Source organism: Enhydra lutris, unplaced genomic scaffold, assembly GCF_002288905.1.
Source record: "Enhydra lutris kenyoni isolate GAN:26980312 unplaced genomic scaffold, ASM228890v2 scaffoldscaffold51, whole genome shotgun sequence".
Taxonomy (NCBI): Eukaryota; Metazoa; Chordata; class Mammalia; order Carnivora; family Mustelidae; genus Enhydra; species Enhydra lutris.
In genome coordinates this window covers 8407392-8551570 of record NW_019154135.1, presented here as the reverse complement: position 1 = coordinate 8551570, position 144179 = coordinate 8407392, and positions in this window count along the sequence as shown.

The following is a 144179-nucleotide window of genomic DNA, read 5'->3' as shown; positions in this document are numbered from 1 at the left end:
CTATTTATAAAATGGAAATTAGGGTATAGGGAAAGCATAAGAGATTGTAGCACCCAGGAATAGTTAAAACTAAGGCATCACCACCATCCACGTCTGGAATGAAGGAAGTTACCAGAAGAGAGACAGAAAGACAAAGAAAGAGGAAGAAGAGTATTTGGAGGACTTCTTGACAGAAACAGACTTTTGGCCAAAGAACCCAGCCCACACTGATCCATCATGGATAGAAATAGAAGAATGGAAACCTGGATCTCACTCTTGTCCCTCCCTTCTGCTTGTGATTTCCTATTCCTGGATCCAGCCAAAGTCAGGGCTAAAGGTTTCCATGTATATTGTGGACATCACTCCACTTCTGGGTCCCAAGCTGGTAGGACAAGGGTAATGGAGCCAAAGGAATAGCTGGGAATGATCTAGCTACTTAGTAACTATGTGCCACCTTCTTTCCAGTGTATGTTTGTCACATATTTTTATTCTCTCAAAATAAAATAATTTTGCAGTGGGTTCTTATAGCTGATACAGTTACTAAAGATTTTCTTTCCAAGGAGCTTGGATACAGAGAGAAAGAGAGAAATATGGCAGTTAGTGGAAGACATAAAATTCAGACATAAAGTGCCTGAGGAGAGCATCTCAACACTTATGGCACTCATATATTACCGTGTCTCTGCTTGTACCAAGTCTGTCCTCTTCTTCCATCTTCTTAAATTTTTGTTTATATTGATTTAACTGGTGTTATTACTGATGAACATTTGTGACTCATGCACAGATCACATGTAAAGCAATCTTTCTTTTACTTTCAGGTGATTTTTTTTATCTGTCTTATACCCTCATGCATGCCCCTCTCACAGTCCAGAACCATTTCCCCAAGCCATGTCACCTTGTTAATTCCTGACCACCTTTAATACTCAGATTTCTGGGGCACCTGGGTGGCTCAGTCAGGTAAGCATCAATTCTTGATTTCAGCTCAAGTCATGATCTCAGAGCCATGAGATGGAGTCTCACCTTGGGCTCTACGCTTACAGGAGAGTCTGCTTGAAGATTCTCTCCCTCTCCCTGTGCCCCTCCCCTCTTCTCCCCTGCTTCTCTCCTGAACACATACACACTCCCATTCTCTCCCTCTCCCACTTTCAAAAAAAAAAAAAAAAAGAAAGAAGGAAAGAAAGAAAAAGAAAACAAGACTCAGCTGTTCTGTGACACAATCCCTCAACACCTCCAGCTGTGCTAAGTAGAGCCTCAAGCTCACCATCTGGGCAGTCCTTGTGCAACCATCAGCAGTGTAAACCACCATCCGTGATCTTGTCACAGGACATGGCTTGTCACCACAGGTTTTCAGCCTGTCTTTCTGGTCACTTGGTTATTATCTCCTGGTAAGTCACAGTTGTGTCTTTTTATCAGGTTATCAATAAATTTTATCAAATTTTACGTTTATTATGCATCATTCAAAACATCCTCTGTGGGGACACCTGGGTGGCTCAGTTGGTTAAGCGTCTTCCTTCAGTTCAGTTCATGATCCCAAGGTCCTGGGATTCAGTACCACATCAGACTCCTTACTCAGCAGGGAACCTACTTCTCCCTCTGCCTGCTACTCTCCCTGCTTGTGTTCTCTCTCTCTGACAAATAAATAAATAAAATCTTAAAAAAAAATCCTATGTGGTTTTGACTCTCATACTTTATTTCTGGATCCAGCAACTAGGGTCAAAATGGGGTATGAATCCTGATAGAGCATAGGTGGGCAGACAGGTGAGAAACATTCAGGAGTCAAGTGAATGAGTCCAACCCAACTCTCAGTCTTTTTGCCCAGAAACACTTTAAGTACTTGGAGATTAATATATATATACACACATGCACACACGCACACACACACACATTCTCCATATATATCCAAGATATATCATTATCTATCTATCTGTGATACACACACACACACACACACACACACCACACACACATAGACATTCAACTCATGCCTGGTGGTCTGGACAGTTTTGGGATATTGTGTTGCTGTTGTGATAAAATATACAGAATGTTTGTTATTCCACTGAATATATAAGAAAGAAAAACAAGAGTGGGACATGTAGTTTGAGTGTTGAGACATCTTTGTTTGCAACATGAATACGAACAATCATGGGTCAATATTTTCACTCCAGATCCCTGGCATCAAAGAGATTTATGCAGATTGGATCATATTCACTAGGCTGGGGAGTCTACCTCATCCCTACCCAAGTACAAACTTAGTTTTTTATCTGAGCGCATGAATGCTTAATGTGGCTTGACTCTCATTTATTCCAACGTGAAGTTCACATTTTATGGCAAATATATATGGGAGTTCCAATGAAACAAAAAACATGAACATCATTTTTCAGAAGAAATTTTATGTATGAATACTAGGTAACATCTGCTAATACTTATTAAGAGAAAACATATACATTTGACCAACCTCGGGACCTGGACTATATTTGAAGTTTCAAGGGAACATAACATTTTCTTTACATTTTTATTTTTTTAATTTTATTTTTTAAATAAATCTGGAATATTTTATTTTTATTTTTAAATTTAATTTTATTTTTTCAGTGTTTCAAGATTGATTGTTTATGCAACACACCCAGTACTCCATGTTATACATGCCCTCCTTAATACCCACCACCAGGCTCACCCATTCTTCTACCCCCTCCCTTTCAAAAACCTTATTTTGTTTCTCAGAGTCCACAGTCTCTCATGGTTTGTCTCCACCTCTGATTTTCCCCAATTCACTTTTCCTTTCCTTCTCCCAATATCCTCCAAGTAATTCCTTATGCTCCACAAGTTAAGTGAAACCATATGAAAATTGACTCTCTCTGCTTGACTTATTTCACTCAGATGAATCTCCTCCAGTCCCATCCATGTTGCTACGAAAGTTGGGTATTCATCCTTTCTGATGGAGGTGTAATATTCCATTGTATATATGGACCAGGTCTTCTTTATTAAAAATCCTAGAGGAGAACATTGTCAGTAACCTCTTCGACATCAGCCACATGAAAGACTTGTCTTTCAAGTCATGTCTCCAAAGGCAAAGGAAACAAAAGCGAAAATGAACTTTTGGTACTTCATCAAGATCAAAAGCTTCTGCACAGCAAATGAAACAGTCAACAAAACAAATAGGCAACCCAGGGAATGTGAGAAAATATTCACAAATGACACTACAGACAAAGGGCTGATATCCAAGATCTCTAAAGAACACTTCAAACTCAACACCCAAAAAACAGATAATCATGTCAAAAAATGGGCAGAAGATATGAACAGACACTTCTCCAATGAAGACATACAAATGGCTAACAGACACATGAAAAAATGTTCATCATCATTAGTCATCAGGGAGATTCAAATCAAAACCATATTGAGATACCACCTTATACCAGTTAGAATGGCCAAAATCAACAAGACAGTCAACAGCAAGTCTTGGAGAGGATGTGGAGAAAAGGGAACTCTACTACACTGTTGGTGAGAATGCAAGTTTGTGCAGTCACTTTGGAAAACTGTGAAGATTCCTTAAGAAATTAAAAATAGAGCTACCCTGTGACCCTGCAATTGCACTACTGGGTATTTACCCCAAAGATACAGACGTAGTGAAAAGAAGGCCATATGCATCCCAATGTTCATAGCAGCAATGGCCATAATCGCCAAACTGTGGAAAGAGCCAAGATGCCCTTCAACAGATGAATGGATAAAACTTTTCTTTACATTATAAAATTTGTTTTGGAAAAAAAAAAAAAGACATTCCAGTGCTTAGAGAGATGGTAAAAACAAACAAAACCCACAATTTGTTTGCATCCAGAGTAGTGACAATCACTATGTCTTACCAGTAATGATACAAATTTAGAATAAAGTGCTGAGTAAAAAATGTTTTTGTTTTAAATTCCACATATAAGTTATTTATGCAGATATTTATTATGTGTGTTAGTGTTCTTAGGGACCTGGATAGCACAGAAAGGAAATTAAGGTTATGATTTTTTTGTTGTTGTTTTTCTACAAGGATTGCCCTTAAAAATAAAAAGTGAAAATTTTAACCACCAATAATCATGCTTTAGGAATTTTAAAGAAAATGTATACTTTAGAATTTGCTTTAAAGAAATAGTAAACATAGTTATAGTGTGGGTTTTCTTATCCATTCTACAAAACTTATAAAAGTGTCAGACACCATGGAATCCCCATGTTATACACTAGATATTTCTGATTTTCTGTCCCCAAACCTTCTCCTTTTTCTAGCAAGTATAAAGTTACCTACTTTTGCCTTTTCCTCTCAACATATTCTTGGTAGAGTTTTCAGAGTAGGGGCCCTGGCCAGTGGGGAGGAACATGACCCAACTGTGGTTGAATCAAGAGTTGCTTTCAGAGGTTTGCACTAGATGCTGAGTGAGGGGGAGGACCCAGAGTATCACAGCTCACTAGATCTGATTGCTCTGACCTCGAGATCCTGTCCATTAGTTCCAGCTTCATGGAGTCCTCATTCTGTTCTGGTTCTGCCTCTTCCAGACCCAATTCTTCAGCTTCCCCTCAGTTATGAGGACACTTCTATCTTTCCAATAAGCCTCCATACTGCTTAAGTTTTCTAAAGTTCATTTCTGTTCATTTTAAGTAAAGATTTCTACCAATGCACTTGACCTCCTCATAGATGGTTAAATGAATTCATAATGTCACCTTTATAAAAGATTTTTGTTTATTTATTTGTTTATGAGAAAGAGAGAGAGAGAGAGAGGAGGAGGAGAGGGAGAGGAACAAGCAGACTCCTTGCTGAGTGTGGAGCCCTCCACAGAGCTTGATCCCACGACCCTGAGATCATAACCTGAGCCACAATCACTCAACCGACTGAGCCACCCTGGTGTCCCTACAATGTCACGTTTTGATTAAAATCATTTAAGATATTTTCCCTTGGCTTCTCAAAGGATCCTGACTAGAAGCAATGACACTGGTAGTAGCATCCAAAGCCATATGAGATCCAGCAGCCCAGTATGGAATGTTTGATTTTTCTGATATGAATACTTAGATATGAGTTGTACTTATTATATGCCAGGCATTTTGAGTGAATTACATATACAAATCCATTTTATTATCTCCCATATCCTAGGAGTTAAGTACAGAAGAAACTCAGTGTGATTTTAAAAATATGCTCTATACTTGCCGTCCTTGACTGCAAGACCCAACCTTATTTACTATGATAATCTATTGTCCTCCATTGTATGTGACATATAATAGGCACTCAGTAAAATTTTGTTGACTTAATCAAAAACACAGACACATTATTATATACCCATGAATGTTTGCAGTGAATATCTATTTATCAGTGTATAGTCTTTTCATGAAAGAAATAGTCTTTTCTCTTACTCTTTTTGCACACAAATAGTGTCTTCAGAGTGTCCGTGTCATGATAGTACCATGTGATCCTGCATACGCATTTTGGGAGTATGGGAAGTAAACCAGGAGAGTACATTTGTTCTATATCCTGGGATTGAAGCCATAAGATGCAAAACATAGGAAGAGTTGGTGGCCGTCTTCTGTCCCACATGCATACAGCAATCTTCTTCAGTGAAAATTCAGAAGTAAACCAGCATATGAAGAAAAGCAGAAGTAGAATTGGAGGTCTGGATTTTAGTTCTCTCTGAGGCCTTTGTTCAACCTCATTGTTCAACCTCAGAGTCCATGGTATATCTCTTGTTCTTCCACTGAACATTTCATTCTCTAAATAGACCGCAATATAAATGGGAATTTCTTTTGAGTTTTGCAATATGGTAACCTTGCAGCAAAACATTCCTTTCCACTCTCTAGACCTAGTTTATACAGTTCTTTAATCGTATTTTATTCTTTATTACTGTTACAAGCTACCAAAGCATAACTTTAATTTTAATTTCCCCATTAAATGAAATAAAGCTCTTGAAAATTTTCACTCTCAAGCCCTGCTCATTATGTGTAGCTATTATTATGTAGTAATATCACTCTGCTGCTCAAAAATAAGTCATATCCCCTCATAACCTGGAATTAATTAATTAATTAATTAATTTAGAATTGTTTTTATTAACATATAATGTATTATTTGCCCCAGGGGTACAGGTCTGTGAATCGTCAGGCTTACACAATTCACAACACTCACCATAGACATACCCTCCTCAATGTCCACAACACAACCACCCTATCCCTACACCCCAGCAACCCTCAGTTCATTTGTGAATTAAGAGTTTCTTATGGTTTGTCTCCCTCCTGATCCCATCTTTTCCCATTTTTTCCTTCCCTACCCCTCAAAGTCCCCACCCTGCTTTTCAAATTCCTCATATCAGAGAGACCATATGATGATTGTCTTTCTCTGATTTACTTATTTCACTCAGCATAATACCATGTAGTTCCAACCATCATTGCAAATGGCAAGACTCCATTTCTTTTGATGGCTGCATAGTATTCCATTGTGTATATATACCACATCTTCTTTACCCACTCATCTGTTGATGGACATCTAGGTTCTTTCCATCATTTGGCCATTGTGGACATTAATGCTATAAACATTCGGGTGCACATGCCCCTTTGGGCATAACCTGGAATTTAAGGTTTCTTAATGTGCCCTCAAATTACCTTCCCATCTTCACATTCCTCTTTTTCCAAAAGGACCTTTAAACTCTGATCAGGTGATATTTATTACAATCCCCCTAAATGTACCTGAATTTTTTCCAACTCCATAACTCTGCAAACTATGTTTACTTCTGGAAATGCCATCTCGGGGGAAGAGATTTGAAATGAATCCTGAGTCACCAAATCCTAGACCTTCAGGATCCATTCATCCCTGCCCCACCTGTACGGGTGACTTGTGTTCATGTAAATAGCTCAGGATATCATTATGCATTTCACAGATGACATGCATAAAGGTCCCTTTTAAGAGGAATCTTTATTTTTTTTTAAAGATTTTATTTGTTTATTTGACAGACAGAGGGAACACAAGCAGGGGGAGTGGGAGAGGGAGAAGCAGGCTCCCCGCTGAGCAGAGAGCCCGATGCAGGACTCAATCCCAGGACCCTGAGATCATGACCTGAGCTGAAGGCAGATGCTCAACCCACTGAGCCACTTAGGCACCCCAAGAGCAGTTTAGACACCAGGTACAAAGCCTCCCTAGTCTGTGACCTGTGACAGAAATATTTTTTCCATGAGGATAAAAGTATAGGAGAACAAAGAAATCCTAAGTATCTTGTAAAGGTAAGGATGAATATCTGCTTTCTATTGCTGCCCCCATCATGATGACAGCACCCTATATAACAACTATATCTCATTCATTTTTGCAACCCTTGTAATGTTTAACATGGGGCCTTCCCGAGTATGGTCCCATACATGCCTATTTTGTTCATTTAAACTTTGGAATAGTCCCACTTCTGTGAAACATATGCATTCCTTCCTGTATTACCCCCTTTCCATGGTCACAAGGAATCCATTCCTCATCGGTGGGATCGAAGAGTGACTATTTGAAATCTATAACGAGAATATGGAAATAAACTTTAAAAATAAAATAGTCACCTAAACTATATAAAAATATATAATCTGTATGACCCACACAAAATTTGGTTGCTTTCCAGATGGATTTCAGCAAGTCTTTATTTACTCCTTTAGTGACACACACTGACTGACATGATAAATCAACACCAGTAACTACATAAATGTGGAATTTATGGTCCAGACATTGAAGAGAGAAAGAAATCCTGGTTCATGGTTATGCTGGTACAATGGGCATAAAGCTGCACTGTTCTGGGCACACAACACCTGGTGGCCACCCTGCTCATCACCTGCCTTTGTAAACCCAACTCAAAGTTTCCAAACATCTAGAGATGGAGGCAAACCCTGAAGAACACTGCTTACACATGCCAACAGTCAGATAATATGCTAGTCTCAGGAACAGTTTTATCTTTAGCAATTATTTAAATAGTTAAATAGTCACATTTTCTTTAAGAATGTCACATAAAGAAGTTGAAATAGAAAAATTAAATCAGGGGCACCTGGGTGGCTCAGTGGGTTAAGCAGCTGCCTGTGGCTCAGGGTCCTGGGATTGAGTCCTGCATCCGATTTCCCACTCAGCGGGGATTCTTCTTCTCTCTCTCCCTCAGCCTGCCGTTCTGCTTACTTGTGCTCTCTATCTCTGTCAAATAAATAAACAAAAATCTTAAAAAAAAAGAAAAATTAAGTCACTGATATTGAGATAAAAAGTGTAGTTTTTATATAAGTTGTATACGTTTTCAAAGACATAAAACGTCACACAAGATAAATGCAAAAAACATTTAGAATTAATTACTCTTGTTTCCAATAAATTATGAAATGCAAGATAAACATTAAAAATATGATTGAAATTCTGGAAATGTATCCTTAAAATAATCACTAAAGAGCACAGAGTATTTGGAATTTCCAATATTATTTATATCTTTGCAAATGTAGAACTCAGTATTAATGTGCATATACATTACTTACTTTTGTACCTATACCTAATTTTGCACATTTGTTCATGCACTCTCTCTCTCTGTATGGATAGATGGATAGATAGATAGGCATGTGGATAGATAAAGTGTCTCAGAAGAGTAAACCATGCTTTTGTTAGCAATCTCAGGCTCAGAACGCTTTTCCCAAATACTAAGAAGAAAACGCAAAGCAAAATAAAATTAGTTTTCTGGTGCGCCTGGGTGGCTCAGTGGGTTAAAGCCTCTGCCTTTGGCTCAGGGTCCTGGGATCGAGTCCCGCATCGGAATCTCTGCTCAGCAGGGAGCCTGCTTCCTCCTCTCTCTCTGCCTGCCTCTCTGCCTACTTGTGATCTGTGTCTGTCAAATAAGTAATAAAAATAAAATCTTTTTTAAAAATTAGCTTTCTTTGGTAGAAAACAAACTGTTTTCATGTCTTTGTAGTGATCATTCTGGTAACACATATAAAAGAGATGTGTGCCTTTCCAGAGCCAGGTAGAAAAGGTAAATGCATTATCACCAAAAGTGAGAGAGTGCAGGATTTTGGAGCCCATAGAAAACTGTAGAAGAAGCAAGTTCCCAAGTAAAGCCACTCATGTGCCATAATACTGTGCAGGTCCAAGTACTTCCAACAGGCAAGCATGACCCCCGGCTGCAGGTCTTTACATTGCTGGAAAAAGGAGATGTAAGGAGACCAAGTAGGGAGAGTGGACAGGTGCATGTTTGAGGCATGGTAAGTTCCTCACCTGGTTGGTCACATGGAAGGCACACATGCATTTCTTTTATAAATCTGGAAATCGAAGGTTCACACTGTGAACTACTGTTCTGCAGTTACTCAAGCACTCTGTGTCCTATCTCATAGTCTAGTGTTTCCTGACACTGAAATCTGCCACATAAATAGAGTAAGAACTCCCTTTGGGTTTATCTGCAACTTTTGAAATCAATGCTTTTAAGGACCATCCCCCCCAAAAGCATTCATCATGAAGTTCTGGGAGACTCATGTTGGGTTACACAAGTTGGAAAGTTAGGTCCAAACGAGGAAATTGCTCCTTTGATGGTTGGTGGATATTATTATGCCTTCTGGGGACCCTGTGGCATTTTGACTTTGAGAAATAAAGTCCTAAGAGCACTTGGGTAGTCTGGCAGAAATGATTAAAAATGAGGCCTTAAACACTGGTATAATGTGGTCCTCAGCTAAATGCAAACATAAACCACGGCAAGGACTGAAGCTTCTAAAGCTGCGAAGATTGATGGAGGTGGATTACCGTGGGGTTTCAGAGGCATATGTTTGGACATCAGTGAAAAATGAGACCAGATCCCAACTGGAGGCTCTCACATTTCTTTTAACAATATGTTACAGATTTAAATTGTGCAAACTCTTGCCAGATCTCAGAATTACTGGTGCATTTGATACCAGTTGGGAGGAATGTGTCTGTAAGTAGATAAAAATAACAACAACAAAAAAAAACCCAAATATTTTCATTAAGGATAAGAAACATTTACCATATCCTTAACCTCAAAGCCCCAGAAATCCCTTGACAGATTTTAAGAGATATTAAATGCTAAGGAATACCCCCCCAAAAAAAAGAGGTGAATGGAACTAACAGTCATGAGGTCATTGCTCTATGCCAGGCACTGCATCAGCTCATTTAAAAGACAGATTTTTATCTATTATCGATTTATCTATCATTCCTAAGGAACCAAACATGAAATAAGAATCATTAAATTCAGGGGGCCGGGGTGGCTCAGTGGGTTAAGCCTCTGTCTTCAGCTCAGGTCATGATCTCAGGGTCCTGGGATCGAGCCCTGCATCAGGCTCTCTGCTCAGCAGGGAGCCTGCTTCCCTTTCTCTCTGCCTGACTCTCTGCCTACTTGTGATCTTTCTCTCTTTCTCTGTCAAATAAATAAATAAAATCTATAAAAAATAGAATCATCAAATTCAAATTTCAAATAAAGGAACTGGAATTCCAACAGTGAAGTCATTGTCCCTAACCACACAGAGAGTTTTGCTACAAGAGGGTCATTCACTGTCCCAGGGAATAAAGATAGTGATGACCATGAAGGCTTTCTTAGCTGATCACCTGCCTAGATATCTTAGCTGTAGGTACATATAGATAAAGTTGTTCACTTACTCAGGTTCTGTTCTTTAGAACATTATACAAAGTGATAGAAAGAACTCTTTAGTGACATGTAAAAACGAGCATTCCATACATTGAGTACATGAGTGTACTGTGCATATAGACACATGCAAGTTAGTTCTGTTAGCTGGGTTCAGGGTCTTATCAATGGGGCAGGAACACACCCCATGTGGTACAGATAGAAGTGAGGGAAAACCAACAAGTAGAGAAGTAATAAAGTGTCTGTAGTCCTCTGATGTCTCAACGTCCCAGATTTTAGATCAGGGAGATGGTATATGCACATTGGCCAACATTCCCCTGGAAGGGTCACACCCTATCTATGTTCTACCTGATTATTGGGTGAGCAGACCGGGACATCTTATTGACTATATAACTTAGGAACTGTATGGGTCCAGGAAGGGGCCTCTGAAGCCCAGTAGCCTGTACCTTCCTCTTCTTTTGAGTTCCTTCAGATCTGCTGGGCCAGCTCACTGCTCAGCTGCCACAACCAAGGGCAAGACGAGCCCCAGGCTCATCTGAATTTGTCTTCTCAGCTCACATAAGAAGAGCCAAGAGGGCATTTGATCAAATGGAGGAGCCCTTCTCAGGTGAGAGGGTCTCATCCTCCAGACAGTCAGTGAAGGATGGTGTGTAAAATGCCCTCTGGGAAACTAAGACCCTTAACGTGGCTGGAAACCCACTCTTCTAGAAATGGTTAGAAATGGCATTTTTCAGAGCATGAAATAACACCCCGGGGTTCCCGACTGTCTGGTTGCGGCTCACTTACCCTGGTTTCTCATCATGTGTGGTGTGGGAGAATAATTTGTCACACCCCTTACAATAGCCAAAGTGCTTTACAAACATTCATTAGGATTTTTTTTTTTCCTTTCAGTGTTTTGCTGTAGGGAAAAGCAATGTTCTTGCTTTCATTTTACAAAACATTAAAAAATATTGTAGGTGGCTACTCTCTTGGCAGTAATATTGTTACTTGGTGTTTTAAAAACGTTATCCATATTAGGAACAGAAAATAATTCCAAGGGGTAAAATTGTCTTTTCTAAATTTAGAATAGACATAGTTTTTGATTATGTTGACTGAATGATTAAAATTTAAATTTTACTTGGCCATATTCATGATGATGGTCAGTTACTCAAATACACAGAATCAGTGGTGATTCATGTATTTGTTGGCATAACAATGACTAGCCCCTGTGGACATGTACAGAACTCTAAATTTGTTCATGTCCTGGAAAGGATGCTTAATTTTTATTCTCTTTTCTGTATCTTTTAATAACTGAATTATATATACATATATTTGTTTTCTAGGAAAAGACCACCTCGATTTAGAGTTCTGGTTTTCTAAAATCTATTTTTCTACTAGCATTAAACAGAAATTAACCCACGCACACTACGTGCTTCTGAATTCCACAATGAAGAATCAATTTTTGCTGGGGTTAAAAATTATATATTTCAATCAAGGCTAAAAATTAATAATATGATTCTTGCAAAGTGTTCTCTAGGTGTATGAACAAATAACCAAGAATAAAGAACTAAGAAATATGCTTCCATAAAAATTAGTTCACAACAGCTCATAAGAGATTTTTTTGTAATATGAGTAAGCCGACAGCCGAAACAGCTGAAGGACGTTGTTTTGCTCAGCCATCTGGTCAACATACATTTTTGAAAAGCAGACAAGGGTTGGCAGACCTACAGGTGTTGGTCTCTAATAAATGACACTAATAATAATTATTAAAAGCTTACAATATTTTAAGTGATTTCATGTAACAGATCCATTCCTAAATAAATTCCTAAAAGAACCATTATGAGCTCACAGTAGCCAGTATTTTTTATCAATGCTGGGGTTTAAGGGTGCCGGGGTGGCTTAGTTAGTTAAGTCTCTGACTCTTGATTTCTCCTCAGGTCATGATCTCAGAGTTGTGAGATCAAACCCCACTTTGGGCTCCACACTCAGTGCAGAGTCCGCTGGAGAATTTCTCTCTCCCTCTGCCTCTGCCTCTTCCTATTGATCTCACTTTCTCTTTCTCTAAAATAAATAAAACGTCTTCAAATAATTTGGATTTTAAATAAGGAATAGATTTAAAAAAAATTAAATAAATAAATAAAGAAAGAAAGAATAGATTTGATTGACTTCATTTTCTTTCTTAGATTTCATCATAATGTTGAGCAAGTGCCGAAATGATCAGAGTCGGCTTATCTGTTCCTCTTCAACACCCTTTAATTCCAATTTTAGGAAGGATACCACAAATACAGATAAGTGTGGTTCCTTTTGAGTAACAGTAGTTTTGCTCTTGAAATTAAGCAATCTTTATTCAAGCTTATTATTTTGTTCTAAGAAGGATTCACATTATTTTTCTTCAATAGTTATACATAGATTTCAAGAAATTATAATACACTATTTATGTCACCTTATCCTAATGTTTCATGAGCCTTTATGTTACTGAATTTAGAGGAAAGTAAGATTTTTAGTACTGATGTTTTTTAGAGGATTCTAGGTTTTATTATTGTATAAGCTATTATTTTAACATCATATTCAAGGGCCCTGCAGCACACAATACACAGAAATGACTTGCAATTCTGCATTCAATATAGCAGCACATATTTTCAGTTATAGGTATATATTTTACAAAAAAATAAAAGGCATGCAGTCAAGAAAACTTCTATTTCATTTTTTTCCTCCTCTGAATTCTATAGCAGAGACAAGCCATTTAAAATGTTGCTTCTGGGCTGACACTTCTTTGGAAATTGGAGCCCATCTTGAACTCTCAGAGCTACGTTATAAACTCATGTAAATTGGAATTTACAATGGAAACAGCACCATACTTTACTGTAACTGCCAAAGCCAGGCTCTACTCGGATAAAATAAAACAAAGGGCATGGCAGACCACCCTCCACTGTGCTTTTATTAACTTTGTATTTTCAACATAAGAGTGATCATGTCAGTAATGAAAGCATTTCAGTTGACTTCCCAAAAAGCATTTTGCTTTATATTTGCAAGTCACTGAATGTGACATTTTACTTCATCAACCACTGCACTTTTGAGAGCCACTCGAACGTGAGAAATACAAGTCTAAGATTTAGGCTCTCAGTAAATATGCAGAGAGAAATAACTCTTCTGCATTCAATTGGAAAGCTACATTTGACGGATCTCAGAAATAAAATAAAAGTCATTTTCTTTTATGTTCAAGGAGTATAGAGCTTCACTTTTCTGTATTAGTTAGGAAATGAAAAGATATTATAGAGGTATAGGGATGGCTTTCGGCTTCCACTACGAGGGTTATTAGGGAGACTGGCAGTGTGGATTGAGATGAAGTAATTCAAAGCTTTAGGCTCATTTATACTTGCTTATTATTGGGTGGGTCAGTTAGATACTCTCAGAAATTAGACCTTCCATATCTCAGGGCTGTACTGTTGACAAAGTCAATTTAATGAAAGTCCTCTGCTAAGATTATGGAGTGGATAGTGAGGGATATTTGTGTTGGAATCTAGGAGGAACTTACAAGAAGAAAGCATTGTATTTAAGCCCACATAAACCCATGTTATAATACAGACTTTCACTTTTGGCTCAGAGATCAAGAAAGCTGGAAGGAATGTTGTTCCTGCCAGAGATAAACAGGGCCAGCCACTAGCTAAAGTGGTAAGGGCAGGGTTTAATCAGAAACAACTACAGCATTAGAAAAGTGCACAGTGTGAAACTGAATTCCATTTTGATTTATGCAGAGGTGACTGGGGATTTGCAAAGGAGAAGGAAGGAGTGAGGAGGGGGATAGCTGGAGCTCAGAGATTCGGGGAAGTGAAAAATTACAGAAAGTTGGTCCACATGATACAAGCCTGAGTTTGCTGACTTGAGCCTACTGAAGTCAAGCTCCTACACTCCCAGACTAGGAGACTGGAAACCAGGACCGCATCTTCGGGTGTAGGCGGGGACACACAGTTAATCCTTCTGGAAGTCTTGAGTTTTCTCAAAGGACCACTCTGTGGAGGGTTAGCATTATTACAGATGTGGCCTCGAGCTATTAGAAATGACGTCCGTGTTTGTTCACATCTGTACAGGCTAAGATTGAAGCCTGCTTGAGAAGACAGATCAGAGGAGCCTGGCCACGTTTTGGTCAAGGAGAGAATCTTTGTCACTTGCATCCTCACAACAAGGAAAAAGCTGGACAAACGGCAAAATATAAGCTTTTCTTGGACTTACCAAAAATGGATGTCAGAGCAAACAGCTAACCTGAAATTTAGAGAGCATTCTGGAGAAAGAAACAGGCCCTGGGTATTTGCTTACCCGGGCAGACATCATCACCTGCCATATAAGTTGCTGGGAAGGCGCAGGTAGACATTTTCCACCAATTGCTAAATGTGTAGTGTGGCCACCGTGGGAGTGAGATGATGCTGTTGGCTTCAGACTTGAAGCGTTTGCACCCTCTGGTTGGCTTTTTCCCATCGAGGACTCCCAGGGGGATAAGGGAATCCTGGGAAAGCTGTCCCTGAGCTGCTGGGAATGGGTAAGGGAAGCCTTTGGGAACATTCTGGCTGGACTCAGTCTTCCTGTTTCCCTCGATGGAGCATATCCTTAATCTGAAGGAGGAAGTACAACACAGAGTGAGAACTTGCCTGAGAACAGAGTAAAAATCCATATATAGAAGAGAATGAAGGGAAGGAAGAAACAAGCTCTACCCCTGGTTCAGGGATAAGAAGAGACACTCAGCCCAACATTACATCCAGAAGAGAAGTAAAGTCACTCATGAAATGCAGACGTGGGGACCTGGCTGACGGGGCCTGCCTACTCCTCAGGCTTAATCAGAACATGAGGGAATTCTTCCTTTTCCACCCATACAACCGCACTGGCAAGCACTGACAACACACCTGGGAGACCAACCAGAAATGAGTTTTCTCTGGGGAGGACCCAAAGTCAGGCTTAGAGAACACCTGAGGGAACTCTTCTAGAAAGTTCACCCAGACCAACAACTGTCATCTCTAGAGAGATTTCAAGCCTCTGGTGTTCTGAGAATAACCACAACAGTAACAAATTTTAAACACAACCCATCGCCTAAGTAGATGAACACAAACCCACACAGCAAAGCCATAACAGACGGAAATGTGTGCTCATCCCGGAGTGTAATTATTTACCTGAGTACTGTACACTGTGTCTGGCTTTCAACAAAAAATTGTGAAGTATACAAATAGGCAATAAATAGCACAGCCCAGAGAAATGAAATAATTATCACAACCAGACTGAGGGGGAATGTGGAAAGCATCTGACGGGGAACTCGAAGAACTCTGGATAATATGTTAATGGCTCAAATGGAAAATGTTGACAACATGAAAGATCAAACAGCTTGTTTCCGCAGAAAAATGGAAGCTCTATGAAAGAATGACATGGAGACACTAGAGACAGACATTAAGATTTTGCGCTACTGTCTCATCAGTAGAACCAACATGGTCTTAAAGGAAGAGAAAAGTATTTTGGTTCACAGTCAGACATGATTATTTACTGTGGAAAACCCCAAAGTACGTACAAAAGTTTCTAAGCATTAATAAGTTTAGTAAGGTCACAGGTTACAACCTTGGTATAAAAAGCCATCATATGCTATATATCAGCAATGAGCAAGTGGAACTTGGAAAAATCAACTACATTATTTCCAATAGCACCAATAAATGAAGTACAAGAGAGACAATTTTACACTTCACTTGTGCTTTTGCTGTCATAGCTAAAAAGTTGTTGCCAAGACCAATGTCATGGGTTTCTTTAGAAGTGTTTGCAGCTTCCTGGGTAAGCTGGGCATTCTCTCACTGCTCTCCCTGTTCCCGCAGGAGTGATCATTATCTTTTGCTAGCTCTAAGCTGTGTTGCCTTGGAAAATGGGGTGATGCTGGAAAACTCCATGAGCCCAAACTCAATGCAGTGTTGAGACTTCTCTTGAAACCTGAACTTCTATAAAGTCTCTCTGGTCTGAGGCTGTCTGCCATGTCTGTGTTCTCCAGGTGCTCCTGGCCATGGTTACGAGGCACTGAAGCTGGTTCAGGGTCTACTGCCAGATATGCAGCTTGTACTGAGGTCTGTCTTATTACCCAATGCACAGGTTGGGGAGTCTTCTCCCATGTTCCTTGGCATATGGTGCTGGTTCTCACACCTCTCATAGAGACACTTTAGTCCATGTGTGGATGCCACATTTCAGGTGTTAAAGAGAGGACCAAAATGAGGGATGCCATAATGGTGACATCTCTTGCTATTATTCCTAGGGTTAAACCGTTTTGAGTACTATCTCTCCTTGGAAGGGCTTGTCACCATTAGGCTTTCAGTTCTTCAAATAATCTTCAGCTCTCTGCTAAGTTGAAAACATCACGTTTTTGTAGACTCTCATCCCTGCTTTCATCATTTGGGTAGAAAGTAATGTTTTCTTGGGAGGTTTCCACTTTCCAGAAGTCAAAGTCATTTGGCTGTCATTTTAACTGTTTACTTTTAGCCAAATAACACCGTTTTTTTTTTTTTTAACATGCTCACAAATTTAATGCAAAATAATTATGGTGCTCAGAAGATAATTAAATAACCCTAAAATACGGCTCAATTTTCATCCACATACAGTCTCTTCCGGTGAGGTGAATGCTGTTTAAAATTGTATGACATCTGTTTCCACATCTAAAGCAATAACATATCAATCCAAACTTCCCTCTGAAAACTACCACAAAAATTAAAACAAAACAAAAATACATAAGAAATCTGGATGAAAGTATCTGAATTCTACTAAGAGAATTACTGTGAGGTGGCCAAGATCCAGGAGAGAAAGAGAACGCCCTGAGGTGAGCCCGGGTCCCCTTACCACCCATCCCTGCAGGTGTCTACAGACTGAGGTGGTAAACTGTGACGGCTATCGGAAAGCAGTGTCTAAGATAGAGAGAGACAAAAGGAATTCACTGGTCTCTTGGGAAACACAAAACTGAAATCCAAAAGCAAACAGGGAGGACAGACCTGGTCAAATCTCTAGTTACACATTTCTATTCTTGAGGGACCTTATCGTGGAAATAGGTAAAAGCTAAATGTCAGTCCACTCTCATAAAGATGGAACTCATCTTCAGATTAGCTCAATCACTGACTGAATTCACATAATTTCAGGTAGCAACTACCTGCAACTACCTAAAAGCAGTAGAAGTCCAATCTTATTTGAGGGAAATAACCATCATCCAGAGCTTCTATTGCTCAGAAAAGAACTGGAAAAAAAAAAAAAAAAAGAATTGGTAGGCATACATAGTGAAAGATAAAATTAAAAGAAAAAAAAAAAAAGAAAGAAAGATAACAGACCCTTAAAGAATCCAAATATTGGGGCATCTGGGTGGCTCAGTTGGTTAAGAGTCTATCTTTGGCTCAGGTCATGATCTCGGGATCCTGGGATCGAGCCCTGCATTGGGCCCTCTGCTCAGCAGGGAGCCTGCTTCCTCCTCTCTCTCTCTGCCTGCCTCTCTGCCTTAAATCTTAAAGTAAAATCTTAAAAATAAAATCTTAAAAAAAAGTAATAAAAGAAATAAAATTTAAAAAATAGAAATCCAAATATTGAATTTATCAGAATTTAAAGTAATTTTGATTAAGATGGTAAAAAAAAAAGTGATACAACAACAACAAAAACTCCCTAGAGAACTGATATTAATAAAAAATACAATGAAAAGTCTAAAGCAACAAAATAAAACATATGTTAACTGAAATAATGAACTCAATTGATGAGTTTCAAAGAAAACATCCCAGAACAAAGATTTTATGATCTGAAACATAGTTTAACAGATGTTCAGACTAAAGCAGAAGAAGAAAGAAATAGGACGGAGATACATAAAGTATTGCATAATGTATGTAGTATAAAGAAATGTGTTCTAACATAAATATAATTATGTGTCCAGATAAAGAAAACAGATAATTAAATAAAAGTAAAATTACAAATCTGCCAGGGGGGAAAAAGTTGCAACCATAACATTAGAAATTGACTTCTCAACAGAATCTGAGGTAGACAGAATAGAATTATGCCTTTATGTGTTAACAGCAAACTACTGCTAACCGAAAACTGTGTACAAAGTGAAACACAGTCTTCCAGAGAAGAGTGAAAATGGAGATATTTTTAGAAAAACAACTGATAAATGTGTTATTAAAGTTGCATATGCAGAGAAATATTAATGGGGATTATATAGATGGAACAAAATAACTGCTAATGTAAGTCTGCAAACATGGGGAAGAGCTAAGAGTAACAGAATGAACAGGTGGGTTAATTTAGAAGAACATTGACTATGTAAAACAATAACAGTTCTTGAAGGAAATAACATATAAATGGCAATAAAACATGAAAACAATCAATCAAAAGGGGAAAGTTTATTCTCACATCCTGGATTCACCACTTCCTGGTACTAAATGTGCTCCTTTATAATGGGCTGTAACACATCAAAAATGTAGGTTAATTACGAAAAGAATAGTAAACCTAATGAATAATGAAACAAAGTAATTGGTGGGGAGATGGAATGTTACAAACACAGAAATAATTCCAAAAAAACAGAGGGAGGGGGCAAGAAAGGAGATTAAAAGACCCACCGACACATGTGTCAGCGGTTCAATGAATTTAAATGGACTGAATACTCCACATAAAAAGCAACATTTATCACCTGAAAAAATTAACTATGTGCTACTTTCAAGAAATCCAGTTTAAAAACAAAGACCCAAACAAGCTGACAAATGGATGGAGGGGAAAAAGTTACACAATGCAAATACAAACAAATATAAACTAAACTAGCTATGCTAATAAGAAGAAAGGAGCTCCAAGAGAGGAAGACAGGAACATTACTGGAAATAAATTGAGGTATTTGGCAGTAATAGGAGTTTCTATTTAAATGCAAAATCTAACCATTTTTATTTTGTATGTGTCTAATAATCTAGCTTCAGAATATATGCAACAAGAGCAAACTCATGAATTTCAATTATAAATTAGAAAATCCAAATTTATAGTGGAAAATATTTCAAGACTCTCTCAATAACTTATAAAACAAGTTGCCTGAGTATAGAAATTTTGATCAGTATTATCAACAAATTTGAGATTGTTCATACAGAATAAACCAATGGGTGAAGCTCCCACATAGCAGTTTAAATCCAAAGGTAACAAAAATCATGCAAAAATGATAAAAGAATTTAATAAAATAAAAACATAAAATAAATAATATTTTTATGTTTGTATATAATTGGTAAGTACTTAGAATAATTAAGAAAATAGAGTAGTCTCTTAATTGTTAATAATGCATGCATCATTTATGGTCTTACTGATAATAAAAATATATATATTAGGAGAATATTTGGAAATTCCACATTTTTTAAGGTAAAATTCCCAAATTTCTTGGCAAAAAGGTACCAAAACTAATGCAAAAAGAAATAAAAATATCTTCATGGTCCTATATCATATTGTATTCTTAATTAAAAACTCTGCAAAAAGAAATCTATATACTCAGATTTCTATAGACTCAGTAATAGCAATTACTTAAGAAAAATTATATAAGAAATAAAACAGTTAAGGGAGAAAACCAAAGAAATCCTCCTCTAAATTTAAATTTCATATTTCCTATTTTGAGGTCAGTGTAATATTGATACCAAATCCTGGAAAGTACCTCACAGTAAAAGAAAATTATGTATCAACCTCTCTCATGAACAGCAAGCCAACATTCCTTAAGAAAGTATGAGCCTATTGAATATATAACATAGAAAACATATAATTTCTCACTACCCTGTTGTTTTTCCCCCAGGAAATTGAGATTGATAAGGTATTTAAAAAATCAATTGATTTAATTTTACATAATAGTCACATTAAAAAGAAAAAGAAATTCATGATAGTCTTGATATATGCAGAAAATATATTTGACAAAATTTAATACTCATTCATAATTAAAAAAAACAATGAAACAGAAAAGGGCAGAAACTTCCTTAATGTGCTACATAGCTTCCCAAAAGTCCAATACAAATAAGCTAAATGATGAAATACGAAGTTTTCCCTTTGAGCTAGGTAATGAAACTGTAATTATAAATAAATCATATTGAGGAGTCTGGGTGGCTCAGTTGGTTAAGCTTCTGCCTTTGGATCAGGGGTCCTGGAATCTTGGGCTCCTGGGATCCAGCCCCATGTTGGGCTCCGTGCTCCCTGGAATCCTCCCTTCCCACCCTTCCTCTCTCTCTGCCTCCTTCCCCCTGGTCATGCTCTGTCTCAGGCTCTGTCTCTCAAATAAATAAAATCTTTAAAAGAAAAAAACAAATATATATATATATATATATATATACACACAATATCTCTTCAACTTTGCCCTGGAGAACCTAAATGGGATATTAAGTCATTAAGTCAACACAAGTAATTGAGGATTTTTGTAATCATGGGACCAAATAGCCCTCCAGGTCCATCTCTGCATTAAGCCCTATATAGTCTCAACATTTAACAGGGTAGCACATTCTTCCCCTCCCTCTCTTTCCCTCCCTCTTATGTCAGGAGATAGATGCCTTCCCATTTTGATATTCTGAGAAAAGTAAAGATGAACTTTAACAGCAACATTTAAGGGAAGAATTTAAAAACAAAGTCTTTCTAGGATGGTAAGTATTATTTGCTTTTTAACCAAAGGAATTAAAATTTTAAAATTGTCTTAAATTTGTCTTAGAAGATATGTTTTTGTTAGAAAAGCCAATTTCATGGTTGTGTTTGCAGTTAATTTGACCTATCTTCCTTTGTCAGAAGAGCCATGAGAGACTGGAAATCTGCGGGGTTAGTTACAGCAGAAAAATCAGCTCAGAGAAAATTAGGGACAGGTGCTCTTGCTTTTGTCTCAAGCTGGTTTTATGACATTGGGTAAGTTCCTTTCCATTTTTGCGTCTTTCCTTCACTAGGATGAAATAGAGGGGCTGGGCCATGTGACCTCTGAGTTTTGTTTTTTTTTTTTTCTACTTCAGAAATTTTATGGTTCTGTGAACTTCAAGAGAAACCTATTTACTGTCCATAAAGGACTTTTTTTTTTTTTTAAGATTTTATTTATTTGACAGACAGAGATCACAAGTAGGCAGAGAGGCAGACAGAGAGAGAGGAGGAAGTAGGCTCCCCGCTGAGCAGAGAGCCCGATGTGGGGCTCGATCCCAGGACCCTGGGATCATGACCTGAGCCGAAGGCAGAGGCTTTAATCCACTGAGCCACCCAGGCGCCCCCCATAAAGGACTTTTGCCAGCACAAAGCTATTAAAGTTGCAGATAAAGGGTTCTCCTAAAAAGCTAGCAAGTTAATAAGTGCCTCTAAGCCTTTGCTTTAAGACCTGTTTTTCTCTCAAATGAAAGCAACCTCAGTATTTCTATGAAGTAAAACCAAGGAAAATATTACTAATAAACAATTAAAACCATCAAAAAGATGAGTCACTTTCTCAAACATGGTAAGTACTCTTTAGCCTCCATTAAGTTTTTCACTATGAGAGGCTTACTTTTTTTCAGGACAAATGAGGGGTAGATTCTCTTTGGGGGAAAGCCGAGTGAGAAACACTGTCTTCCTAATCTCACAAGTATTTGTGGAAGATCTGAGACAACTTACGGGAAAAGCATGTGTTTTTGAAGTCATCCTTGAAGTTAAATCATGCCATGCAAATTTCATTATCTCAGGAAGTTCACTATCAGAGTCTCAGTACTCTTACTGACAAAAATGGGCAAATTAGAAGTTGTCGGGAAGCTGTCCATTCTGGGACACAAAATTATAAAGTGAATGTTCCTGAGTTGCATTAGGTGCTCAATAAATGGCAATTTTGTTGCTATTTGGAATCCTGTGTGCTTCTTTCTGTCTCCGTCTTTTAATAACCTTCCTGTCTTCAGCATTACATGGATTTTTGTCTGTATTCCTTGTGTCCGCTAAATTGCTGAAACAAAACAGACCCTAAAATGCAGTGGCTCAAACAGAATACATGCTTATTCATCTCTCACATAACTCTCTGAGCAGGCTGCTTCGAGAACAGGAGGTGTTTTGGGTGGTATTTTTCATGCAAGCTCTTGAGGAACTCAAACGCAAGGCATCCAAGCTATCTACCAAATGTAACTAGACCCACTCTTGTGGTCTGGAGACAAGAAGGGAGAACGTAGAAAAGAAGGCATCAGTGTGGAAGGGGTATTTCTTGTTGTTCACACACGTGTAAACTCCAAGCAAGGGAGGCTTGGGAATGAGTCCTGGCAGGATCCGACCATAAGGACAAAAGAGATCGAAATCTGATGGAGAGTGGCAGTCAGCCTTTCAGGGAGTCCACACTGCTTCTGCCTCCTGGCACAACATTTTAACACATTTCCTGATGGATCTGCTATCTACACTTGGTGTTGTTCCTATTACACGGCCCGAATTTTTTCCCTAAAATACATTTTTGCATATTTGTTTCATGTTTTAAGAATCCACAGTGATTTTACTTTACATATCAAGCCCCTGATCGTGATCCGCTCTCGTTCCAACAACCGCACTTCTCAGAGTTAACATTTCCATACACCCTCCTGCCACTGCTTTCAAACCCAAAACTGAGTCCACACTCACATGGAGCATGGCTGAATTAATCCTGGGCTGCAATGAAGGAATGAAGTCACAGAATTCCTAGCAAATGGGTATGCTCCTGTCCTATATGTCCAGTTCTATGCTGTTCTTCATAACGGCTCTGGTTTGTATTTTTTTGCTTCTTTCTGGGAAGGCAATAGACAGGATGAACCCCTTCAAGTCAAGCTGTGTTACCAATAAGCAGGCTGTGAGTTGGAGTTCCTGTGTCCTCTCTGTATTTACTCCCTCCCAGCAAAGCCAGTTGGAGAAAGGAAAAATAGCAGATATAGGAAACGCTGAATATATGTACCGAGACCTGGCAGCCGTAGACCCAGGTTGCAATCCTGATTCTTCCTTCACTTAGCATTAAATCTACCAGTCTCCCTGAAGCTTAGTTTCTATTCATCAAAGACATTCATATATGAGATCACATACACGGAAACAACCTAATAAACATTAGTACTCTTCTGCATCTCGGGGGAAAATTCCCTAAATATTCCCAAACTATATTTGCCAACTCTCAGAAAGGTCATGTTGTAGAGTCAAATTTTTCATGTACTACATTTTTGCATGCATACTGCTTTAATTTTCATGTATATATGCCATAGAATTTGTGTTTTTGAATGTGTATGTGGTATATGTGAATTTTGATCAAATCACATTTTATATAGATGTCATTTGGGCTTTTTTTGAAAGCAAACATGACACCTATTTTTAATGAGATTTTCATTATTGTTTTCCTCGAATATATAGATTTTGTTACTGAGTACAAGTCAATATTAAAATAGTATCATTAAATGTCAATATTTAATATTAACCTATGAAAAGGTGCTGGAGAAATTGATGCTGATGAACCCGAGCATATGTGAGTGTGCTCAGAAGAAAATTTTGATTATGAGAGAGGGATTAAAGCTAATGAAAGCAGCAAAGTAAAAACTGGTAACACCCAAGTAAAAGCCGTCGCTAGTGTTTAATAGGTACTTGAAGACCCAAAGATCAGCGTAGACAATTCTCAACTCTTCAAGCTCATGACAACAAACCCCCCCACCAAGACTTTCTCTCTCACACACGCTTTTTTAAACTCGTGAGGAAAGATTGCAGGCTAGCGGGCAAGTCTGAGGTGAGGTGGCAGACTGACCTAACCATCACGTGGGGCTTGGGTACGTGGATGATCGGGGACACAGATGTCCTCCCACAGAGAAGTAGTCCCTTAAACCCAAGAGCAGAGCCAAAGCTGTCTGGTCCTGGTCTGAACCTGACCGCTTTCCTGCCCGTCAGAGAACTCTGAGGTGAAAGCTGGAATGTCCAGGATAGAATAGACCTTATGGTTCTTTGGTAATCGTTCTCTCTACCCCCTGCCATGGGATTGTTTCTATTTTGTAGCTTTTATTTTTGTCTCAGGAAGCATGTTCATTGACTGTTTATGACATGCTTATTTACTATTTATTTTTTCTTTTATTTTTTTAAAGATTTTATTTATTTATTTGACAGACAGAGATCACAAATAGGCAGAGAGGCAGGCAGAGAGAGAGGGGAAGCAGGCTCCCCGCTGAGCAGGGAGCCCAATGCGGGGCTCCATCCCAGGACCCTGGGACCATGACCTGAGCCGAAGGCAGAGGCTTATTAACCCACTGAGCCATGCAGGTGCCCCTTATTTATTTATTCTATTGCCCCCTTTGTACTTCTTATTCCTTACCTCCACCCCCACTTACATCCCTCCGTGTCTTTGGACATGTCAGTGTGACCAGGCTACGGTCACCAGTCATTCAACCACTCACGAAGCCAGTGTTGCTGGGAGGGTGTTTCAAAGATAGGATTGAAAATTATAATCCGTAATCAGGTGACTTTATGTACAGGAAATTATCCAGCAGTGGTAACTGGGACCCTCTGTCTCTTCTTCCTGACAGACTGCCCACAGAGTGTGCACAAGCCTGGCCAGTTTCTCGTGATGAATCTCTTGCTGTGTATTTCCCCCTGCTTCTGTTTCTCCGATTAGAACTGACTGATACACATCTAGTGGTAGCAATGAAAAAAGAAGCCTCACTCCGCTTGCTCTAACACCTCAATAGAACTTTTAAATCTGTGACAAGACAATTAATTCACAAGTGTAACTTTACTTATTGATTTATTTTTAAAGATTTTATTTATTTGACAGAGAGGGGCACAGGGAGAGAGTGAACACAAGCAGGGGGAATGGGAGAGGGAGAAGCAGGCTTCCTGCTGAGCAGGGAGTCTGATATGGGGCTTGGTCCCAGGACCCTGGGATCATGACCTGAGCTGAAGGCAGACACTTAACTGAGTCACCCAGGTGCCCCCGAAGTGTAATTTTAAAATATAAAAGACAAGCCTGATAAATTGGTCTCAGTGATAATGATGTCCAAGTTTGGAGAGTGTTCAGGATATGATGAAGGCAGTGCTTCTGAATTTTCAGGTATTATACTCTCCCAAAGTCTTTTTAAATTTCAGCTTCTGATTCAGCAGTTCTGGACCATGTTCTCAGATTCTGCATTTCTTACTAACAGGCCCATGATGTGGCAGCAGCTGGTCTAGGGAACCACACTTTGAGTAACAATGACTTAAGGAAAATCATGTGGTCAAATAAAGTGTCCCAAATTCTCTTCTTTGAGCTCAAGTCTTGGAATGAAGCAATGTGCTAATAGGCTGAAAAGAAAGATGGAAGTAGAAAGGTTTTGCCCAGTGCACAGTCTGAGTCCCTGGAAGAGATTTGTATTACCAGTGCTACCATCGCAGAACCAGGTAGGAAAGATCAGCACTGGCAAAGAGAGGAGGCCGATGTCTGATTTCCATTCTAGGATCTTGGATTTAAAGGATCTCCTTGTATTTCCATGTTAGAAAGCCAGGAGTCCTGGGTTCTTCTTCGGGAACTTCTCTGAAAGATCCCAGAAATACTATAGGCACAGAGGGACTGAATGAAATTTGTAAGCAGGAACCAGAAACTTGGGAACTGGGGCAGATACCAGAAATCTCAGACCTTGTGATTGGTGGAAACATGTCACCTGAATGGAAAGACAAAATGGTATCTCAGTGACCACCTAGCAGGGACGATACTTAGTCTGCAGCCAAGACCAAGAAGGACACAAGAACACCGTGGACCACTTGGTAGTATAGACCTGAGGCATCCTTCCATTTAGCTGACACAGGGTAGTACAACTACCCTGAAGGACCAACACACCATCCCGGGGAGGAGATAAGGAAGAGGAAGGAAATCTAAACCTACAAATGTTTCCAAAATAACTAAAAGCCTTCATTATCACAGAAAGTATGCTGTAATTCCACATAGGAAAAGAAATGGATTTAAATGATTAATGAGAGCATTATTGGTATTACAGCTCAGGGGTGTTATAGATAAAAAGTGCTTTATGCCTTGGCCTGTAACTAATCAATATTTATTACTTTATTTCTTTGAGAAAAACAAGCTAATTGTAAAAAGTGAAATTTTGGAACCCAGCCCAATAATAAACTAGACACAGAATGAACAACATTACTCATATATCTGTAAGTTGAAAGTTGATTCAAACCAGCGTTCTGCTTTCGGCAATAGCAAAATGGATTGTTTTGCACAATCCTCCCTGCTGAAAACAACTAGCAAAGTTGGATAAAATCATTTCCAAGAAAACATGGGCTTGGATTCTCTAAGCCAGTGAAGAATTAAAGGCTCAGAATCTGGAACAATGGGAAGACAGAGTTGAGCCTAGCATTTGATCTCTTTCCCTTTTGAAGCAATTGCCAACACTGAGTATAGTGTCTGAGGATCAGAAACTTAGCAGAATTTCAGCAGATTCACTAAAGAGGGAGTACAAATATGTTCAGATGCTGTCATGGAACAGAATCCTTGGTAAATATTCAGGCTTATATTCTTTTTTTTTTTTTTTTTAAAGATTTTATTTATTTGACAGACAGAGATCACAAGTAGGCAGAGAGGCAGGCAGAGTGAGAGAGAGGAGGAAGCAGGCTCCCCGCTGAGCAGAGAGTCCAATGCGGGGCTCGATCCCAGAACCCTGAGATCATGACCTGAGCCGAAGGCAGAGGCTTTAACCCACTGAGCCACCCAGGCGCCCCTCAGGCTTATATTCTAAGGAGAAAGGTCAATGGGAAGTGAACTGACTTTTATGTGGACTGAATGCCAGCTTCAGATTTTCTTCATGATTGAATTAATTGTTTCATTACTATAGCTAACCTAGTCATCTAACCCTTCCACCTGAAAAAATTAAAAATTAAAAAGAGTTAAGAGGAACAGAGAAAATTAAAAAAATATATAGATTTAAATTCACCAGTAATTGTAGTAAATATTAATGGACAAAATATTCTAATTAAAAGACAGGTTGTTTCAGATCAATAAAAATATATACTTCTTATAGGAGAGACACCTTAAATATAAGAAAACAAAAAAGATGAAATTAAGAAGATGAAAATGTAAACATGGAAATTATAATCAAAATAAACTGATAGAGTCATATTGATACCAAAAACAGACTTTAAAGCAAGAACCATTAGACTTAAATAATTTTCAAAATGATACCAAGGGCAATATGATGAGAAACGTATTAAGATTCTAAATCTTGCAGTATACAATGACATGGTCTTAAATAAATCAGAAATTAACAGAATAAAAAAGAAAAATACGTATTAACAAGCACTGTGGAAAATTAGAATACCTCTATCAGTAACTGTTAGAATGGCCTGACAAAGCAATCAATACTAATATAAAAAAAGTAAATTGACAAAATAAATAATTGACTTCAGGGTACCTGCGTGGCTCAGTGAGTTGAACATCTGACTCTTGGTCTCATCTCAGGTCATGATCTCAGGGTCATGAGATGAAGCCCTGCATTGGACTCTCCCTTCAGTGGGGAGTCTGCTTGAAATTCTCTCTCTCTCCCTCCCTCTCCCACCGTCTCCACTCCCTTCTGCTGATGTGTGTTCTCTCTCTCAAATAAATAAATAAATCTTTAAACAGTTGACTTATTTTTAATTGACTAGGTTATTTATAAGGGACTATATAGAAGATCAAAAACTTCAGAGTATGGTTTTTAAGTGCATCTGGAATTGTTATTGAAGTCACTTATGTGATGTGCCTCAAGGCAGATAAAAGAATATATTTGCTCCATCCCTACTAGAACCAAACTGAACATGTATCTCAATAGCTCTAATGTATTCTTAACCTTTTGTTTAGAAAGTTCTTTTTACTAAGAACACCAGAAGAGATAGACCAAGATTGATAAAGAAATTTTTTAGAACATGACTTATTTTATTAGGTTGGATATTCCATATGGATGAAAATTGCATTCACATATATCTATACAATGATCATTACATAATCATTAAAAATGTATTTAAAGAAATGTAAGGATACTGGAGTAGGCTCACAAGTATTAAATACAATAGCAAATAAAATATGAACTATAAAGTCACAATTATGTAGAGTAATTCAAATGCACTCTCCCAGCTTCTGGCCGGTGACTGTCATATACTAGCTTCCAGTCCTGTGAAGGCATGTCCTGTGAGAAGTCATTTTTCTCTCTCGATTTCCACTGAACATTGCCCTTTCTATTCTTTTTCTTAAAGTTGTTTGCAAAGAGGAGATTTTCGATATTGACATGTCAACAAGTAAAGTACTAAATTTAAACTGGAATATCATAGAGGTTCCCTATGTTTATTCACACCCTAGATGTGAGAATACCATTTATTTTCTTTCTTCTGATTAAAAAAAAAAAGACTAAGGTATTATAATCCACATTTTTAATGTGTACACAAAATATCAAGGCTATTATTAAGTAGGTAAGTCTGCCATGCACCAGCTTAAGAGTGGAATTAATTCATTCTGAATATATAGTATTTTGGGCACTCTAGCCATTTCTTGATTTATTCATCTTTAAACATGTTATGCATTTGTCATTATTTCTGGGAGCAGATCAAGTCACTGAATATTTCTATCCACTACTTCCTTTTATGTCCTTACTTTGCTCAGGGTCATGGATTAACTCAGAAAAGAAACAGCATCATTACTCCAAAGTCTAGATAAGTCTCCACTGAGGCATTACCTGTCATGCATTTTGCCTCTTAAAGTGCTAGAGTTCACCATGTTTCTTGGATATTCCTTTTGTGATGAAAACTGCCTCCAATCAAAGAGATTTATCATCATGAAACACCATTTCCTAGCTTTTTATAAAACATCTACTGGGAAAAAATTACATGTCGTGACATAAGAAATCTCTCTCACACTAATAAAAAAAGGTAACCTGTCATTTATTAAAACACCCAGAGGAAAATATCCTGAATGATGATCAGAAACCATGAAGTGAATGGAACTAATGAGCAGAGTTCTTAGGCATGAAGTTCTCCTACTTTGGTCCATTTGTTGTTTCCATTTGCAATTTTTCCTCTTGCTTAATAGAAGCAAGTCAAGCAACCGTCTCCATTAACATTTCTATCCCTCCGTTCTTATATACAGCCTGTAAATACTGATCTATAATTGTCCCTTAAATTAGCATACCAATCAGCATACAGAGGAGGAATCACAGTAAACTGATAGGCAGTCTGCAAAAAAAAAAAAAAAAAAACAGTCTAGATACTGTAGGGCACAGGAGGTGAAGGAAACTCTGAGAATGAGATGTGGGGTTATTAACCCCTTTATAAATGGAATAAAGAAAACATATCTTTATAAATGGCTGGAAATCTGTTCTTAGAGCAAAGTTGAATTAAATTGTATCAGCCACTGAACTGGGATTAGCTATGGGCAGTTACTGCAGATCCCACCCTCTGCTCTTTCAGTCATTTTGGGCCAGAAATAATCAAAATCACATGAAGCTGGACAGTACCTTATGGTCAAAATAAAAAACCAACCCTTTAATTTTCCTGGTCTCCAGACATCTCTGTTGTTTCTGTTGTGCTGGTAGAGGGGGTGGTTGGTCTTTTAGTTGATTTGGAATGTACAATTGAAGTTAACTCATGCAATTTTGAGAGCTTCCTGCTGACACTTCCAAAATGACATTTCCATTTTCATAAATGCTGAAACCAGACAATACGGAGAATAATTTCTCTTAAAATTGAAATGTGAATCCATTTAATATGCTACCTGGAAGTTGAGTGGCTCGGAAACTTGCAAAAGAAAATCAAAGACAAAGAGAGTGCTAAAAAGTAGAAAACATTGTCATATGTAAGTGGAACACACATACTACTTAATATATCATGGTTAGATGCTATGGCTATATCCATGCAAATTAACCTCTCTAGGTAACACTAGTGACTGAATGTTATTTGGTAGGGAGTGAAGCCGACTGGATAATAAGACAATTACTAATAAATAAAAATGCAAAGCCAGGGAATTTCTGGCTACATTCTCAGAAGTCTGCCTCTACTCCTACCCTCCAAACATGCTGATTTTGGGAAGGTTGGGGTTTTGGTATCCTGGGATTTTGATCTTCACACCGTCTCTGGGTTACCTTAGCTTAAATTATCTTCTCTATGTTGACACGCTTCAAACACATTTCACTAGCTCAAGTAGTTCAATACCCTGAACTCAGGCCCATGAAAAAGCATGCCTTCCAAACCCTCTCTTTTTTCTTGAATCTCCTCTTCTTTGGTGGTTACTGGCTTTTAGGTGAGAACATCATGATCCACACATCTGTCATCTGGGAAAGATGGCTGTGAGGTTTCTTCCTCAATGTCAATAATTTACAGCTTTTTTGTCTCAGAACATTTCTACAATCTTTGCTTTTTTTTTTTTTTAAAAGATTTTATTTATTTGACAGAGAGAGACACAGGGCTAGAGGTAACATAAGCAGGGGGAATGAGAGAGGAAAAGTAGGTTTCATGTTGAGCAGGGAGCCTGATGCGAGATGCAGGGCTGGATCTCAGGACCCCGGAATCATGACCTGAGCTGAAGGCAGACACTTAACAACAGAGCTACCCAGGTGCCCCACATTTTTACAATCTTAAAATTATTGTGACCCCAAAGTGTTTTTGTGAATATGAATTATAATTTTTCACATTTAACAAATTAAAAATTGGTGCTCAGTTATTTTAGAAATTCCTTTGTTGATTCATTTATAAATAACCTTAATAACCCATTTTATGTTAACATAACATTTTTGTGAAAATAAAACTATAGTTTCCCAAACTGAAAAAGAAAAATAGTGATAAAAATGGTACTGGTTAATATTTTTGTGAATCTCTTTAGAACCTGGTTTGTATTTAGTTTGCTTATATTCAGTCTTAAATCTGCTTTCGAATTTGAATCTGATATCCCATGTCACAGAGCCTCAGGAAATCTCTACTGAATTCTCATGACAACACGGGAGTGAAAAAGACCAGTCATGTCTTCACAGCATTATGGAAACAGCTTTGACTTTGACAGTGGCATCAAAGGGTCTCCTCCTTTGGAGACCAAGGGTTTCCATTAATTTCTCAGTCAAACTGAGGGCAAAGTCCTGACTTCTTGGGCTTCCACGTGGCCTCTCTGCTCATCCTGGTCTCTGTTACGTAGCACACAGTTCCCTATAGCATGAACTATGAAAATCTACCTACAGAAACTCCCATAGGAGTCTGAGATGAGGTTTTAGGCAGCATACCACATAGATTTTAAAAGAATAGAGAGGGGAACTCCCCCACTGGACCCTTCCCATGTCCTCACTTGCTCTGGAATGTCCACAGAGGCTCTCCCCACCCCACCCCACTGTCTGGTATGCAGGCGTCTCCTGCCTCCAGCCTACTATTCTTTAGTTCCACTCTCGATCTTTCAGCATGTTAGCTATCTAGAGTATTGTTCCACTCTGTTTCAAGGAAAGAAAGAGACGGTCATTATGAGAAGATAGTGGGTATGTGACAGTTTCATTGCAGGCAATAAATTTTATAGTCTTAACATATTCAGGGAAACTTTTACTATCACTAGATTGTACACCTGAAACTAATCTAACAGTGTATGTTAACGAACTGGAAGTAAAATAAAAACTTAAAAAAAAATCTCCTAACTGTGGCATTGCAAAGGTGACATATTTGAAAATCAATCATGCAAACTATACCTATTCTTTGTGAACTGACTACCTGCTGAATTTGCTATTGCCGGACATGGGGGCAAGGGAGGGAGTGTTTGCATCCTCTGATCTGCTTGGCATCTTTTGGTGCTCTCTTTCCCAGTTTCTGTGGTAAGTGGACAAGTACAGCAAGGAGGAGTTGGCTGATCAGGGGTTCAGACCCCTCTCCTGACATGAGGTTTGACATTTTTATTGACCCACATGTCTTTGATGCTCTACCCATTTTTAAAAATCATGTTCACTCTGTGGCTCAGAGGATTCATTTCTATTCATCTGTCTTTGTTTTCACTGGTTCTTTCCTCTGTTGTTTCCATGCTGCTGTCCTGCCCACTCAACATATCAGTTCTTCTGCATTTTCTCCTCCTCTTTTTCCTTCTCCTCCTTCTTCTTCATCATTATTCCTTTCAGTTCCCAATTTTTTATTTGGTTCATCATTCCATTTTCTATTTCTTTGTCACAGCCTTTCTTTTTTATATTTTTTTTTTTCAAAATTGTTTGCAGTTACTTGTTTGAGCATTTTTATAATCCCTGCTTTTGGTCTTTGTTAGAGAATTCTGACATCTGTGTCCTCTTGTTACTAACATCTTGTAAAAGCCTTTTTCTCTGTAAGTTGACATAATCCTTTTTTCTTCAGATACTAAATGGTCTGGGGTTGTATCTTGGCATTTATTACTATAGTATAAATCTTTAAACCTTATGGAGAGTATTGACTTTTTTAAGCAGGTAGTCAAACAATCACTTGGTGAGGTTGAGGTTGTTAAGTTCTAACCTGCACTCTGTGGTTTGAAGTTCCAGGGTCATTTGTTTTTAAGTTATTTGCAAGTGCTATTTTGACCAGCTGGATCTGTGTGCCACTCTTGTCCAGTCTGGGCCTTGGGTGCTCTCTTTTATTTCTGATCTCAATTTTTTTGGAATGTCAGGTAGGAACAAGTCTGCACAAGAGTAAGCCCAGCTCATAAGCAACTTTATGAGGTTGTTTTCCTCAGCTCTTTCTTCAGTCATCTCTCCAATACTTCACAGTTGTCAGTGCTTTCCCTTTTCAATTCTCTGTCCAGAAAGCTGGGCCTTTAATGACTCTTTGCTTCACAATGTTGTAACTCTGTCTGCATCTAGAAACAAGTGAGCGAAGGATAGAGAGAGAGAGAAATAAAAATAATGGAAGTTTTCCATATTTATTTTTTTCTGAGTTGAGAGGAAAGTTCAGCTCCACCTGGACTCTTTGGATCCCGTGGCTGCTGCTGCCCCAGGGATGAATGGGGAGAGTGCCCAGATAGAAAAGAGTAAAAGGAAACAAAAGCAGCAGGGATTTTCAGTCTATATTGGAGCATTAGGACTTCCCTTTATCTCTCTAAGACAGAACTACAGGGCTCTCTGTCTACATCCTTGTGTCTACTTCTAAGGTTTGGGGCTATGTTGATACCAGTTCAGGGGTGCCAGTAGAGGAAAAAAATTAAATAAAATAAACAGGAAACTCAGGTCATTGAGGTAGTTGGTTTGAATTCTGGTGTTTTTCTTTAATCAATCTGCTGTTATTTAATTTTGAATCCCAAGATATCTGCTCTTTGCATTACTTCAGTTTTTTGTTTTTTGTTTTTTAATATTTTATGTATTTATTTGAAAGAGAGAGAGGAAGAAGGAGCATAAGCAGGGGGAGGGATAGAGGGAGAAGGAGCCTCCCCGCTGAGCAGAGAGCCTTATGCTGGGCTCCATCCCAGGACCCTGGGATCCTGAGCCTAATGTAAACATTTAACCAACTGAGCCACCCAGCTGCCCCCCTCTTCAGGTTTTATAACTGCATTCTCTGAGAGATGCAGTGTGTTTATTCCATCACACCTTACAGTGAAACTCCAACATTTTATTTTACTATATTGACAAACATTAAAGAATGGATATGATGTCATTGACATTATCTTAAAACTGGTAATAATCTTCCATGAGCCTTGAGGCTCTAAATCACCGGTAGATGAAGTCTGCTCAAAGTCAAGTCTCCATGTACAAAATCTCATGGCAAAACTTGTGCAAAGGAGATCTGCCAAGGCTCTTGCTATCAGCCTGAGCTAGAGTATTGTTACCTATAGGCACTATCTGTCCAGTAGGTTTCTAGAGCTTTCCAGTCAAAGGGGACAGATTTCAATCATACAAGATGAACTTTCTCTCTTTTTAATTGGGAACAATGTATTGGAAGGGACAGGAAGATTCATGAAGTCAAATCAACATTTATTTAGAAAAATCTTACTCAAAAAAGACATATATCACTTCTTTTAAATCTCAAATATGGTGACCAGTTGTGCGTTAAGAAGGAAGCAAAATCATAATTAAAAACAGTTTTCACGGTGTGCTATATATTTGCTTAAGCATTAATATCAAATCTTTGTGACTTTCAGAATGTGCCATTCTTTCTCTTACTACTATTTCTTTTTAACTTAGAGGGTATGGGCTTTGCTTAAAAACCTCTTATGGCCCATTTCTCTGTAGTATAAATATAAAGTATTTTAAAACTCAGCAAGACATCCCAGTGTGTTAGCACTTAAAGTCACAACTGTGGTAGGGGAAGAAAACAAAAAATACAAAACAAAACAAAACAAAAAACCCAAAATACCACTTTATGAAGAAACAGAATCTCTGAGCTCTTGACTCAAATATCACACATCAGTGTAAACCAGGCCCCAAGAACTTGCAATGCAGGAGGCGTCCAGCATCTCATTTGGCCTCCCTGTTTCTTCCTTTAAAAAAAAAAAAAATGCATATGAGCTTCTTTTTACTTAAATATTGGGGAAGAATGCAACAAGTAACGCTTGCATTTTATTTTCACATTAGAAGCGTGTTTTTGTGTCTGCAGTTTGCAGTGTCCAAAATGTTTGTGGGCTTGGGATGAGAAGAGTTATCCCCATTTGATCATTGAGTAAACTGAAGCTCAGAGAAGAGCTAAGAGCACATCCACCTGTTACTAGTGGAGAAAAGACAGAAGCTTTGTCATCTTTCTGCAAGTGTGGTAATCGTTCTGCTTTATCATTTGTCTGTGTCATTATGTTGACTATAATGGGATTGGAATTAACATTAAATCATTGGCTATTTGGTTAATAATAATGCTTCACTTTTTTGAATATTGAAAATGATCTACTGCTTTAAAAAATTAAATGAAAATGTAAATCCTTCTAAGGGTAATTTAGAAAAGGTATTTCATGTAAAATCAGTTTTGGTACACCCAAATTGTAGACTACATTAAAAACATGTCAGATAAAGCACCTAAAAGCAAGCTACCAACACAGAAGTTACTTGTGGAGAAATGATAGACATTAGGTCTTTAAAATGCAGATTAGATACAAGTAAAAGAATACTATATTTAACATATGAAACGATTCTGAAGTCTCCATAGCAACTACTGAAGTGTTAAGCATAAATTATGTGATTAAATTTATCAAAGAGAGCTTCCTTTCAGCCTAAGCAATTGCAAACCTGGTGATGCATCTGGTTCCTTTTCAGAAAGTCCCCACCAAGCACACCGTTGGAAGATAATCAAAACAGCTTTTATCTATGATACGTAAATCTGATTAATAATTTTGGAAATGAGATGTATGGCTCTGATATAGGTAGAATTTGGGACTAATCACTATATTAAAGAAAACACGTTTGTGTGAGTTTTGACATTTGTAGCTAATGATAACCCGACATTAAAGAAAAGTAGGGGAAAAATGCCCTTTATTATACCATCCCTTTTCAGAGTTGAAAAATATGGTTCAATTAATTTTATTCTTTATGTTCCTTTGTGTTATATGAGTATGTGGTTGTGTGTATATTTCTGTGTGTGTACATGTGTACGCGTGTTGTCTGTGTGTGTTCATGTATGTGAGTGTGCTTGTGTTCAGTGCATTTGCCTTCAACAATTCATATATCGGCTTCATTATCACTGTCAAAAATGACTATATTCTAAAAATGAAATCGCAGGTTCCTCAAGGATTTCTGGAGCACTGTTTTGTGTAATTTGTGCCAGATTTTTGGACTGATTTTTTCATGCATACCCTGTAAGTGTGAAACTTTTAAAACACAGTTCCACGGCAATCTCTGCAGCCACAGGTAAAGACACCATAGCTAGTTCAGGTGTCCTTTTTGCATTTCTGCAAATATTGGTAAATGTTATTGAATTCCACAGGACCAGCATGGATCAGAGAAGTTGACTTGAGCAGTCTATAAATATCTATCAACAGAAATAAAATTAGGTGTCCAGAATATTAAATATGGGTCCCTAAATCAGCTCTATAAAAGTGAACCAGACAAGTTAGGAAAGAAGAAGCTTTAGGTACATGCATACTTCATATATGTCAATAACACGATGGCGTGTCACAAAGAAATCAACAGACACACACAGAGAATAATTTGACACAAAGACAGAGTGAAATATTGTGGTGCCTTATAAAAAAGATTGAAAAGAAGCTCAAAAACATCCAGCATTTTTATAACATACTTCTGGAGGAAGATAAATTTTCCATTTATTTATATTTACCTGCTTTATTTTTTACCACCATAATAAATTATCATATCAGTATTTATATTGTTTTCAATAATGTAGCTTAATTACTCTTCTGAATTTTAGGCAAGAGAGTATTTCGAACATTCATAAGTATGTCTTCTGAGTTTTATTTTCCAGACTCCGTTCAAGCACTTCTTTAGGTACTGTTTTCATCCACTACTTGTTTTCTCATTGGGATCTTCAGTTCTCAAGCTGGAGCACTAGTTCCCTTCCTGAATGCATGCCATCTTTTGTTTTTTATTGTTTTAATAGCTTTGCCCCTTCTTTCTTCTTCATTTTTGGAGACTGCCTTGGGTTTGTCTGCCACATTGCTGAATCACATTTCAGAAGTGCCAATTCTGCTTTTATTTTGTGTCTGCTATTGATTTTCAACTTCCTTTCATTTGTTCAACCTTGCGTTTTGCAGTACGCCCTCCCATCTCTGGTTTGTAAATGACTCAGAGTGTTTCTTGACATCTATCCCTTCTGTCATGATGTTGGAAGTTGACAGAAGGAAGGATTTGGTATCGGTTCTTATTCACATTAAAGCTTCCTATATTCAGAGTACTGAGGGTTTGCAGCCAAGGGCTTGCCGTCTAAATCTCTTTTTACTCATGTAGGTATTTACTTGAAAGTTTCTCTCTGTACTGTAACATGCTGTCCTACTCTTTCATTTCTAGGACCATTGCCAAGTTGCATCTTTTAATGAGCGTTGGAAAGCATTTTTTTTTATTTGTGCATATCTTGCCATTAACCTGAAAGTTTCTAACAGTTGCTGAAGCCTTTCTTTCTTTTTGGATGTGCAGCTATCAGAACTAAACACTATAAAAATAAAAATGAATGATTTTAATTGGGGCTTTACCATTTGTTATGTTTCCTGCTTAGAGCATCTCAGATGAATTAGCTCCTCTTGGCTCTAAGAAATGGGTACAATCATTATCCAAACTGAAGGTATGTGAAGTCTCAGGTGGAGAGAGGGTAGGTGGGTTATTCAGGGATCAGCTGGCATTTGGCAGGAGTAGGGAACCAGCCCTACTATTTGGAGGTATAACTCCAAACCCAGGTGCTGGCTGCCTCTTCCATTCTAGGTATGTGTGGATCATAAACTTCTATTATCTAAGCTGAATGTGGCTTTGCTGCTCTGGTCATCTACTTGGTGATCACGCATGCTTATACACTTTTGTGTAGTGATAGAGTCTGCATTCTAACACTATTTTGAGTCTCACTGGTCAGTGGTCATAGATATGCTGTACATATCTCTATACAACAAGGGTTACAGTGAAGTCTCTTCCATCACTATCCCCACGTGACGTTCATCTCACCTCTTAATGTTTCAGAGTTTCCAGAAAGTCCCAGAAGGTGATACATTTGAGAAAATGAATGCAGCCCCCTTTAACAATTCTGTCTAAAACTACCCAGGAAACATGCGTATGACAAAGTCACCCAGCAGAACACCCTAATTAATCCCCTAACCTGCCACAAACCCATGTATACAAAATCCCCAATTACCTGTATAATGTGTCTAGAAGCTTCAGTTCAGAGAATAAGAAAGAGCAGAAGGCCATATACCTAAAACAAGCAATTATGTTGAACCAAGGAGCTGGCATGAAGACATTTGCCTGAACATATAGCATATAAGAAACATTATAAGGGGGCGCCTGGGTGGCTCAGTGGGTTAAGCCACTGCCTTCGGCTCGGGTCATGATCTCAGGGTCCTGGGATCGAATTCCACGTCGGGCTCTCCGCTCAGCAGGGAGCCTGCTTCCCTTCCTCTCTCTCTGCCTGCCTCTCTGCCTGCTTGTGATCTCTCTCTGTCAAATAAATAAATAAAATCTTAAAAAAAAAAAGAAACATTATTAAGACGTGAGGAGGCCTTATTTAGGGGCATGGTTTTGAAAAAAAAAGTTTTATATTAGAAATATATGCATTGTAGAGGAAATCTGCAATGTAATTTTGAATTAATATCGTGAATTTTGGAAAGTAAACTGGCAATCATGAATACAAACAACATAAATTGGGCACTAAAATGTCATTTAGCAAAGTGGTAAATGATCATGATATGTTGAGGGAGGGGTTCATATTTAAGAAAAAAATAATACTTTCAAAAACATAAAGGTAATGCAAAACAAAGATAAAAGCATTTGAATAATGGAGGTTCACTGTCTTCTAGGCCTATGCTCTGCCTTTGACCACACTCATTTAGAGGAAGATAATACTCCAGTATTAGGGTGAGAATCTATGTATCATGTTCTCCTAACATCTTTACATTTATTTATTCAACTCTCTAGGGCTGGGCCCACTCCAGGTTTTGAAACCAACTACACTAAGGCAAGAAAGGCTTATATCGTGTAGTATGGGGCATTTATTTTGTTGACGTGGTATTTTAAGTTAATTGACTTTGGGTTTTAGAACATATTAGTGTTCTCAGGATTAATCCCCCTTGGTTATGGTCTATAATCTTCATCTATCATGGGATTTAATTGGCCAGTGTTGTTGAGGTTTTTGCACCCTATTATCAAGAGCTATTTGTAGGTAATGTTCTTGTGATATCTTGGTCTGATTTTAGGGTTGGGTTAATACGATCCTCACAGAATGAACTGACAGTGTTCCCTCCTCTTCCATTTTTTTTGGAAGTGTTTGTGAAGAATTGGTATTGGTACTAGTGAAGCCATCTGGGACTTTTCCTTGGTGGACAGTTGTTTGTTTGTTTACTAATTTAATTATAATTATAATTAATTATATTATATATTATATTATTATATATTATATAATACATATTATATATTATATTATATTATATTATAATTTACTAATTGAATTATACTAATTTAATTATTCTATCTCTTATAGGTGTATTCACATTTTCTATTTATTCTTGAATTTGTTTTTGTAGTTTGTGCCTCTCTAGAAATTTGTCTTTTTTTTTTTTTTTTTTTTAAGTAGGCTCCACACCCAGCATGGACTCCAACATGGGGCTTGAACTCAGGACCCTGAGATCAAGACCTGAGCTGAGATCAAGAATTGGAGGCTTGACCAACTTGAGCCACCCAGATACCCCAGGAATTTTTCATTTCATCATGTTACCTAATATGTTAGCATGCAATTGTTCATAGCATTGCCTTAGAACCATTTTTATTTCTATAAGGTCAGGCATTTATGTCTTCACTTTTATTACCAATGGTAGGAATTTACCTCTTCTGTTTTTTTTTTTTTCTTTTCTTTTCTCTTTTTCTGGCAATTTTAATCTTAACCAAATAAGGATTTTACTGTTTGTTGATCTTTTCTTTTTTTAATATTTTATTTATTTGAGAGAGAAAGAATGAGAGAGATTGAGAGAATGAAGGGGGGGGGGGGAGGGGCAAAGAGAGAACCAGACCCTCTGCAGGGAGCCTGATGCAAGACTCAATTCCAGGACCTTGGGATCATGAACTGAGCCAAAGGCATATGCTTAACTGGCTGAGCCCCCCAGGCCCTCCAGTATGTTAACCTTTTCAGAGAACTAGATTGTTGTTTCATCAAATTTCTCTTTGTATTTCTGCTTTTTATTTCATTACATTTCCACTTGAATCCTTGGTGTTTTCTCCTTCAACTTGCTTTAAGTTTAGTTTGCTCTTGTTTTTCCAGTAGAAGTTTAGGTTATTGATTTAAAATCTCATTTTTTAAAAAGATTTTATTTATTTATTTGACACAGAGAGAGATAACAAGTAGGCAGAGAGGCAGGCAGAGGGAGGGGGGGAAGCAGGCTCCCCACTGAGCAGGGAGCCCAATGGACCCTGAGATCATGACCTGAGCTGAAGGCAGAGGCTTAACTCACTGAGCCACCCAGGTGCTCCCCCCCAACTTTTTTTAATGTAGGGTATATGTGACAGCTATATGTTAACCTCTAAGTACTGCTTTAGCTACATCTCATAAGTTGTAATGTATTGCACTTTTATTTTTGTCCATCTCAAACTTTCTAATTTCCTCTCCAATTTCTTTTCTGAGTGATAGGTTATTTAGCAGTGTGCTCTTCCTCATCCACATTTTTGTTAATTTCCTAAATTTCTTTCTGAGATTGATTGCTAATTTTATTACATTGTGGTCAGAAGAATCTACTTTGTATTGTGTCAAGTCTTTTAAATGTATTGAGATTTGTTTTATGGCCTAGTTCATTCTATCCAGAAGAAAGTCCCATGTGTAGGTGAGAGGAATATGTATTCCGCATGGATTGGGTGCATTGTTCTGTAGGCATACATTGGGTCAAGCTCGTTTATTGTGTGAACTCATTGAAATCCTGCCCACTTATCTATCCGTGATTCAAAGTGAGGTATTGAGGCTCTAATTGTTATTGCTGAAGTTTCAAGTTCTCTCTTTGTTTCTGTTTTAATATCTATGTTGTCCTGATACTCACGTAGCTACTCCAGATTTCTCATGGTTTCTATTTGCATGAGTTTTTCCCCCTATCATTTCACTTTATTTCATTTTATTTTTTTTACAGATTTTATTTTTTTATTTGACTGAGAGAGAGAGAGTAAGAGCAACAGGAACATAAACAGAGGGAGTGGGAGAGGGAAAGCAGGGCTTCTGTTGAATAGGGAGCCCAATGGGGGCTGGATCCCAGGACCCTGGGATTATGACCCTAGCCAAAGGCAGATGCTCAACAACTGAGCCTCCCTGGTGCCCCTATCATTTCATTTTAAATATCTTTGTATTTTTGATTCAAGAATAAGTCCCCCATAGATAGAGTATATTTGGATCTTGCTTGTTTATTTCTGTATCCAGTCCGATAGGTTCTGCTTTTTTATTGGATTATTTAATTCATTTACATTCAATTACTTGTTAATTTGGTTGGATATTTGGACTTACCATTTTACTTCTTGCTTTCTACATCTCATACTTTTTTGTTCCTCTGTTCTTCATTTACTGCATGATTTTGCATTAAGTGTATATTTTCTAATATAATATTTAAATTTACTTGTCAATTTTTTTTTCACTATATACATATTTTTAGTTATTTCCTTAGTGGACTCCTTTAGGCTTTGCCACACATATCTTTATTTTTCAGATGTTTCAGACTTACACAAACTAAAGTCCAGTGAGATATGGACACATTATTCTTACATGTTCACTTTTTCTCCTTTATGGGCTTATTATTATACATACTACAACTGCATATGTCACAAACCAAAACATACCTTGTTGTAATTATTACCTTATGTAATTGCCTGTCTTCTAAAGAAGTTGAAAGAAAAAGAGAGAACAAGTATATATTTATAGCTTTTGTTATATTAACATTCTTATTTAGCACTTCTGGTTCTCTTCACTTGTTTCTGTAGATTCCAGTTACCATCTGGAGTCACTTACGTCGCCCCAACAGCTTTGCTCCTGCAAACTCCTTTATGCTGTTATCGGCAAATATGTTATGCTCTAACTGTTATGGGCTGAAAAATAAAATTACACACATATTGTTTTATAATAATTGCTTTTGAAATTAGTTAAGAGAAGAACAGAGAAGAAATATGCATTTATACTATCTTTTTTAATTACATAATTAACTTTATCACTGCTCTTTGTTTTTTCATGTGGGTTCAAATTGATATCAGGAGTCACTTTGATCCTGAAGAACTCCATTTAGTTTATCTTGTAAAGTATGACTGCTCACAAAATTGTCTCCATTTTTAGTTATCTGGGAGCACTTTTACCTGGACTTCTAATTTAAAAGATAGCTTGGTTTGTGGGTTGGCATTTATTTTGTTCTTTAAGCACTTTGAGTACATGTGTCCTGCTGCCTTTTGATCTTTGTTGTTCTGAGGAGGACTTGTGTTTTTACTCTTATTGTGGTTCTCTCATAAGTGATGAATCATTTTCTTTTAGGACTTTCAAGATTTTGTCTTAGTCATTATCTTTTGGTGTTTTTCATGTGATATGTCTGTAGTGCATCTCTTTGAACTTATTCCAGTTGGAGTCTGTTAAACTTCTTGAATGTGTAGATCCATGTTTACCATCAGTTTAGCAAGTTTTTAAGCTATTAGTTCTTCCAATATTTTTCTGCACTTTTCTCCCTCCTCTGTTTTGATACTCCCACTTTGCATATGGTGGTGCCCTTGATGGGATCTTACTTTCTTCTGAGGCTCTGTTCATTTTTTTTTCATTTTTTTTTGTTCTTCATCCATCAGGTTACATGATATCTACCAATTTATCTTTAAATTTACTATTTCTTTCTTCCATCAGTTCAAATATACCAACAGACCTAACTAGTGAATTTTTCAGTTAATTATTGTAATTTTCAATCCAGAATTTCTTGTTTATAATTTTCTATCTCTATATTGATTATCCCTATTTGATGAATCATGGTCATCATCAGAAGTTCCTTTACTTTGTTAAGCATGGCTTTCTTTAGTTCTTTGAATATATTTATACTGGTTACTTTGAAGTATTTTTCTGTTAAAACTGATATCTGGCTGCTCTCACCAGTAGTTTCTGTTGTCTGCTTTTTGAACTATGTATAGGTCAGACATTTCTGTATCTTTACGTATCCCATAAGTTTTTGTTAGAAAGTGAACATTTTTGATAATATATTGTAGCAATTCTGGATACTGCTCCCCTCAGGATTTATTATTGTTATTTCTTTATTTAGTGAGTGGCTGGATTATTTCAGTGAAGTTTTTTCTTGTGGGTTCACCTCTTGGTGGGTGTGAAGCCAAAAGACAACTGAGCCAAAGAATAGGAAAAGAAAGAGTTTTACTTGAAACAAGTAAAGGAGAACACTGGGGATCTTTCCCAAAACAGTGTCTTCCTGAACAACAAAATCGGGGATGTTTTAAACTCAGGGTGTATTCAGATTTGGAAAGGGACTTACATGAAAGAGGATACAGGTTGGAATTGGGACAAAAGTCATCTTAAAGTGACTGAGTCCAGGTCAAAGTCATGAGAAGCCAGTCCAGTGTCTGAGCGCTCAGAGAGGAATAGATCTTGCAAAGGTAGCTCAAGAGTGTGCATCAGGTCAGACTTCACTTGGGAATCAACACTGGAATATTATCGCTGATTTATTGTCTCCAATAGGATTAGGCCGTCTCCTGGCCTGGTAGTGGCTATTTATTCTTATACTCTTTCATGAGACGGACTTTTCTTATGTCAGGAAAGTTATGTCTATCTTTCTTTTTCCAGGGACTCCTAACTCTTTCTGCTTACAAAGTCAGTTCTTCCTCCTTTATCCTCACAGTGTGAACATCTTGATATTTTCCCTTGGTGGCTGCTGCCTTGGGCACTGGCACAGTTACCCTTGGAGGAGCAGTTTGGGTAGCCTTTCTCTGACTCTGTCTTCCATCTCTTAAACTTCATTAATTGCTGGTGGATTGCTTTACTGTTCTCAACAGTATTTTGTGGCACAAATTATTCCCTACAAGGAACTCTTTCTTTTAGAGGGATAGATTTTTCCATCAGTGTTGAGAACCCCCAGAGGGGCTATTCGTTGTTTTTCCAAGGTCATTTCTGGTAAACTTGTGCCCTACAATTTAGCTCGTAAGTCTAATGAGTCTACCAGTATCCTCTCAACTGCTATTAATCATAGCCTCCATTGATCTTGAGTGTGTCCCTAAGTTTGAGATTCTTCCATTTTGTCACAAAAGGAGTAAGTTCCTTTGGGAAGAAATTTGGAGCTCTGTTTTTATGGCCTGTTTCTCCTCCCAAGCAAAATATAAGCCCAGGGTCTGGAGCTGGGGATGGGGACAGTGTGATGCTTCTGTGTTACACCCCTGCTTTGGAAATGCTGTGAGTGGTGCGGTGGGGAGAGTTGTAGCCTCAGGTCTTCTTGGTTTTCCTCTCCCAGCATGGATTTCTCACCTGATGAGCTGGGATGTCAATAATCTCATCCCCAGTATTCTTAGTGCACTCCAAGTAAATTCTCTATCATATGAGTAGGAGCTAGGGAGAAGGAAGCCCCATCTCTCACTCATCCTCAGCCTCTCACCCAGAACTTAGCTTCTACTGCAGGTAGCCACAGTTGTGTGACAAATGCTGACACCCTGTCCCTTCTGGGAGATACTGCAACCTTCCAACCTGGAATGTTCTTCATTGCATCCATCTGGAGTAGAGTTTCCGTCATGCTAAGCTAGGGGGAGAGAGAAGGAGTGGGTTGTGCCACAAATGCCACAGGATATTGTAACTGATTTTTAGTATATATTTTTGAATAAATGTTTCTTCTTTTGTTGTATACCCTTAGGGTCATTTCCAAATATGTATTTTCCTATAATGTTTAGCTGTCTTACTGGGGACTGGGTCCATAGAAACTTTCATTTTGCCACACTGCTGGTGGTGCTTCCTAGAAGTTTTTATATTTTATTTTGATACTATACTTCTATTTGTTCTCCTCCTAAAACCTCTCCAAGATGAGTGAGGTCTAAGATGCTGATCTGGATGGGGGTAAATTTTGGAGACCTGATCTATGGCGCAGCTATAGGACAAAGGAAAGTTGTGATCCAAAGTCAGGTGAGATTGAGCCTGAAGACAAATAAGTTGAAAACCATGGGTTGTCCAGAGCTCTGGTCCAGAGGAAAGGATCCAGCACAAGGAACAAGACAGACCAACACATTTAGAAGGCTGGGCTTGAAGAGGTGCCCCTGCGTGGCATTGGACATCAGCAGGAAGCCTCTGATATTATGGAAACTCAGTGTAGGGAGGGCTCTGATATTTTGACAATTCACAAGGATCTTATAGAGTAATTTTTGACCCATGAGATAACTGTAATTCACATATGATCTATCACTTTTTGTACACTCTCTTATTTTCCTTTATTGAGTAATATTTCCATTCAATGTATTTATGACTTCCTTTTTAAAAATGTATTTTAGATATTCTTCCTACCTTCACATTATATTTTCAGAAGTGTATGTGTGTTTTTTAAAAGATCTCCAGGCTGCCCTGAGGCTATTGACTTTATTACTTGGAATTTTATCTGTGTCTTATTACATTCTGAAATGTAATGATTATCTGGAGGTTTTTTCCTTACCTCAATGTTGAATTTACTTTGGAATATCATATTAAAAAATAGTAATCAAAATTATTTAAGACACTGAGCCAGTGTTCATTCTTTCTATGGAATTTAAAGAAAAAAAAAAACAAGGAAAAAAGATACACACACTCACACACACATGTGAATGTGTTTACTGTTATATATGTATGGGTGATATGTGTGTGTGTGCATAAATATCCCAGGCTTCCAACATTGGAAAAAATATTGTTAAGTAATTTTTTAGAGCTACATAGACTGGAATATTTCAGATCATATACAAATAATACTTTCAAAGAAATTTAACAACATGAAAATTCTTATCATAGGTAAACAAAATAAAAAAAATAAAAACAAATCTGGTTCAAATTTATGTATACAAAGATACAAGGGTGTCATCTCCCCAACTGTTCACCACTACCAAGAAGAAGAAAGAAAGGAAATCTAGGCAAAATACATTTTTGGAAAGTGGTATCTCAAAATATAAAAAATGTATATATTTTCTTTTAGTGGCAAGAATATGGATTATAGTAAGCTTGAATTAATTGTGTGGAGGAAAGCATAATGAGGCAAACATAAAATCGGCATTGTAAGTGGTTTTTCTCTTACATACAGACCACCACACAACTGCTTCTCCCAACTGCTCCCCTGACTCACTGATTTTCTGGTAGCGATCAAAATGCCATATTCTTAGATGTAGTCATTTGCACAGTGCAAAATAAGTTGTCTCCACTTCATGTCACAATCAGGTAGTTTGATAATCCAAGTCTGGATGATTGAAGTACCCCCTTAGAACCACCTGGTCCAACTTTGAAACTTCTCCAAATTAATTTCACATTTATGACTCATTTGAGTAGCTACTTTGGATTTCAAAACAAATTTATGTTAAATAATCATTTACTGTTAGGCTTCTTTGATGAACATATAAGTGTTTTCTCTCACTATGCTATAAATAATATTAATAAATTACTCCACATACTCAATAATGACATAAAATATGGGAAATTTCTTAGGATTGTATAAATTTCATAAATTTAATTAGATTTAATCATTACTTATGGGATTATAGTTTATTAGGTCTAATAATGCTTTACATGCATGTTGAGTTAGGTAAAAGTTTTAAAGTATAAAAAAGTTGTGATAAGTTGCATTTGTCAAAAAAATTAATATCAATCATTACAAACATGTAGGACAATGGATAACTAGAGAAACATGCATCAAATAATAATGACCTTGAGGTTACTGACGTTCAAAGTTGGTATTACAACTTCCTCTACTTTTCCAGCCCAATCAGTGAGACTTGTGGATTTCTTCTGCCCCTAGTACCATCAAGGTCAATCTAAGCCACTACTACTCCTGTGAACCAGTTAGCAGTCACTAAGTGGTTTTTCTACTTACACTATGCCCCCATGCTGGAATCCACAAGCCACTCTAGAACTGAGTGTAAAACTAAGTCGTAATGCTTCCCTTCACACTGAGAATGGAGTAAAGGGTGCACGACCTGGTCCGACCTCATCTCCTGCTCTCCTGCTTTCACACTCCTCCACTACTCTGTCTTCTTTCTGTTTCCTATTTCTTCTGCCCAGACAGCCTTCCCACATTGCTTGGGGTCCTCCTCATCACTGTTACTTCAGAGGCACCTCCTTGAGTGCTCGCTAACAGAAACCCATGGACTCGCTCCCTGTCACTCTCTACCACACCACATTGGTTTATCCCCTTACAGTGTTGCCATGACTTACACCTATCCCCACCCATGTGTGCTTACCGGCACATCACCTGCTTCCCTTTTAGGGACTTAGTCTCCGTGCAGGCAGAGAGACTCTCATTCTTTTTTTTTTTTTAAGATTTTATTTATTTATTTGACAGAAATCACAAGTAGGCAGAGAGGCAGGCAGAGAGAGAGGAGGAAGCAGACTCCCTGCTGAGCAGAGAGCCCAACGTGGGACTCGATCCCAGGACCCTGAGATCATGACCTGGGCTAAAGGCAGAGGCTTAACCCACTGAGCCACCCAGGTACCCGAGAGCCTCTCATTCTTGTTCCTTCTCGGTCCACAGTAACTCACACGCTGCTGGGCACATTCTTGACACTCAGCAAAAACTGCCTGTATGAACAAGTAAACTAATTTCAAGTCCACAACCTTTTCTGTTTCCAACCTGCCTTATTCCTGAACTCTTTAGTGACTTCTCCAGTATTTTTGTAAAAAAATAATTCAACATTTCAAATTTTCTGAGTGAATGAAATCACTTTAATTCCTGCCTATGGCATTATGACGATGAGAACAGCCTCGGAAGACCATGAGGGTCAGAAGCACAGTGTCTGGGTCCTTCTAAGACTGTTAGTTATGTCTCAGTGTCAAAGAGCTTATACTGTGTAAGTGAACACTTATCCCTTATTTCTTTGAAACAAATACAAGTGCAGTCACACATCAACACTGTCTAGGTTACTGTAATACTCCTGTAATAAAGCACACCAGTTCACCATCAAGGGTGTACACCAGAGTCACAGATGGAGGGTAAGCAACAGTATTCATCCCGGGCTCCTCTCCTGGGTATGCTCTGGATACTCTGCAGGCTTGGGGGTATAATCAGGATCTCTGTGTGTTGACCATCCTGCACAAATGCTTTGATGAACACAGGACATTGAGAACATCCTTCTAAGAGATCATAGATTCTTTGTAAGGAAGGTGTCGGTAACCACAGATTCCTACTCAGCTGGGCACTACCGGAGAAGATGTTAGATGAATTTAAACACAGGGTGACCATCAACAATACTGCAACTCTGAGGTCTTAGAGGTTCAACAATACTTACAACTCTGAGGTCTTAGAGGTTCAACAATACTTACAACTCTGAGGTCTTAGAGGTTCAACAATACTTACAACTCTGAGGTCTTAGAAGTATAGAAAGTATCTGGAAAGTTATTTGAATATCATTTCAATGATAGTGCTATTAGACATAAATCCAAGAGACTACTTTAGAAGTGCTTTCTTTCCAAAAATGAAAATTTCATTTTTGAGGAATGAGGGGCTCAAGAAATGTAACCACTTTGGATCAGTTTCCACAGCCATATAGCACACACTGTGACGTTTCCCCACATCCTCTCACCAAAAAATTTCCAATTCCATGCTGGATTCCCATGTTTTGGAAACGTTGCATTTATTCACCAGTTTTGTGAAGCAGCCCTGTGAAAGGAAACTATGAATCGGGTGAATGTACTAAATTTTGAAATATTTTAGCTTTACCATGGGTAGAAAGTTTATGTTATTTGGAATTACAAAAATCATAGAGCTCTCTGTGAGATTTGTTGCTGGAGAAGTATCACATCACTCTTTCCTGAGCTTAACCCTGGCTTCCAGACCTTCTCTGCAGGTGAACTGTATGTCTGCTGCTTGATTTGGACCCTAGCTGCAGAGCCAGCTTGAATTCATTTTCACTGACTGCACCTTGGAAACCTATAGATCCTTCTCAGTTACTTGTCTCTCTGCACTCATGTCAGTTTAAAGCACCAGCCTGTACACATATTTTCTGGTTTTCCACATTCTGATAACTAAACATTTTTAGCACACTGCCTGGTGACCAGAAAAGTCAGGTTTTAGATTTTTTTCTGAAATAAATGTCATCTCTATTCCCTGAAAGGCATCGAGCTTGATAACAATCTTTCCCTTCATCCCCGAGAGATACATCATAATTTCTGTTTTAGGGGGTGGGGAGGAAAAAAATAAAAATCTTGTATTTTATTTGAAGTACTTCTTAAAATTCTTTAAACATTAATAAAACGACCTGCATTTTCAAGCTACAGAGTTCCAGCACTCATGTACGTGCTTGGAAAACACATTGATTATACAAACACTACAATTTCCAATCCTTCTTTTTTATTAAATACTTGCCAAAAAAACAAGATAACAGGCCCCAAATGCAGCCAATTATGCTGAACCCCACGTCACCAAACCAAGATTTAAGCGTGGTTCTGGCTCTCCCAGAAATGGAATCTTCAGCCCGTTGATGGATCAGGACTCACCTGAGCAGCACTAGTTAGGTCATCTGCCTCATTAGGTCCCTGCAGTCCCTTAAAGAAAGGGACCTTGCAGTAAACAACCTGCCATTTTAGCCAGTACAGCTTCCTTGTCCCTGCTTTCTTATGTCTATAAAAGTCTATCATTTGGGACAGCTTCCAGGAGCTCCTTGATATCTGTGAGATGGTATGCCTACCCAATTGAATTGATTATTGCTCAAATGGACTCTTAAAATATTTAGTATACCTCAGTTCTCTTTTAACACACAATATCTTTCCACCCTATACCTAATATTTTATCTTATTAAGTCAACTCAATTTGCTGTTCATACCTGCATGCATGTTGAAAGCCAAAGCACCACTAATGATTGCTAACTTCACCCATTTGATCACAATTCATTGAACATGACCTTGCAGACCTTTCGGGAGGGAGACACAGGGAGGCAGCATGGCCTCCCAGGCTGTTGTCATGGTGAGAAACAAAGACCAATGAGTCACTGGTTTAGGGTCTGAAACATGTAGTTGAAGAGCAAATGACCTGGGAGGGTTAGGTAGTACTGGTGTCAGCATTTTGAAGGAAATAACCTGGATAGATATTTCAAGGTGAACAGAAGTGAGTGAGGCAGACAGGGCAAGCGTGGACATTGGCTGCAGGATGGGCTGGGGGGACAAGGAGGGGTGAGCATTTGCAAGCTGAGAAAGCAGCATTCTGGAGTCATGACAACAACAGAAAATCTGGCTCTTCCAAACAAAAGGGTTGCATGTGTGTGGCTGAAGCCCAGATGAGGGGAGATTCTGGCTTGTCTGGAAAGTATGTTAAGAGAAAAGTGATGTAACATAAAATGGGTGGAGGGGAGTTTTGACATTTATCCAGTGAACAGTGAGAGTCCAGCTCAGTCCTGGAGGGAGGCACAGGCTGTCTGGAATGTGGAGGACAGATGTAAGGAACCAGGACTCCTAGCCAGAGCTTTTGTTGGGAGTCTCCTGCAAGAATTCCAAAATTCAGGGGCCTGGGGTTATGGGCCACAGGGAGGAAGTAGGTTGGTCCAGAATATGGTTAAGAGGGAGTATGGATCACACATTTGGTCACTTAGGGACAGATGGTGAAAGAAATGAAGGGGGAAGATGAGTCTTATGCTTGGACAACATCATGGTGGCTGAGGAGTCTGACTTAGGCCAGAATCTCTTGTGTCATGGCTCGGGCCTGACTACAGGCAAGGCCTGGCTTGGCAGGCCTCTTGGGGGAAGCTGCCTTCTTCACAACACAAGGAAGCTCTTGACCCCTCACCCCCCGCCAGGTTCCTACCTACACATCTGCATTACTAAACCAGGTGCCTCCTGATCAGGCTGTTTCTCCCCCGACTCCAACTCCATACCCTCTACCCACCCCCTGTCCTCTCCTCTCCTCCTCCTGCTGATGTTTCTGTAAGGACTGAAGAGGCTGAGGATGAGGGCTGGAGAGGAAGTCCCTGACCCCAGAGCTGAATCTTTGAGAACAAAAATTGCTGGCTAGAAGGCTTGGAGAGAGAAATGGCATGTGATTAGGGAGCTCTGAATGGACAAATGCAGCAGTAGCAATGGGAACGAGGATGGGGAGATCAAAAACCTCCCTCCTGATCATGAGCCATGCAGAGAAGAAAATAAATGCATGTTTAGGTCATAGTACAGTGATTAGATTTCAGGTTTTTTTTTTTTTTTTAAATATTCATTGTTCATCATATCAGATTTTATTTTGGGAGGATTTCATTTTGTTTTCTAGATTTTAATATAGGGCTCTTTAAGGTTTGCCTTCTATTGTGGTTACTATAACAGAATTCTATGGTCTGATTGTGTATGTCCCTGTGCCCACCCCCCGCAATTTGTATGTTGAGATCCTAAGCCCCAACTTGATGATATTAGAAGGTGGGATCTTTGGAACTGATCAGGTCAGGAGGGCTCTTCTATGTAAGAGGCCACAGAGTGTTGGGATTGCTTCTGTTCCTCTTGAGAGCCCTGACTAATACAAATTTAGGTACTGGGAGGGTCTCTAGAGGAATAGAATCTGGAGGTATATTTTCCGAATAGATTTTGGGGTTGCTGGAATTGACTTTTGACTCTGATTAGAATCAAAGACACTAATGCCTCTATTTCCCATGGTAAAAAGAGAATTGATAGTCCATGGTATGATCTGACAATAGAGATACCCAAAAATGTCACCTATAGATACTCTTAATCAAACACCTATAAGAAGCAAGGATCTGAAAAAAATAAAATTAAATTAAGATGTTAAAAAAAAGAAGCTAGGATCTGAGTGAACCTGTATATGATACTTTTAAACATTTTTGTCAAACTAATGAGTACAAGGTAATTGACTGGTTGGTCCTAATGTCACTGGACAAAGTAAGGAAAAGAAAGGAAAGCATGGGATTCATATTCCCAACTCAACCACCAAGTACATGAGCTGAAAGTTTCTCTGCCTGCCCTGAAAGAGACCCATTCTGTTACCCCTGGACAGAGATTACTGAAAACCAAACCCAGAATCTCATAATGGCCATAACTCATTTACGAAGCTTATCTAATTCTTAGCCTCACAGGGTATCGACTGTTAATGTGAGGGCATTGGTTAGAGAAAAATGGAATCCTGAAGTTGGAATAAGGACATGTGGGGGAAGACCCGGATGAAACTGGAAACATTAACCCCCTAAATTCTGATGCATCTTCTTTGCCGTTAGAAGCAGATTCTCCTCCAAGGTATTACCTCTGCGTTGCCTGGGGAAACTGTAATGGCCTCCACTGAGGCAGCTGCCTTGCAAGCTAATGTTGCTTTTCCTCAGAATCCAACCCTACCATCCCTTTTTGCTTCTAAACCTATAACTTGACTAAAGTCTCAACAAGACTCTAAAAGTGAGGTACAAAGTACAACCCATAAGGAGGAACTACTTAAGTTTATGAATTTATACAGGCAGAATTCTCAGAATTAAGTGTGACTATAGATATTAAGTGTGTGGGTTAATGGTTGAAGGAAATTAAAACTGGATCAGGTCAAATTTACCAATGTGGGTCCACGTAGGAGAGATTCTGTATTTACTGTTGCAGCTTGGAGAATCAGAAAGGTTCTAACGTTGTTTGGTTGGTTGGTTGGCTGAAATGTTGACCAAACAGATCACTGGTAGGGCACTGCGAGAAAATAAAAAATATATACAGCTAACACTTGAATAACACAAGCCTGAACTGTGAGGGTCAGACTTTTCTAATTGCTGCTTTGGCTCTATGGTCCATCACAGGGACCATGCCTGCCTTGTGTTTGGTCGTTGAGGGCCATCACTCGGTCTCTGCCACCCCAGGATCCAATTAACTCAATCGCATTTAGGATTCTCAATTCAGTGGCTGCAGTTTCCACTGTAAGGTCTGACATACAGAGAACAACAATCCTAGAGCTCTTTAGAGGTGCTAAGGCACCTCTTAGGAATTCATTTCTCACAGTTGTGGTGAAAACTTGTTCCCTGGGTCCTTTCATGTTAGGTCTTAAATGACAAATCCACTCTAACATTCTAATCTTCCTAATCCTTTGAATACATTCCTTTAGAGTACAGAAGGCAAGTTTGGCATTTCTAACTTACTCACCCTAGGTTACCCTGACACCCTCCTCCAGCCCCTGCCACACACACATATTTGTCCAAAGAAGGATGAGGAAATTGAGTTAATAACTGATCATGCTGACATGAGAAAACTTCAGTAGAAATCCCTACAGTATGGTGTTTAGAGAGCTTCCAGGTTCTGAACACCTCCACACCAGTAAAATGATGGACCCCAATTCCACAGGGATAGAAGCTCCCCACTTGGGACCCTCCCAGAACTCACCTTATGTATCTCTTCATCTGACTACTTATCTGTGTCCTTACCATATCCTTTAATAAACTGGGAAATGTGTTTCCCTAAATCCTGTGAGCTGCTCTAGCAAATGATTGAATCCAGGGGAGGAGGTCACGGTCAATTTATAGTCAAGTCAGACAGAAGTTATGGATGGACTGGGCACTCACTACTTACATTTGGTGTCTGAAATTAGGGGACAGTCTTGTGGGACTGAGCCCTTAATCTGTGGCATTTGACACTATTTCCAGGTAGACAGTATTAGAATTGAGTTAACTTGTAAAGCATCCAGCTGGTCTCACAGAGTGGGGAGAGAAGACCACACAGCTGGTGACCAGAAGTGCCAGAAATATGAGGAGTATGGTATAGTATAAGAATAAAGGAGAAACAGAATGGGGGACTGATAATATTTTCCTAGCAGACACCATTCCTCAGGGCGATAGCCGGCTGCTCGGTGGCAGATAGATCGCACTGGACCACTTCCACCATGGGGCAGGCAGCATTTTCTCTTACTGGAATAAGCACACTCACTTTGGATAGAGATATGCCTTCCTGCCCACAATGCTTCTGCCAAAACTATCACTGACGTTCTACATTCATGCACCGAGAGTGCCTTATCCACTATCATGATATTTCATACAGTATAGATTCTGATGAAGGAAGTCACTACACAGCAAGTGGGTCCATGCTTATGGGGATCACTGATCTTACCATGTTACCCACCACACTGAAGCAGCCTCCTTTATAGAATGATGGAAACTCAGTTAAGTGCCAGGTGCCAACACCTTGTAGGGTGGAGTGAGGTTTTCCAGGAGACCATATGCTCTGAAGGAGTGTATGGTCCTGGTTCTATTTCTCCCACAGCCAGGGCTCCCAGGTTCAGAAATCAAGGGATAGAAATGGGAGTGGCATCATTCACTATTACCCCCTGGTAAACCACCACCAAAATTTTTGCTTCTTGTTCCTATGATCTTATACTCTGGTGGCTTAGTTCCAAAGGGAGGCCTGGTCTCAGCAGGAGACACATTGATTTTATTAAACTAGACTGTAAGTTTCCCACCTGGCCATTTTGTACTCTTCATGCATCAGAATCAACAAAGAAAGGAGTTCCTGTGCTGGTTGAGGTATTGATCCTGACCACCATGGGGAAATCAGAGTGCTACTTCACGTTGCAGGTACTGAAGCATATGCTTGGAATGCAGGACACCCCCTAGGGTGTCTCAGTGTTAGCAGGCCCTGTGATTGAGATCAATGGAAATCTATAAGAAATCAGTGCAAACAGGACTACTAATGGCCTGGTCCCGTCAAGAATTAAGTTAGGGTTGCCTAAACATGGCCCAAAACCAAGGTCAGCTAAGGTGCTTGCAGAGTGCAAAGGAAATATAGGATGGGTAGTGGAAGGGGGTTATGAATGCCAACTATGTCCATGTGACCGGTTACAGAAACAAGGACTATAATTGTCATAAGTATTTCTTACTTTTATAAATTTATGTATATGTGCATATGACTGTACACACACAGACACACACACACAGATATCTTTGTTTTCTTCCCTGTTATCCTCTTATCATATGACATAAGATGTGTTGACTTAGTATCAGAATGTCATCATATTTAAGTTCCATTAACTTTATATCCCAATATATAAGTTATGGAGATCAGGAAGACTAAATGTCATCCAGAGACTCTGTATCCCTCTCCTGTGGAAAGGATGATTGTGTTTTGGTTATGGTCTACAGTTGTTTATGTTAGATGAAAGCACAATCTTATTATTGCCTTTATTTGGAGGTTAAGTGCCGTTTAAGGAGATGCAGGTCGAAGGCAAACTGACAGGGAGTAAATTTGTGATGGTTAATTTTATGTGTCAACTTGGAAGAGATTAACATTTAAATTGGTCAGTTTGAATAAAGAGACAAAGCTCTGTAATGGGGTCATATGTATTCAGTCAGTTGAAAGAATAAACACTCAATGTACCTGAGCAAGAGGGAATTGTCCGTCAGGTGGCCGTTGGACTTGAGCTGCAGCACACTTCCTCCTGGGTCTCCCGCAGACCGGCTCACACTGCGGGTTTTGGGTTCACCAGCCTCTATTATTGCCCATGCCAATTCCTTATAGTGAATCTCTTTCTGTATATGCCCATGCATCCTGTAGCTTCCGTTTCTCTGGAGAAACCAGACTAATACACCACACCGCTCTTGTTTAATCAGCATCTCACAGAGCACCTCCCAATCAGAATGTTTAAAAAACTCCATTTGACGTCAACACCCAGAAAACACGAATAGACATTTCCCCAAAGAAGACATGCAGATGGACAACAGACACGTGAAAATATGCTCAACATCACTGATCATCAGGGAAAGGCAAATCAAAACTACAATGAGGTGTCATTTGACTCCTGTCAGAATGGGAGGAATCAACAACACAAGAAATAACAAGTATTGGCAAGGATGTGGAGGAAAAGGAACCTTCATGTGCTGGTGTGGGGAATGCAAACTGGTGCAGCCACTCTGGAAAGAAGTATGGAGTTTCCTCAGAAAAGTAAAAATAGAACTACCCTGTGATCTAGTAATCACACTACTGGATAATTACCATACAAAAACTAATAATAACCCACACTGATTAAAAGGGACACATACATTCCTGTTTATTGCAACACTGTTTACAATAGTCACACTATATAAGCAGCTCAAGTATCCATCCATAGACAAATGGATAAAAAAGAGCATTTTATATATGTGTGTGTGTGTGTGTGTGTGTGTGTGTGTGTGTATTCCTAGTGGAATATTACTCAGCCATAAAAGAGGATGAAATCTTGCTATTTGCAATGATATGATGGTGCTAGAGAGTATTATGCTAAGTAAAATAAAGCAATCAGAGAAAGACAAAAACCATATGATCTCATTCATCTGTGGAATTTAGGAAACAAAATAACTGAGAAGAAAAAAAGACAGAAACATGCCAAGAAACAAACTCTTAACTATAGAGAACAACCTGATGGTTACCACAGGGGAGTGGGGCGAGAGAGGATAGGAGAAACAGGTGATGGGGATTAAGTACACTTATTATAATGAAAAAAAAACTTTATCTTTTCAAACAGGTAAAAAATAAAAATGAAAAAAAAATCTCTCCATTTGATCCTAGTATATAGATGAGTTTTTTTTTTTTTTTTTAAGATTTTATTTATCCATTTGACAGACAGAGATCACAAGTAGGCAGAGAGGCAGGCAGAGAGAGAGAGGAAGAAGCAGGCTCCCTGCCAAGCAGAGAGCCCGATGCGGGGCTCGATTCCAGGACCCTGGGATCATGACCTGAGCCGAAGGCAGAGGCTTTAACCCACTGAGCCACCCAGGTGCCCCTATAGATGAGTTTTTAAACATCTGAATTTTAACCTTATAATTCAAATATGTTACAGCTTCAGAGACTAAGACCTTTATTTTCAAGCCAAAAGAACAGAACAAATTTCTTGGGTGCTTAATTCTTCTGTTAAGCTCTTGTAGTAATAGAGAAAAGGCCTAGGTTGGTTAAATAAAACTAAACAAGCCAAGTTCCTGCTAATTGGGTTGCTGCTTTCAGAAACGCCAAGTGTTGAAATCTACGACTGGAGATTTTTGTGTTTGGGTTTGGGTGTGTGCATATGTAAGAATGTATATCTGCAGTGCGTGTTCTTGCATGCATGTGTGCACGGGATTATGATTAATGACATTGAAATATTAGCTAAATATGATACTGGGACCATGATATTAGATTTTTCAAATTTGAAATGTGTCAAAATAGTCACGTTAAATTCAATTTTATCCGGTAAAAACACTTTTGCTCTTTTATGTGTAATAACAGGAGAGGGAAATTTATTTTTGATCCATAATTGATAAAGTGGAAATATTAATGGTAGAATAAAGTCTCAAATATTAAACCCTCAACTCAGGTAATAAAGCTCTTGCTTAAATAGCATAGGGCTCATTTCCACTTGAGGTGTCTTGTGCCTGCGCCAGCACTGTGACATGACCTAAATATTAAGACCGTGTCTGAAAAACTTGCATGTGTTTTACTTCAAGATGAAAAATGTAGAAAGAAGGACACCTTTTTTTTCTTATTGATTGTCTAATGAATGGAACAGTAAATAATAAATAATAAATGCTACATTTTCTTCTTTTTAATTAAAATTTTTGTATAAATTGTTCTTGGATTGTGTTAGAGATCAAATCAATCTAGATTAAGTAAATTAATGGCTCTTTATGGGTTGTGGGTGAAATCTGATAGTTACGGCTTTAATTCTATGTTGAAATTAGACAGTCCTTTAAATATTAAAAATGTTTGAAAGGGACAGACTCTCCTTCAACTTGGCAGTGTCTCACTGGAGTGGATGTGTATCAGGTGTGCCCTGTATGCTGGTTACACATTGACATTTCACATGCTTTATTATTTATCATGACACTTCAGGAAGTTAGTAAAAAGACCCAGAAAGAACATAAACCTGGGGTGTCTCAAAGAGTGCACTTTTCACACAATATTGGTATGAGGAGGAAGTCACAAGAAAAATAGTAACCAGCAAACTGTAAAAGCAAATGGGACTTAAGGAAACTGTGGGAATACAGAACCAGGCTACCTTTTATTTTGCAACATCACCAGACAGGGGCATATTGGAGACACAGGTTGAAAGGAGAATATAGCTTAATAGAACTAAAGCAATTTGCTTTATCTGACTAATTGAGGCATAAATAATTATAATGATCAGTCTTGTAGAAAATAAAAAAGAAGACTCATTAAAACCTGGGTGTGAACAGGAGTGCACTGTTAACTTGGTTACTGTTCCTCAACCCATATTGATTTTTAAATTGCCATTCTTGAATGTCCAAAGTTCAAGAATCCAGAAAATCTTGGCAGAGTACTCAACATCTACATTCTGCAATGAACAAGCACAAGTTTCTTAAATAAAGTAGACTTTTGTGTATGAAGGTGGCCTACAGAGGTGGAATGGATAAGTAGTAAGGTCTTTACAATCCCTGAAGGAAAAGTTTGTTTAAGGGAATGCAGAGGCTCAGCACCAAACAGAAGCAAAGCACCCCAGTTATTGGAGGTAACACATGTCAGTCTCTTCAACAGACTTCATCCTGATTTGGACACTAGAATTCCATTAGGGAGCAACAGCCTTTACCTGAAACATTTCAGGTTGGTGACAGTCCTATCAGAGGTGGCACTTAGAGACATTGCACTTTGGAAGGATGAATGTTCCTGTTTTCTTTGAGTTACTTGGATAAGAAGCAAAGACCTGATGCTGGGGCATCTAAGAAGGGCCAGGAGGAGAAGGAGGAAAAGTTCCAGGTCCTGTACAAAATAAATTTTCTTGCTTCTTATTTTCTAACATTGCCTTGGCCCGAAGATGCTAAAATCATAGCATGGAAATTAGAATCATCCATTGACAGAACAGTGAACTGCACAGAGTTTACCAACAAAAATAGGGAATGATGTATTTTAGAACTTGCATCAAATCGTGGGAAAATTCACACAAAATGGTTGCTTTTCTTGATAGAGATTCGTATCATGTTTTACATATTTGGGTGTATTTCCTAACATTTTCTTTTCTTTGATCATGCTTTTCATTAGTGCAGCCATAGAGTATATTCCAATTGTAAAGTCCACTTTACCCAGGAGATGCTCTGGAGAGGAGCTTAAGGATGTGTAATGCTTATCACAAGATGCCTGATGATGCTTTCTAACTAAAAAAAAAAAAAAAAAAATTCTCAGTGACTCATCATTCAAGGAGTCTGGGTGATGTGGATTCACTTTTATGAAGGAAGAAGTCCCCACTTGCTTGCCAATTTTTTCTGGTATAAGCTGGTATAATCAAAGCTATAAATAGTTGGCATATTTTGGCAAGGGCTATGAGCAGAATAGTAATATTACTATTACTGTTTGGTTATTAAGTTTTAATTTCTTACTAAAGAGGTTGAAATCCATCTTGAGAACTTCTATCTGTACCCAGATGTTAGGAAGGTGGTATAAGAAACAAATGCCTTATTATTAGGATAGAAACAGAAGAGCAATGAAGGACCTAGAACAAAGCCTGGCACAGAGTGGTTATTTAAAAACATTTGCATTCATAATTATATATGCATTTTAAATGGTTGTTTTGGCTTTTCTTGGACTGTTCTAGATGAGACGCTGAAGAGAAGCCAGCCAAGGTCACAGGTTTTCTGTGGTGACCAGAGGGCAAGCTGACAGTGTCCTTGCAGTCTTAGGGCCAAGTCAGGGACCAGCCCTATCCCCCCAGGGTTCAGCCCTAAAGCAGGGCCATAACGGCAGCTTGCAGAAGCCCAGAAACCACAGAGCAGATTTGCCCTGAAGCTAGTTGATCTGACACAATGTAGTATAACAGCAAGAAGACTGTTATTCATGGGTAAATTATCTCATTGATTGTTCTATTGAATTGTAAATGCAATGATCAAGGTGACTCCACAGTGACTGTATTGTGCTTGAATCCTATAAAATGGCTGTGATTGAATAAACTTCATCTTAGCAGCATTGGCGGCAACCCTCCAGGTCCCATCCTTTGTGTCTCTTTCTTTCTCATTCCCACCACAGAACTCAGGTTTCTCCATTCAGTTAAGGCTGGTTCCTTGGCAAGAGGCACCTGAACAGGGGCCTGAGTACTCAGGATGGGCAGACACCACAGCAGGTGAGGAACTCCTCCAGGGTAGGGACATCTTAGCGTTTGGAGTTGGTGAGTGAAGGAGCAATGTACGTTGGGAGGAATAAACTATGGGGCAGCTACAGGCCAAGAATCGGGTACTTTGTGTACAAGTTCTTAAATCTATGAAAGTATTGTGGAACAAAAGTTAGTGATGCTCTAATAGAGAGATTTCTTAAATTTTCCAAGACGTTTGCCCCTGGTTTCCTGAGGAGGGCATACTTAATCTTCCTAATAGATGTGGGGCTTCTCCCTCGCTCATTTCCCAGTCAAGGGCTGTAAAGGGAGCCAACTGTGGTGAGTCTTCCTCAGGATGGAGACTTCAAAGGATACTGCCAAGCTGTTGCCAAAACTCCCTTTATTTCAGGGAAATTCCCTGTCTTCTCTGGCCCAATGTAGACTGCCTAACCCCTCCCTCCTTGTTGGCGGGAAAGCCTGGCATCTGGTCCTCTGCTGGAGCTGATGAGCTCTAAAACTGGGAACCCTTTCTCTGGCTTCCGGCAGCACTCATCTCTTCTGTCTCCCCCTTCTTCTGTCTCTATACCAACTTGGGTGCAGCTCAGATAACTGGCCTCTAGACCATCCTTAGTGCCTCCTGCATAATGGATCCTCCTCTCTTCACTGTCTAGGAGCAAGAAGAGCACCCCCTGGACCTAACACCTCCCACTTCAGATTTCCCCACCAGGGTCTCAGGTAAAAATTGAAAATCTGGTGGGCCCAGGTGGAACATAAATCAGTATTTAAACTAAGTTAAGTTTGTTGGTTAATTAAGATAGATGTGTCTTTAAAGTTATTAGCACTAAAAGTAAAACTTATTCTATCAAGGTTGGCTGAAGGTCAAATAAGGTCATATTATCTCGTGAAATTTGTTAACAAAAAGATAATTAAACTGATTGTTAATTGGCTCAAAGCAATTAATTAATTGGTAATTAATTACCATGGGTAATTAAGATAGCTTTCAAAGTGCTTGGTAACCTGAAACTTTAAAGTTTTGCTTGGATGATAAATGGAATTAAATACGTTGGACATCTACATCTTTTCCAAATGGGATAAAGTGCTACATCATTGATTACTGGACATAGGTTTGTGCTTTTGACTTCTTACTACAAAGAAACTGAATATTTAAATCTGTTGGCAAACATGTAATAACTGATTCACAAATTTGCCATCTGAAGAATTCTGGTGTAACAGTTCACAGTTGGTTAATACTTAGTTGTCACTGGAGACTAAGGTGTTTCTAAGACTGCAGAATTCTGTTAACTGTAACTAAGACTGATAGAAATTAGGGAAACAACTCTGTATGTGGAAAAGTAGAAGACATGTAAGAAAAATATATGAAATAAGAATACATCTTTGTTGAAGGTTAAAGAAGGTAATTTTGCCCTAAATGAGAGGGTTGTTGGTGAAGAAATGGCTTGGGACAAAAACAGAATGCAAAGGAAAGTTGTAAAAGGTTTGTGATGGGAAATCTTTGGAAACAGATTTTAGGTGTGGTCAGCATGGAATAAGATCAAAATGAGGAGGAGGAGTCAAGATGGTGGAGAAGTAGCAGGCTGAGACTACTTCAGGTAGCGGGAGATCAGCTAGATAGCTTATCTAAAGATTGCAAACACCTACAAATCCAACGGGAGATCGAAGAGAAGAAGAACAGCAACTCTAGAAACAGAAAATCAACCACTTTCGGAAAAGTAGGACGGGCGGAGAAGTGAATCCAAAGCGACGGGAAGATAGACCGCGGGGGGAGGGGCCGGCTCCCGGCAAGTGGCGGAGCAACGGAGCACAAAATCGGGACTTTTAAAAGTCTGTTCCGCTGAGGGACATCGCTCCAGAGGCTTAACCGGGGTGAAGCCCACGCAAGGTCAGCGTGGCCTCAGGTCCCGCAGGGTCACAGAAGGATCGGGGGCGTCTGAGTGTCGCAGAGCTTACAGGTATTAGAACAGGGAAGCCGGCTACAGAGACAGAGCCGAGGAGTGACTCTCAGCTCGGGGTTACCTTGAACCGGTCGCAGGCTCGGTCCGCTCGGAGCGTGGCCGGAGGCAGGGTGATGGGAGTAAATCGGCGCTGTTCTCTGAGGGCGCACTGAGGAGTGGGGCCCCGGGCTCTCGGCTCCTCCGGGCCGGACACCGGGAGGCCGCCATCTTCATTCCCGCCCTCCGGACTCTACGGAAAGCGCTCAGGGAACAAAAGCTCCCGAAAGCAAACCCGAGCGGATTACTCAGCCCGGCCCCTGGTAAGGGCGGTGCAACTCCGCCCGGGGCAAAGACACTTGAGAATCACTACAACAGGCCCCTCCCCGAGAAGATCAACAAGAAGCCCAGCTAGGATCAAGTTCACCTACCAAGGAGGACAGTTTCAATACCAAGGAGAGCAGCGTAATTCCACAGGAGGAGAAAGCAAAGCACGGAACTCATGGCTTTCTCCCCATGATTCTTTAGCCTTGCAGTTAATTTAATTTTTTTTCTTTTTCAATTTATTTTTCTTCTTCTGCTAAATTTTTTTTTAACTTTTACCCTTTTCTTTTTTAACGTTTTTTAACTAGTTAATCTAATATATATATATTTTTTTCCTTTTTATATATTTTTCTTTATTGGTTTTCTTTTTTTAATTGTTTCTTCCTTTTTTTTTTTTCTTCTTTTTTTTTTTTTTTTTTTCTTTTTCTTCTTTCTGAACCTCTTTTTATCCCCTTTCTCCCCCTCATGATTTGGGATCTCTTCTGATTTGGCTAAAGCATATTTTCCTGGGGTTGTTGCCACCCTTTTAGTATTTCACTTGCTCCTTCATGTACTCTTATCTGGACAAAATGACAAGGCGGAAAAATTCACCACAAAAAAAAGAACAAGAGGCAGTACCAAAGGCTAGGGACCTAATCAATACAGACGTTGGTAATATGTCAGATCTAGAGTTCAGAATGACGATTCTCAAGGTTCTAGCCGGGCTCGAAAAAGGCATGGAAGATATTAGAGAAACCCTCTCCGGAGAGATAAAAGCCCTTTCTGGAGGAATAAAAGAACTAAAATCTAACCAAGTTGAAATCAAAAAAGCTATTAATGAGGTGCAATAAAAAATGGAGGCTCTCACTGCTAGGATAAATGAGGCAGAAGAAAGAATTAGTGATATAGAAGACCAAATGACAGAGAATAAAGAAGCTGAGCAAAAGAGGGACAAACAACTACTGGACCACGAGGGGAGAATTCGAGAGATAAGTGACACCATAAGATGAAACAACATTCGAATAATTGGGATTCCAGAAGAAGAGGAAACAGAGAGGGGAGCAGAAGGTATATTGGAGAGAATTATTGGAGAGAATTTCCCCAATATGGCAAAGGGAACAAGCATCAAAATCCAGGAGATTCAGAGAACCCCCCTCAAAATCAATAAGAATAGGTCCACACCCCGTCACCTAATAGTAAAATTTACAAGTCTTAGTGACAAAGAGAAGATCCTGAAAGCAGCCCGGGAAAAGAAGTCTGTAACGTACAATGGTAAAAATATTAGATTGGCAGCAGACTTATCCACAGAGACCTGGCAGGCCAGAAAGAGCTGGCATGATATATTCAGAGTACTAAACGAGAAAAACATTCAGCCAAGAATACTATATCCAGCTAGGCTATCATTGAAAATAGAAGGAGAGATTAAAAGCTTCCAGGACAAACAAAAACTGAAAGAATTTGCAAATACCAAACCAGCTCTACAGGAAATATTGAAAGGGGTCCTCTAAGCAAAGAGAGACCCTAAAAGTAGTAGATCAGAAAGGAACAGAGACAATATACAGTAACAGTCACCTTACAGGCAATACAATGGCACTAAATTCATATCTCTCAATACTTACCCTGAATGTGAATGGGCTAAATGCCCCAATCAAAAGACACAGGGTATCAGAATGGATAAAAAAACAAAACCCATCTATATGTTGCCTACAAGAAACTCATCTTAAACCCGAAGACACCTCCAGATTTAAAGTGAGGGGGTGGAAAAGAATTTACCATGCTAATGGACATCAGAAAAAAGCAGGAGTGGCAATCCTTAGATCAATTAGATTTTAAGCCAAAGACTATAATAAGAGATGAGGAAGGACACTATATCATACTCAAAGGAACTGTCCAACAAGAAGATCTAACAATTTTAAATATCTATGCCCCTAACGTGGGAGCAGCCAACTATATAAACCAATTAATAACAAAATCAAAGAAACACATCGACAATAATACAATAATCGTAGGGGACTTTACCACTCCCCTCACTGAAATGGACAGATCATCCAAGCAAAAGATCAACAAGGAAATCAAGGCCTTAAATGACACACTGGACCAGATGGACATCACAGATATATTCAGAACATTTCATCCCAAAGCAACAGAATACACATTCTTCTCTAGTGCACATGGAACATTCTCCAGAATAGATCATATTCTTGGTCCTAAATCAGGTCTCAACCATTATCAAAAGATTGGGATCATTCCCTGCATATTTTCAGACCACAATGCTCTGAAGCTAGAACTCAATCACAAGAGGAAATTTGGAAAGAACCCAAATACATGGAGACTAAACAGCATCCTTCTAAAGAATGAATGGGTCAACCAGGAAATTAAAGAAGAGTTGAAAAAATTCATGGAAACAAATGATAATGAAAACACAACGGTTCAAAATCTGTGGGACACAACAAAGGCAGTCCTGAGAGGAAAATATATAGCGGTACAAGCCTTTCTCAAGAAACAAGAAAGGTCTCAGGTACACAACCTAACCCTACACCTAAAGGATCTGGAGAAAGAACAAGAAAGAAACCCTAAACCCAGCAGGAGAAGAGAAATCATAAAGATCAGAGCAGAAATCAATGAAATAGAAACCAAAAAAACAATAGAACAAATCAATGAAACTAGGAGCTGGTTCTTTGAAAGAATTAATAAGATCGATAAACCCCTGGCCAGACTTATCAAAAAGAAAAGAGAAAGGACCCAAATAAATAAAATCATGAATGAAAGAGGAGAGATCACAACTAACACCAAAGAAATACAGACAATTATAAGAACATACTATGAGCAACTCTACGCCAACAAATTTGACAATCTGGAAGAAATGGATGCATTCCTAGAGACATATAAACTACCACAACTGAACCAGGAAGAAATAGAAAGCCTGAACAGACCCATAACCAGTAAGGAGATTGAAACAGTCATCAAAAATCTCCAAACAAACAAAAGCCCAGGGCCAGACGGCTTCCCGGGGGAATTCTACCAAACATTTAAAGAGGAACTAATTCCTATTCTCCTGAAACTGTTCCAAAAAATAGAAATGGAAGGAAAACTTCCAAACTCATTTTATGAGGCCAGCATCACCTTGATCCCCAAACCAGACAAGGATCCCATCAAAAAAGAGAACTACAGACCAATATCCTTGATGAACACAGATGCAAAAATTCTCGCCAAAATACTAGCCAATAGGATTCAACAGTACATTAAAAGGATTATTCACCACGACCAAGTGGGATTTATTCCAGGGCTTCAAGGTTGGTTCAACATCCGCAAATCAATCAATGTGATACAACACATTAATAAAAGAAAGAACAAGAACCATATGATACTCTCCATAGATGCTGAAAAAGCATTTGACAAAGTACAGCATCCCTTCCTGATCAAAACTCTTCAAAGTGTAGGGATAGAGGGCACATACCTCAATATTATCAAAGCCATCTATGAAAAACCCACCGCAAATATCATTCTCAATGGAGAAAAACTGAAAGCTTTTCCGCTAAGGTCGGGAACACGGCAGGGATGTCCGTTATCACCACTGCTATTCAACATAGTACTAGAAGTCCTAGCTTCAGCAATCAGACAACAAAAGGAAATTAAAGGCATCCAAATCGGCAAAGAAGAAGTCAAACTATCACTCTTCGCAGATGATATGATACTATATGTGGAAAACCCAAAAGACTCCACTCCAAAACTGCTAGAACTTGTACAGGAATTCAGTAAAGTGTCAGGATATAAAATCAATGCCCAGAAATCAGTTGCATTTCTCTACACCAACAACAAGACAGAAGAAAGAGAAATTAAGGAGTCCATCCCATTTACAATTGCACCCAAAACTATAAGATACCTAGGAATAAATCTAACCAAAGAGATTAAGAATCTATACACAGAAAACTATAAAGTCCTCATGAAAGAAATTGAGGAAGACACAAAGAAATGGAAAAATGTTCCATGCTCCTGGATTGGAAGAATAAATATTGTGAAAATGTCTATGCTACCTAAAGCAATCTACACATTTAATGCAATTCCTATCAAAGTACCATCCATTTTTTTCAAAGAAATGGAACAAATAATCCTAAAATTTATATGGAACCAGAAAAGACCTCGAATAGCCAAAGCAATATTGAAAAAGAAAGCCAAAGTTGGTGGCATCACAATTCCGGACTTCAAGCTCTATTACAAAGCTGTCATCATCAAGACAGCATGGTACTGGCACAAAAACAGACACATAGATCAATGGAACAGAATAGAGAGCCCAGAAATAGACCCTCAACTCTATGGTCAACTAATCTTCGACAAAGCAGGAAAGAATGTCCAATGGAAAAAAGACAGCCTCTTCAATAAATGGTGTTGGGAAAATTGGACAGCCACATGCAGAAAAATGAAATTGGATCATTTCCTTACACCACACACGAAAATAGACTCAAAATGGATGAAGGATCTCAATGTGAGAAAGGAATCCATCAAAATCCTTGAGGAGAACACAGGCAGCAACCTCTTCGACCTCAGCCGCAGCAACATCTTCCTAGGAACATCGCCAAAGGCAAGGGAAGCAAGGGCAAAAATGAACTATTGGGATTTCATCAAGATCAAAAGCTTTTGCACAGCAAAGGAAACAGTTAACAAAACCAAAAGACAACTGACAGAATGGGAGAAGATATTTGCAAATGACATATCAGATAAAGGGCTAGTGTCCAAAATCTATAAAGAACTTAGCAAACTCAACACCCAAAGAACAAATAATCCAATCAAGAAATGGGCAGAGGACATGAACAGACATTTCTGCAAAGAAGACATCCAGATGGCCAACAGACACATGAAAAAGTGCTCCATATCACTCGGCATCAGGGAAATACAAATCAAAACCACAATGAGATACCACCTCACACCAGTCAGAATGGCTAAAATTAACAAGTCAGGAAATGACAGATGCTGGCGAGGATGCGGAGAAAGGGGAACCCTCCTACACTGTTGGTGGGAATGCAAGCTGGTGCAACCACTCTGGAAAACAGCATGGAGGTTCCTCAAAATGTTGAAAATAGAACTACCCTATGACCCAGCAATTGCACTACTGGGTATTTACCCTAAAGATACAAACGTTGTGATCCGAAGGGGCACGTGCACCCGAATGTTTATAGCAGCAATGTCCACAATAGCCAAACTATGGAAAGAACCTAGATGTCCATCAACAGACGAATGGATAAAGAAGAAGTGGTATATATACACAATGGAATACTATGCAGCCATCAAAAGAAATGAAATCTTGCCATTTGCGACGACGTGGATGGAACTAGAGGGTATCAGGCTTAGCGAAATAAGTCAATCAGAGAAAGACAACTATCATATGATCTCCCTGATATGAGGGAGAGGAGATGCAACATGGGGGGTTAAGGGTGTAGGAGAAGAATAAATGAAACAAGATGGGATTGGGAGGGAGACAAACCATAAGTGACTCTTAATCTCACAAAACAAACTGAGGGTTAATGGGGGGAGGGGGTTGGGGGGGTGGGATTATGGACATTGGGGAGGGTATGTGCTATGGTGAGTGCTGTGAAGTGTGTAAACCTGGCGATTCACAGACCTGTACCCCTGGGGATAAAAAGATATTATATGTTTTAAAAAAATAAAACTTAAATAAAAAAAAAAAAAAAAAAAAGATCAAAATGAATGGATTTTAAGTACATTGGTAAAAGATTTAAAATCTGCCCTCTGTTAAAGGACAAAGAATTGTTGGTCTGCTCTTGATAAGAACATGTAAATAGTTGTTTTCTCATTGCCTACCCAGAAAAAACTGTTTCTATATTTTGCCTTTATCAGGTCTTTGACCATCCCTAAGCCTATTTTAGGCATGTGCTTTAAAACTGTCTAAGGTTTTAACAAACTTCCCCAAGATTTAAATCATGAACAAAGTCTTATTGACTAATTAGGCTTGCTTGCTTGGTATGTTACCTTCTGGTTCTGGATGGTGAAATGTTATGTGTCAGTGGATCACAGAATAACTGAGTTTCCTTGTTGATAGCATCATAGTAAACTCTTATACTGGATCTTTAACAAGGTCCATTTCTGAGTTTTTGTCATTTGTAATTGTTCTAATTCTCTTGTAAAATGAGTTTCATCTTCAAGGAGACTGATATAAAGGACTTTCAGGACAAACACAGGTAAACAATATCTTTAAGATCAGAACTGAAATGAGTAAGAGTTTCCAGAGTTAACTAAAAATTGCATCGAACTATACCAGAATTAGTAACATGGGACTAAATAAACTAAAAGATTATAGTGTTGTGATTCTTGTTTGAAACATTGCTGGCTCCCCAATGCCCACTTTTGCAGACTAAAGAAGCTTTTTCTTAAAATATTTGTGACTTACAGAAATGTAAAAATAGTCATTTGTGAACAAATCAAAGCACTCAACTTTTTTTTTTTTTTTTGCACTCAACTTTTCTATCTAAACCCTCTGAAACTCAAAAGGTCTCAGTATTCCTTCTTCCATGGCAATCCCAGTCATTTGCATAAATTCAGTAAATAGGACACCATTGGAAATATGGGTTATTTTACCAAGGCTTTGACTGGAATGTCATATTTGAGAAAGACATGCATAAACTCCGATATGACCAGACAGCTTAAAGAAACAAAGGTTGACTTTATGATATCTTGGAGTCATAAGCCCCTGGGAACTGTTGGCCTGATACCTTGCTTACAGAGTTCCCAGCGGCCTCACCAGGTGAGTAAAGAATGCCACTTCCTGGCAGGTGCGGGAACCTTGGATACTTTGGAAACCTCAGGAAGAGGAATTTGCCCAAATCCTACTGGTATTTCAGGCATGTCTGATGGCAAGTATGTGGCTTGGCTTCTGGCCTGGAGGGGCTACTAAAAGTTTAACCTAGAGATTCCTTATAAAAGTTCCAGCAAAGCAGATTCTAAAAGATCTATGTGATCACTCACTGTTCTTGCTGAGCTTATGTAAATAATTAGACCAAGTCTGTTAAAACTGGACTTGTTTTTCAAGTAAATTAGTCCTGATTTGGCTATTTCTGGAAATGAGGGCTATTTTAGAGAGAAAAGTTATGTTTCAGTAACAAACCTCTGTGGATGTTATAACTAAATCTGATTGTCTTTAAATGTTTGTTGTTTAACTAAGCTAGACAACTTGAGGTAAACTTTAGGTAAGTTGCACAATAGCTCATTCAGATAATTTTCTTGTCTTTTATTCTGTGGGGATAATAACAGAACCCCATGGGCACATGATTAAAAAACTGGAAAATGGAATTGCTTCCCCAACAATTGTATAACTTTACTATCACCTTGATCCCTATGTGGCTGGGATAATGAAATAATTCCCGAAAAGCCAGAGCATACGCCACTCCATAGGGTTTAACTACAGACTTGTGGAGATAATAGATGGCCCCACTTCCTTTGTGACTGGATTGGATAATGCACTTGGGGATAGCCTTATCTCCTGAGACAAGTTTTCTCCCACTTGTCAGTGATTCCTTGTAATTAGAACAGTAATAATATACCTCAAACAAAGAAGTCTTCTTAATGGTATTATTTTTTAGTCATATTTATCCTAGAAGCAACTTCTATTGAGATAACAATTACAAGTGAAGGCTTTAGCTAAGCATCCAACAGTGCTCCTGATAAAACGACCCTCAGAGCTCACTACAGGACAGTCCCTGACTGTAATGACTTCACATCAGGTCCAGAACATCTTAAAGACCAAAGACCACCAATGAATGATGGAGGCTGACATTAAATATCAGGCTATGCTTATATATGTGCCTAAAATAATACTTGAAAACTGTCAGACTTAAACCCAGCTACCCTTATGCCTGGACCTGACCATTGTACTGTTCAGAGGTTATTAATATTGCTTATTCTAGTCAGCCAGATGGCCCTATTAAAAATACAATGAGAGTTGGTTTAAACATGTTCCCAAATAATAGTACTTCTGGCTACTTCCTGGTTTGTTACTGATTGGGTAAGGAGACCTGGCATCAGATGTCCAGCTCCAAATGGAACCCACTGAGTATGGGGACCTAACTCATGGCCCTGGCATCCTCCGAGGTGGATAGGTCGCTGGACCTTAGGGTTTGCCAAATGCACAGAAGCATTATTAAAGCCATCGTACCAACCCAGCTGGCCTTCCAAATTTAATTAAAACAATGGGGGACATGTTTTGTATTGCAATGGTATATAGCTTCCATCTTTGTTCCCTCTTTCAGACTGGAGAATGTTATTTGGTACATGGAAACTTACTAAGCCCATGGTCAGCCCTAAATGACCCTCGAAGTAGCATTTCTTAAATGCTTTGATAATACAGATGTGTAAAGCAGCTTTCCAAAATAGAAGGACATTAGATGTTTTAACTGCTACACAAGCTGGAAGTTGTGCTGTCACAAAAATGAAATACTATGCATTTGTTCCAGATTATCACGAAATTTCTAGGTTTCTAACTGACATGAATACTCAAAATGGTGCTTTAAATGATCTCTTTCTTTAGGGATCACTTTAATCTCCTGGACTGGAGGGGGAAAAAAAATATATATATATATATATATAATATATATATATATATAATCAGAGGTTGACTATCGAAGGTCTTTTACTTGGACTTCTCTTTCTCCTTTCAGTATTAAGCTTGTTTTGTCGTTTCTGGTGTCTCCCTGCCTGGTGCCAAGATTCCTTCACTGCCATGACTTCCAGCTAACAGATGATCCTTTCTTTCAGGGAGGTTCATGTGTTGACATCATTGGATTCAGCTGCCTCTGTCTTTTGTAACTCCCCTACATATTCCCCAACTGACCAGTGTTGACCCTGAGTAGGTAGAGACACTGCTACGCCCCTTGTTCAGCAGGAAGAAGTTGCAGAAGATGAGACCTTCCACCTTCAACAACCTTAAATATTTAGGGGTCAGAATTGTTTTGGGAGGGAATAATGAGGGAACAGAAGGCAACTGAGGACAAAGCAGAAGCTGACACCCCACAACCTCCCCCACCCCGCTACTCCTGGGTGGGACATATATGACATTCTTGTAGGAATCACCCATCTTAAAGTTAATACCTTGGTAGAGGGAGAAAAACAACCTTAACCTGACAATGGCAAGGCCTCAAGGCCTCTGGTATCTTGTAGGTCATTTTTAGCATATGAAAGTTCTTTTGAAACCTCCCCACATTCTCATCTTAATCAAGTTTTATATAATTTAAATTTTTAAATCTCTCTGCTGATGGTACTTCTCCAGCTGACTTTGTGGTTTCTGCCTGAAACACATTATACTGAAGTGAGGTATAAGGATCCTTTAATAAGTCAATGTTCTGGCCCCGATCCTGTTTTAATTTGAGGGTGAGGGCATGGGTGTATTTTTCCCAGGGATGCTGATGGACTCATCTGGCTCCCTGAGCACCTCGTGCGTACCTACAATGGATCCCACTCCAGAGGAACTTCTGGATCCGTCCCAACGCCTCCTCCTGTCATTGCAGAGGCTGAAGATTACACCCCTGATGCCTGCCTCTCCATGACGCCCACCTCTTGTGAAAACAACCCACGAAAAAATGATCCCAAGTTGGAGGCACCTGAGGACCCTCACTGTGCAGACATGGGAAATGTTGGAGGGTCAGAAGGTTAAGAATGACCCCAAACACTTTTTCTAGCCATGATAGTGCTTATCGCCTGCAGGTATCCATTGCATATGCTGATACAACTTATTGGACCTAGATCCCGACCCCCCTTTTTATGACCTGTTACATGGGAAGATCCTAGTGTCTGTTTTTACCAATGTTTCACAAGTAATTGGTGGATCCTTTGCTGATCATTTAATCCCTCGATGGGTTGGTAATTATACTTATCATGGGAAATCCTCCACAAGTTCCCTTTTGTTTTACTACTACTGCTCAATGGCTGGGATTTCTTATGAGGCTAGATGTGCCCTGGGACCCATATTGCATGTTACAAATAAGACCTATAAGGAATGGACTTTCCAGTCCTTGGGCCTGCCTTTTCAAGTTCTTGTAGCTTATGATGAATCCCCACCTTCTCACATTCCAGTCTGTAATCATAACAATCCTTGCCCCTTTGTACCCCTTCCACATTGGGGCTGATGCCATTACGTACTCCCACTATAGCATCATATCCCTTCTCTTTTTGAGGCTATCTTAGACTGGTCTCATCCTAATCCTCTCTCCCAAAGGGATTTACAATCACAACCTTTGGCGGGATGAGTGGAAGTGATATATTCTACTCGCCAAGGTCATGTTCAATTGGGAGGTTAGTACCTCATGGCATCTTTATCCACCGTTGTCATTTCCCATAATTGGTCTGTCCTTACACATCATCTTATGGCATGTGTTCCTGCCCCATATGTATTGCTGGTAGGAAGTCTTCGTATCTCTGTTCAATCAGGTTATTATGACATTGCCTGTAATAACAGTAATCTCACCAATTGTGTCACTTCTCATAATTACCCATTGGCTATAATTATTTTACATCAACCTTCATTTTTCATGCTTCCAATTAATGTTACAGGACCTTGGTACGAAAGTACCGGTTTTCAGATTCTCCAAGAATTTAATAATTTGCTATGTAGAGGCAAACACTTTTTAGGGCTTCTTATTGTAGGAATAGTTTCGTTAGTGATCGTCATTGCCACTGCTACTGCTTCTGCTATTGCTCTCACACAAGAAGTGCACACAGCTCATTATGTTAATAATTTAGCGAAGAATGTATCTATTGCCTTAGGGACTCAAGAAGTTATAGATAGAAAATTAGAAACTAGATTTAAAGCTTTAGAAGAAACTGTACAAGAGTCTTTTTTTTTTTTTTTTTTTTTTTTAATACAGACGGCCTTATGACGTCGTGCAGAATTCTCTTGGACCTGTGTTACAAAGAAGGAATATGATACCACTCAGGGATGGGATAAAGTAAAAGGTCATCTTATGGGCATATGGACAGCAGGTGATTTTACTTTAGATGTGGCTCAATTACATTCTGAAATACAGGCAATAGAGCAAACCCCCGGGCTGTTATTCAAGCCATCTGAACTTGCCAAACAAGCATCTGATAATATACACAATTTATTGCACTCAAATGGTCTTACTTCCTTTCTTTATTCAATTGCTGTCACCCTAATTTTTGTCTTGTTTGCATGTCTTTTGCCGGCCTACCTCCGAGCAGGGATTCCCATCTCTCTGGCCCCTCCAATCTGGCCTCCATGAGCTTCGTTTAAAAAATAAATCAAAGGGGAACTGTGATGACCAGGCAGCAAGCTGACAGGGTCCTTTCGGTCTTAGGGCCAGGTCAGGGACTAGCGCTACTCCCCATGGTTCAGCTCTAAAGCAGGGCCATAACCACAGCTTGCAGAAGCATGGAAACCACAGAGTGGATTTGCCTGAAGCTAGTTGATCTGACACAATGTAGTAACAGGAGAAAACTGGTATTCACCAGTAGATTCCTCATTGATTGATCTATTGAATTGTAAATGCAATGATGGAGTTGATTCCAAGTGACTATATTGTGCCTGAATCCTATAAAACTGCTGTAATTGCATAAACGTCATTTTAGCATCACTGGCTATGACCCTCCGGATCCCATCCTTTGTGTCTCTTTCTCATTCCCACCCTGGAACTCAGGTTTCTCCATTCAGTCAGGGCTGGTTCTTTGGCAGTTTTCCATTTCAAATGGCCAAATGTTGGGTTTTGATCTCTAGGCAGGTTGAGATCAATGTCAACTAACTAGATGAATTCAAGAGCTAGTTGAACCAGTTTTCCTGATCTCTGTGCTAGTAGCCATTATCCTTCTGATTGTCTAGAATAGACAATATTTGTTGTCTAGAACAGGCTTCTCTAAACACTCTGTTTCCTAGAAGGAAAGCAAACAGAGAGGTAATCTCCTTGACATGGGTCTTGGCAATGAGTTTTTGGATTGAATACCAAAAACAAAGGCAACGAAAGCTGAAAATAAACAAGTAGGACTACAGCAAGCTAAAATTTTCTTCTGTACCATCAAAGAAACCATTAACAAAATGAAAAAGTAATGTATGGAATGAAAGAAAATATTTACAAATTATATATCTGATGAAGGGTTAATATATGTGTGTGTGTTTCTTGTGTGTGTGTGTGTGTGTGTGTGTGTGCATATATATGTATATATAAACTTACACAGGGTAATAGAGAAAAAATCCAACTAAAAAATGGTCAGAAGCATTGAAAAGGCATTTTCCCCAAAAAGACAAATGGCGAACAGACACATGAAAAGATGTTCAACTAATCCTCAGGGGAATGCAAGTCAAAATCACAACAAGATATCACCTTCAACCTGTTATGATGTTGTTATCAAAGAGATAAGAAATAACAAGCGCTGGTGAGGATGTGGAGAAAAGCCAGCTTTGGTGCACTGTTGATGGCAACGCAGACTGGTGCAGCCACTGTGCGAGACATGATAGAGGAGCCTCAAAAAAAAAAAAAAAAAAGGTGGAACTACCATATGTTCCAGCAATTGCACTCCTGGATATTTATCCAAGTGAAATAATATCATGATCACAAAAAGATCTTTACCTCATATTTATTGCAGCATTTATAATAGTCAAGTCATAGAAACAACCTACGTGTTCATCATATTCCTTGATGATGGATGAATGGATAAAGAAAATGTGATTTTATTACATAAATACATATATTATATCACACACACACACACACACACATATATATATATATATATAATATGTTTATCTAGAGAACCTTGAGAACATTACACCAAGTGAAATAAGTCAGACAGAGACAAACAAGTACTGTGTGATCTCACTCATATGCAGAATCGGAAAAACAAACAAAACAGCTACTGAACTCACAGGTACAGAGAATAGATTCTAGTTGCCATAGGTGGTGGCTGGGAGGGGGTGAATTGGAAGGAAGTGGTCATAGGGTACAAACTTTCAGTTAGAAGATAAGTAAGTCATGGGTAGGAATGTACAGCAGTGTGACTATAGCTAACAATACTCTATTGTAGGTTTGAAAAATGCTAAAAGAGTAGATCTTAAAAGGTTTCCTCATAAGAAAAAAAATCACAAATATGTGTGGTAATCTATTTTGTTCTGTTATTTTGCCTTTTTTTTTTTTTTTTAAGATTTTACTTATTTGACAGAGACAGCAAGAGCAGCAGGAACACAGCAGGGGGAATGGGAGAAGGAAAGCAGGCTTCCTGCCAAGCAGGGAGCCTGATGTGGGGCTTGATCCCAGGACCCTGGGATCATGACTTGAGCCAAAAGCAGGGACTTAACAACTGAGCCACCCAGGTGCCCCTATTTGCAACTCTGATTTGGCAGTACACAAATATATCAAATCCTTGTTTTAGACCTTGAACTTATTCAATGTCAATTATATCTCAATAAAAAGACAAATGATGGGTGCCTGGGTGGCTCAGTTGGTTAAGTGTCTGCCTTCTCAGCTCAAGTCATGATCCTCAGGGTCCTGGGATTGAGTCCTGCATTGGGTTCCCTGCTCAGTGGGGAGTCTGTTTCTCCCCTTACTCTGCCCCTCTACCTGCTTGTCCTCTCTCTCTTTCAAATAAATAAATAAAATCTAAAAAAAAAAAAAAACAAAAAAACAAAAAAACAGCAACAAGATGAAACCAGAGAGGGAGACAAACCATAAGAGACTCTTAATCTCAGGAAACAAACTGAGGGTTGCTGGAGGGGAGGGGGCTGGGAGGGAAGGGTGGCTGGGTGATGGACACTGGGGAGGGTAAGTGCCACGGTCAGTACTGTGAAGTGTGTAAGACTGATGAATCACAGACCTACCCCCAAGAAACTAATACATTATATGTTAATTAAAACTAAAATTTAAAAAAAGGCAAATGAGAAACACAGATGTGTAAATAGCTGTTATCCAAAAAAAAAAAAAAGCATACCAACTACTGAAGAGAGAAACATTTTTTCCTACATGAAATTCTAAAAATAATGTGTATGACTTTTTATGTAAAACGTGTGGAATACTGTAAAAAACTGTATCATCAAAAGTAGTTTTCAAAAGATGACTTCACATGGCCATAGCTTATTTTCTTCATGGCTATGTTCATGGCTCAGACTTACTACAGCAAAAGCAAAAAGAAGCAAATAGAAAACATGCATGGGGTGAAACCCAGCGGACACCAGGGGCAAGTTTCCAAGGGTTCTTCTCTTCCAGGCAAATCACAGAGAATGCACACTGTCCCCCAGCAACAGGCTGTGTGTGTAGTATTGTCTATCAGTTCTTTAGAGAGAGACTCGGTGCCTAAGATTGGTACTGGGGACTGATCACATAGTTTCTCTCTGCCTAGTGTATCTCTCATTCCCAGAAGAAAGGCAGATTTTCAGTAAAAACTGTATTGTTTGCATAAACAATTTAGACACAGTGAACCACTCATCATTTAGAGAAAGTTTTCCATCAGTGTGGGAAAAGGCATACCACTCCAATTTCCATATGTCAGACAAGAGACCTGCTGGCAATTAAGACTTTGTAAGGATAATGGTATCAAGCCTATTTTAACTCTTCTCTGCACATATTCCATCAAAATAATCCACTAATGACCCACTAAATTGAAAAAAGAAGTGTCAAGCTTTGGTCAATGAGAGAGGCGGTCTATTTCCCTCGGGTGTGTGCAAATGCTGCAAACATTGATCGCCTATGAAAAATCTTTGCACTACCCACTCAACAGTTCATGCTACTTTTCCATGACATTTTGAGGCCAAGATCCTTTTCCCTTTTGCTGTCTTTATAGTTATTTTATCAGCAGCAGTTAACAGATGCCATTTTAAACAGTAATTCAGGACTTTCCATCTTGAATACACTGCCCGCTAACTTCTTCCGTATAAGCACTGAGGATTTTCACATTTTTCCAAGCTTGAGAAATAGGTTTCTGTTCAGTTATACTTTAAAAATGAGACATATACAGATAAATTAGCTCAGGGTAATTTGTATATTAAATGTTCCCATGCAATTAGTCTCCGGAACTTGGAGGTCCCCTGACAATCTGGCTAATAGCGAGTAAGATGCTGAGCGAAGCCTTACTATAAGGATCATAATTTGGTGCACCCAAAGTGAGTGTTAATCAATTCTGTTACAAAATTAGAAGTTACAGAGAATGATTATCTATTCAGAGACTTAAGAGTTCACAGAGGTAAAATTGTTTAGCAAATATGCTCTTACCGCCTAGTTCCCTTGGCAGCTGTAAGTCGTCAGGGGTGAACTAAGTGCTTGCTCTCAGTTTCATAATACAGATGTGGTGCCTCTGGGACGGACATCCAAGCAATTACACCCAGCCTAGCAGAAAGCATCTGTGATTTCTTGTGCAAAATAGCCCTGGTTTAAAAAAAAAAATGAAATTGAGAAATAATAAAACCCCCTTTTGTTTTTTTTTAATAAATTTTGAATAAACTCCTACTTTTATTCAGCATGTGGTCCAGTGAAGTCAATGCCTGGGATGAGTGGTAAGTTGTGAAGATGTATGGGAGTCAGGTGACTGTACAGATACTTTACAGAAGAGAGTAGACACTAATGACTAGGCAGGAAGCTACCTTTTCCAAGGCCATTGGAGCCAAGACATGGAGTCCTTGGAGATGAGCTGTCCAATCAATTTTCCCAGTGTTGGGCTTTCTGCCCCACATGCCCGCTGCGATTTCCTCTGTCACTCATCTGAGACTACATCCTTATTGTTAGAAATTCTGTTTTAAAAGATATGCCTATACAACTCTAATTCCTTGCTGGGGTTTTATTACCCTTGGTTTGGTATTGTTCCCAATGTATCATAAAAAGGTTTTGGATGACTGTTATTTACTATGGAATGTGACGGCATAGATATTGCTCTAGGGCATATTGATGGGAAAGAGGAACTTATGTTTCTTCAAACCTCAGATGCCTCCTTGAATTATGCAAACGCACTGCATAAAAAAAAAATTGACGTAAGAGCAAAGTTTTAAAACTTTAAAACTTCAGTAGCAGTTCATACCCATCAAAGGTTAGTTAGGAAAAGAGGATATGTGTCCAATATCTCAGAGACCTTTCCCTTGGCTAATTGGTGATGCTTTCTCCAAAAAAAAAAAAAAAATTCATATTCTGTTGTCTTTCAGATTGGCTACTCATTCATTGAAGAGGTCAAGATCATGCGAATAAGGACTCTCCTACTATCTAGGCAATATCTTCTAGCCAGCTGAGCATAAGTCTTGATTGTTACTCATGATGCTACCCCTCTTATGGGCAGCATCACAAATCTTGCTAACTTTCTGCATGAAGTTTTGTCCTATATCACAGTCAATGCATCAACCACACATACTCTGTTTATACAACAAATAGACTTTAATTTTCAGTACTTCTCTCTGCTCATACCTGTCTGCCCTTATTTCCCATAAAACCTGCACCAGGCAGATTGAAACATTGTCCATCCCCCTTTCACTTCAGCAGGGAAAGCTCCATTACTAAATACTTAGGACAACCTTGCAGGTAGGTGTGTAGAGCTAAGTATTCGTAAGCAATTTTTTAAAAGATTTTAGTTATTTCTTTGACAGAGAGCAAGAGAGGGAGCCAGAGAAAGCACAAGCAGGGGGAGCAGAGGCAGTGGGAGAAGCAGGCTCCCTGCTGAGCAAGGAGCCAGATACAGGGCTGGATCTCAGGACCCCAGGATCATGACCTGAGCAGAAGACAGATGCTTAACTGACTCAGCCACCCAGGCATCCCCATAAGCAATATTTTTCTAAAGAAAAAGCACTATGTTGGGTGCCTGGGTGGCATACTCAATCAATCACTCAACTCTCGGTTTTGGCTCAGGTTGTGATCTCATGGTTATGAGATCAAGTCCTGAGTTTGGCTCCATGCCCTGCATGGGACTTCACACTCAGCACAGAATTTGCTCGAGATTCTTACCTTCTCCCTTTGCCATTCCCATTCCTTCTCTCTCTCTCTCAAATAAATAAATCTATTTTTAAGATTTTATTGATTTATTTATTTGGCAGAGAGAGTTCCAAGATCCCAAGTAGGCAGAGAGACAGGCAGAGAGAAGGGGGGGAAGCAGGTCCCCTGCTGAGTAGAGATCCCGATGTGGGGCTTGATACCAGGACCCTGAGATCATGACTGAGCCGAAGGTAGAGGCTTAACCCACTGAGCCAACCAGGCGCCCCTCGAATAAATAAATCTTAAAAAAAAAAAAAAGAAAAGAAAAGAAACAAAATGCATTATAAAGCAGTTGGTCAGCAGTCAGGCTCAGGAATCAGGCTAGATGCAAAGCCACGCCTCATCACTCACTAGTTTGGACAGGTTATACAACTCCTCTCTATATTTGCTTCCTCGATGGAAAAACCGATGATAAAATGGCATACTCATCTCATATTGCAGTGGTGAGAATTAAATGAGTTAGCAGCTTGTAAAATGTTGAAAACAGTGCTTGGCACAAAGTACACACACAAAAAATATTAACTACTGCATAACCTATTTTCCATGTGACTGTAAATCCTTGGAAGCAAGGGATTTTCTTTTCTGTCCACACATTTCACCAGAACAGAATGCCCATTTCATATTAGGTGTCTGGTAAACATGAAAAAAATGACACTTCTCCAATGAAGACATACAAATGGCTATCAGACATATGAAAAAAAATGTTCATCATCACTAGCCATCAGGGAGATTCAAATTAAAACCACATTGAGATACCACCTTACACCAGTTGGAATGGCCAAAATTAGCAAGACAGGAAACAACATGTGTTGGAGGGGATGTGGAGAAAGGGGAACCCTCTTACACTGTTGGTGGGAATGCAAATTGGTGCAGCCTCTTTGGAAAACAGTGTGGAGATTCCTCAAGAAATTAAAAATAGAGCTTCTCTATGACCCTGCAATTGCACTACTGGGTATTTACCCCAAAGATACAGATGTAGTGAAAAGAAGGGCCATCTGTACCCCAATGTTTACAGCAGCAATGGCCACGGTCGCTAAACTGTGGAAAGAACCAAGATGCCCTTCAACGGACGAATGGATGAGGAAGATGTGGTCTATATACACTATGGAGTATGATGCCTCCATCAGAAAGGATGAATACCCAACTTTTGTAGCAACATGGACGGGACTGGAAGAGATTATGCTGAGTGAAATAAGTCAAGCAGAGAGAGTCAATTATCCTATGTTTTCACTTATTATGTGGAGCATAACAAATAACATGGAGGACATGGGGAGATGGAGAGGAGAAGGGAGTTAAAGGAAATTGGAAGGGGAGGTGAACCATGAAAGACTATGGACTCTGGAAAACAACCTGAGGGTTTTGAAGGGGCGGGGGATGGGAGGTTGGGGGAACCAGGTGGTGGGTATTAGGGCACGTATTGCATGGAGCACTGGGTGTGGTGCAAAAACAATGAAAACTGAAAAGAAATTAAAAAAATGAATGAATGAATGAACAAAGGAATGAACGAATGGGTGGATGAGACACTGGCATTTTTTGTTATTGGCAGAGGCTGACATTTTCACATATGCAAAACTTTGTTTTAAACAATGGGGGGAATCACACATGCAGCTCAGGGAACCTGCCTTCCTACATTAAAGGAGTTGTACATCGTTATCAATATAATCCTCATTTGAAAAACCACAACACTCATTCAATATGGCTTTATCATGCTATTTTCCAGATGTATGCCAGAGAAGAATTCATTATCAGTTTGATACGGTAACATTTATAAATCAGTAACACATCATGCAAAATATTATAAAGCCAAACATTTGCCTAGTAGATACTGCCCTTGGAACTTAGAATGCTCTATATTTTAATGGGAAAGTTTAGAAAACAAAACTGTCAGCAGGAATGAGGTCCTTTGACATGGACAGATTGTTTTCTGGGGGCAGGAATGGAATAAGACTCTGCCAACACTCCCCTCAAGTCTAAAAAAATACAGAAAATGCTAAGACATTATGTCAAAGAAGGAGGGATACAGCTGTTCCCAGGGAAGACTTGATACGTTGTAATCTGAGCAATTCCCAAGTTCTTTAAGGGATGGCCATCAAGGCATTCACTTTGATTTTCCTGCAACCACAAACATTACACAGCTGATTCTACAGAGACTGGAATCTAAGATAGCAGGGACACCCCATTTCTAATCTTTATGGTCTGGTAAAGGAAGGCAAAGAACAACGACTTCCCCAAAGAGTAGGTTTTCCAAAAATTTATAGAGTCTTCACTTTGAATGTATGGCATTTGCTGACCATGTTTTCTATTAAACTTTAAAAGCTGTCATTTTGCGAAGTGTGCTCCTAAGGGATTCAGGATTAGATTCTCACCGTAATATCCCCTGGCCCTTGGGAAGAGGGATGGGGGCTACATACCTCTACCCTAGTGACCTTAGATATTCACGAGAACCATTTCCTTGACATAAGTGCTTTATTACTCTTCTATGATTTTCCTGGGCCAGGTTTATTTGGGCAGATACATGAGTGTATCTCCTTTCTCTGCAAGCTACAGAATTGGTAACCGCTCTGTGGTTGATGCGTGGAGGCACTGTATTAAATGTCCTGCCGTCCTCCTCCTGATCACTGCTATGAACCATATGCTGCTAACTCATGGTATGCTTTCCTCCCTTTGAAGTGTAGGTTAGTTTCTGATTTGCTAACAGAGAAAACAATTACACATACACCCAAATGCAACAAGGACTCCGCTACATGCTATTGAAGATACCTCTGAAATTAATTTCTTACTTACAAGTGGCAATACATTTGCATTGGGCATGAAAGTAAAACATTCCCCTACAATTTAGAAAAAGACAAAATTTTACAAGAAGCTCAAATTATTATTCCCACTTTTTAATCATTTGAGCAATATATTAGAAAAAATCAATGACTATTAAGGCTTTCTGCATTTAACCTGCAATAAACGATTAGCAGTTATAAATTCTGACTATCTTGGAAATATATTTAGTTGTTTGAAATAACCCATACAGGCAGCTTGAAAAATTTTGTATGATACTGCCTTCAATAAGCCGCTAGGTCACCTACAGTTTTCTCAAGATACAAAGTCATATAGTTTTGTAAGTCAAAAATTTTGTACGTCAGGAGTTCTTAGTCTTAGTGCAGCTATTTCAAAGAATTGCTTTTTATGGTAAAGCTTGGGTAAGTGATTAAATATTTTAAAAGAATGACATGCTTCCATGAAATGGAGATATTTATGTAGATAAAAGAAAGATCAGAGGGAAAATAATATTTGGATATCGGTATTTGGAGATTCATAGAGCTAGTAATCAGTGATCAGATTATTGCCAATAAAAGGCTAGAGAAACTAACATGGATTAATATAGCAAACTGTAGCTTTTTTATACTTTTCGAGAAGCACTACTGATTCTGGAAATAGGATCTTCGGAGTGGGACAAACTACATGATTTATGCTTTACCATTCGAAAATGGGTTGATTGGCAGACCTTGGTATTTCCAACCTGAAATTATGAACAAGGAATGACTTAATGTCTTAACTGATGAGTCTTCTAGTCAATTAATGGAGGAATAAGGTAAAACTTGTTTGTGACCAGCCATTTACAGAAGCAATGTATTATAAGCTATGGATACCATCTAAGGGCATTTTTAAAACGAGTCCTTTACAGTCCATACATCCAAAGGTGTAATATTTCCTTCATGAGAATTGTACTAGGAAGTAAAAGATAAGGAACTGTAGGTGCTCCAGAGGCTTTTGACATGGGTCCCCAGGATGTCTGGGCCACTGGCCTTTGCTGTGCTTCTGCACCCCTGAGTCCAGCAGTACTGGGGAGCAGGTGTGCTCACACCTGAATATTGTGACAGTGCCCCAGATAAGCCTACAAATGAGTCAGTGCTCCTGGGCGAAGGGCTGGCTTCTGGAAAATATGTAGACAAGAGGGGCCACATGGACAGCTCTACTGTTTGCAAAAAGGTCTGGGCCTGAAGTGGGGGGGAGGGTCATGCTGCCTGAAGAGATATGGTCCACCTCATTCATGCTCCTGCTGGTGAAAGGCATTGAGCCAGGAAACCCTAATCCTTCCTGGGAGGATGTTACTGATTTCTTCATTTGTATAGCAACCTTGTACTATTTCCTTATAAAGACAGTGTTCGTTGGTTTACCCAGGAGTGTTCTAGGCCACATCTGTCTATCAACCGATATAGTGCTCATCAGGAGGAGATCTAATTATTCAAAGAGTGATGCTAAACTAATTTTTTAAATTCCATTTTGAAATGTTTGCGTCTCCCTCCCCTTTTTTGTCTTTCTCAGTCAATCAAGGACAGTGAGTTTGAATGGCATGATTGGTTCTGTAATTTTATGTTTGTACATATAATATTTTAAAGACTGAATTATTATTATTATTATTATTATTATTATTTTTAAAGGCTGAATTATTTAAAAGCAAATGTAGCCTGGGATATTTAGGTTGAAAATGGGTTGAAAGATCCCATGGGTTGAAAGATCCCATGGAAAGCACTTATATTCCCTACTGATTCAGACATGGATTCTGATCTGTCCATTCTTCTGGGTGAATAATAGTGTCTACCCCAATCTACTTCATGTTATAACAAGATATTTCCTAAAAGCACATGATAAACACTTGTTTCTTCTTTAATGTTGTGGCTGGTGATTTTTTGGAACTGGTAGATGTTTAGTGTTAGATTACTCAAAATGTTCTTACTGATGACAACATACACAAACAAAAACAAATTCAAACCAGTCTATGAAACTATAACTGTATAAAAGTACAAATAAATACATTTTTAATATATCTACAGTAGTTAAGATCAGAAACTTTGAAGATTGTGAATGCAACTCTAGATTTATGATTTGTTCTGACATATCTTGGATGGTGGCTTAGCCTGTTCAGGCTACTATGACAAAATATGATAGATTTGGTGGGTTGAAAGCAATACTCACAATTCTGGAGCCTGGATGTCTATGGTCAAGTCACTGGGAGATTTGATGTTTGCTGTGGGGGGGCACAAGTATTCAATCTGTAGCAAATGGCCTGTTGATGGGGAAGTCTTTGCCAGAGAATTGAGCTAGAAAGTGAGATTTGGAATCATTCCTCCCAAAAGAACAGTTGAAAGGGCACTTTCTCTCATTGACTGAGTGATTTGAGAGATGTTCATAGGCTTAGCATACATTAAGGAAAAAGAGGTAAGTACAGTTACAATGAAGAGGTTGTTCAAGGCCAGAGAATTTGCCTTTTTAAATCTGTCCTTTTTTTTTTTTCTTTACCCATCCTCCACCAACTTCCCTTCTGGCAACCACCAGTTAGTTCTCTGTATTTAAGAACCTACTTTTGTTTGTCTCTTTCTTTGTTTGTTCATTTTTTTTTGTTTCTTAAATTCCACAGATAAGTAAAACCATATGGTATTTGTCATTTTCTAACTTAATCCACTTAGCATTATAACCTCTAGTGTCATCCATGTCGTTGCAAATGGCAAGATCTCATTCTTTTAGATGAATGAGTAATAATCCATTATCTATAAATTCCACATCTTCTTTATCCATTCAGAAGTGGACAGACACTTGGGATGCTTCCATAGCTTAGCTATTGTGAATGAAGCTGCCATAAACATAGGAGTGCATCTATCTTTTTGAATTCTTATTTTTTCCTTTCTTTGGGTAAATATCTAGTAGTGGAATTACTGGATCATAATGTGATTATATTTTTATTTTTTTGAGGAACCTCCATACTGTTTTCCCCAGTGGATGCACCAGTTTGCGTTCCCACCTACATTAGGAATCCCCTTTCCCTACTTCCTTGCCAACACTTGTTATTTCTTGTGTTGTTGATTTTAGCCATTCGACAGGTGTGAAGTGATGTCTCATTGTGGTTTTAATCTGCATTTCTCTGATGATCAGTGATGTTGAACATCTTTTCATGTGTCTCTTGGCCATCTGGATGTCTTCTTTAGAGACATTTTCTATTAATTTGTAATTGGATTATTATTGTTATCTGATGTTGAGTTATGTAAGATCCTTATATTGGATATTATATTGGACATTAGCCCTTTATCAGATATAACATTTGCAAATATCTTCTCCTATTCTGTAGGTTGTCTTTTTGTTTCATTTTAAATCTTTATGATAACCTTATGAATAAGTCACCACATTAATATCATATACATATAAAAACAGTCTCAAAACAGTTCAAGGTATCTTCTGCACAACATTACACCTAACACATAAATAAGGTAGAGTACAAATAGTGGCATACCAGGTCTAACTCATGCCACATTGAATATAGGGGTAAGGCTCTGCTTTTTCTATTCCATTCATTCCTGTTGGCTGGAAGAATATGTGTGAGATTCATGTATTTATATATGTTATATATATCATTATTTATTATTATTTATTTTTAAAATATGACTGCCTCTCTTTTTCTCTCCCTCTCTATAGGTGTGTATATATCATTTTTTACATACATAAAATCTCTTATTCAATTTAGTCTTTACTAAGTAATAATAATACTTGGTATTATTATTATTTCAATTAATGCAATATTGATTCATTTGCTATGAATATATTGAGAACATTTTCTTTGCCAGGCCCAGCTGAGGGGTGCACAAGCATTGTCGTCCAACTGTTAACCATGAGGCTGTCCCAGAGAGCACAACAGGATGCTTGATTACAGTGTCCAAGAGCAGGTATGCCTGGAACTACTGAAATGGGAGAGGACATGGGGACAGAGTTGGCCAGGGACTCCAACTTTGATCATCCAACACAGAAGCTTCTTTTTGATAATGCCCCCATGTCACCAAAGCAAGCAAGTTCAAAATAATGGGAAGCCAACACTGGATAAAACATTGTTAAAACTAATAGTTGACCTTATTCTAATACTGACTGCCCTTTCTGACTCTCACAGGACTAACTGGTAAATCAAACTGACTTGTTTTTCTAGTTTGGTGACCCCCTGCTGTGCCTTGGGTGAGTTTCTGGGACCTTTCTTCTCTTCCTGATCCTTCATTTTTGGAGATAGGATTGATGCCAGTACAGTGTCCTGAAGTCTTTAGTTGTCGACCCCACACTCTCAAGAAAGTCCCTTTCTTCTTCTATTTGACAATTATATCAAAAGTTGTCTTCTGCTTTAAGTAAAAGGAAATGAGCAGGATTATAAAGAGACATTCCAGGATTAAAAAAGAAATGTGCTTCACTCATAAGCAGATGAGAAGTATTAGAAATCAAATAAATGCAAATTAATTATTACATTTTCATATCTTGTCAATAGACATAGCTTTAAAACAAAAAGTGAATCTTTTCTGATCCATATATGTGTCACGGTTTTCCCAATTAAAACTCTACATCCCCAGGTGCTCTACATCTTCTTCAAGGGGCTCTACATCCCCAGGTGCACCTTCTATGCTCTTTCAATTCCTCTTGAAATCTTACCTTAAATGACATTTACACCTTCTCCTGAAATGTTTTATATTATCCTTTACATTTTTTATCTTACTTCTTAGAATCGTAGTTAAATACATAATAGTGTGATTATCTTTGTTGCTTTTATTCACTAGAATTGACTATATTTTTAGATACTTTGTTAGCCATAGATTCAGACCTTTTTTTTTTTTTTTCTTGACAGAGTTAAATAATTGTTAGAACATGATCTGTATGACTTACCCATGAATCGGTGGATAAATAACTGTCACATCATTCTGGAGTGTTCTATCCCTTCCTTACAGATCTGAAAAGCCCTGTCATATATCCAGGTGCCATATAAGCAAGCACGAATCTCTTTCTGACCTTTTTATTATGTTTCAATGATCTATTTGTCTATCTCTGAAACAGTAACAAATTTTAAAAACATAATTTATGATATGTATCTCTAAAGATAAAAGTTTCCATATTTACTTCCATATTTACTTCATCTCTTTGCCACACCTCCTTCAATCCCCATGGTCCCTTCTGCAGGAAATCTGATAACTAGGATACTAGGATTTTTATACTGCCTTCCTTGTTCCAGCCTCTTGTCTCTCTGAGCTACATTCTGGGTACTTTTCTTATTAGTTCTATTTTCATGCCCAGTGATTTTCTCTTGAAATATATGGATTGCTGGTTAAGAAGTTCATTTGGAACATTTGTCAATTTTCGTATTTCCCATTTTATGCATTTTATTTAGGGGTTTTTCATTTCTTCCTGGATATTTTACATCTTCTCTCTTCCTTATGGTTTTCATTCTCTATTTCCAGGAAGAAATTAAGTAATTAAAAAAATTTTGATCTCATAATTCCAAAATCTGTGGCCATTACAAAGCCTGTTCTGCTGATTGTGGTGACCCTTACTAACTTCTTTGTACTCCTCTGTTTTGAATTCATGTGGTGAATGTTTTTTATGTGAGAAGAGTTTGAGGAATTCCTCCTGCCAATGATATTTGGAAAGTAATAATTTGAAACTATCTTATATTCAATTATTCATTTTGTTTGTTTTTTGTTTGTTTACCTGTGTGAGACTCTGCAAGCCTTGTGAATTCAGGCTCTAAATGCACTGGAGAGATGATGGGTGGTGTGATTTTCAGCACATGGTTTTCCTTCTTCCTCCCAGGACCAATGGTGAGATGGCCATTTCCTTCCTACTTCTCCTGTGGGTTCATTACTATTATTGCTATTACTGTTATTTTTATTATCAATTATTTGTATTTCAACTCTCACCAAAGACATGGATCATTCCAAGATGGCAGCTTTACGTGGGATCCCAGTACAATGTCCACTCATATCCATTAAAACTAGAGTGACCATAAATCATGGTTTACCTTTGCTGTTCCAAAGTCCACCAGGCTTAGCACTAGTTCTGGATTTTTAAGATTTTAAATAAAGTATTGTTATAATATGATAATGTCAAATTCAGCTTCTGCCACAGTCTAGTTGAGTAGTGTGAGAGAGTACTTGTGGACAGCAAGCAGAGTGGTCTTTTTAATACCAGATTAAGTCTGAAAACTGAGTTGTGATGACCCTTCTTTCTTCTCCAGTTCTCTCCAGACCCAACAGGTTATTGTAAGTGGTATTTTAAAGTCATTTTAAAGCTCTGTATTAAAACAACAACAACATCAACAACAAACTTAGAACTGCCTGCATGGCTTAGTTGATTATGTGTCCAACTCCTTATTTTGGCTCAGGTCATGATCTCAGGGTTATGAGATCAAACCCTGCATCAAGCCCTATATCAGGCTCCGTGCTTAAGATTCTCTCTCTCCCTCCCCCTCTGCTCCTTTCCTCCCCTGTTTCCCCATCTCAAAAAAAAAAAAAAAAAAAAAAAAAAAAAAAGAGGAAAGGAAAAGGTGCCATACAAAACAAATCCAAATTGAGATTCTGGTGATTCATAGCATCATGGAGAAATGATATTCTTTTTTTTTTTTAAAGAGTTATTTATTTACTTATTTGTCAGAGAGAGAGAGAGAGAGAGATCACAAAATAGGCAGGCAGAGAGAGAGGGAGAAACATACTCCTGCTGAGCAGAGAGCCCGATGTGGGACTCGATCCCAGGACCCCGAGATCATGACCTGAGCTGAAGGCAGACGCTTAACCCACTGAGCCACCCAGGCACCCCATAATATTCTTATTATATTAAGAAACCTCTGGGGATGCCTGGGTCACTCCGTCTGTTAAGCGTCTGCCTTCAGTTCAGGTTACAATCCCAAAGTCTTGGGATTGAGTCCCGCATCTGGCTCCTTGCTCTCTGGAGAGCCTGCTTCTCCCTCTGCCTGTCGCTCCCCCTACTTATGCTCTCTCTCTCTCTGACAAATAAATATAAATCTTAAAAATAAATAAAAATCTTTAAAAAAAAGAAACCTCTGGAGTAGAAATGCACTTGAATTGGTTGTTATAAAAATACAATTCATATGACATCCAAACCAAATACATTATTCTACTGATAAAAATAAAATCTATGGTTGTTACAAATATTATATGCATACACGTGCACACACACATATGTACACAGATATGCACTCAACATTTGTTGTAGCTTAACTACACAACTACAAAATGCATATGATAAGTCACAGAGAGATGATAGACAAGTAACAGAGTATCTGATCTATATGTGTGTGTGTATCTGTGTCCGATGGCAGGATACACTTTCTTTCTTTACTGCCTCTCAGCATATCAAAAGAAATGTATGTGACTTTTAAAGAACTCTTTTAAAAATCAACCTAGGTGCCTGCAATTGCATTAAACTATATTTAGAAAGGAATCCTCTGGAATTCAGTCACATGCTGTGTAAATTCTGTTGGAAAACAGTCATAAGACTGTGTGATGACAGAAATCCCATATATTTTCAGCTTCAGAAAAGTGTTAAACAGGGGCACCTGGGTGGCTCAGTGGGTTAAGCCTCTGCCTTCGGCTCAGGTCATGATCTCAGGGTCCTGGGATCGAGCCCCGCATCAAGCTGTCTGCTCAGTGGGGAGCCTGCTTCCCCCTCTCTCTGCCTGCCGGTCTACCTACTTGTGATCTCTGTCAAATAAATAAATAAAATCTTAAAAAAAAAAGTGTTAAACATTGAAAACCAGTCCTGCAGAGAGGGAAGACACGATTTACCTCAAAGAAAGCCAAGAATGAACAGAACAAAGTAAGTTACCCTAACTCAGGTGTTGTTCGAGAGTTCCAGCTCTCTACTAACACTTTTTAATGCCTAATCTGCAGTCCTGTGAGGGGATGCCAAGTTTAATGGGACACTTCATATTCTGCAAACAATGAAAATGAAGTTGAGAGGGTCCATGGTTTTACAAAACCTAAATTTGGGGAAATGATCAAAAGAAGAATAAACTGGTGACATGTTTGACACATTTTGTTGCCTAACGGTGTTTGCAAAAGAAAGATTCTCTGAGAAAGGACAAATTGAAAATTTTGTAAAAGTCTGTGGGTTGAAATATTTACACACTTCAATATGAGAAACATTTGAATTGTGAATCTTCTCCATTTGGCAGAATTTTCCCCTGAGCTCACCCATTGTCTCAGCATCTGTAAAGAGAACATTCTTTTCTGTGGTCTACAGAGATCGATGAAGCTGTCAAAATTCTTTTTTTTTTTTTTTTTTTACCATAAATTGTCTCTCAGAAGAGAATTGCAGGCAATTCTCTGAAAACAGACAAAAAATAGTCAGAACATATTTGCAACACGTTGGACTGAGAAGCTGAACACCACGTACGTTTTCTGAACATTCTGTAGAAGTTCAACTCTGCCATTAAAGACAAGTAAGAACAAAAGGCGCTCTTGAAAATAACAAGTGTGTTAGAGGTGTCCAGTGGATAGTGAGTTCAGATAATCTGGAAGCAATCCATGAGACATGTGGCATGTTTCGATCACTCACCTGGAGGGCAAGTGTAGGGGGAACCAAAAGGAGCCAGGCATGTAGGACCCTGTGTTTAGAAGCCCTCAAGCATTCACACTGGACACTCATTAGAGACACTTCTCTGGGCCAAAGTGTTTTCTGTCCAAGAAACACAAACTCTCCTGTAGCTCATCAGACTAAGCAGAGAGCCACACATGCCAGGCTCGTTCACCTTGCCTCCTTCTCCTTCCTTTTTTTACTTTTTAAGATTTTATTTATTTATTTGAAAGGGAGGCAAAGAGAGAGAGAGAAAGAGAAAGAACAGGAGCAGAGGGAGGGAGAAGCAGACTCTCCACTGAGCAGGGAGCCTGAAACAGGGCTCCTGCATCCCAGCACCTGTAGATCATGACTAAGCCAAAGGCAGACACCCAATGGACTGAGGCACCCAGGTGCCTCCTTCTGAGCTGTGTGTCATCGTGTGCTCTGATTCTGAGAACCGCCCCAGCCGCAGGAATGGCTCAAGAGTGACACGCACAGACAGCAACGGTGTCACCAGCATTGAGGGGCGTGAGCCTTCCTCCCCGATGCTTCTCCTGTGACTCAAATGTGTGTGAGCCTCCCTGGAAGGCAGCAGGACTGAAGGACAAATGGAAGAACAAGTGAAAGGAATCCTGGGAAACCGTTTACACAGTCAAGACCACGATCTACTTTGGAAATGACAAAATGTTAAGCTTGAAGAAAATTACTCACTTTCACTACTAAGAAGTTCATAGTGAGGAGCTCATGAGAAACTTGGACTTAGCAACAAAATTTTATTATATATTTTCACATGTGGAGTTCTGAAGGTGAATGCAGTGCGTGTTTTTATGGAAATAATGTTCAAACTATGGAAACTTGTTTTTCTGGTGGTGGGATTTCAGGTAGATTTTATTTTGCTTATGACACATCTCCTTTGTACAATTTACCTACAAGGAACATGTATGAAATTTGGAGCTATTAAAAAGGAAGTCCTGGAGTGCCTGGGTGGCTCAGTCAGTTAAGTGGCTGCCTTCAGATCAGGTCATGATCCCAGGGTTCTGGGATCGAGCCCCATATTGGGGTCCCTGCTCAGTGGAGAGCCTGATTCTCCCTCTGCCTCTGCCTCCCTCTCCCTCTACCTGGCGTTCTGCCTACTTGTGCTCTCTCTCTATCTTTCTGTCAAATAAAAATAAACAAACAAATAAATAAATCTTTAAAAAAAAAAAGGAAGTCCTAATGTTAAAAATAAACATTTGACAAAACTCATGGCCCAGGTATGGCATATCAAGCTCATGAGAAGCAGCACGCATAGCAAATCTTACTGGAACACAGGATAGTTTTGGAGCCACAATCGCCAAGTTGCGATTGTGTGGCACTTTCCATTGCTAGTCTCCTTGCTCTTTGCCTTTTCTTCTCCTTGCTTGTCCTTTCCGTTTGGTGATCTGTTTGATTGAGGGTCCCATAGAAAACGTCTGAATGAAAGTCCCAATATTATATAGGACTTGGATGGCAGACATCAAATATGGGGAGATGAGTGTGAGCGGAGAAATCGTGAGGCCAGCGAAGAGAGCCAGGTTGCAGCAGAGGTCCTGCGAGAACATGCCTGTGCTCCCTCAACCCTCTCTCAGGGTCTCGTGGCCGCTCAAAAGCATCCAAGGCTGGTTTGATTTTCTTCTAGAATCTTCTTCATGAGAAGTGATTGTTTTACCTGTGTATTAATTAATCCTCCCTTCATGGTTACACTAAGTTTCTGGACCCCCATCCCTGATTCCTATCATGCAATCAAGTGAAAAATCACAGCCCAGCATTTGTCTGGGTTTGGGGCTTTTCATGTTTGTATCTTACCATGTGCGAGATCCAGAGGAATAGATGGCTTTGGTCCTCTCGGAAGAAATAACAATGTCAACTTCACACCTGTTTTATGATGGAAAGTCTTTGCCATCATAGTTTTCACATGAAAGATATATTTGCCACTTCCCAAACGTCAAGTCTAATAGAACAGGGATATAAATGATACATTTCTTTGTAGCCATCAACCCTTTAAGGTTATGACATGATGTGACATACCTATTTGTCATGATATAGTAAGCACTTTTACTGATGTCTTGAAATTTTTGGTGCTTTCAGGTACTGAAAATAGTCTGAGTTTGCCATGTTTTGTATACATTTATATAGCAGGTGTCATTTCGTGTCACATGTATAGTTAATTAAATTACTACCAGTGCTATCCCTCATTATTTTACTATGAAAGCAAATCTAATTGAATCCTTATATTTTAAGCAAAAGTAAAAATAAGTTTTTAAAAATAAAGTGTGTAATCTAACAGAGGGACCCAACATGGCAACCGTAACTCCCTTCTAAAAGTAAATATAGTTCATAGTAAAAACTTTTGTTGCTACATAGAGTAAATCAAAATGTATACAAAAAATGGTTCCACTTCTTTTAATACATAAGGGAATACATTAATTGAGTATTAAATGTTTATAAAAGTAAAATAGTGAATATGTAAATGTCGTGACTCTATCAACAGGTTGTCATAAAATAAAAATTTGAGAGAAATTCAACTCATAACAATCTCTGTTTATTTTTCTATTTCTTTCTATCCCCTTTTTACTCTCCTCATCCATAAAGAAATAAATGTTTAGTCATCATTGGATCACTTCCTGCTTTTCTGAATAATTCTCTTGTTGATAATAATAATAATAGTTTATCTTCATGATATGAAGACTTCTTACTGGGAAAATGAAAATATTTATATTTTAGCTTTCTCTTTGTCTGTGGTACCTAAATGAACCTAAATTTGATTCTGCAAATTTCCCCAAACAACAAAGCAGAGATATATATATATATATAGATATATATATATAGATATATATATATATAGATATATATATATAGATATATATATATATCTGCCTCCTGCCTATATATATATATATATATATATATATATATATAGCACATCAGTTTTACCAGAATTTCAAGTACAGCTCTACTTAAAATGTTTTTAAAAAAGAATCATGTTTTATGCACTGTCCTCTGTGACCTAGAGCTTCTGTTACTAACTATATTTCCTTCCCAAATCCTGATACTTGCTGCCTAATGAATGCAATCTCTTTTGCATTAAAAACTCTACAGGATTGGGGCACCTGGGTGGTGTAGTCGGTTAAGCGTCCAACTCTTGGTTTTGGCTCAGGTCCTGATCTCAGGTCATGAGATGGAGCCCCAGGTTGGGCTCTGCATGCAGCATAGAGTCTCTTTGGGATTCTCCCTCTCTCTCCTTCTTCCCCTCCCTCCCCTCCCCTCTCTCTCAAATAAATAAATAAATCTTAAAAAAACACACAACTCTACAGTATTGAAAATGTAAATTGGTGCAGCCTATAAGAAAAACAGTATGAATGTTACTCAAAAAACTAAAAATAGAACTACCCTATGATCTAACAATCTCACCTCTGGGTATATTCCCAGAGTGATTGAATTCAGGATCACAGAGGTATCTGCATCCCCATGTTCATTGCAGCATTATTTACAATGGATGATACATGAAAATAACTCACATGTGTATCTGCGGGCAAGTGGATAAAGAAAATGTATAAATACATGGTAGAATATTATTCAGACTTTAAAACGAAGGAAACTCTGCCTTTTGTGACAATGTAGTTAAGGCTGGAGGACATTATACTGTGTGAAATAAGCCAAAGACAGAGAAAATACTGCATATTCTTACTTCATGTGCAATCTAAAATATTCAAACTCATAGAAGCAGAGAGTGGAATGGTGATTACCAAAGGCTTGGGGGAGGGGAGAACAGGGAACTGTATCAGCCAAGTGTGCAAAATTTCATTTCTGTGAGTTGAATCGATCCTAGAGATCTACTGTATGGTATGGAGTCTACACTTAACAATAATGTATTGTGTGCTTAAAAGATTGCTAAGAGGGTAAGTCTTATGTTAAGCATCCTTTTCACAAAAATAATAATGAATAACTAGGGCAGTGGGGCATTTTGGGAGGGCTGGGTCTGTTTATGGCACAGCTCATGGTGATGGTTTTCTGTGTGTGCAGCTATGTCCAAACTCATTAACTCATGTGTATGCACTGCTCTTTCTATGTCAATCGTACTCCCATCAATGCCTTAAAACGTACCCTGTAACATAAATATCGTTATGCACCTTATACAATTGCGTTTTCACCAAAGTTTTTTTAATTGAAACATAATTACTGTATCATGTTTTAGTAGTTTCAGGTGTACAACATAATGACTCAACAATTGTATACATTTCTCTTTGCTCAGCTTGTTAAGTGTACTTACATCGGCCACCATACGACGTTAACATAGTGTTATGGAATATATTCCCTAGGCTGTACATTTCATCCCTGTTATTTGTTCCTTTTATAACCAGAAGTTTCTATTTCTTAATCCCTACAGATAATTGCTGATCTAATGAGTCTTTATTCTTCAGCTGCAACCTGGGGGCCCTATTGTCATCTCAGCTTAAAGTCCCTCTCTCCAGTGCTTTCTGCTGAAGAATATGCAAGTGGTCCCTGTTTTGTATGGAGAATTAGAATGCTTAGAAGGCCTTTAGAAGGGGAATATTGTATTGTCTCTGTGGCTTCTGCCATCTGCTGTTCCTGTTGTGTGAGTGGTGTTTATTCATGTGATGGAAGTTGCTAGAAGGAACTGCTAGAAGGAAGTTGCTAGAAGGAACTTTGAGTCATGCTCAGTTAGGTGAATGCTTCTGTTAGATCTACTGTTCCTTTCTATCCTCCATCTTACAAGGTTTCTAGTTTTGAGGTAAATTCAGTCTTCTTGTCATTGGTGTGTCTTGGCACAGAGGTGACCCAAAGCAAACATCCACAAAGACATAAAAGAGCCATTGACTAATCAGTGACACTGAAACAACATAAAAAACAACTAATTTTTTTTTTTTTTTAAGTTCTGAGTCTTACTTCCTTGGGGCACTTTTGTGTTAATTATGACTATAAAACATTACATTTCCACTAAAATTACAATGGCAGTTTTGTTGTGCGTGCACTTGCCAGGGCCAGGCATGGTGCCAATTATTTTTTTTTATATATTTCTTAAAGTTGCCCTGTATCTTTTTTTAAGATTCTATTTATTTATTTGAGAGAGGGAAGGAGTGAGAGAAAATCTAGTGATGAAATCTGTGAAAGAAATCTAGTGAGAGAAATCTAGTGATGTCAGGATTTACCCCCAGAATCCAGACTCCTGTGTAGGTGTCGAAACTGTTAGGTGCTGCTACCCCTTCCGTTGGTGGACGCCTTCCAGTAAGGGAGTTGGACAACAAATTGGTGAATATTAATGTCACCAAGTGGGCACATTGGGCTTTTATTTTCTTCTCCACTTTAGTGGAATTTTAAATTTTGCTCTGGCAAACTCTGGTTTTCTCCCCCAGGTTTCACCTTTAAGGCATTGCAAGTGTGCTTGCTGTATTTTTCAGGACAGCGTTTTACTTCTGCTAGGTTGTTCCTGATGATTACAGTTGGAAAATGGGGCCCCTTATCAAAAATAAGATTTGAAAGGACTTGTGACATTTAATCATGCCTTCTTAAAGATCTGTAGATTTTTTTTTCACATCTCAAATCTAATGGGATGATAAATATGAAAATATTTACAAATAATTACTGTTATATGTCACTTCTCATTCCCAAGCAATAGGACAAGGGGAGACTGAACTCAGACTGCTTATCCTCAGGAAACAGCCAAGACTCAGCAATTATGCAAGTCAAACATGGCACAGAGCACAGGCTTGATCTGGGCGGCTGGACATAGCTCCTTCTCGTTACTGGATGCTGATCGTGGGTTCATATTTAAATGGATCCTCTGCAAAAGGTATGCATCCTGGAAGATTATGCTCTTTTCCTATTTGTGAATATTCTTTGGTAACAGCTTCTCTCCATATAATCATTTACATAGTAAATGTGACAGCAGATGTTAGAAAACATTTTTCTTTGAATTTTCATGACATATCTATGAAGTTATAGCGTGCTCTATGTAAGAATTTCCATCCTAAAAATTAGACAGTAATTTCAATTTAGAAATCTAATAAATTTTTCAAGTTCATAGCACTATTTAAAGTCGCCCATCAATGAATATTTTAGAACTAATGTGATGACTTTCTCATTTATATGATTAAAAATTACAGTATTAATATACACAGTTGCTTTAACTAGGTTTTTTTTTTTTTTAATAAAAGTAGTTTCAGCTCACAGATGGACCTTCCTTCCTTCAGTACATCCATTAAAATAACCCAAATAAATATCGGGGAGGGTATGTTATGGTGAGTGCTAAGAATTGTGTAAGACTGATGATTCACAGACTTGTACCCCTGAAGCAAATAATACATTATATGTTAATAAAAAATAAATTAAAAAACCCCAAATATATGTGTATACTTGAAATGCATATTTTATATGTATATTTTAAATTTATATTTTATATAAAATATTTTGTTTTTTTATCCTTTTATATTTGGATGAAGATTGTATATATATTTGAAATTGCATATACAACTTGAAGATTGTATATATCTATTGGTAGATAGATACAGTTGGATAGATATAGATAGATATAGATAGACAAATATAGATAGATAGATATAGATATATTGATTGGATACATATCCAAATATATATACAGATCCTAAGGACATTTTGGAAAACAGAGGTGGTTATCATCAGTAACACACACTTGAAGGATTTTGGGAGAGTGATATGCAGATAGGCTTGCATTCATGGGAAACGCCAGCCTGTTGGAACAATCTGAGATTAAACACAAGTAAAGGATATAAACACCTGAGTTTCCAGGAACCTCTAAGATCACAGACAAATGAATGGAAAGACGTGGAGACTGGCCCAGCGCCCGGAGCTGTACCTGTGCCCAAGGGGCTCAAAGCTCCTTAGCGTGCAAGGCCTTTGTAACCTTGTATTGGAGGTCAGAGGGACCGAGGGAAAGGAGCTGCATCTCCCTTCCGCGCTGCTTCAACGAACACAGGTGGACCCCAAGAAAAACATCTCTGAAGTCACAGATGCCTCTGGAGGATGAAGGATCCTGGTCAAGCGGCCAGTTAGGGATTACCTCCAGGTTTCTGCTGGGTCTTCTGTATCTGTCACAATGACTACATGGGGTTGGTGTTCTGCTGAGCGCATCAGAATGGTTTCGAGATGAAAATGTAGTCCTTGAGGCGCGAGCTAATTTCTACTGCATAATAGAACCTGGGGATTTTGGAATGGAGGTGGTGGGCCATCCTGGAGGTCGAGAAGAAGAAGGAAATATCAGGGAAGAGGGCAGCAGACCAGAGAAGCCAGCAACCTGCTGCAAGCCTGGCGGGGCCACCCTGGACTTGCATGTCAGTGGAAACCCCCAGGTCCATGCAGCTGAGAGCTGTAAAGAGAGAGGTGGGAGACGTAAATGCTTCCTATTGCTGCTGTGTCTGCTTGCCTCCGGCCCGAAACCTTCAGCAAAAACTGCTGCTTTCTCAAAGGCTCAGTGTGTGTGTGTGTGTGTGTGTGTGTGTGTGCATGTGTGTGTGTGTGTGTGTGTGTGTGTTTATGGTGCTGCATGTTCCTTATTTATTTTTTTCCTTTCACGAAATCAAGGAAAGGGCCCCAATTCCCTCTCTTAGGCCTTCAAATAGGAAGCATGATTGAATTTGATGGACACCAAATGATCAAAATTTCAGTTCTGCAGAAGCAGGAGCTAAGAGACAAAGCTCCTGGAACATGAGGAGATCCTTGAGTTTAACAAATCATAAGATATAGATCAAGCTGATATTTTCGAGATATTAAATAGCAAGACAGCTCAGTGACATTGGGTTACCCCAAGCAGGGGACATATGACTCAACATAATAATAAAATCTAAAAGAGGCACCCTCTGGCTTTCTAGTAAGCCTTTGACTACCTCTGACGAGTAGCTACTCACCTTGATGGAAGCTGTCTGATCTCAAAGGTTATTGGAAAACTTGGCTCATAGATGGATAGGCCATATTTAAATAATTCAGAGGACCAGAGGAACACTGATGGACTCAGAAGGCTGTCTACATGGTGGTCTATTGTCTTTCACTCAGGACTCCAGGAGCAGAGGCAGTAGGCTGTGAGCGGTGGGGACTTTGCCCCAACTTCATACCCAGACAAAGGCTTCCTTGAATGGGCCCCAACCCATTCCTCTCTGTTAGCTCCCATTCCTGGGAGTCTGTCCTCCCTCCTGCAACACCTGGGTGAAATCTGTCTTTTTTGGGATCAGAATATGCTAACTTTATTGTTTGTTTATGTAGATGCCAAGAGTGACTCCTCTAGGTCTTATTCAACCTTCCCTGACCCCTTCTCCTCCAAGAAGGTCTGGTGAGAAATGTGCATAATAATTCCAAAGTTTAAAAATAAAATAGCCAATGCATATGCTGATTTCCTCTTTCTTTCCTGACTCTTCCTGCCCTCTGCTGGCATACTTAACACGTTTCGACCTTCACGGGGACAAGTGATCAAAGTTGGTTATACAGAGATATAGGAGAATAAATATATAGCAGAAAACATTTTCAAAGCACATATCTTGATAGGGCTTGTGTCCAAAATATACAAAGATCCCTTAAGCCTCAATAGTAAAAAGTCAATCTAGTTGAAACATGGGAAGAAGATCTGAACATGAACCTCGCCACAGAGGGAAAGGCTGGCAAATATGAAAAGGTGATCCACATCGTTTCTTATTAGGGAAATCCAAATTAAACTGCACTGAGATACCATCACCCACCTATTTGGGTGGTAAATTAGGTGGGAAAGCTCCTGGAATTCCAGTTGCTGGTGAGGATGTAAATTATAGGAACTCTCATTCATTCTTTGCTGGCCTGAATGCAGACTGGTACAGACACTTTAGAAGGCAATTTGGTAGTTTCTTATGAAACTAAATATAGCTTTAGCATGCAATCAAGCCCCTGTGTTCAGATATTTACCCAGCTGATTCAAAAATTTATGTCCACAGAAAAACCTGTAAGCAAACTTTTAAAGCAACTTTATTCATAATCTCTCAAAACTGGAAGCAACCATGATCTTCTCCTATAGGTGAACGGATACGCAAATTGTTGTACATTGACACAGTGAGATGTTACTCAGCAGTAAGAGAGGAATGACCTAGCAAGCCGCACAAAGGCATGACTGTATCATAAAAGCATATTGTTCCATGAAAGAAATCACTCTTAAAAGGTTAACTACTGTAGGAGTCCATTTATGATATTCTGGAAAAGGCAACATGTAGAAATGGTAAATAGATCAGTGGCTGCTAGGACCCCAGGAAAAGGAAGTGTTTGAATAGGTAAAATGCACAGACTTTTCCATCAGGGAGGAGCTATTCTGTATTATACTTTAATGGTGGGTACATGACAGTGTGCATTTGTCAAAAGCCATTGAACTTTATAGTACAAAGAGTAAACCTTAATATATGCACATTTTAAAAGAGCATTTAGGGGGAAGAAGATTCTGGGATGGAATGCAGAATATGGCAAAAGAATTTAACTTATAAATGTATGATACAACCTTACTGAATGGGGGAGGGGGAGAAAGGTGGCCTGAAGTAATTTTTGGAAGTGAGTAGAGTCTGTGAGACTACAGACAAAAGGAACTGTGCATAAGCACTGTACTCCAGTAAATAAAGTTGTTTTCCCTGAAGACTATGAGTTCATAATCCTGAAACCACTGTACATGTATTCTTGGGATTGAACAAATAAGTAGATGTGGATGGTTGGGTCAGATATCTCACCATTAGAATGGGAAGTTACAGAGAAGTAAGGGAGAGAGGCCAGAAAGACCCACAGGGTGATAGATTAGAACTGGAGACATCACTATAAGCTCAGGTTTAGCAAAGATAGGCTCAGATGGCTTCATATAACAGTATTTATAGATAAGCATATATACATGGATTATATCACACATATTTCCTTGCTCTCTCCGTGTGGACACCTAAAAGCAATGGCACATTTCACACCCAGGTGTTGGTTTCTAATATCACTGTCCAACAAAAAGAACCAGGGATCCTTGGAAAAATGGCTGATGGTAAGGCTGTTGGCAGGGAACAGACGACACAAGCCTGGGGCACCTTGAGAGCAGAAAATGGAGATGCGCTCAAAAGCAGAAATCATAGCCCTGCATGGATGGAAGTGTGCTGTAAGCACACAAGAGCCACCTGAAAGGCCCCCAGTGGCCGAAGCTGAAACAATGTGAGCTCCCCCAAAATAATAATAACAGCATGAGATTATAGCCTTATATATAAATTAGTACCTATGACTGTTTTGTTTCACTTAGCATTATATCCTCTAGGTCCTTTCATGTTGATGCAAGTGGCAAGATTTCATTATTTTTTATGGCTAAGTAATATTCAATATATATATATATACACACATATATTTTATATATATATACACACACACAGATACATGCCATATATATATGTATCATATACAAGACATGCCATATTCATATATATCACCTCTTCTCTATCCATTCATCTTTTGATGGATACTTGGGTTGCTTTCATATTTTGGTTATTGTAAATAATGCTACAGCAAAGATAGGGGTGCATGTATCTTTTTGAATTTGTGTTTTCATCTGAGGATGATGGAAATACCCTCTATTGGAATTACTGGATCAAATGGTATTTCTATTTTTAATTTTTTGAGGAACTTCTGTACTGTTTTCCAGAAGGGTTGTGCCAGTTTGCATTCTCACCATATGATTTTATTCATATGTATAATTTAAGAAGCAAAATAAATGAACAACTAAAGAAAAAAGAGAGTTAGCAAGAAAAAAACAAATAAAAAACAAATGCTTAAAAACGAAGAACAAAGTGTTGTTTGCCAGAGAGGAAGTGGGTGGAGGGGTGGGTGACACAGGTGATGGGAATTAAGAGTACATTCATCATGATGAACACTAGGTCATGTGTGGAACTGCTGAATCACTCTGTTGTACTCCTGAAACTGATATAATACTGTATATTTCGTAACTTGAATAACATGTTTTAAATAAATTAATACCCACGGGTACATACTAATATTACTACATGATTGGGTCAGTAAATAAATGAGTCCTCATAGTAGATACCGTTCCTGCTCAGAAGTCCCAAAGACGTGTGCAGGTCTCTCCCCCTCAGGCAGAAGGAGCATCACTCTTCCTTTCCTGAGTGTGGGCTACACAGAGTGACTTCTCTCCAAAGAGTGAAGAATGCAAATGGGGGAAAAAGTAACTTCCAGTGGAGAAACCTGACACACCCTACCTCAGCCAGATGATCAAGGTTAAACTCCGTAGTCATAAATTTGGTTGACAGTATGCAAACTTATGGTGTCATAGATGATATTTTATTTCAGTGGTCTTCTTTGCCTAAATCCATGACCTTAGTCTAATTATGGGAAAAACATCAGAAAAATCATAATAGTGTGGCACCTTACAGAACATCTGACCAGTGCTCAAAATTGTCAAGGTCATTAAACACAGGAAATCAGAAATTGTCACAACTAAGAAAAGTCTAAGAAGATGTGATGATGAAATGTAACATGGTACCCTGAATGGGATGGTGGAACAGGAAAAAAAAAAAAGACCTTAAATAAGAATTAATGAAAAATGAATAAAGTATGGACTTTGATAATAATGTACAGATATCTATTCACTCAGGAGAGATGTTAATAGAGGGAACTGGATGTGGGATGTTTGGGAACTCTACCATCCTTGCAATTTTTTTTCTGTAAATCTTAAAGTATTCTAAAATTAAAAAAAATTAAGTGTACAAAATACATTGTATTACTTAAAATATTGTTTTTAGGAATTTGTTTTCACACTTTTTTTGAGTAAATTGGTATCTGTTGCCCCAAAAGAATACACATTTTACTCAAAATAACTTTAGAATAATGTAACTTTAAAATGATATTTTATTACTCTATATCCCTGTGTGTTCCTAGACAAGCACAGATAAGAATTTTCCTCCAAAGAAAGCAATGCATGAAGAAAAATTCCTAAAAACAATACAGTAAACTCCTGAAGAACTTTCTGAATAAATATTCTTCCAGCAATCCTTTCTCAGACAGTGTCTCCTAAAGGCTCCCCACCCCTGAATTCAATTACCGTCTCCATAGTTCATATTAACATTTTTACATCATTGCTTCATGCATGCCTTGTGTTCCCAAATAAGAGTGTGTTGCTGGCATGCTGAGGAGTTTTCTCTCCCACGGCATCCTTTCTGTGTCTAGCTCAATAGTGGGCATGGAGGAAGCCAGCGGATATTACTGAATACTCATTCATTCCTTGCGTTTTGTTCAGAATTTGTCTGTTTTTTTGTTTTGTTTTGTTTTTTAATCTACAAGTTTCTTCCCCGGATGCTTGGTCATAAGGTGGCAGTAGATGTTTCCCATGGTGTCCAAATTGCCTATTTTGGGGCTGGGAGTTTGAAGAGGCTCTGCTGCTTTATGTCCAGTGTCCTTTTCTTCAGGAAAACTGGGTAAAGCTGGTTCATACAGACCCTTTTTTAATTTTCATCATAAATCCAAAGCTAAGAAATGACATTCCGTGGGGGCACGCCTCCTTTCTCATGCAACCTGTTGGAAATTGCTTTCTTCTTCTTCCCACTAAAATACTGGGTTCTACGTAGCATGGGAAGGTACCCATAGGAGGGACCCCTGACATTTCAGTGGCTGCCTTAGAGCCAGACTGGCCCACTTGCTGGAGAGGCCACTCCCTGTGCAGCAGGCAACCGCTGCTGTTCTGAGGCAGGCTGACTGTCATGCATGTCTTTCTTGATCACACTTGCAGGTTCCAGAATGTTGCTCCGTATGAGTTTTAGGTCAGGGTTTTACAAATATCTACTATGGCTCCACTTGAATGTACCAGTTTGAAGAGCGAGCTCTACGCTCTAAATACGGCGTTCAGGTTATGTGAAAGGGAGACTTTTTCATTTCATCATTTTTAGATGTTGCCTTTACAGAAGCATGCTACGATTTTAGCTCATGATGTGCTCATATCAGACCAGCAGGGAGGTGTGTCTGCATTTCTGGAACAAGTTTTAGTTTGACAGTTTATTACACGAGTGGTCAGGGAACATTTAAATGGAAAACTGCAGTATCTTAGACCCTGGGAAAAAGAAGAGAAGGAGTACAAGGGAATAAAAACATTGGACTTGGCAATTCGAGATGTATTTGTATAATTTTTAGGAATGATGCAAGACGGACTAAAGATCCTCATGGATTTGCATTACTTATACTAAAAGAAAGAGGAGTTTGGAAGATGCAGGCAGAGACAGCTGGTGTTGAGAATAGAATAATCCCATGAGCAGGTAACCCTGGGTAGCTTCATTAAGAACATAAGCTGGGTGCCTGGGCGGTTTAGTTGGTTACGCATCCAACTCTTCATTTCATCGTAGATCACGATCTCAGAGTTGTGACATCGAATCCCCTGTTGGCCCTAGTAATGGGTGTGTACCCTGCTTAGTATTCTTTCTCCCTTTCCCTCTGCCCTTCCTGCTCTCTCTCTCTTCAAAAAAAAGGGGAAAAAAAAGAAGAAGAAAAAGAAAAACTGCCATGGATTACAGCACTTGCATAGATTTTTCTTATGTTTACCTGAAGAAAAAAAAAAAAAGATTAGAACTATAAAACTAAAATGCAAGAATACAAGGATTAAGGTCTAGCAAATAACCATTCGAAGATACATAGAAATGATTTAAATAGATTTTTATGTTTAATTTTTTCATTTAAAATCTATTAAAGTTTCATTGATTTGCTGGGTGTTCTAGGAAGGCAACTGCATTTTTGAACTTGTTCACCCTTTTTGGGGAGTGGTAAGAGTCATACCCCCTGTGTTTGTTTCCTATCTTATTGATTGGCTATATATTTCAGAATCTTGTAAAATAATAATGATATTAACAATCATTACTGATGTTAATTTTTTAAGTAAAATTTTATCATAGAAAAGAATAATGTATGAAGATATATCTTCCTTGTTATGAAAAAGAAGTACCCTTTCACCTCTGAAAGGATTTTGCTTATTGCTTTTTTAATCAGTGAGTGTATTTAATTGCATTGAATAACTTCTGAGATAATGAAGTATGTCTGCTGGTTTGACATATTACAGAAATAGATTCCCAAATAGAATATTAGCCTTGTATTCTTGGTCTAATCCTACTTGGTCTTGGTAGATTATTTTTTAATATACCATTGAATTTAATTTTCTTTTATTTTAATTTAGTTTTTTTTTAACTGTAATCTTAATTGGAACTGGTTCACCATTTTTCAATTTTTTGATCAGGATTTAAAATAAGCATTACTATGTTATTAATATACTACTTCTGGCAAAACTAAAAACCAAAATCAAAGCTCTCCAATTACACCTTTACTCAAATTACATTGGTCTTAAGTTCCCCTAGTATTCAGTGAATTTTGCATTGGGAAATAGAAGAGCAGGTGTCCTCTTGGAGCTGGACAAAAAAACACCTGCTTCATCCTGCAAATACAGGCATGAACTGAATCTCCCATTTATTATTTCTATTTTATTTTTTAAGATTTTATTTATTTATTTGAGAAAAAGAGAGGACAGCAGAAAGAGAGAGAGAGAGAGAGAGGGAGAGCCCATGAGCAATGGGGAAGGGCAGAGGAAGAGAGAGAAGCAGACTCCCTGCTGAGCAGGGAGCCCAATGCAGAGCTTGATATCAGAACCCCAGGATCATGACCTGAGCCGAAGGCAGACACTGAACCACCCAGGTGTCTCTATTATTTCTATTTTAAAATGCATATTGAGGAAAGAACCAAGATGCCCTTCAACGGACGAATGGATAAAGATGATATGGTCCATATATACAATGGAGTATTATACCTCCATCAGAAAGGATGAATACCCAACTTTTGTATCAACATGGATAGGACTGAAGGAGATTATGCTGAGTGAAATAAGACAAGCAGAGAGAGCCAAGTATTATATGGTTTCACTTATTTGTGGAGCATAAGGAATAACACGGAAGACATGGGGAGATGGAGAGGAGAAGTGAGTTGGAGGAAATCAGAAGGGGAGATGAACCATGAGAGACTGTGGACTCTGAGAAACAAACTAAGGGTTTTGGAGGAGAGGAGAGTGGGAGGTTGGGTGAGCTTGGTGGTGGGTATTATGGAGGGCCAGTATTGCATGGAGCACTGGGTGTGGTGCATAAACAATGATTTCTGGAACACTGAAATTAAAAAAAAAAAAGATTAAAATTTAAAATAAAAAAGAAAGAAAGAAATGCATATTGAGGTAGATCCCGCACAGAACACAAATATCAAATATCACCAGAGGAAGCTGTCATGAAAAACAAAACTCCCGTTCTATCTCTTTCAGAATTTTCCCCACCCTCCAGAGGCAACATTTTTGTTTATTTATTTATATTTTAGGTCTTATGTAGGTGTTTCTGAAGCTCTAAATAATAACACTTTACCACTCCAATGGAAATCTGTTACCTCTCTTCCTTGCTTCACTTAATTTGGGGACGTGATTGTCTCTCTACAGATGTGATCACTAAGACTGGGGTGGCCCAGGCTGGGACTGTGTCAAGAAAGGAAGCACCGGAGTGTGTGATGGTTCAGGGGGTTCGTTCACCTGACTCCAAGGGTGTCAGAGGCCTTTTGGAGGGCTAACATGACAGTTAGTAGGAAGAGGATCCTGGCCCTGCTGCCCTCATCAACTCTAAGGACCTCATTACCCCTACTGGCTCTTGGCAACTGGCCCCCACACAGAAAAGAGTCAAAGTCAGCACGCACAGGCAAACACAGGAGCGAGTAGATCTAAGAGATGGAATCTTTCCGTGCCAGCCGTCCCCTGATGACATTCTGAAAGCATCCCCATCCCTGTGGACCCACAACTAAAAAAAAAAAAAATCACTCCCAGGTCTTTTTAGCTCACTGAGCCCCAAATTCTCGTTTTGCATAAGCTAGTTTGTAATGGATTTCTCTGACTCATCATTGAAAAACTCCTGGCTCAGCAACAGTTGGGACCATTACTGGATTCGCAAGTGGCAGAATGTATAGTTTGGAATTGACTTACCCGTATTAGGAAAAGAAGCCAGGAGGATTCTTTGAAGAGGATTAAAGTGGCTAATCTCCTGACTTTTGTGACTTGGGACCAAGTTGGGGGTCTACCAAAGCGGCAGATTTGGAATACAGTTGGAAAAACAACAGTCTGCTGGAATAGTTGGCTGTTTACTGCAGACTTGAACTGCGTTCTATAAGATGGGGTACATTTTAAGGAAAGCTGGAACATCTGACGACAAACAGAGAAACGTCTAGCTCACTTGACCACATCTGCATGAAACAGACATGTAAGATAAATCTGGTTAGGACAGAGAGCTATAGCTAGACTTGGTACAAGCAAATGCAAGGACCTGGCGAAGTGGGAGGATAACGTGTGGGTGAGCAGGTTATCTGTGGCCTTTGGAGTAATCAGCGTGTCCTTAGCCTCACCATTGCCCTTCTCACTGACCTCTAAGTAAACAATAGTGCCTGTTACAACTCCATTGCTTGCAACCACCCTGGAGGTAAGAGTTCTTGTTGGCCTGGACGCCTCACCAAGATCTCCCTTTCCACTAGAAGAAACGGAGGGTCAGGAGAAACCACAATGTTACCATGCATTTTGCTCAATAACTGAAACCGAAATACCAAGCCTAGATCCAATGGACCATATGTTAATGACCTGTTTGGATTTTTACATTTTTTATAGACTCTAAAGCAATCAAATGTGCATTCAGCATACTGTTACCAGAAAAACCCTGTTTACTACTGGCCACCTAAGCTTGTGAATGCCCAGCATCCCACTAGATTTGTGGACCCCAGAGGTAAACAGCAGGGAGTCACTGTAAAGTGCTCCTCTGCTCCCAGAGTTATCTGTGGATTACCACTCTCCATCATCTATTGATTTGGTCTTTCTTTTTTACCCTGATAAATTTGCTCATGTGTTTGCTGGTCCAGGTTTCTCTATTTATAATTCAGAGTGCAGGTAAGAGTTCTTGATTTTATGCTGCTAGGGATATAGATCTGTTTTCTGCAAGGTCTTTTCCTAGATCGAGAAGGCTCACTGCAATCCCGGGGGATGTGGGCATGGCTGGTTCATTGGTTTAACTGAAACGTCTTCAAATCACAAAAGGGGGAGGGTTTTATGCTGAAAAGCCCACTCACCTTCCAGGAGTGCTATTTCTGCCTGGGTGCATCAATGCGTCTCCTTACCACGTGAACCCCAGGGCTCTTCTAAGGGCAACTGGGCAAAAGTCTCCCACTTCGCTGTACTATCATTCATATATACTGGACTGTGTTTGTGTGTTTCCTTCTGATTAGTGTTTTGTTTCAGTATGTTTCCATAGTGGAAGGATTGGGACATCCTTCCAGGAAAAGTAAACACAAAACAGTTGTAACTAAATGGAGCATAAAATTTCCCAGGACCAAAGAAACAAATAAATCTGGGGTTCTCAATGTGAGGCAGAGCATGGAAGGGAGGCAGGCACTAGAGAATGTGGTTCCATGAAGTCTAGGATAGGATAACAACGTGGGTTTTTCTCCTATAAACGTTAGAAAAGGCATTTCTTTATAAAAAATTTCACCTCACCATTTTGTGGAGAACAGCATTGTGAATGGCAAAGAACTGGAGATCTAGAAGGTAATTTGTGATATTTATCATTCACGATGACTCATGTATGTTGTGGAGAAGATGGAGATGAATGGAAAAATTAAAGTGTTTTGTAGATAGAATCAACAAGACTTCATAAAGTTTTGAATCTAGAGAATTAGGCAGTAGTGGCCATGGGGGTTTCCAGATTCCTAGATTGTTTAGGATGAATGCAGGGCCTGAAACAGAGAAAAGGAGCCCTGGAACAGCACTAGATGTGGGAACAGGAAAGGAGATAATGAATTTCATGTATATTGAATTTGAGATGTCCTGGGGATTACTGGCTGGAATTCCAGGCTGGACATGCCAATTCACTAGCTGTCCATGGGCTTGGATCTCAGAGGAAAGGTCTGAACTGGAGATTGAAAAAAAAAAAAAAAAGAGTCATCAGCATTTAGATGAAAATTGAAGCAAAAGCACAGAACAACAGAAAGCACAGTACTTACTTCTGATTAGATTCAGCTACTGCAAGGACCCAACATCCAAATGAAAAGTGGCTCCACATAGAAGATTATATTTATTTGCCATGTGAAATGGACAGTTAGTACTACCACACAGTACTGGTAGAGAGGTCCCAGCTCCTTTTTATCTCACTGCTTTCCTGCAGCAGTATGGCCCAAGAGGGGTGCCAGAGCTCCAGCCATTAAATCTGTACTCCAGCCAGCAGGAGGAGAAAGTAGTATAGCTCTCCTCCTATCAAGACCCCTTCTAAGAAGTTGCATTTACTGTTTTCATGACCATCATATGGGCCAGAAGTTACTCACATACTTCACCCCAAGGAAGCTGGGAAATGCTGTGTTTATTCTGAGTTGCCACATACAGAGAGAGTATTTAGGGATTACATTGCTGAGGAAAAGCAGAAGAGCCTATATTGAGGGACATCAAGCAACTACACCACGGCAAATGGGAACACCACCAGCAGCAACTTTCAGTGGGCCCTTACTGGTTGCCATCTGTTCTCTCAATTATTTTCATGAACTAAGTACTTTGATCTTGATCGCAATCCTTGGAGGTAGATGTGGTATACTGTCCTCACTTTGGAGAAGAGAAAAGAGTGATGTTGAGTAACTTGCAAAAAATTCAGGAAGCTCTAAAATCTCCCCTTGAGATTCAGTTTTCAGAATGAGAGCAGAATTGCTTCCCAAATTGACAAACGTGGCTGAATGTGGGGAGGAAAAAAGGCCTTACTAGATCCCATGATTCCCCTATCCTACCTTCAGCTGAGTTACTCACTTGCCATGTTCACAAGTAATGAGTACCTATGAAGCAAAGAAAAATGAAACTAACCCATAAACAGGAGCAGTTATTACTAGGATTGACAGAGAGCAGCAGAATGTAAGAGGATTTCATCTCAATATAACACTAGTAAAATTTATCTAGAATGGCATTTGGAGATAGGACATCTTGACGAAAAGGACTCAACAACTCAACACCAATGACAAAGACTTAGGATGTTCTGTCCATCACTATTTCCATCACGGGATTTTTTCTTTTTTTTCCCACTACCAAGGAATTTCAAATCTCCAAACACTCGAAACTGGAAGGGAGAGGGTACTGGAACAATGATATTCTGAGAGCTGAGTTTGCTGAAAATTAAATGTGGGAGAGAAGAGAGAGGAGTCCTGTATGAAGGTCTGTAAGTTTTCATGTACCACATCAAATAAACATGCCAGGGAAACAGGTAGGAAGGCAGGAAGACCCAGTCCTACAGAGTCCCTTTAAATGAAAGCCTGTTACTTTGCAGAAGAGGTTTAAGACCGACCAGACACACCAGCCTCCATGCAGATCTGTAAGTGGCAGAGAGGATGGTACCCAACAAGGACACATAGCTGCATGTTCATCGGCTGGGAGCCACCGGGTCTGGATGGACTTTCTGCACAAATGAGACACAGAAGGATCCAAACGGGAGCCAGGAAGGAAAAACTGTATATACAAAAAGGTGACTTGATTTTAAGGATTTCGGTTAGAATAATACCTTTGAACATATCCTTTAGAGGTGTGAGAAGAAAATGTTAAGAAATTGTCATTCTCAAGAAAATACAAGAGGATTTTAACTAAGAAATAAAAGCATAAAGTTATAATGAACGGATAAGGTGGAATGAGAGAATGACAGAAATATAACGATCATTTCAGAAGGATTTTTGAGAAAGCAATAGTGAAATATCAGAGTCAGAAGTCCACATGGGTGGGGCGGGGGGAAGATGTTCACATTGGGACTGACTTTGGGGAAGTTCCATCTGTGACAGGGAAGGACCATGCTGAAGACAGTGAGACAGCCGGAGAGGCAGTGTGGGGGAGCATGGTGGTTGAACCTAGGAAGGGACTCTTTGCTAAAGGTGGATGACAGGTGGAAAACTGAATGAAGCAGAGAGCGTGGCAGGGAAGTTTTGTGGGGTGGTTTCATGAGGTTGGGGTTGTGTTCACTTTATAACACTGTGCACCTTAGATTTGTGTACTTTAGATGTATTACAGTTTGACATATTTTATTTAGAAGTCCCCGCTCGTGGGGTGCCTGGGTGGCTAAGTGGGTTAAAACCTCTGCCTTCAGCTCAGGTCATGATCTCAGGGTTCTGGGATCGAGCCCCACTTCGGGCTCTCTGCTCCGCAGGGAGCCTGCTTCCCCTTTCTCTCTGCCTGCCTCTCTGTCTATTTGTGAGTTTTCTGTCAAATAAATAAAATTAAAAAAAAAAAAAAAAAGAAAGTCACCGCTTGAGATGAAATCTGACAATTTGGATCAAAAAACAAAACCCCGAAAAGATAAATGAGAAAATCACTCTAGGGCTGAGAAAAAAGACATCTATCTCCCCTTCCTTTCCCAAGTGGCATGCAGATAAAAAGAACATATTGTATTCTAGAGAGAGATATTTAATGGATGTCAGATTCGGATAGTTATGAGCACACTTTTAAGCATGAAATGCATCTTCTTTTGTTAATAAAAAAGCCCTTCATGTGGCGACATATAAAATTTTTAAGATGTATACTGAGTATGTTTTAAAAAATCCTAAATGCAACTGATTTAAATTCGTATGGAAATTCAAAGGCCAAGGAATAGCCAAGGCTATCTTGAAGAAGAATCACAAAACTCGAAAATTATATTACCATTATAAAGCTATTCTGTGTGTGTGCGTGTGCGTGTGTGTGTGTGTGTGTGTGTGTGATATTATTGTGAGAATAAGCAAACTAAACAATGAAACAAAAAACAATCCAGAAGTAAACTCTTATATGTATGGTTACCTTGACTATAATAAAATAACACACTGTAATGTTAAAAAAAAAAAAATCCTAAATGCTTTAGTAGAAAAATGTGATATATCACATTTTATATGGCTTGAAAAACATATCTTAATATGTCTCTTTCATTTGAACTGCGTTAGTAGTCATTAGTGATGGTCTACAAGTCAATAAGTTTGAGAATCAGGGAAAAAGCAAGCTATTAGAATAACTGAAAATAACTAGTCAGAAGGAAAAAGATATATGTCTCTACTCTCTATTTTTATCATAAGTATTGCAATAAACTTATATTTATATATAATAAAAGTAAACATATTTTTATATTTTTTTCCATTTTGTGATTTACCCCATACATAATTTTTGCAATAAAAATTACAAAATGTTCTATTTTTTAATTTTCATATTTTACTACATTTCTTTGGTTTTTCTTCCAACTGGTAGTAGGGGTACTTCTATACTTTTATTAGTAATTAATAAATTTTTTTTAAATTAATTAAGGCAAGCTTGGGATAGACTGTTTAAAACTTGTGATACTACCCCTTCTTCATGTTTCTTACATTTATTTTCCTATTTGGAAGTTACTGACTTCTTATTTATGCTGCACAGTGGAATCTATATAGGTATTATTTTAATGCAAATATTAAAATATTATATAATTAATGTTCCTAAATATGGTAGCTTTCATGTTTTCTGGGGAAAAAGTTGATAAAAATGTATTTAAGGTAGTTAATTTTAGCTTAAAATAATAATGTTTTACAAAGTCATCATATCTTTTCTAATTAATTGTCATATTAAATTATATAATACAATTCATTTGCACAGGTCTATTACTATTATTATCAGCAGTGCTGAAAATACATGGTCTGTATAGTTGCATGTGGGTGAAATCAAAGAGTTTGATCATTTCTATTCTCTTATATCTGTATTAAATGTTTAATCACTTATCTTTGAAGAAAGTAATAAATTCACCAGGTGGAAACTCAAAATAGACAAAAGAATTATGGCAGGTGATCCAGCCCTCTGGGTATTAAGTGGACACATATATGCTAAGAAAATGTGAATGCCATTGTTGTGAATCCCACCCAAACTGAGGGAGGGAAAAGTTGTCAGATTTTCTAGCATTTCTTCTGTGGGCATGATTATGGAGAAGGCCTCTTGGTGGGACAGAAAAAAAACAACAAATTTCAGTCCCCAGAAGCAGGTCCTAATCGTTCCTGGTATCAGTGTGCCTTTTGGGATATTTAAGTGGAATTTGTAAATTGTTTTCTAGTTTTCATAAATGAGTTACTTTCTTTTACTATCAAATCACTTTCTTTAGAGAGAGAGAGAAGGAGGATGGGGCAGAGACAGAGAGAGAATCTTAAGTACGCTCCCCACCCAGCACAGAGGCAGGGGCTGGATCTCACCATCTTGAGATCATGACCTAAGCAGAAATCAAGAGTCAGGATGCTCAACGGACTGAGCCATACAGGCACCCCTCAAATTGTGACTCACATTGTTCTCCCAAATGAAAAATGTAGAAGGGGCTGCTTAAGTGGTAGGAACAAGGAGCTTTGTTAGACTTTTTGACATTTGGCAATATGGCAGGTTAAAAAAAAAATGGTATGTCAAATATATTTAATGTGTCTCACAGTTATAATAAGCAAAGCCAAGTAATGTTTGAGAGTGTTTCATGGTTCTTATTCTACAAATGTGTGTTCTTACTCCTTGTTTGTATTTTCTGTTGGTTTACATTTTTTTCTCTTGTGAAGTTCACATACCTTCTAGGAACTAGTCTTGATCTTTCTGGAATTCAGTCTGGGATGACGAAAGTCCTAAGAATTCAGCTTGTTTTCTTTTAAAAATTGCCACATGATTGTTCCAACAATTTTTACTGAATTAAAGTGTAGTTTTTTTCTGTTGGTGTTTTTGTCTACTCCTATACCAAAACTGCACTATCCTGTTATGTTATTACTTAGCAAACTGTTAGGTATTGTGTAGAACTCCTCGCTCATTCTTCCTCCTTCTTTTCAGAATTTCTGGGAATATTTTATGACATTTTGATCAGTTTAGTTAGGTTTTTTTATTGTTTATTTAGTTCTAAAAATAATTTTATTTTTATTTTTGTTAGGACATTTTTAATAGGGTATTATGTAATAATTAATATTTTTCTATTTTCTAATGAGTCTTCTATTCAAGAAGAGCATATTTGTTTTAGTTTTTGACTCCTTTCTTATTTGCTTATTGATACCTTTAAGAGTTCTTCCTAAAAATTTTGCAAGCTGATTTTTTCGGCCTGAGTAAATGAGCCTTTAAAAATTATTATTATGTCTAGTGGACTGCAATGTTATTTAGAGAAGCTATTAGTTTTGTATATCATGTGCACATATGTAAATATGGTAGTATTTCTTTTTCTAACTTTTTTTAACATATAAGCCCTCATTTTCACATTGAATTTTTTTTTTCTTTTTTTAGAGATTGAGCACAAGCTGGTGGGAAGGGAGAGATCGAGAGAGAAAATCTCAAGTAAGCTCTATGGCCCCCAGAGCCCTATGGTGGAGCTCCACCTTATGACACTGAGATTATGACCAGAGCCAAAATAGAGAGTATGATACTTAACCAACTGAGCCACCCTGGTCCCTCACACTCAATATTTTTAATCGATAATATCATCCTTCAGTTCTACAAAATTTTTTTGGAATTTTTACAGTTCATAGAAATTTTCACACATAATGGTATATTTTTTGTAACCTTGTATTATACTCAATATTTTAAATAAATGCAGGATCCATATATGACATCTGACATTTTGTCATCAAATTTAGTAATTTGTGATTTTTCTCTCTCTTTGATTACTATTGTTGGTGGTCTATATATTTTAACAGTATTATCAAAGGGCAAATTTTAGTTTCTGTAATCTTTTCTATTTCAGGTTTTTAAAAAAAATTATTCATAATTACTCATAGTTTCCTTCATCAATGGCTCTTTTTCTCTTTCTTTCTTCCTCTTTTTTTTCTTTTTTTTTTTTGAGATTTATTTATTTATTTGACACAGGGAGAGATCACAAGCAGGCAGAGAGGCAGGCAGAGAGAGAGGGGGAGTCAGGCTCCCCGCTGAACAGAGAGCCCGATGCGGGGCTCGATCCAGGACCCTGAGATCATGAGATCAAGACCTGAGCTGAAGGCAGAGGCTTAACCCACTGAGCCACCCAGGCACCCTCTTTCTTCCTCTCTGAATACCCATCCTAACTAGTGCCATTTTGTAATTTAGATTTGTATTTCCCTAATGATGACTAATTTCCCTAACGATGATGTGGAGCATCTTTACATGTGTTCATTAGTCATTTGTATATCATCTTTGGAAAAATGTTCTTTCTAGTCCCTTATGCATTGTTAAACTGGGGATTTGGCTCTTTGCTGTTGAGTTTTAGATGTTCTCCATATATTCTGGATATTAATCTCCCACCTGACATGTGATTTTGCAAATATTTTCTCCCATTTCCCAGGTTGCTTTAGATAGTTTGAAACTTTGTTGGTTGAATGTATATTTTAAATTGTTACACATTTGTGGTTAAGACTCTTCATATAAATCGTTTCTCGCCCTTTTGGCTAAGATCAAGTGTGAAGACTCTTTATATAAATCTTCATATAAGTGCATACAGTTATTATGTGATAGTAGATTAAACGGCTATATTTTTGGTTTCAGAGGTAAAAGTTTAATAATTTATGTTGCCACACTTTATATATCAAATGTTGTTTATTTGTAATTATAATTAAAAATATGAAATATTTATTTCCAGTTATTTTGATCTAGTTTCTGTATTTATTCCTTCATTGCTTGAAGGTTTTCAAGTAGATTTTAAATCTTTGGCTACTCTTTGGAGCACAAATAGTGTCATATAGAAGCTCAATATTTTCTCCATACAGTTGAAGCCAGACTCAGTTTTTCTTTAGTTTGACTGTAAAGTGATAGAACTTACTCCCTGAGTTTATATAAATAGATGATAAGAGCATAATATTAGGCTCAGTTATTTTTAACTTGACAAGTCCTTCAGCAGAAAAGAATATGTTAAGAATATATTAAGGAATCACAGTTCATAATAAAATCCACTGAGGAATTCATTAGAGCACCTTTCTTTTTCTTCATGATATATACAATTCAGTATCATGATGAAAAATAAAGTGGGAGAGCTGAGAGTATTTAGCAAGTAAAAATGAGTAAATGGAAAGATAAAATGACTTATGATTGACTAATGTGCATTTTGTTATAAAAATCATGAACTACTTCAAACTAGCTTTATAAAACTTGGATTTGGGAACTTTATGTCTTATATCTGTCATACCATGCATTTGTATCTCTTCCCTCTAAATGAACAAGTTTTTCCATTTAATATGCTGTTCAATTTATTTTTTATTTGCACTTTTAATACAAACTTTAACAATACAATTATGTTTAGGGGAGAAAAACAAAACTAGAGCTGGCCCTGCCTGCAGTGGGAGATGTCCCAAGCTGTCATACAATTTAGGGTGTACAGAATGTCTTTCTCACAGAGTCCACTCCACTTACTGATGAGAATGCCTAAAATTCTGCAATCAGCATGTCCCTGATGTTAATACTGCTCATCTTCAGAGATGAACTAGTAAAATTAATTCATCCCAGTTATAATATAAGGCTTAAAATAAATATATACATATAGATACATATTATATATATATATACATGAAAATATTGTATATATATGTGGGTGTGTGTGTGTATATATATATATATATATATATGTATATATAATTTAAACTGTAATATTTGAACCAAGGTCACACCCTCCCTTATCCCTTGAGCTTACGAAGTGGGGATTCCACTCCAGACTGCTGTAGCCATCTGAGACCTCAGGTTTCCCTCTTCCACTGCCCAGAGAGCTTTCTTCTCAAGAAGAGCAGACTTGAGAGTTTCTCTCCTACCCCAGCCACTTGTTACCAAGACTAAGTCCTGGACACTGCTGTTGAGAGATAGAGTCCTTCTGCTACCCCTTCCCCACACATAAAATACCAGATTTACCTTGAGTGCAAAATGCTGAGGATATGGGACCCTGATGGTCCTTCTCCTGGATCATGAGAAAGTAGTTCTATGCCAGGAGATGCAAGGCAGGAGGACCTCAAGCTACCGCCACTCTCCCAAGTGCTCAACTTCTAGAGTAGGGAGGATGTCACTCAGAGAGAAGCTCACCATTGTCCCTACTCCCATCTCCAGAGCCCTGGCTCTGAGATGTTACCTGGGAGGAGAAACCAGCCATAAAGCAGATAGCTCTAACTCTATGCACAACGGAACCGACTTTATCTGCAGAAAAGCAAGACAAACTTCAAACCTTAAAGTGTTCTGCAGAACACTGGAGGTAGTGCTAAAGGACAGTTGGGAGGAGATGATGGAGGAGTGAAGAGACAACACAGATATTAGGATGGCCCATTTGCAGGAGAGATCTAGGGAGTAGGGAAGAAGACATCTGGGAGGAACCTTCCTGTGCTCACAACTAATACCAAACATAGACCTTAAAATCTTTTTTCCCAAAGAGGAAGAATTTGGATTAGTTCTCAGATTTATACCCATTGAGTATTGTTGAACCCACTAGAGACGTTGACCTTCAATTAGTAGAAATTAAGATGCTTGTGGTCAAGGCAAGAATGGAAGAGGGCCCTAACATATTCCCAAGATGACCACAGGAATATCCACATCTGCGTCTTCCTGCAGAGAAATGTCAGAAACTCAGTGTCAAAGGGGCTGAAAGCACAGCATTCCCTGTGCTTTCTTTTAGGATTTCTATAGCTTAAGGTCTCACATTTAGGTCTTCAATTCATTTTGAGTTGATTTTTGTATATGGTAAAGGAAGGTGGTCAAGTTTCATTCTTCTGTATTTTGCTGTCCAGTGTCCCCAGCACTTTGTTGACGAGAATGTATTTTTCCCATTGGGATATTCCTTCCTATTTTGTCATAGTCCAATTGATCATAGAGTTGTAGGTTCATTCCTGGGCTTTGGGGTTTTTTATGGTTTGTTTGTTTTTTTGTTTTGTTTTGTTTTGTTTTTAAGATTTTACTTATTTATTTGACAGAGACGGTGAAAGAGGGAACACAAGCAGGAGGAGTGAGAGAGAGAGAGAAGCAGGCTTCCCACTGAGCAGGGAGCCCAATGCGGGACTTGATCTCAGGATCCTGGGATCATGACCTGAGCTGAAGGCAGAAGCTTAATGACTGGGTCACCCAGGCACCCCATGTGTTTTGTATTCTTTCCATTAATCTATGTGTCTATTTTTGTGCCAGTACCATACTGTTTTGATCACTGGAGTTTTGTAATATAATTTGAAGTAGAGAATTAGGATGCCTCCAGCCTTTTTTCTTTTCAAGGTTGCTTTGACTCTTCAGGGTCCTTATTAGTAGTCCCATACAAATTTTAGGACTGTTTGTTCTAGTTCTATGAAAAATGCTGTTGGTATTTTGATAGGGATTCCATTAAATGTGTAGATTGCTTTGCCAAGTATAAACACTTGAACAATATTTGTTCTTCCAATCCATGAGCATAGAATGTCTTTCCATTTCGTTGTGTCATCTTGAATTTCTTTCATCAGTGTTTTACAATTTTCAGAGTACAGGTCTTTCACCTCTTTGGTTAGGTTTATTCTTAGGTATCTTATTTTGGTATGCATGTAATTGGGATTGATTCCTTAATTTCATTTCTACTACATCATGATTAGTGTATAGAAGTGCAACTGATTTCTGTACCTCGATTGTGTATCCTGTGACTTTACTCGTGTAGCAGTGATAGCACGTTTTTGGTGAAGCCTTTCAGATTTTCTGTATAGAGTATCATGTCACCAGCAAATAGTGAAGGTTTTACTTCTTTCTTGTCAATCTGGATGCCTTTTATTGTATGATTGCTGTGGCTATGACTTCCAATACAATGTTAAATAACAGTGATGCGAGTGGACATTCCTGTCTTGTTCTTTGTAAAGGAAAAGCTCTCAGTTTTCCCCCATTAAGGATGATGCTATCTATGTTTATTTATTTATTTATTTTTGTATATGGAGTTTATTATGTTGACATATCTTCTCTCTAAACCTAGTTTGTTGAGGGTTTTTATCCTGAATAGATGTACATTATTAAATATTTTTTTTTCTGCATCTACTGAAATGATCATATGGCTCTTATCCTTTATTTGTGTGTTGTATCATGTTGATTGATTTGTGAATATTGAACCACTCTTGCAACCCAGGGATAAATCCCAATTGATCATGCTGAATGAGTTTTTAGCATATTATTGGATTCATTTTGCTAGTATTTATTGAGAATTTTCGCATCTATGTTCATCAGGGATATTGGCTTGCAGTTCATTTTTTAAGTGAAGTGTTTATCTGGTTTTGGTATCAGGGTAATGCTGGCTTCATAGAATGAATTTGAAAGTTGTCATTCCTTTTCTATTTGTTGGAATAATTAGAGAAGGATAGGTATTAACTCCTCTTTAAATATTTGGTAGAATTTCCCTGTGAAAGCTTCTAGTCCTAGACTTTCCTTTATTGGGAGTTTTTGATTTATCTTCATTGCTGATAATTGGTCTGTTCAATCAAATTTTCTGTTTCTTCCTGACTCAGTTTTGGTAGCTTATGTTTTTCTAAGAATTTATCCATTTCTTCCAGGTTGTTCAATTTGTTGGCATATAGAGTTTCATTAGTCTCTTAAAATTACTTGTATTTCTTTGTTGTTGGTTGTTATTTCTTCTCTCTCATTTGTGATTTTACATTTTTTGTGTTCTTTCTCCTTTTTTCTTGGTAAGTCTGGCTACAGGTTTATCAGTTTCATTGATTTTTTTTTTTTTTCAAAGAACCAGTTCCTGGTTTCATAGGTTTGTCCTACTGTTACTGTATTTTCTATATCATTTATTTTTGCTCCAATTTTCATTATGTCCTTCCTCCTGCCTTAGGCTTCATTTGTTCTTTTTCTGGCTCCATAAGTGCAACATTACGTTGCTTACTTGAAATTTCTCTTGCTTCTTGTGTTAAGCCTGTGTTGTTTGTAATTCCCTCTTAGAACTGCTTTTGCTGCATCCCAAAGGTTTTGGACCATGGTGTTTACATTTTCATTTGTTTCACGACATTTTTAAATTTCTTCTTTGATTTTCTGATTGATTCACTTATTGCTTAGTACTGTGTTGTTTAACCTCCATGTATTTTTGGCTTTTCCAAATTTTTTCTTGTTAATTTCTAGTTTCATAACAATGTGGTCAGAAAAGCTTCATGGTGGGGCGCCTGGGTGGCTCAGTGGGTTAGGGCCTCTGTCTTCGGCTCAGGTCATGGTCTCAGGGTCCTGGGATCGAGCCCCGCATTGGGCTCTCTGCTCGGCGGGGAGCCTGCTTCCTCCTCTCTCTCTCCGCCTGCCTCTCTGCCTACTTGTGATCTCTCTCTCTCTCTCTCTCTGTCAAATAAATAAATAGATGTCTTTAAAAAAAAGAAAAGAAAAGAAAAGAAAAGCTTCATGGTGTGATTTCAGTCTTTTTGTGTTTGTTGAGTCTTATTATGTGACCGAATATGTGATATATTCTGGAGAATGTTCCATGTGCACTTGAAAAGAATGTGTATTCTGCTGTTTTAGGATGGAGTATTCTGAATATATCTGTCAAGTCCATCTGTTCCACTGTGTCACTCAGAGCTATTGTTTCCTTGTTTATTTTCAGTTTAGATGATCTGTCCATTGCTGTAAATGGGATGCTAAAGTCTCCTACTATTGTTGTATTATCATCAGTGAGTTCCTCTATGTTTTGCTATTAATTGTTCTAAATATTTGGGACCTCCCATGTCTGGGTGCATAAATATTTACAATTGTTAGATCTTCTTGTTGTATTATCTCCTTTATGACTATATACTGCCCTTCTTTGTCTCTTTTTACAGTCTGTTTTAAATTCTAGTTGCCCGATGTAAATATTGTTACTCCAGCTTTCCCTTGACATTCATTTGCAACTTAAGTATTTTCAGTTTCAAATTGAAGGTGTCTTCATGTCTCAGGTGAATTTGTAGGCAGCATGTAGATGGGTCTTGTGTTTGTATCCATTTTGACACTCTATGTCTTTTTATTGGAGCCTTTAGTCCATTTACATTCAAAGTAACTTTTCATAAACATGCATTTATTGCCATTTATTACCTGTTTTGTCATTGCTTGTGGATATTTTCTCTGATCTTTCCTCTCTTTGTCACTTTTGGCCTCTCCTTTGCACTCAAAGAGTCCCTTTTAATATTTCTTGTAGGGTGGTATAGTGATCATGAACTCCTTTGGTTTTTGTTTATCTGGGAAAGTCTTTATCTTTTCCTCTCTTCTGAACTTTAGCTTTGCTGGATAGAGTATTCTTGGCTGCAGATTTTCCTTTTTAACACTTTGAATATATCATGCCATTCCCTTCGGGCTTGCCAAGTTTCTGTTGAAAAATTTCCAGCGAGATGAATGATGAGAGACTGTGGACTCTGAGAAACAAACTGAGGGTTTTGGAGGGGAGGGGGTGGGGGTTGGGTGATCCTGGTGGTGGGTATTATGGAGGGCACGGATTGCATGGAGCACTGGGGGTGGTGCATAAACAATGAATCTTGGAACAGGGAAAAAATAAATTTTAATAAAAAAAAAAAAAAAAGAAGGAGAAAAAGCTCCAGCTAGTCTTACGGGCTTTTCCTTATAAGTTAAGGACTCCTTTTGTCTTGCTGCTTTTAAGATATTTTTTTCTTTCTCACTACATTTTGCAAATTTAATTACAATATGTCCGGGTGTTGGCCCATTTTTTTTTAAATTTGATGGAAGTTTTCTGTGATTCCTGGATCTAGATGTCTGCAGATTAGGGAAGTTTTCAGCTTCTTTCTTTGAATAAATTTTCTGTTCCCCTTTCTCTGTCTTCTGCTGGAACTCCTACAATATTAAAGTTATTACCTTTGATAGAGTCACTGAGTTCCCTAAGTTTATTCTCATGTTGCATGTCTTCTTTATTCTGTTCAGCTTCATTTTTTCCCATTATTTGTCATCTAGTTTATTAACTCATTCCTCAGCCTCTTTCAGCTTGCTGTTCATTGCATCAAGCCTGTTTCCAACCTCACTTATTGCACTGGGAAAGAACAGGGTTTTTTGTTTTTGTTTGTTCATTTGTTTTACAAATGGTTCTAGGTTAGACACATGTGATTGAAGGACATTAGATTGTTACCTCCCATCAAAAATAAAAGTTAAGTAGAAATGCACTAAGAGTCTAAATGTAGAAGTTAAAAATATAAAAGTTTTAGAAGAAAATGTGAAGGTAATTCTTCATGACTTTGGATTTCTCAAAGATTTCATAGATATGACACCAAAATTTTGAATAACTAAAGAAAAAATAAATAAATTGGACTTCATTAAAGATCATAGTCTTACACTCCAAATGACATCTTCAATAAAGTGAAAGGAGAGCCCATAGAATGGAAGAAAAGTTTTAAAAATTATATATGTGTTACAAGGCTCTTGCTTCTAGCATGTAGAAAGAACTCTTAGAAGTCAATAAAGATAACCCAATTTAAGAAATAAGTAAATTGCCTGAACATTTTTCCAAGGATTATATGTAAATGACTAATAAGCACATGAGAAGAGGCTTGAGATCATTAGTGATCAGAGAAGTTCAAACCAAACCCACAATAAAATACAACTTCACATACATTAGGATGACTACAATGAAAAAAAAAAATCAAACAATAAGTGTTGGTGAAGATTTAAAGGAGTCAGAATATTCATACACTGCTGGTAGGTACGCAAAATAAGTCAGCTACTTTGGAAAACTGGTAGTTTCTCAAACAATTAAACATGGAATTGTCAAATAACCTAGAAAATCACTTCCAGGTATATACCCAAGATAAATGATAACATATGTCCACATAAAAATGTATACATGAATGTTTACAGCAGCATTATTTTTAATATTGCACAGTGGAAACTAATTTTCCATCAATGAATAAGTGTTAAACAACATAGTATATCTGTACAAAGAAATGTTATTTTCCTATCAAAATGAAGAATTGATACATGCTAAAATGTGGATGAAACCTTGAAAACATACTAAGTGAAAGAAGCCAATCAAAAGAGAACACATGCTATAGGAATCCATTCAAACAAAATGTACGGAATACAGATATCTATAGATAAAGAATGTAGATTAGTGGTTGTTTAGGGTTGCAGTGGGTTGGGGGTAGGAAAGCAATAGATAAAGACTATAGTGTTTCTTTCTGAGGTGATAAAAATCTAGAGTTGACTGTAGAGATGGTTTCAAATGTCTGTGAATATATTAAATCCATTGAATTATGTACTTTAAGTGGGTGAATTATACGATATGTGAATTGCATCTCAAAAGCTATTTTTAAAAAGCAATTCATACAAGCAAATATTCACTCATAAAACTTTTAAACTCAGCATAAATAAATAATATGGGAATAGAAACTAGATGGATATCCGGGTAGGAAGGAGTATCAGTGACTAAGAGTATTAAAAGTAATACTTAGAAAGTACACTTAAAGAAGAAAACATTCCAGGAAAGGTTTTTAGGAAAAAGTCATTTTTCTCAAAGAAGTCTAGGCAAGTGGCATTACATCACAACCACTTAACAATCTACAGTGTCTTATACAAGTATTAATGTTTCTAAGAAACCTCAAATCAGGAAATCAGAATTTTCAACCAAAACCTTCTTTGTGATGGGCTAAAGATGGCCACAGATGTTTTACTAATTCTCTCTCTAAGAGATGGAATCTAATTCCCCTCTCTTAGTTTGGATTGGCCTTAGTGACAAGCTTGATTAATGAAATGTCTCAGAATGATAGAATCTGGGGCTATCTCAAAAGAAAGTTTACAACTTCCACACTTAAAATAACATTCCAGGGAGCTCTGAGATGTAAGTCTAATAACCCCAATGCGAAGAGGACACATGTAGGTGCTCAAGTAACATAGTCACTACTGAAACCAACTTTCGGGCTCTCCACACTAGGTGGTGAGGCATCTGAATGAAGCTGCCTTGGGGACTGCACACTATCCCATCTGATAGCTTCAAATTACAGAGTGACTTCAGATGGCTACATGTGGAGCAGAGGAATCAGCCTGCTGATCCCTACCCAAATGCCTCACCCATAAAATCCTATATATAACAAAATGATTGTTTTCAGTCACTACAATTTGCTGTACTTTTTCTCAGAGAATACATAATAAAAGACCTCTTTTTCTTCCATCCCAATGAAACCTACCAGCCTTCCCTCAAATATTAGCGTTCCACAAAACAAAGTTTGGGAAGCAGTACATTTTGGAAATATTTTCTGACCTTTTCTTTTTTCTTTTTTCTTTCTTTTTTTTTTTTTAGTTTATATCACACCAGTATATTATTTCCAGTTATGCTTTATAAAATTGAATACAAAGATAGAATTTATAAAATATTCAGACTTTGTTTCTAATAGTTTAAAATACGTTAGTGAGATCTAATAAACAACACCGTATTTTCCTTTATTTTCACCTGAAGCGATCTGTTGAACAATGGAATGGCTACCAAACAAGTATCTAGATAGAACTGTTAGAGAGCAGCATGATAAATATGGTAATAATACAGACACTTACACTTAATTCACTTAAATTTAAAATGAATATCACTACCTGAATATGAAGGTTGACATCTCCTTCCACTTAATTTCTTTCAAAACAATCTGTCTAGAGGAACAATCAACTAATTCCATCTTCAAGGGTTAATTAAATATAAATGCAACAATTAGAAAATACATGTGAAATAACATTGCTTCCATGGAAAAACCCAGGAGGAACAAAAGGCCATCACAATACAGTTAAATTTTCATAATGAGTTTTTGGGAAGTCAAATTGCACTTATTTTAATTTAATTTTTTAATTACATATAACTTTTGTTGGTATTTTCTTATTACAAAATAGCACTTTTGTATTGATAAATAGAATGTACAAGTAAAATAAAGAAAAAGAAAAAGTAAATGACACAATCTCAATATTTGGAGAAAGCTAATGTTAACCTGTTCTATATATCTTACTCTTTTTTTTTTTTCTATACGGTATTTTTAAAGGGAGATTATACTCAACATACTGTCTCAAGATTGTATATTTTACTTAGCTCTGAATTTCAGGTCACAGCAACTGCTATTAATAGAAACATTATTTTTTTAAAAATATTTTATTTATTTATTTGACAGACAGAGATCACAAGTAGGCAGAGAGGCAGGCAGAGAGAGAGGAGGAAGCAGGCTCCCTGCTGAGCAGAGAGCCCTATGTGGGGCTCGATCCCAGGACCCTGGGATCATGACCTGAGCTGAAGGCAGAGGCTTTAACCCACTGAGCCACCCAGGCACCCTGAAACATTATTTTTAAAGAGCAAATCATATACTACAATGCTCTAGCATGGTTTATCTTCTAATTATTATCAGTGAACAGTCAGGTTTTTTTTTTTTTTCTGAATATTGCTATTGCTAAAGGATTCCATTGAGCAATTTTGAGCATTTTGAGTATGGGTATTTGCTTATTTTTGCAAAGGTATGTATTAACTTATTCATAGAACTTTTCTATACACAGGATAGGTATATTCTGATTAAATAAACTTTTTATAGTCAATATCTCTACACTTTACTTGTTTTAATTTTAGTTATCAGAAAAGTTTCTTTTACCTCTAGACTTACATGATAATGTGTAAATTTTATATTAATATTATAACTTTGCTTTTTATCAATTTTTTTATTGTGGTAAAATATACATAAAAAATTCACCACCTTAACCATGGTTAAGTGTACAGTTTAATGACATTAAGTGTATTTACATTGTTGTGCAACTGTTGAGTTTGGCCACAACGCACTGAGGTGGTGAATGGAAAGACTACTCCAGATGCATTAGTAGAAGAAATGAGAGGGTGTGGGGATGAGTCGCTCTATTGGCAACAGGTCCTGAGCTAGACTCTGCCTCCATCTTTATTGTGAATGTTATCAATACAATGGAATAAAAAAGAAAAGAAAGAATGTGAAGCTATAATAATCAAGACATTGGCATAAGGATTATCGTGTGAATAGAACAAGCTGCGCCCATGACCTCCAAAGACAAATGTTTCTCCTAAGTCAAAAATTCACTCCCTGGATGAGTGCATTAATCCATAAAGAGGATTTGGCTGTTTTCAGCCCAGAAACCTTAAAGGGGGCCCAGTTTTCTGGACAATCTTTTTTTGCCTTTCAACTAGTCTCCTCCAGGGAAGCATATGTTTATTAAATCTTACCTAGCCAGACACTATGAATTCCCACATGCAACCATCACCACCACCCATCTCCAGAACATTTTTTTCATCTTGCAAACCTAAAACTCTATATCCATTAAGTAATAGCTCTCCATTTCTCCCTTTCCTCAAACTCTGGCAATCATCATTCTGCTTTCTATCTCTGATTTTGAACTCTTTTTAGATACTTCCTGTAAGTGGAGTCACACTATATTTGCCTTTTTGTGGCTGCCTTATTTCACTCAGAATATAATCTTCACATGTCATTCATATTGTAGTATCAGAACTCCTTCCCTCTTGTGACTGAATTCAATTTCCATTGTATATAAATATCACACTTTGCTTATCCATTAATCTGATACTTGGGTTGCCTCCATCTTTTATCTATTATAAGTAATACTGCTGTAACAAGCTTTGGCCACTAACTCTTGGAAATAATGAATTCAATTCTTTAGGGTATATATCCAGAACTCAAATTGTTGGACCATTTTACTTTTAATTGTTGGACCCAAATTATTGGACCATTACTTTCAATTTTTTGGGGAGACACCATTTTGCTTTCCACAGTGGATAAACCATTTGACATTCCTAACAATAGTATACAAGTGCTCCAATGTCTCTACACTTTTACCAACACATGTTATTTTTTGGTTTTATTGATTGATTGATAGAAGCTATCTTAATGAGTGTGAAATAGTATCTTGGTGTGGCTTCGATTTACATTGCCCTGATGGTTAGTGGTGTTGAGGTCATTTTCTTGTTCACTGACCATTTATATATTTTCTTTGGAGAAATGTTAATTCGAGTCCTTTGCCCATCTTTGAATCAGGTTGTTTGTGTTTTGTTGTTGAATATAAAGAGATATCTGTGTGTTTTGGGTATCTATCTATATATATATATATAAATATATATTATATATTATATATAATCATATATATAATATATATTATATCAATATAATTTGCAAATATTTCCTCACATTCTGTAAGTTCTTTCTGGTGAAAGTATCCTTTGATGAGTTTTTTATATAAAGTTTTCTTAAGTCCAATTTGTCTATTTTTAATTTATTGCCTGTATTTTGGGGGCTATATTCAATGAATCACTGTGAACTTCAATGTCATGAAGCTTTTTCCCTATGTTTTCTTCTATGGGTTTTATAGTTTTACTTGCTATGTTTAGATTTTTGAATAATTTTGTGTCAGTTTTTGTATGCTGTTTTAGGTAAAAGTCCAACTTTACTCTTTTGCATGCGGATATGAAGCTTTCCTGCTACCACACTTTGAAAAGATTGAAATTTTTCTACTTAATGTCTTGACATCCTTGTCAAAACTCATTTGACCATATTTGTAATGGTTACTTTCTATTCTCTTCTGTTGGTTTACATGTTTGTCTTTGTGTGGGTACCACATTGTTTTGATTACTATAGCTTTGTAGTAAGTTTTGAAATCAGGAAGTGTGATCTCTCCAGGTTTGTTCTCTTCTTTTATTAGATTTTTTTGCTAATTAGGGTCCCTAGAGAGTCTATATCAATTTAAGAATGGATTCTCTTTTTTTTTTTAATGCAAAGTCATTGTTAGGATTTTGGTGGGAACTGCTTTGAATCTCTAGAAAAAATTGATGGTATGGATAGCTTAACAGTATTGAGTCTTCCAATCTGTGAACATGGATTTCTTTCTATTTCTTTCTATTTATTCTTTCTATTATATTTGTGTCTTCTTATTTTCTTTCAAGAATATTTTGTAACTTATATTGTACAAGACTTTCACCTCCTGGTTAAACTAATTCCTAATATTTTTAAATGCTATTCAAATGGAGTTGTTTTCTTGTTTTTGTTTTTATTTTTTTTCAGATTGTTTATTGTTTGTGTGTAGAAATGCAACTGATTTTTGTGGGTTGACTGAATTTTTCTTCTTTGATGTATTTTTTTAGTAGTAGTTCTAACAGGTTATTTTGTGTGCATGTGGAATCTTTAGATTTTTCTGCATTTAATATTATGCTAACTGTGAACAGAAATAATTTTACTTCTGCCTTTCTAATTTGGATCCTTTTTTTTTTTTCCTTGCCTAATTGCTATGGTTAGGGCATCCTTTGCTTTATTCAATTCAAGTGGTGAAAGCAAGAATCCTTGACTTGTTCCTGATCTTAGAGGAAAAGCTTTCATTCTTTTACTGATTATTTATTCTTTGTTTCATATTCTTTTGTTGCAATTGCCTCATTATTTTGAGCTAGTTTCTTACTATTCTTTGATGGTCATTTCCATTTTAAAATAGTCTTGAATTTTGTCAGATGTTTATTCTACATCTGAGTTGATCATATTTTTTTCTTTACTCTATTAATGTGGTATATTACATTGATCAATTTTTCATGTGTTGAATAATCCTTGAATTCCAGAAACAAATCCCATTTGGTAATGGTGTGTAATCCTTTTAATATGCCACTGAATTCTGTTTGGTATTATTTTGCTGAGGATTTTTACATCCATGTTCATAAGGGATATTGGTTTGTAGTTTGTTTCTTTATTTCTTATATTATCTTTGTCCTAGTTTTGCTATTGGGATAATGCTGGCCTTGTGGAACAAGTTTAAAGCATATGCAAACAATGAATCATGGAACGCTACATCAAAACTTAATGAAGCACTGTATGGTGACTAACAATATAATAACATAATAAAAATAAGAAAAAAGGTAAAAAATAAAAATAAAAAAGAGAGAGAAATATTAGTGTTGGGTCTTCTTTACATATTAGGTAGAATTCACTTGTGAAGGTGTCAGGTCCAGTGTTTTGGTGGTGGTGATAGCATTTTTTTTTGTTTGCTTGTTTGTTTGTTTGGTTTGTTTTGTTTTTGTTTTATTTTGGTCAGGAGACTTTAGATTATTGATACAATCCCTTTAATAGTTATGGATATTTTGAGGTTCTCTCATCTTCATGATTCAATCTTTTTAAAAGATTTTATTTATTTGAGAGAGAAAGAGAGAGAGAACACTAGCATGAGGGAGAGGCAGAGGAATAAGTAGACTCCCCACTGAGCAGGGGTTCAACCCCAGGACCCTGAGATGATGTAAGCATGATGAAGACAACCTCTTGGCCAACTGATGCATCCAGACACCTCTTCATTTTAACCATTCTGTGAGGTGGTGTCTCATTGTGGTTTTGATTTGTATTTCCCTGATGCTGAGTGATGTTGTGCATTTTCTCATGTGTCTATTAGTGCAAATATGTCTTCTTTGGAGAAATGTCTGTTCATGTCTTTCGCTCATTTCTTGACTAGATTTTTTTTTTTTTTTGGTGTTGAGTTTGATAAGTTCTTTATAGATTTGGGATACTAACACTTAATCTCATATGTTGTTTGCAAATGTCTTCTCCCATTCCATAGGTTGTCTTTTAGTTTTGTTGATTGTTTTTTTTTTTTTTTTTTTTTTTTGCTGTGCAAAAACTGTTTGTCTTGATGAGGTCCGAGTAATTCACTTTTGGTTTTGTTTCCCTTGCCATTAGAGACATGTCTATCAAGAAGTTGCTGTGGCAAAGTTCAAAGAGGCTGCTGCCTGTGTTCTTCTTTAAGATTTTGATGGATTTTGCTCTCACCTTTAGATCTTTCACCCATTTTGAGTTTATTTTTAAAGTACTTTCTAATTTTCCTTGGAATTTCTCTTTTAGTCCATTAGTTGATTAAACATGTTTTGCTTAATTCCCACAAATTTGTTCATTTTCCAGTCCTTTATTATTGATTACTGATTTCATCCCATTATAGTTGGAGAAGATAGTTTGTATGATATCTATTTTTTAAAAATCTATTGAAATATAATTGATACATATAACATAAGATCTACCCTGGAGAATGTCTTAAGTGCACTTGAGAAGAATGCATATTCTGTTTTTATAGGATATACCTTTGTTTTTCATAAAAGCACTTAATTAAAAATTTAATCCATTATTTTGTTAGTAAACATCTCTTTTCTACATAATTTTCAGTTTCAACAATAACATTTTAAAAGGACATTTTATACATTTAATTTTTTTAAAGGGTAAATAATCTGTATTGAATTGCAAACAAAAATGATGTACTTGCTGCAGACCCATTTCCTGAGGGTGTTCATTTCTTTTATACTTCCACTTTCTGGCCCACCACCCTAACTACTGCCTATTAGGAATGGCTCCATAGTTGACTGGTCTATGTTCCTGAAGCTATTACAGAAAAAGGTAAATATATTTTCTTTACTTTTTTTTTCCCCCTTCTAAGATCCAGTGCAAAAAAGTAGATAGCAAATACTTTTTCTCTTGGCTATTTAACCTACCTTAGAAATACATATCTCTGGCTAGTTAATGTGTCCAATTCAAAAATGCCTTTATTTATTGAGTTATAAGGGTGAATATTATGAATATAGCTGATAGTTGTGTCATTTGAACCAATATATTATCAATTTGTAAGTATTCTATGGGTTTTATGAATTATACTATTTGTTTATAATACACATAATAAAATTTATGAATATCAGTAGAGATAATTTCTTATAATACCCAGATGTTCTACAGACTTGTTTATATTTAAGTGATACATATTATAGTAAAGTCTTTCATTACATATTTTTTTAACAATTTTGAAAAACATGTGAAATGTCATATTTTCTCTTTATGTCTTTGTTTTCATGATGAAATTTATCCACCAACAACTAAATAATTTTGTCTTATCTATTTTTCTAAATTTTATTTAGCTTGAAGAATATTATTACAATTATACTACTTTATTATTATTGTTATTCTTATTATGTGAATGATGTAGCTTTGATTTTCATGTATTTGAGGAGTGATTTTATATAACTTTGCTCTAGGTGAGAATCTCTTAAATATGTATTTGAATTGTGTTATCTTTAAAAATCAAAAAATACTTTCTCCTTCTTTAAAAAAAAAAGATAAATCTTACATGATCTCTCAATAGATGCAGAAAAAGCATTTGTCAAAATATGACAACTTTTCATGATAAAAACCCTAAGCAAATTGGGTATAGAAGTAATATACCTCAACATATTAAAGGCCATATGCAAAAAGCACAGCTAACATTATAGTCAATGGTAAAAGTTTGAAAGCTTACTCTCTAAGATCGGGAAAAGGCAAGGGTGTTCCCTCTCACTGCTACTATTCAATGTATTACTAGCAGTCTTAACCAAAACAATTGGACAAAAAAAAAAAAGACTTCCAAATCAGAAAGAAAAAGTAAAATTATCTCTGTTTGCAGATAATATAATTTTCTATATAAAAACCTTAAATATTTAGACAAAAAATAGTTGTAACTAATCTGTGAATTCAAGAAAGTTGTGAGATATACAATCAACATATAGAAATCAATGACTACATGTCAGTTTTATATTAACAAAAATTATCTGAAAAACAAATGAAATTATTCCTTTTAGAATATCATCAAAGCCATAAAATTCTTAGGAATCAATTTAACTAAGGGGGTGAAAGCTCTGTTTCCTGAACACTGTAAGACTTTGGTTAAAGAATTGAAGAAAATACAAATAAATGGAAAGATATTCTGTCCTCATGAATCAGAATAATTAATATTGTTAAATGTGCATAATACCTACAACCACCTATGGATGCAATACAATTCCCATCAAAATTCCAATAATATTTTTTAAGAAATAGAAAAACAACCCTAAAATTTATATGGAGACACAAAAGAGCCTGAACAGCCAAAGCAATATTGAGAAAGAGGAACAAAGCTGAAGGTATCATACTTAATAATTTCAAACTAGATTACAAAGGTATAATAATCAAAATAGTATGACCCTGGAATAAGAATAGACACTTAGAACAACTGAATAGAATTGAGAACGCACAAATAAGCTTTCTCATATATGACCAACTAATACTTGACAAGGAAGACAAGAACACTCAATGGAGAAAGGATAATTTCCTCAGTTAATAGTGTTGAGCAAATAAGATATTCACATGCAAAAGGAGGAGATTGGACCTATCTTATATCACCCACAAACATGAACTGGAAATGAATTAAGGACTTAAATGTAAGATTAGAAATCATGGAACTCTTAGAAGAAAATAGGGGAGAACTTTACATTGGTCTTGTCAATAATTTTCCTTCTTTTGGACATGACACCAAAAGTACAATCAACAAAATCAAAATTAAAAAGTGCATCTACATGGGGGGCGCCTGGGTGGCTCAGTGGGTTGAGCCTCTGCCTTCGGCTCACGTCGTGATCCTGGGGTCCTGGGATCGAGCCCCGCGTCGGGCTTTCTGCTCAGCAGGGAGCCTGCTTCCCTTCCTCTCTCTCTGCCTTCCTCTCTGCCTACTTGTGTTCTCTCTCTGTCAAATAAATGGATAAAAATCTTTAAAAAAAAAAAAGTGCATCTACATGAAACTAAAAGCTTCCTGCAGAACACTAGAAACAATCAGTAAAATGAGACAAACATACAGAATAAGAGAAAATATTTGCAATCCCACCTCCCTCATAAGGAGTAAATATCCAAAAAAATATAAGACTCATACAACTCATGGCAATAAAACAAATAATCCAATGAAAAACTGACAAAGAACCTGAATAGACATTTTTCCAAAGAAGGTGTACAAATGGCCACGAGGTAAATGAAAATTAGGGACATCAACATCACTAATTATCAGGGAAATTCAAAGCAAAACTAAAATATTATTTCACACCTGTTAGAGTGGGTATCATCAAGAAGACAAAAGAACCCTTGTGCACTGTTGGAGGAATGTTAAGTTGGTTCAGCCACTATGGAGAACAGTGTGAAAATTCCTTGAACAATTAAAAATGGAACTACAATATGATTCAGCATTCCTACTTCTGGGTAAAAGAAATAGAATCAGCATCTTGAAGAGGTATCTGAATTCCCATGTTTATTGCAGCATTATTCACAATAGCCAAGATAGGGAAGCAACCTAAATGTCTGCCTGTAGATAATGGATAGATAATTGTGATTTTACATATATATATATTTATAATTCAAACATGAAAAAGATGGAAATATTGCCATTTGCAACTACATCAATAGATTTTGAAGGCATTATGCTAAGTAAATTAGGTCTGAAATAGAAAGAACAATACTGTGTGAATTCACCAACATGTGGAAATCTAAAACAGGCTGAACTCAGAAAAACAGAGGATAATGGTGGTTGCCAGTGGCTGGTGTTGGGGGAAATGGGGAGATGTTGGTCAAAGAGTGCAAATTTCCAGTAATATGAACAAGTTCTGTGGATTTAATGTACAACGTGGTGACTATAGTTAACAAAACTGTATTATATGCTTGAAATTTTTTAAGAGAGTAGATCTTAAATGTTATCATCACAAAAAAGAAATAATAATTTGTGAGGTGATGAAGTTGTCAACTAACCTTACTTTGGTAATCATTTTCTAATATTTAAGTGAATCAGATCATCATGGTATACATCTTAAATTTACACGGTGTTGTATTTCAGTTGTATTGCAATAAACTTGGAAAAAAGTCTGTAAATTTTGGGATACTGTTTATTTTATGGTGGCAATTCAAATTTTCAAAAATTCTAATATTTTCCTTTGAAATCTAGAATTTTATCATTGTCAACAAATATTGCTGGTTGTTTCTCTGGAAGTTATAGTTTCATGCTATATTTTCAGGAAAATACATTTTAAATATCCAAGTCTGAATAACCTAACTCTTATGCTTTGTTATTTCAATGAGAAATGTCATTCTATGAAAGAATCACATAGTTTAGTAGACAACTCAATCTACATGTGCTTTTCATTGAGATAAGAATCATGCCACAGAAGTGTTTTATCTGTACTCCCATTTTGTTACAACAAATATATAAAAAGCACATTCACCCAGGGATAATTAAAAAAAAAAAAAAGAACTTTTATTGCTTTAACAACATCAATGTAATTCTTTTAAAATTTTTATTTAAACTCTAGCTAGTTAACATATATGGTGCAATATTAGTTTCAGGTGTAGAATTTGGTAATTTATCACTTCCATAAAATAGCCAGTGCTCATCACAAGTGCCCTCTTGATCCCCTTCAATTATTTCTCCAATCTCCCCACCAACCTCCCCTGTGGTAACCATCAGATTGTTCTCTAGTTAAGAGTCTGCTTCTTAGTTTGCCTCTCTCATCTTTTTTCTCTTCCTTATTTCTTTTGTTTCTTATATTCCACATATGAGTGAAATAAATACACACACACACGTGTATTTACATATGTGTGTGTGTGTGTGTATGCTCTATATCGATATATAGATATAGAACATATCTTCTGTATCCATCCATCTATCAATAGACACAGGCTGCTTCCATAATTCTCTTTATTTAAAATTCCAAGTAGATGAAAACTAAGAAACTAATGACTACTTGTAGTTTGTTGCCGTTGTCATGATTTGTGCTAAGATGCTTTGACCATTGTTTTTGTAAACATCAGAGAAAATGTCAACACAGCGAAAATGGCAAACAATGTCTTAGTATTGATAGGAAAGCAGTTTTCACCTGTGAAATCCCTGAAAGAGTTCTGAGTTACCTGAAGGTAACATTTTTGAGTACTAATAAAATGAATCTCAAATTTCATAATAGAGGGAACTCATGATGGAGAGCTACAATTCATTTTATAGCTATCATTTTTTTCTCTAAGATATATTTTTTTCATGAACTGAAGCCTAAACAAAGCTTTATTAACTAATTTTATTAACTTATTTCTATCTATCTTATGCATAACATTTATTTATTCTAAATATCTTTGGTCTAAAATTTTTAATTTGTGAGCTTTAATATTTTTTCTTACCTTGGACATTTCTGTGAAAGTTGGAAGAAGTGGAATTGCAATTTTTCCGCAGATGTCAGTTTGATTCAGAGGTGACTAAGTTTTGAAGGACATCATTGATTCTGCACTCCCACAAATAGGAATGTAGACTATGATATTTAAGCAAACCTCAACCAGTTGGAGCAGAGCCCTAGCTATATTCAGTACTTTTGATTTACAAACCCCTTTAAGGAGTTTTTCTTCATGTTTCGGGAGTTGAACAATAAATGTTCATGTGTTCAGAAGCAATATAGACTTTATAGTATATTCTGTATATGCTTGAGCACAATAGAAGAATGGCCACAGGGACAAACATAAAGCTACAAAATTGGAGAGGCGGGCAGTTGGAAGTTTGCATCAGTTGAGAAACTTGTAGCACACTATATTTTTAATCTATTGCCTGGCCTTTTTTCTCACACTTGAAATAATCCCAAACCTCAGTAAATACATTTTAATATGTAAACTATAATAAGCAGAAATGGGTTTTAAAAGGCTTACTGATACTTAAACTAATTATTTAGAAGTGTGAATTTCCACATTTATCCAAGATCATCAAGCCTCCAGGAATGACTGATTGGGCTCCTCTATGTGCAATGCCATTTAAATGCAATAACTTGGAAATATTCAATGAAATATGGCCTTCTTCCTTTGCAATCTATAATTAAAATGCCAATTTTATCTCAGCAATCTATGTAAATTTACATTTAGAATGAGCAAATTAAGTTTTTATTATAGCCTAGAGTATTTATTGTTCCGTTTTATGTTTGGGCATTTTTAAGGGAAGGAGAAAGAGTGTTATACCACAAAAGGATTTGAAAAAAATGCCTTTGCAATTGGCAATAATGTAACAAGTGTAGCTTTGTCAGGTGACCCATAGGTGGTTATTCAAAACCACCTCAATATTAGATGCAGGATGGCTTGTTTAAAAATGGGAAAAGTAATAACACTATGAGTGAATGCACTTTTTCAACAGTCGTAATTTACATGCTATAAAAGCAGCATCTGAGAAAATGTGTTAGTGTGCACTACAGACAACCAGTCAGAAGATAAAAATCAGCATCGGTCTTCCAAGGAACTCTATCTCTCTATTTAAGGATACTTTGCTCATCATAGCAGCTCAGAAAACTCATTAAGTTACTGGAAATGAGCCTAGTTCTGCTTTTATTATCAGTTCTGTGATACAGCTTCCTGGACAGCATGAGACAACTGTTAAGGAAAGGGTTTTGCAGCCCACATTTTTTTCTTTTATAGAGTTGCATGTTTTTGTAATACCAAATGTAGTTGTAAAACACAAGATGTTTTTCATTCCCAAACTGGTTGCGGGGAGGGTCTTGGACAGGAATTAATGTGTGGTGCAATTTCATATTTTAGGAAGATGTTTTACATATTTGCATTCTCCCCTCTCCTGTAGTGCTGGTTGCCAAGAATCCTTACCCCATAATTAGACTGAGTGGAGGTGGAAGGTGTAGATGAAGTGAGGGCAAGACATTAAACCAAAGCTAAACCATTTTTTTTCCCCATAATGAAAAAATTCCCGTTGAGTGTATGGATTTAGAAAAGGAGCCATCACTGTATGCACACGGTCTCAAATTATTTTTATTATACAAATGAAAGATTGAATTAAAGTGTATAATAAAATGCATATAAGGAATTAATTATGCAGAAGTGAAGACAGATTCAAGTTCAGATTCTTCTGATACTGAAGTCCATGTTTTTGGCATTATTATACATGTACCATCTTCCTTTATTGCCCCAAATATCCCCAATGCTCCTGCTTCCCTGCCCTCTACCTTTTCCTTCCAAGAATGGACATTTTAATCCTAGTAATTAATGTTGCTAACTATGAAGTCTTCATGTTTCCAGTGAATTATCTTGTGTTTTTTTTAATGGGATTATAATTATAATAAAGACTAGTTTTACAGCTGTTGTCTAAATGTGTTTTTAATGTATTAAAATTGACATTTAAAAATGTGTATAAATTCCCTAAAATTCAGATATCACTTGGAGAAATTATCATAAATTCCCTACTTACAAAATTTGTCTTATAACTAAAAGTCCCTGAACATAACACACAAACAGACATAAGAAGACACTGAAAGGTTGAAAGAGAAAGCAGTCACTTAGTGGCCTCAGGACTTGAGGACCAACACAAATAAGTGTTCACTGGGTTTTCTTTTTGACTCCCATATATACCAAACATGGCACCTAAGAAGCCTCCAAATTGGATTCCACAACAGGGATAGAAAAAAAAAATTCCAAGAAAAGTCTGTAGCCTTCTGCTAAAAACTTGGAAACAGTGGTCCAACAAAACAGATAATCCTTTTGGCAATATCCACCTTATCCCATCCAAGCGCTAATGAAAAACTGCCCTTTACTACCACCACAGTTTTTGGTAGATGGGAGCTGGTTTTTCACCCCAGGACCCTGACCCATGGAAACAGATGGTAGTCTTCTTACTTCTTCCTCCAGGGCTGACATCAGCAAGAGTGAACAAGTTGCTATCCTTTCATCTTCCAATCAACAGAAACCAACACTACTCCAACTCCCCCAGCAGAGTAGCATTAGCACTGCTGAGCAGAGAGATGACCTTCTAAGCCCTGTCCTGTGAAAACTTTGATTCACTTACTGAAGTGGAATCAGTAGGAAGCTGACAATCCACCCATGCATGGCAGAAGCAAGCAATGATTTGATTTCCTACTAGGAATGGTCAGCTGAGTCCAGTGGCAACCTGAGCTTCCACCCCTCCTAGTGGCAACAAGACATCACAGTGCAAGGCAAAGCTAATCAGCACTAATCCCACACCCTAAGAGTCACAGGGGCTTGGTGGGAGATAAATCTCCTTACAACCCAGCAGCAGTAAGTCTGAAATGAGGCAGTAAGACACAGGGCTAATCAACACTAGTTCCCTTCCACCCCTGTTATCAGCAGAGCTCAGTGAAAAGTTGAGCCTCTGGCCTACCCAGAAATCAATGAAATTAAAAAGGTCAAGGGAGGGACAGGTGGGGCTTGTCAGCAACCCGTTTTTACCTTCATCTCCTCTTTTATTACTGGGGCCAAGGAGGCTAAGCTTTTGCCCCAACAGTATAGCAACAAGAAGTATGAATCAGTCCACCATGTTCCTTTTCTCTTAGTGAGGCCAGGTGGTGGTTGGGGGGTGAGGGGACTGGGGCAAGAAGACATTCACTCCATCCCATTCATCTGTAATGAAGCAATGTGAATCAGTGTCCCATTTTTGCTACAACAGTTTTGGCAGGCCTGGCAGAAATCTGTCATGCTACACCTTAAAAGAGGGACAGACTGCAAAATGTAAAGATTAAATAGGATCTAGATTTTTGTGATATATTATCCAAAATAAGCAGGGTATTAAAAAAAAATCACTTCTACAAGGAGACAGAAGGTAAAAGTCACCATTTTGAATTACTCCAGAACATTTTGTTCTTAACAAGGTCTGCCATCAGGAGAAATTCTTTTGTAAGAGCCTAACCTGTTTGGATTTTATCAGAACCTAACTTGCCTGAGGTAAGGGAAAGACCCAACTCCATCCCCTTCTAGCCATCCTATTTCACCTAAAATGGGGGTTAAAGACTGGAACTAAGAAAAATTCACAGTCACACAGTCTGGGATTACAGGTTCACCAAGTCACCACAAGGCTGACTCAAAGAACTACAAAATGCTTCCTCTCCACACAAGCTTACTACTACAGTCCTAAAGGTCTTTTTACTGAAGTTCTTTTTACCTAGTACATAATGTCCAGTTATCAAGAACAAATTACAAGGCCACTAAAAATGAAAGATTAGGGACACCTGGGTGGCTCAGTTGGTTAAGCCACTGCCTTCGGTTCAGGTCATGATCCCAGGGTCCTGGGATGGAGTCCCACACTGGGCTCCTTTCTCAGCAGGGAGCCTGCTTCTCTTTCTGCCTCTGCCTGCCACTCTGCCTGGTGTGTGCTTGCTTTCTCTCTCTCTCTCTCTCTCTGACAAATAAATAAAATCTTTTTTTTTTAAGTGTTTTTGTTTAAAAAACAAAACAAAAAAACTATCATGGTTTAAAAAGATTGAACAAGTATCAGAATTAGAGTCAGATACATATTAAAAGGTTAAAATTATCATACTAATAATTAAAAGTATAATTAATATACTAAGAGCTTTAAGGTTTTAAGGGGATATAATGATGTTAGGTGTCATCATTCTACCCTAAGATAAAGCAAAAAGCTAAATAAACTGAAAATCAGCAACTATTCTTAGATTCAGCTGACAAGTAAGGGGACAGGGCAAACCACAATCCCCCAAATTAGAGATAGACAAGCAGATACAGAGAATCATAACTTACTGGAGCAGAAACATCTGAAGGAAGTAGTAGCAGGTACATTATGTGTGTCAGTTAACAGAATAATTATAAGGCATGGGAAAAGGCCAGACATACGGTTTGAAGACACAAAGCAAGCATCAGTACTAGACTCAGATATGATAGGGATGCTGGAGTTATAAGACTGAAGATATAAAACAACCATAATTAATATACTAAGAGTTCTAAAATAAAAGGTATATAGCATGCAGGAAGAAATAGGCAATGTAAACAGAGAGATGAAAATCTGAAAGAACTAATAAGAAATACTATAGATCAAAAACACTGAAATAAATAAATAATTCATTTGACTGGCTCATTAGTAGAATAGAAATATCTGGGGAAAGAATCTTAGCCTGAGAATATCAATAGAACTTTTCAAATATGAAAAGCAAAAGGAAGAAAGACTGAAAAACAAAGAGTTTATCTAAGAACTGTGAGACAACTACAAAAAGTATAACATGTGAGTAACAGAAATATCACAAGGAAAAGGAAGATACAAAGGAACAAAAGCAATATTCAAAGGAAGAATTACAAAGAACAGCCCCAAATTATCATCAAATATGAATCACAGATTCAGGGAGTTGAGAACATCAAACATAATAAATGCCAAAAAGAAAAGAAAACAAAACACACCAACCCAGAATTTTATACCTGTGAAATTATCCTTTAAAAGAAAATGAGAGGGGCCTTTGTATGGCTCAGTCAGTTAAGCAACCCACTCTTAATTTGGCTCAGGTCATGATCTAGGCCCATACCACCAGGCTCTGTGCTCAACAGGGAGTCTGCTTCTTTTTCTCTCTCCCTCTCCCTATGCCCTTCCCCCTTCTTATGCTCTTCCTCGCTCCCTCTCTTTAAAATAAAAAAATAAATCTTTAAAAGTAAAGGAGAAATGGAGACTTTCTCAGACAAACAATTGCATGGAGCACTGGGTGTGGTGCAAAAACAAGGAATACTGTTATGCTGAAAATTAAAAAATAATAATAATAATAATAAAAAAATTGGAAAAAAAAGAAAATTCAACATATTAAAATTTATTGTAAATAGCGAAAACAGTGTTGGGACAGAAAAAAATCACATTAAATATATACATTAGAAGAGAAAAAAATAATAGAAATTAAAATACCAGTCAATTAATTTGAAAATAAGAAATCGCTACGGAAAATCAATAAAACCAAAAGCTGGTTCTTTTAAAAATAAAAAAAAAAAAAAGATGATAATCCAGCCTAACCAAATAAAAAAGAGAAAAGACACAGTTTGCTAATAACAGAAATGAAAGTGGGTACACTACTGCAGACCTCACAGACATTAAAAGAGTAATAAGCAAATACTCTGAACAACAGTATGTCCTCAAATTTTTAACCAAGTCACCTAAGTTGGTGGACTAATTTTTTGAAAGACACAATTTACCAAAAAGTCATACAAAAATAGGTCTTTATCAGGGCACCTGGGTGGCTCAGTGGGTTAAGCCTTTGCCTTCGGCTCAGGTCATGATCTCAGGGTCCTCTGATAGAGTCCTGCATCAGTCTCCCTGCTCAGTGGGGAGACTGCTTCCCCTCTCCCTCTGCCTGCCTCTCTGCCTACTTGTGATCTCTCTCTCTGTGTCAGATAAATAAATAAAATCCTTAAAAGAAAAATAGGCCTGTATCTATTCAAGAAACTAAATCAATAATTAATTTCCTTTAAAACAGAAAGCACCAGGCTCATATAGGCTTAATGGTATTGTATCAACCCCTTAAGGAAGAAATTACACCAACTGTTTACAGTTTCTTCCAGAAGACAAAAACAAAAAGAACAATTCCTAACTCATTCTCTGAGGCTAGTATTACCCAAATACCAAAACCAACAAATATTATAAGAAAAGAAAACTAAAAACCAGTATCTCTCATAAACGTAGATGCAAAACTCCTCAACACAATATTAACAAATTAAATCCAATGACATATTAGACATCATTATCAAATGGGATTTATCTCTGATATTAAGGGCCAATTAAACATTGGAAAACTCAATTAGTGTAATTCACATCAATGATCATAAAAACAAAAATCACATGACTCTATCATTGGATGCAAGAAAAATATTTTACAAAATTCAAAACCTCCATATAATTAAAAACAACAACAACAACAACAACAACAAACCTCAGCAAATTAGGAAACTTAGTTTGATAAAGAACATCTACAAAAAACCTACAGCTACCATCATACTTACTGGTGAGAAACTTGAAACTTTCTCATTTAGATCAAGATCAAGCCAAGGATGTGCCCTCTTACCAATGCTTTTCAACACTGTACTGCAAGTCCTTGCTAATATAATAAGACAAAAAGGAAGTAATTTTACATAGATTAGGAAGACAAAAACAAAACTCTGTTTTCAGATAGCACGATTACTTATGTAGAAAATACAAAATGATTAAAAAACCTCTCCCGTAACTAGTGATTATAGCAAAATTGCAGAATACAATGCTATTACACAAAAGTCAATCATTTGCCTGTATACTATCAGTCAAAATGTGGTATTTGAAATTAAAACCATATAACATTTATATGGGCATCCTGCAAATGAAATCCTTAAGTATAAATCTAAAAAAATATGTAAAAAATTTACATAAGCAAAAGTACAAATCTCTGATGAAATAATTCAAAGAATAATGAAATTAAAGCAGAAATATTCTATGTTCATGGATAGAAAGACTCATTATATTCATGATATCACTTCTTCCTACTTTGATCTATAGATTTACTGCAATCCCAATCAAAATCCAGGCATCTTATTTTGTGGACATCAACAAACTGATCCTGAAATTTATATAAAGTGGCAAAAGACAATATCTAACTCAGTATTGACACTATCCAACTTCAAGACTTAGTATAAGGTTACACTCATGGTCTTCATGAAAGATTTGACAAATGATCAATAGAACAAAATAGCCCAGAAATAGACTCCTATCAATTCAGTCAATTAACCTTGAAAAAAAGAAGGAAAAGCAATACTATGAAACAAAGATTGTCTTTTAACAAATGGTATTGATGAAACTGGATATCCAAATGTAAGACAAACAGACAAATAATCTAGACATGGGCTAGATTAACAAAAATTATCTCCAAGTAGAACAGAGATCTACCAGAGATGAAATGCAAAATTATAAAACTCTTGGAAGCTATCATAGGCAAAAACTTATTTGGCCTTCAGTTTGATGATGCCTTTTTTGATGCAACACCAGAGCCTGGCTCATAAAATAAATAATTGATAAACTGGGCTTTACTAAAATTGAAAACTTTTATTCTTTATAAAACTATATCAATAGAACGAGAAGACAAGCCAGAGGTTGGGGAAATACATATTTGCAAAGAACACAACAGATAAAGGACTATTGTGCAAAATATCCAAAGAACTCTTAAAACTCAACAATAATAAACATTCTGACTTAAAAATGAGCAAAAGATCTGTATAGATACCTCAGCAAAGAAAATATATAGATGGCAAGTAAGCACATGGGATAATGTCCAACATTTTTTAAAATATTTATTTATTTATTTGAGAAAGAGAGAGGAAGAGAGAGAGTGTGTGAGGGGGGAGGGTCAGAGGGAGAGGCAGACTCCCTGCTGAGCAGGGAGCCTGATGCGGGACTCCACCCTGGGATTCCAGGATCATGACCTGAGCCTAAGGCAGTTGCTCAACCAACTGAGCCACCCAGGCATCCTGGATGATGTCCAACATTAAATGTCGTTACAGAATTGAAAATTGAAACAGTAATAATGCCAATTAGAATAGCCAAAATTTGAAACACTGGCAATATCAAATGTTGGAAAAGATGTGTAGTAATAAGAAATTTCATTCATTACTGGTGGGAAACCAAAATAGTATAACCACTTTGGAGACAGTTTATGAATTTCCCACATAATCCAGCATTTCACTCTTTGGAATTTACACAACTGAGCTGAAAACTCAAGTGCACACAAAAACTTGCACATAGGTATTTACAGCACCTTTGTTAATAATAACCAAAACTCAAAAACAATCAAGGTGTCTTTTAAGCGAGTAAATAAACAAATTGTAGCTACATTCAGACAATGGAGTATTATTTAGCATTAAAAAGAAATAAGCTATAAAGCCATGAAAAAAATTAAGAAATTTAAATACATACTACTAAGCGTGGCAGTGATTCTGAAAAGGCTGCATCCAGTATCAATCCAACTACTTAACATTCTTGAAAAGGCAAAGCTAGGAGACGATAGGGGCGTCTGGGTCACTCAGTGGGTTAAAGCCTCTGTCTTAGGCTCAGACCATGATCCCAGGGTCCTGAGATGAGCCCTGCATCAGGCTCTCTGCTCAGCAGGGAGCTGGCTTACTCTTCCCCCTCTGACTGTCCACCTACTTGTGATCTCTGTCAAATAAATAAATAAAACCTTTAATAAAAAAAAAAGCAACAATTAGGGAGATGGTAAAATAGTGTGTGGTTGCTAGGAATTAGGAAAGAGGAAGCACAATCGTAGGTAGAAAACAGGATTTGGGGGGCATTATCACCATATGATACTACAATGGTGGATACATTTCTTTGTACAGTTGTCAAAACCCATAGGATGTACAACACCAAGATGAGCCCTAATGTTAACTATTACCTTTGGATGACAATGATTTGTCAGTGTCAGTTCATTAATTATAATAAATGTACCACTATTTTGTGGGATATTGATGGTGAAGAGGTTGTATGCTTGTGGAGAAATGGAATATATAGAAATTCCGTACTTCAGCTCAATTTTACTATGAACCAAAAACTGCTCTAAAATAGGACTTCCTTTTTTTTTTTTAAGAGTACATACAATTAGCAAGCCGAAATTAGGTAAGAACTTCCCTTATTGGGTAAATTTCCAAAACATATCTAAAATCAGAATATTTAATGGAGAAGTGTTGAAAATGTGTCTCTAGAGATGGTTAACCCTCACAGGTCATAAAGAAGCTCTCTTCTCTTTCACACAATGAACCATGAAAAAGAAATGAAAAGTAAAGTGATTGTAAGTAATAATAATAACTGCCACTATTTACCAATGATATGATTGTCGATGCAGAAAATTTATAAGAATATATAATGTAATTAACACCTAAATTAGTAAGTTTACTGGGTTCTATAATAATCAAAAAATATTTTATATCTATATAACAAAAAGCA